The sequence below is a fragment of the Serinus canaria genome, chromosome 3, assembly GCF_022539315.1.
Source record: "Serinus canaria isolate serCan28SL12 chromosome 3, serCan2020, whole genome shotgun sequence".
Taxonomy (NCBI): domain Eukaryota; kingdom Metazoa; phylum Chordata; class Aves; order Passeriformes; family Fringillidae; genus Serinus; species Serinus canaria.
This window is the reverse complement of record NC_066316.1, coordinates 41,439,243-41,576,720: the sequence shown is the minus strand read 5'-3', so window position 1 is coordinate 41,576,720 and position 137,478 is coordinate 41,439,243. Positions and strand designations below refer to the sequence as shown.

The 137,478-nt window shown below is 43.2% G+C and overlaps 5 protein-coding genes across 18 annotated transcripts; 3 read left to right on the top strand and 2 right to left on the bottom strand.

Moving 5' to 3' along the window:
- The first annotated feature begins 27,242 nt into the window (after positions 1 to 27,242).
- On the top strand, positions 27,243 to 61,663 carry TRIM67 (tripartite motif containing 67). Of its 11 annotated transcripts, XM_050971926.1 has the most exons (12): positions 27,243 to 27,376; positions 27,482 to 28,157; positions 33,339 to 33,434; positions 37,213 to 37,335; positions 38,579 to 38,689; positions 40,863 to 41,016; positions 48,498 to 48,655; positions 51,491 to 51,629; positions 52,185 to 52,202; positions 52,597 to 52,900; positions 59,772 to 59,934; positions 60,979 to 61,663. In XM_050971926.1, the coding sequence occupies exons 1-12, from the start codon at positions 27,243 to 27,245 to the stop codon at positions 61,042 to 61,044; spliced, it is 2,142 nt and encodes a 713-aa protein (XP_050827883.1). In that variant the 3' UTR covers positions 61,045 to 61,663. The 11 variants fall into 11 exon arrangements, with proteins under 11 accessions (XP_050827883.1, XP_050827881.1, XP_050827882.1 ...); XM_050971924.1 differs by lacking the exon at positions 52,185 to 52,202 and having other exon boundaries at positions 37,216 to 37,335; XM_050971925.1 differs by lacking the exon at positions 52,185 to 52,202 and having other exon boundaries at positions 48,510 to 48,655.
- Positions 61,664 to 69,642: 7,979 nt separating this feature from the next.
- On the bottom strand, positions 69,643 to 76,717 carry C3H1orf131 (chromosome 3 C1orf131 homolog). Its single transcript, XM_050971880.1, has 7 exons — positions 76,590 to 76,717; positions 76,159 to 76,540; positions 73,975 to 74,031; positions 72,839 to 72,934; positions 72,072 to 72,158; positions 71,022 to 71,074; positions 69,643 to 70,395 (listed from the first exon to the last, which is right to left on the bottom strand). Exons 1-7 carry the CDS (start codon positions 76,715 to 76,717, stop codon positions 70,266 to 70,268), a joined length of 933 nt encoding a protein of 310 aa, XP_050827837.1. The 3' UTR covers positions 69,643 to 70,265.
- GNPAT (glyceronephosphate O-acyltransferase) lies at positions 76,701 to 100,918 on the top strand. Of its 4 annotated transcripts, none has more exons than XM_050971921.1 (19): positions 76,701 to 76,952; positions 80,334 to 80,522; positions 82,920 to 83,096; positions 83,941 to 84,070; positions 85,677 to 85,804; positions 86,256 to 86,331; positions 86,908 to 87,059; positions 87,150 to 87,280; positions 87,948 to 88,171; positions 90,378 to 90,623; positions 91,039 to 91,118; positions 92,835 to 92,975; positions 93,848 to 93,947; positions 94,039 to 94,132; positions 95,047 to 95,108; positions 97,349 to 97,525; positions 98,554 to 98,669; positions 99,870 to 99,989; positions 100,496 to 100,918. In XM_050971921.1, the coding sequence occupies exons 1-19, from the start codon at positions 76,716 to 76,718 to the stop codon at positions 100,658 to 100,660; spliced, it is 2,745 nt and encodes a 914-aa protein (XP_050827878.1). In that variant the 5' UTR covers positions 76,701 to 76,715; the 3' UTR covers positions 100,661 to 100,918. The 4 variants fall into 4 exon arrangements, with proteins under 4 accessions (XP_050827878.1, XP_050827877.1, XP_030092407.1 ...); XM_050971920.1 differs by having other exon boundaries at positions 80,331 to 80,522; XM_030236547.2 differs by lacking the exons at positions 97,349 to 97,525; positions 98,554 to 98,669; positions 99,870 to 99,989; positions 100,496 to 100,918 and adding an exon at positions 95,406 to 96,093 and having other exon boundaries at positions 80,331 to 80,522.
- A 1,863-nt stretch (positions 100,919 to 102,781) lies between these two features.
- Positions 102,782 to 112,588, bottom strand: TBP (TATA-box binding protein). Its single transcript, XM_030235716.2, has 8 exons — positions 112,523 to 112,588; positions 110,672 to 110,908; positions 109,681 to 110,015; positions 108,527 to 108,614; positions 106,394 to 106,485; positions 105,072 to 105,239; positions 104,683 to 104,777; positions 102,782 to 103,480 (listed from the first exon to the last, which is right to left on the bottom strand). Exons 2-8 carry the CDS (start codon positions 110,723 to 110,725, stop codon positions 103,401 to 103,403), a joined length of 912 nt encoding a protein of 303 aa, XP_030091576.1. The 5' UTR covers positions 110,726 to 110,908; positions 112,523 to 112,588; the 3' UTR covers positions 102,782 to 103,400.
- Positions 112,589 to 114,479: 1,891 nt separating this feature from the next.
- On the top strand, positions 114,480 to 121,054 carry PSMB1 (proteasome 20S subunit beta 1). Its single transcript, XM_009092824.4, has 6 exons — positions 114,480 to 114,649; positions 115,855 to 115,962; positions 117,123 to 117,204; positions 117,647 to 117,776; positions 119,315 to 119,421; positions 120,776 to 121,054. The coding sequence occupies exons 1-6, from the start codon at positions 114,546 to 114,548 to the stop codon at positions 120,959 to 120,961; spliced, it is 717 nt and encodes a 238-aa protein (XP_009091072.2). The 5' UTR covers positions 114,480 to 114,545; the 3' UTR covers positions 120,962 to 121,054.
- The last annotated feature ends 16,424 nt before the right edge of the window (positions 121,055 to 137,478 follow it).

The window sequence follows — 137,478 nt, the reverse complement described above, 5'->3', positions numbered from 1 at the left end:
AGAATGAGAATAATGTTGATAATTTACTGATGCTTTGATTTTTGCTGACTCTTGTTTATCCTAAGGGCTCTTTTTTGTTTCTGTGTGCCTGTCTCGTGCTCTGCCGGGGAAAAGGTACACAAAAGAAACTGGGAGGGAGCATAGCCGTGACCGGTGACCCAAACTGGCCAAAGGGATATTCACCTTTTTTATTTGTACTTTGTTCTCAATTATTAAACTGTTTTTTATCTCAGCCTACGTGTTTTACTTTTGATTCTTCTTCCCATTCCACTGGGGGAGAGGGCGGGGAGGGGTGGGGGAGTGGGGTGGCTGAGCGAGCAGCTGTGGTGCTTTATTTCCAGCTGGGCTTAATCCACGACCCTTTCACATGCTCACAGCCAAGTTTTGTACTTAAAGTGTTTTATCTCCAAGCATTGCAGCTACACAAACCTGGCTCTATCTGCTTCGTGAGTCAAACTTCTCAGTCTGAGAGTCAGCTCGCTGTCTGTCTTCCAGCGTTATTCACGAAGAGGATTATTGCTCTGCTTTACAGAAATACCCAGGTGCTTTCCTGAGAAGGCTGTGGAGAGGGAGCCATGCTCCAGGACCGGGGATGTGGCACGAGAATCCCCAAAACTGCCAGTGCAGCCACAGCAACACAACCTCAATGTGCCAACTCTGATTTTGTGCCTTTTATGCTTTCTCCCTTTCTCCTTGACACAGTTGCATCTCCAGAGTCTCTTAAAAAAAAAAAAAAAATAGGGCAGTTTTGGATTATTCAAGATCCAAACCAAAGCAAGGTATTAAATTGGAGTTCTGGGAATGTGTTGCTATTGCAAAGCCAGATTCTCTAGAGGTGCATTCCTATTCCCATGACCCTGCTTTGTTTGTGGGGTTTTCTCTTCCAGAAATACCCAGATATGGTGATTTTGAGTTAAGCCTCTACATACTTTCAGTTTTGTTCCCAGACTCGCATGGTTTTTTCATGGTTTAAATGTCATCGGACTCTGTGACAATTGTTTTCAAACTGCTTAAAGTTGAGGAAGCTTTTGCCAATCGTTGTTCATGTTTACATGCCACTTTAGGGGTTGATTTTTCAGACAACCTGATGTGCTTTTTAATGCTTTTTGTCCTGGAATGAAGAAGATTTTTTCCCCCCTCTTAGGCATGATGCTACTTCTGCCCAAGTGGATTGTGAAAAATAAAGTTGTGCTCATAGCTTTTATGAAAATAAAGGCATTTTAAACCATCCTTATTGTAGACTAAAAGTGTCAACCAAGGGTGCCTGAGTGCAAAAACTTTGTTTTGGTTTGCTAAAGAAGTGCACACTGTACTATTTTTCTGCTTATTAGCAAATGCATTTATTTGTTCTCCGTTCATCACCCCCTTTTTTCTCCCAGATGACAGCTATTTCAAAAAGCTTGTATTATTTTATCTAGACCACCTTATCTTAATTTTTTTTCAGTTTACCTGATTTCATTAAATTCTGCATGCATTTTCTTCACACTTGTGTCCTTTAGGCACCTTGTTGCCATGTTTAGCATTGCAGAGATCTTTATGCTGTCTTACTGCTCAGCTTTGTAATCTGAAAAAGGAAAAAAACCCACTTTTTGGGTTTTCAGTGACCCTTCTCTCAACTGGCGACGTTATCTAGCCTTCATTCATACTAAATTCATAATTATCCTTTAAAATCTCAATCTACTGCTTTATTTATTCTGACCTAGTTATAACAGGGTGATAATGGAAGCTGGAGTCTTTTGCAGTTATGTCTTTTGGTTATGAAGCAAGCTTTTGTTAGCTGTATAGACCTCTTGGTCTTTGTTGGTTCCTAGAATTGAACTACAGAAACATGTTACTTGTCAAAACTGATCTTTGCTAAGGGCGTTACCTCAAAAAACCCCACATTAAAAATACACGCTGTGATGTCATAAAGAATTAGGAAGTTCCAGAAGAGTGGTGTCCCATAACATCTCCTTATGCATCACAGTGTGGGTTTACATGTTCATGTGTGATGGTTTTCCTTTCCTAATTCATTAGGAGGCTGCACAATGCCTGTGTATCATTCGTGCATCATTCACAAACAACCCTCTCTCCAAATATGGTGATCCATATGCATTATAGTGTACCTTGAACTGATACATTAAGACTGTTCCCTACAGCCTCTTCTCTGATGTTTTCCCCTCTAATAACTGAGTTATCCACAAATGTTAATGGAATCCCTCGCTATGACAGCCCTGTGTTGGAAGGTAGTATAGTTATCCCTGTTGGAATGAGGACACAGGGAGCTGAAGGTAGGTCATGGTAAAGAATATTGACTAATTTTAAATGCCTGGTTCGTGATTCCTAGGAATGACTTTCCACCCAACAGAACTGACAAAAGAACATGTGCCTCTGCTTCAAGCTACCCTGCATAGGGCAGCACCTTTGCTTAAAGCTACCTTCATTAGAATTTTAAAGTAATACTCCAGAGTTTGCAACAAGGTGGCACATGGCACATTTGTCAGCTGTGCATCAGGGATATCCTAAAACTTGCTAAGAAAGATCCACCAGAGCTCCTCTGCCAGTATCTTTTTGTGTTGGGAAGATGTTTCTCATTGGGTTAACCTCCAGACAAAATTACTTGTCAAGGGCCAGTCAGGATCCAGATATCACAATCTGGGCATAAGCAAGACAAATTAATAATTAGTTACACATGCTTTGCTCTTCCATTTGCCCCTGTAGTTAAAGTGCCTGAACACACTCTGTTTCTCATGAGGCCTATGGCTTTTATCACTGGTATGGAGGAACAGAGATCAGACTGTTCTCTGGTGCTTTGGTAATGATGTGAATCGCAGCCACTTGGCCAAAGAGAATTCAGAATTTGCTGGTTATAATTGGAACCTGATATATGATGCCATATAGTGGTATATCCAAACAGAAACTAGATTTTCAGCTAAAGATCATTCAATTCTTAGGTGTCATTTTTCATCAGCTTTAAATAAAAATGGTTGGGTCCTAATTATGACACTTCTTTCCCAGGTATATTTTTATATCTGTGCCTAAAAGGTGAAACCCCAAGTATATTCTAACACATATCACAGGGGTTTCCAGCCAGGTCCCTAGCAAAGTGGTATCCCATATCTAGAGCAGAGATCCTCCTATTTAAGCTACCTATATCCTCCTGTTTAAGCTACCTGAGTAAATAGGAGCAATAGAGGGCTTTTACCTTTTTTATAGGTTTGCTACCTCACAGATACCCAAGAAAAACATTTACCCTTTACAGGATTCAGAACAACGTGCCAAAACCACAAATATGGAGGTTTGGAGATCCGTGTTCCAGTTTAAAGTTCGTGATGAAATGTATCCTTGTGACTATAAACCCTGGTACACACCACTTGCTCTCTCTTGCTGCTGTTGCCCTTGTTTTTGGTTTCTCACCAGATCCTGTCCTTGTCCTGGCATAGACCCTATTCCAAATCAATGTTCCCTAGCTATGGTCTCCAGTGCCATCATTCCTATCAGTGCCTTGTCTTGCTTCAGCTGCCACACATGGATGCTCCATCTGTGTGTCTCTGGAGAGGGATCCTAAACCAAGAAATGCCTGGCCCTTTCTACCCTCACTAGCTGTGCACCAGATCCTCACCTGCCAAGCTCCTCTGGGTCTATTGGCAATTTGTGGGGTCCACCAACATCTCATTGAAGTTGTTCTCCATGCCCAGGGGGCAGCTCTTATCTTACAGCTTGGGCCAGCCTTGGGGCCCTCCAGGGTCTCAGTCCTTATTTGAAGATAACCAGTCTTTGTTTATCCTCTGCTTAGCCATTCATGTTAGCTAACAGAGTTCATTTAGAGTGCACCTATGCTAATTTTTGAGCAGGATGCACTCATGCTAAGCTGTAGGCAACTTACAGTTAAACTTATGCCTGCACAAATAATTTTTAACATTCTATAAGAAAACTTAATTTACTCTTCAGCACTCCTTCTGCTGTCTTCCTCAGCTTCTCTGACACATCCGATGCTACCCTTTAGCCTGCTGCAGTGAAGTCAGACTGCTAATTCTTCTTTTTTCATGGATGAACAAAAAAAAATAAAATTTTGACAGCAGGAGAGAGAATGTGTCTAGGGCATGGGGGGTAAGTGTGACAGAAAGGTGGTTAGGACTGGGCCAAGCAAGGGCAATAGATTCAGCAGGAATCAGAGGTTACAGGCAGTGATCTGTAGAGATATCATAGTGTGTGTTAGAAACTGTTTCATCACTGATGGCAACTCCCAGCTGGCTTGTGAGCTTTGTTTTTTTCTGTTGTTGGGTTGTTGTTTTGCTTTGTTTTGCTTTGTTTTGGTTTTTCAGGGACAGCAACTCAAAGCAGAGCTCTCTTTCCTCTCTCCTTTTCTCAATGAGGATTTTTGAACTAATTTATGCCCATCAGTTAAAGCAGTGAGAAGCAGTATGGAAATCTGAAGAGTATGTGCATTGGCCAATAGTTACATTTCTGCAGTGATGAGTAGTCTAATTCCTCTCTCTCACTTTATTTTTTTACAGTGCAGTCAGTTCCAAGTGCTGTGTTTTGTGTTGTGAATGGGAAAAAAAGACTCAAAATACGTACTTTCATATCAAAAATTCAGGATTATAGGAAGGATTATGCTAAGGAAAAATAAGGACTGGATCTGAAAGTAAAGTTGATGGGACCTCTGGCTGAGGTATCCAACTGTTGTTTTCTGATGATGCCAAAATATGGTTTGTTCACATCTCTGTTCAACTTTAGATCAAACTATAAATCTTCTCCACAGTACATCACTCCGTGCACTCCAACAATGGTTTTAAAATCTCCTTATTCTGTCCTCTCACTTTATTAAATTAGCTGTAGTGGTATCGGTCGTTTTTCCCCTACCTCTCCAGCCTCATAGATTCTTCCCCATTTTGTGAACTCTAGAAAAAAAGAATTGTAATTTAGACCACACCAAAATAATAATTCTATAATGTATCCTTTTTGACAGGATTTCTGCTGTAGTTAAGAAAGCAAGCCATTTTATTATTTCTTATCAGTTGGCAAAGTAAAACCCCAAAATGAAAGAAGAAACAATGGTAGGCTGAAGGAATTTATAATTGCAGTACTATAAAGGACTTCAAAGAGCTTAAGTGCTTTGGGATATTTTTCTCCTCTTTCCCATATGTTCAGTATAGTTCTGATAAGCATTTGTCTCTTCCAAAAGATGGTTTGAGGGGGCATTTATTGCCAGTCTCTCTTGTGGTTAGTTCAGTTTGTTAGCCTCACAACAACTCACTTCTTACTCTCAACAGCCCAACTTGACTTACAGTAACAGCTTTCCAGAATCTGATTACTGAAAGCAGATCGCCGGGGGATCAGAGCTACAGGCTTTAAGGGTATTTGTCTTATCATCCCAGTGACACTGAGCAGACCCTTTCCTTTAGTGAGATCTGCATTGGGGTCAGATCTGGAAGATGATGTCTAAGCTAGGCTGAGGTCATCTGAGGTAAAAATGATGGGAGCTCTAAATCTGCAGGCAAAACAGCCCAGCGGGAAACAAGCTGCTGAGCAGGAATGGCTGCGGGTGCACAGAAGTGGGAAGGACTGGTGTTCGCAAAGCGCAGTATTTTGCAGATTCTCTAGCAATTTGTACCTGCCTCAAAGCCTTTTTGAGTGAGGAATGGTCACTGGTAATTTTAAAAAAAGAATTCTTTATTTGTCTGTGAAATGATCATTTGGAACAAACATGGAAGTTTGTATGTACTATTATGTCAGGGGATCTTAGCAAAGAGATCATATTTCTTGCTTCTTCTGTGTTCTCCCTTAGGAAATGTGTATATGAGATTTTTTTTTCCAGGCTGAATATGGAAATCTGTTAGATAACATGTTTTCTCTAGATAGAAGTAGATTACACTGCTCAGGAGATAAACATTCCTCTCCAGCTGTAAATGGCTGTAATGCTGGCTGGGGAGGCATAATTCTATATTCAGATGTACCTGTGTTCTTGCAGCATGGCCTTTCCTCTGCTGCAATGCAAGTCGGCAGATTTGTGCCTGCACTGAGTTGCTGAATAATTAAGTTCAAAACTGAGGCTGTAGAAAGCCCCATTCCATATCCTTCAGTTCATCTGTGCCAAGTGCCATTGTCCCACGCTGCCCTCCACCTGCCTGGAGCTCTGCCTGTGCTGCAAGGAGGCTGCACTCCTCTGCAGGCACTCACAAGGGACAGGGATGAGCACATTTCAGCGGGACCTCTTCCTTGCAGCAGCTGAGGTGGCACAGGATGGATGAGGCTTCAGAGATGTCTGAGAGCACAGCAGCAGCCAAATTGAGGGCAGGCCAGAGCTTGAGGGGAGCACCCTTCTATGGACCTGGATCTCCTTGTCTTGTGCTGAAATTGAGCCACCTCTGAGGTGGGACAGGGGAAATCATTTAATGGTGTGAAACATTATTTCTAAACAGTTTAGAGGAGAAGGATACTCTCTGTAATTGAAAGTTCATTTAGCTAGAGAGAATGTAATTACCTGGCACAGTTAGTGGAGCAAAGCTATTATGAGTCTTTGATGAAAGTTGTCATCAATTGTTTAATGGCCAACAAGTGACTAGAAATTTTGTTTCATATTTCATACAAGAACAGCACATTCAGCAGCCCCAGTGACCCCTAAATTAAGTGCAGGGCCACTCAGCAATTACTGCCTCAGAGGCAGATGTTCTCCTGGCTGAACTATGATCATTGCTTCTTGCAGCATTTTAGTATGTAGCACCCAAACAGCAACAAGTTCGGGCCTTATTTCATATGGGCAACCTACTTCTGTAACGGTACCGACAAAGGCATATCTTTGAAATACTGTCAGTATTTAAAAATTAAATACATTCTACCCAGCAAACATAATGCTTGAAAATAACTTCTTGGTCTAAGTACATGTTACCCAATTTTTACCTGGTGTGAACTTGGCAGAGAAATTGTATCAAAGCAGTTTGCATTTCAAAGAGTGTGAAACAATCCACCCCTCTTCCCCCCACTCTTCTCTGTTAGAAAAGCCCCTCTCAAGCAGTGCAAACTGTGTGGTTGTTTCTCTGTCTCCTGCCCAAGAACTGTATGTGCCTGCCAGGAGGGAAGATGATCCTTATCAGCATGTGCTGAGCTCATGTGCCTCTCAACACAATCATGCTTTTCAGTTTAGTGCGGACAGACATGATTGTCCCAGAATGACATGTGGACTGAGAGAAACCATCCCAGCTCACCAAGGGATCCAAAGGTTCAGTTCATCCTCCCTCCTTGAGGTCCCTCCAGCTTTTCAGTGTTGTTCTTCATTGGTAGGGACGTTGAGGAATAGCTGTAATGCCAACAGCTGTGGGAATGGTGCTGGAGTGCAGCAATCCCTGCATGCACCTTAGGCACCTGCTGCAACGTTGGAGACAGCTCACATGTGACAGGATCAAACCATATAATAATCCAGTCAATTCTATGTCATTTTACAACTTGGTGCCATCTGGAGTATGTCACAGAGAGAGCCTCACCCAAAAAGCAATCTGCAGTAAATGTTGAGGTTGCAAAAGGAAACGAAAACTCAAAGTAAAACAAAAGGCTAAAACCCCTGCAGGGGGAAATGCGACAGCAAATATCCGCAAAGAGGGGAAGCTGCTAAGTCCAAACATCAGTGCTGGAAATGAGATCAGTTCAAGCTGATCCCTAATCAGTCACTGACAGGAACAAACAGGTATACAAATGAGTTGGAGGGAAAAACAAGGATTTATGAAGTATTTTTGGCAGGTCTGGAAAAACAAGAGTCATTCCACTTGGGAAATGTAATCCAAAGTCTTCTTCGCTTTTCTCTGTTGAGTTGTCCAAGGAAGATGGAAGCCTACAGAGACTGCCTGAATAAGGAACCATCAAAAATAGGATTGCTATCAAGTCCAACACTTGCTGTGAAAATAAAAGTCAGTTTTAAGGCACATCAATAATTTTATTTCCACTTGCATCTCTAAAGAATGCTAAGCAGTTAGAAGTGGTGGAGACCTTTTGAAGATCTTACAGGTTTACAGGTTGGACAGGAAAAAGCAACTTCTTCCTTCTTAGTCTCCTTTCTCTCTTAGCTTCTTTTTCAAAATTGTAACAGGATGAACAAAATGTAATTTTTACAAGGCCCCAAACTATGAGAAATAAGATGTGGAGTGCTAGGTATGCATGCTGTGAGTTCAACTTACTGTTTTTAAATCACTTTCAGAGTGCAATTGCTCTTTAATTATGAGTTTTCAGAACTTTTTGGAAAAACAGTGACCTGGAATAACTTTTAGATATCTCACAATTATTGTCAAATTTCAACTGTAGGGAAAAAATCAAGAACCATCTCTTTTATTTTTCAATGCTTATGAAAACTTTTAGAATAGAATGAACATAATTTTGTCAGTGCTTTGAAAATAGGTTACTTGTATCCTGTGGCACTCACTCTTTTGATGAAGACATTTATATTTACCAGCTTTATTCTTGTCAAGTCATGGTTTTCTCTGATATTGCTTTGAGGTAGAGAGAGAAAGAGGTAAAGTGATAATTTGATATCACTTTGGTGAACTATCATAGATCAGAAGATAAACAGTAACTCATAAATCCCATGATTTTTTAATAATTTCAGAACAGAAATATGTTGCTGTCTGTGCTCTAGACTTGATTCTGAAAATTAATTACTTTCAATTCTCATTTATTTCATGAAGTATCAACAAAGCCACAGCTAGCTAAAACTGCAATTTAGGATACTTTCCAATTTTCATAGGAAGATGCTTCCTAATATGTTCTGGAGACTTCTGTCATTCCTTGAATAAGCCCCATGAGGCTTGATCCAAATCTCATGGAATTCAGTGTCAGTCTGTCCACTTCAGCTTCAGCTTCAGCTGTAGAGAGGGTTGGGTCAGAGCCTGTGTCTGAAACAACAGGAGGCCTGTGGTGTCTGAATGTTGGATGTTTCAGAGAAGAACTGACAACCAACCTTGCTGTCAAGATTTTCCTCAGGGGACCTCGGTCTTCAGAGCAATACTGCTTCACCAAATAAACCTGGGAGGCGCATAATAGTCACAAAAAAGGATGAAGAAAAATTTTGTTATTACTAATACTGGCCTGTGTAGAGGACACAATCAGTTTTGTAAGAGAAAATGTTGGGAACTTGAAGAAGGCTTTCATTAAGCAATACTAATAGCAAAGTTCCATCCCATTTCACAGACAGACACTAAATGTGTGGGGTGTTTTTAGTGTGAGGGCAAGAATGATTTACAAATGCTACTTTTGATACTGGCAGTGATATGAAACAATCTGAAGAGCTGCAGGTGACCATGTCCTGGATTAGTGTTGTGCAATAACATCAGTGTTTCGCTGCCAAATGCCCAAGTTGTGCAGGTAAGGTGTTTTTACTCTCGTCCTCGCTGGTTTTCACACCATGGCTCCATCTTGCTGACACATTTGAGTGTGGTTCAGCCTTTCTCAGTTTTCATCTTCTTAAGAGTTTGTTTTGGTTTGGTTTTGGCTTTCTGGCTTGTTTTATGGGAGTTTCCTGCTAGGTTTTTTTTGTTTCTTCTAATAGCCATACAGCAATACCTTTACCATCACAGACTGAAAGGCCTGGTTTTATGTAATCACTCTTTTTCCTCAAAACATCTCCTAGAAGTGTTAAGTGCACTGCCACACTCATTGAACCCCAGCACAGCAGTTAGGTTGCATAATGCACTTCTCTAAATCAGCTTGAGCAGATGAGAAGGAAAATAGCTTGAGCTAGCACAGCACAAACTCCCCTTGGGCCCTTTTCAGATGGAGGTGGAAGTGCAGCCTGGCAATGCCCTACTGTCTTTATTTTGTCCTCTTGAATGACAGAGGCAGCCTAGCCTGAACAAAGAATTATTCCCCCTGGCTCATCCTCTCCTTCCAGTTTACACTGGGAGCACTGTACAACTACACTCTTTTAAATATTGCATGTATGGTAATTTTTCTCAGCCATCACACATTGCTTCATTTCTACTGGTATTTAGGCAAAAAAAAAGAGAAGATCAATAAAAAATTAAATAAGTGAGATATAAACAAGAACAACATAGGTTAAAAGGTGATTAAAAATAGTGGCATTAATGAGTGAGATTTTTATGCTTATCAGGTCAGAAGCTCACAGCTGTATGAAGAAATTGAACTTTGTCAGTTTATTAAAACTCCATGATCATCAGTGGTTAATTTATCCGAAACAGAAGGAGCAGAGCAAGGCTAAATGCATCACTCAATTCAACCTCACTGTAATCACTGAAGTCATGAATTTGGGTTTAGCTGGCATCATCTGTTCTCTGGTGTAGAAGCAAATGGTTATATAAAAACAATGCAAAAATCAAGTTAGAACTGACTGTTTTAATGAACCATTAGAGAAAACAGGCTCCGTGTTAAGACATGTTAAGCAAAAGCTTCACCTGGAAAATTTGTTAATGTGAAATTAATTGCACACATAAATGTCAGTGGTGGTGTCACAGGTTTTTAAGTGCCAGATCAGCTACTCAGTGAAGGAGGGACACATCCATGATCTGACCAGAGGTGCTGCTTATTCATGGTGCCTCATGAACAAGCAGCAGGAAGAGCTCAAATCTTTAGTTTAATAACCTTGCCCCAGAGCAAGCCACAGCTGTACCTCAGAACCTGCCCAAAGAGCCATGAGAAGATCTGATTTTCTCCTGCCCTTGCTCTGATAATGCAACAGAAGTGCCTGTCCTCTTTTTCTTGTACTTCATCCAAGGATTCAGTTCACTTCCAGCCTTCTTTCCTCATATAATTTATTGATGTCAGTCGTTGGGAAATTGCTAACTACTTTAAGCTTTTACAATTTTCAAAAAGACTACAGCCCTGAGTGCAAGAATATTCCCTTATGTATGTCCTCTGCAACTTAAATTGTGCTAGACCTAGTTTAGGATGACAGCAAAATGGGCCAAAGAACTAATAAAGCTACAGAGAGTTTAGGTTGTCAAATTCTTTGTAGTCCAGGGACAAACACTATTAGAGATCCTGGAGCAGCAAGGTGCTGAGACAGATTTAAGCCTTTCTAAGCCAACCTGGTTGTGATTTTCCATGTATGCAACATTTGGGTTAACTTTGAATTCACTGGCTCTAATTCCTCCCAATCCCTTCTTTTTCCTTGAAGTTTCCTAAGTTTTATACCACTCTGCTCTGTATCACATCTGCATCTTAACCCAGAATTCTCTATTTCCTTCACATTTCTCAAACTCTTTTAAATGAGTCATTCTGCCACATTTTGCTGTGCTTCCTTGTCTTGCAAAGGTCAAATGTATTTTTTCCTACCTTTCTGAAGCTTCAGTGTAATGTGAAGCACCAGGGGAGCCCTTCCAGCTTTTATTTTCTCTACAGGAGTCTGTGCTTAGTTTACAGTCTTTGGAGAAGACCACGTGAGCAGCAGAGTTCACAACTGACGTGAGAGGCTCAATTATGCTCCCACTTTTAGCACAGGTAGAGCCAATCCATTTTTCATCACTGTGGCACGGGGTTTCTGTGGGTCTTGTGATTTTTGCAGGGTTCCTTATGGGAAATTCAACGGGGAGAGTCATGGGAGATGTTGGAGGACGATAAACACAGGGGCAGCTTTGAGGGGGTTGTTTTCATTGTGGAAAAGAGAGATAATGACATTGAAAAGGAAGCAGTGAAATAAGAAAGAAGAAGAGAAGAAAAGCCTCTTTTGAGGTTAGCTTCTCAGCAGGGAAGGGGGAGCTCAGTTTAAAGGTCCTCGGGGCTTTTGCTGGAGCAAAAATAATGAGGAGGAATAGACAAAATTGAAGTGTGTATTTGGAGGACTCTGTCCCAGTGGTATGGTGAGGTGTGTAACCAGTGAGACAATAAGGAAAGAAATAAAAGAAAGATGTGACAAAAGAAAACTGGTGTTTCCTGGAAACGGTGCTGAGAAAAGTAACAGCCTTAAAACAGTTAGTAAAATTGTCAGCATGGTGAAAAGGAGAAGCCAAACAAAGTGGGAAAAGAGAAAAACAAGAACTTTTATGCTGAAATGCATGTAGGGGAGAGGGGGCTCTGCATCCTCTGTTTTTTCTCAACTTCTATTAATGTATGTAGTGGAGAGCTCTTCTTTTTCTATTCACATGTTTCTTTGCACCTTTCCACATAACTTTTCTATGTTTATGGATATATATCACAGAATCACAGAATATGGTGAGTTGGAAGGAACCCCAAGGATGACCGAGTCCAACACAGCCCTGCACAGGACACTCCAAGAGTCACACCCTGTGCCTGAGAGCATTGTCCAAACACTTCTTGAACTCTGCCAGGCTGGGGCTGTGACCACTTCCCTGGGGAGCCTGTTCCAGTGCCCAGCCACACTCTGGGTGAAGAAACTTTTTCTAATATCCAACCTTAACCTCCCCTGACACAGCTTCAGGCCATTCCCTGGGGTCCTCTCACTGTCACTACAGAGAAGAGATCAGTGCCTGCCCTCCTCTTCCCCTCATAAGGAAGCTGTAGCTGCAATGAGGTCTCCCCTCAGCCTCCTCTTCTCCAGGCTGAACAGACCAAGTGTCCTCAGCTGCTCCTCATATGGCTTCCCCTCAAGGCTCTTCAACATCTTTGTAGCCCTCTTTTGGACTCTCTCTTAACAGCTTAATATCTTTCTTGTGTTGTGGTATGACTTACAGATGGGGTTGTCCCATTTTACATCGCTCTGAGAGTTTCCAGAGGAGTTACAGCCTCAGCAGAACACAGCTGCATCTCATGCATCTCACGGTTTGCAGCGTGAGCTGATGATGGGCAGTAGCTGATGGACATTGCCACCACTCTGATTCTCAGCTGTTGGAGAGGTTTCTTGTTATCTTCAGCATATATCTCAGCATTTGATTTTTGACTGCTGCAGAGCCAAATCTTTCATTGAGAGCTTTTGGGGATTTACAGACCATGGCCTAGGTCTAATGTGTCACAGCTATGCAAAGTTTCCAGTGAAAACCTCCCCTGTGCCATGTCCTAGATAGGCAAGGACTTTCAGTGGCGTTCAGGGAAAGGTTACAATTTCATTTCTTTCCCCAGCTGTTTCTCTGCAGGAATATGGAAGGATTGGATAGATGGGTACAGTGTTTATTTGGGGAAATACTGTCTCTTTTGCCTCTGGGCTGAGGGGGAATACATTTGGCCATGTGTTATTGTTAAACTATTGACGTGCTCTCTGGAGAGAGTCTTGTTCACAGGGTGCTGTGTCTGTCTGTAAGAGGAATAAGCAGGTACACACTACAAAGCCAGAAGCTGTAGCACTCTTCATTGACAAGGAAAGTGCAAGTGACATTTACTCAGGACTTCACAGCAGTATTTTGCTCACAAAATATTGCACAGAGTGAGAAAAAACATCCCCTGAAGAAACAGATGAAGGTGCATTCCTCAGGGATGACTGTGCGATGAGACTTCAGGAGCAGTGGTCAGCACTGACAGCCAGCGTCCCAAGAGCAATTACAGTTCTTTTGCCCAAGGCACAGCCATCACTAACAGCTAGCTCTACCTCTCTAAAATTGTGGGGGGAGGGAGGGAGACAGTCAAAGGCAAACTTTGACATTTGGAAATTAGTCAGCCCCCTGTCTCACTCCTGCCTGCCTGCCTGTTTGGCAGCAGAGCTGGCTGGGGAAAATGTTTCTCTAATCACAGACGGCTTGGAAGCAAACTGGCAGATCCACAACTGGAGCGTGTTTCAGCATTACCTTCAATCAAAATTTTTCACTAATGAATTCAGTTTAGTAGCACAAAAATAAAGGCTTGGATTAATATTTTGTCCTTCTTGGCCTTGTCTTGCTTTTTCCCCTGGATGAACCTCACACACACCCCACTGAAGGGAAGGTAGTTTCAACAAGTTGCTTACTAAAGAGCCACACCCCTCCCAGGACTAGTACCCCCTGTTCAGTCCCATCCCACAGCTCTCCAGGGCATCCAACTATCCATTCAAGATAAATAAATTCCAATCCAAGAATCTGTTCAGTGTTCTTCTGTAGCCAAAACATGAATTTGAGCCTTGCTCTTCTTCAAGTTGTTGCCTACCTCGATGTCAAAGGCTGCCTTTGCAGGAATTCTCACCCCAGTTAATCACCTTTCCCTTCTTCCTTCCTGTCTCACTGTTGTCTCTCTGCCATGCCACGTGTGGCTCAGGCTCTATCAGCAGTCCAGCCTCCTTCCCTGCAGAGATTGCAAGGCCTCAGGATGGAGAAAGCTGCTGCTGAGAGAGGAGGAAAAGCTGAGAAGCAGTGAACCCCTTGCAAATGTGAGCTGGAGAGGGCCCTTCTCAGCTTTCTACTCGTGGTCAGATGTACTTCTTGTCAATCTCACAACTCTTGAGAGAAAGTGGCAGAAGAGCTCTTTTTGCATCAGCTTGGCAAACAGATAGGTAGGGAAGAGGGGTGCATAGCTACAGATTGAGAAACAAGGATCTGAAGCCACTGGAATAAAGTTGAACAAAGCCAGAGAGCAATTGTAAAAGACACAGACTTCAGACAGCTTTGCTCTATGGTAACCTGAATGATGTTGAAAACAGTTTTTTGCTATTGTTGCAATGGAATTGTTGGGTTTTGACAAACATGTCTTTCAACTTCTTGTTTCCTCTTCCTCAAACAGAACTTTTTTTCAATAATTCAGATAAATTCTCTTTGCATTTCTGTACTGGAATAATTAAACTCTGAGATTATTCCCCTAAAGTGTGGGACCATGTGGCATAAATCATGTGTGCCAGCAAGACTTTCCTGTGCTGTAGCAGCAGCAGTAGTGGCTCAGCAGTGGTCTGTGAACAGCAGAGAGACGACATCGGTCGGGAGACACAACACCTTTTATACACCAAATGACAGAGCTGAAGAAAGGCTTTTGTATGAAAAATTGCCTGTTTTCTCCAGTAGTGTGTGCTGGTCTAATAAAAGACAGGATTTCTTCCTCCTAGCCTTGTGTGCTTACAATACCTGTGCTTTGATGAGGGCCTGCAGTTCACTTCAAACACTTCCCCAGGACATTTGCTTGTTTTAATCACCACTGGCTGTTTCTTTTGCTATCAAAGGAACTACTTTTGCTAGCTTTTGATATGGGGAATGCATCTCCCTGTAATCAAAGTGATGTTTAGCTTGTCCCTGGGCATCTAGAGAGAAACCTTGAACAGTAGTTAGTGGCTAAATGTAAAATACATATTTGTTAACAGCTGTGCAGGCTGAGGGTGGGGTGTATGTGTGTACAGTTTGTTGTGCTGTATTTGTACAGCTGGAAGGTGAAAGCAGCTGCTTTTTTAATGTTACAGATTCAATGCATGCTGTCTTTAATTTTTACACAGAGATGTAAAATAATAAAAAAATAATGCAGAAAAAAATTTGAACTTCTTCTTTTATAATACCATTCAACTAATGGAGTGTCTTGGAACATCACAAACCCACAGTTCATGGCTTACAGTGATCTTGTGATTCTCATTGTAGTTATTATTAGTGATCTGACAAATGGCTAAGTAAAAATATTTGGAATTTTCAATATTAAAGATGAAGTGGCAGGCAGAAGATGGGTGCTTTCCTCATCTCACTGGGGTCACCTCAGAAGCCTCTTCTAGAATCCCTGCAGACCTAATTCCCATACACCCTCTCTGGGTTGTGCTGGAAATACAGAAAAGCAAGCTGTAATTACTCAGAAATGATCAACAGGTATGTCTTATGTATGTACACCCACACAAAAAATTTACATGTAGGAAAAAAAATTCTTCTCCTAGTTTGAGACCACTATTGTGTCGAATAATGATTTCTCTGATGATGTCACTGGGGATAGTACAGGGTGGTCACTGGATAGTAACCCAGCTTTAAGCTTAGAGTGTCCAGTCTTTTGTCTGAGCAGGGGATGTTTGTCACAGGCACTTGCACCTCAGGTTAGAATATTGGTATGATGGCTTCCACTGAGGAAATGGTTGAACAGACTGCCCTGCACAACAACACACAAAGTGATCCATCTGGTATTAGGGAGTTACTGAGATGATGGGGAAGACCAGGGGATGTTCCTCAGCATGCCAGAGACAATAGAGAGGACCAGTGCCCACAACAGGGCCAGTGCTGGACCATCTCCACGTGCAGGGGAAGGCTGCTCGTGGCCATGTGCCTGGGACAGGCACCATGGAGACCCTGCAGTCTCACTGATCCCCTGGGCAAGACAGTGGCAGGGGAGATGGAGGGCCCTCCAGACAAGGGTGTGTGGCTTATTTCAGTGTATTTATAGTGTAGCCTTCCTTTGTTCTGCTCTGTGTCCTTGGGGATGAGGGTCAATTACAACTGAGTGTCAGAGCAAACTTCACTACCCATAGCAGGAGTTGAGAGGGCTGTCAGCAAGGCCAGACAAAACCTGACACCCAGAAGCAGGCAGGGCAGCGACTGGGGTTGGGGATCTGTGGTGCAACCTGGCCTTTTGCCAAAGGAGGGATGCTCTCACCCCTTCTTGTCACTCTTGCACTGAGAATGACACAGGAGCAGGCAGGAGGCAGTATTGTAGAGAGAGCAAAAGAAGGTTTTATTCAAGAGAACCACGTGGTTTTTACAGAGTGATACGATGCATTCTATTTGATTGGCTAGTTAAAAAAACACCTTCCTCATTCTCTGTCCTTGACAAGAACAGAGAGATGAAGTAGGAAAACACCACCTGCAGATTGTTTATACTTAAGTTATCACATCCTTACAACTCCCTAAAAATTCTCCCAAGGCGCTGTGAGAAGTGCTTGCCGTTTCCCTCTCTCTGTCCCATGGCATCCACACTTCTCCTCCAGTGCTGACACCTGCAGTGCCTCTCCAGCCCCTCGCTGCCGGTGCTGCTGTCACTTCAGGCGGCAAAGCCCCCGCGGGCAGCATTTCCCACCTGAAGCCAGCCTGACCCACCTGAAGGGTCAGGTGTAACCTTGCCAGCTGCCTGGAGCAGCTTGGGCATTGCAGGGCAGTGGGCAGCAGGTCCCTGCAGCCAAAGGCACCTGTCCCATGGAGGGACGAGCCACGGCCTCCAAGTGGAATCAATCCCACCCTCCATTTCTTGCTTGGAGGGTGGGATTGATTCCACCCTCTGTGCACAGATCATGAATGAAGACTCCCTTCTACCAAATCAGAAACAAAAAATAAACCAAACGCCGCAGCATTTGAGCTGGAGATATTCCAAATATCAGGAACAAATAGAAATCACGGCGCTCTCCTTGTACAAAGCATTTGTGGTGCTGTTAAATGAGCCGCTGCAAAGGCTGTAATGTTCCACTGATTCTTTGTTACTCAGCAACTACTGTGGTGGCTGAGCAGTGAATAGGCTAAGCTGAGTTTTCCTAGCAGAAAAATAATGAAAGAAAATTGAAACCTCAAGTTTTAGAAAGAGACTGATGAGACTGGTGGCACAGCAGGAGGGAAGTGAGGAGCAAATGGAAGTTTGGCAGTCTGGAAAGGTTAGGTTTCAAGCAGAGCTCCTGGAAAGAGGTCAGGGGCTCACCATCCTATTAGGAGATCAAGGGAAGGCAATTTGTGAAGCCAAGTGGAATAATTTAAAGGGGACTAGTGAGAGGGAGAGATGGGGCCAGCACAACATAGCAGTAGGGCAGAGATCTGCCTGGTTTGGGACAAAGGAGTTTGGTAGGACTATTTTAATCCTAATTTTCCCATTAACTGAGGAATTACGGAAGATGCCAACACATATTTTGAACGTATTTAATTTCAGCTTGAAGTTAAAACTGGTTGAATCTTAGGGGCACTATCTCAAGTTAAAAGGAAAAACAAATTTCATGCTGATGTTTGGCCAAGTCCTGTGGCTCTGCCAGTGCAGGCAGGACAGCTGATCTCCACTGCTGCCATCAGGTAAGGCAACAGTCATGCACAGCCCAGAGTGCTGCTCCCTGTGAGTGCTGATCCTGCTTGGAGCTGCCTCCCTAGAAATCCATGTGCGCTCATCCATGGGAATAAAGCCTCGCTCTAACTGAAGGAATTATTTTAGTTCCTCCACCTGCTTTAGCCTATTTTTCATCTTCCTCAAATTGTCCTTAGCCTTTTTTTCCCATCTGTTTTTTTTTTCTGCACTTCTGTTTTGCACTTCCCCCTGTTCCCTTTATTGGCTGCTGTCAAAGATAAGGTGGACCAGATTCATTGTTAGGCTGATGTGATATGGCCCTTTTTAATGCTCTTCCTTGGATTACAGCTTGCTAAAATTAAATCATTTAGTAAAAGGACGAATTAAATCATCAGCTGTGGTTCTTTTTTCCGTGGGTAACATAAAAGGATGTCTGTTGCATTTCATTTGAATTAAGGATATAATCATATGCACATTGCTGAAACTATTATGTTTCATAAAATGGTCTTATTATTTTCTGCATATTTTTCTTTGTGTGTGGAGTCTTTTTCTTTATATTAAATTGCATATCCATGGAGGATTTGGGGGCACTCAGCCAGTCAATCCAATTTGGAGTTGGATGGTGGTGGTAGTGGACTAAGTCCCTTATCTGTTCCCTTCAGCTGTTTTACTCTTCTGCTATTGATGGAAACATAAAATTAAAAGTGGAATCAACTCATAGGAAGCAAGAGCCCAGCAAGAGACTTAGGAGGGAAAAGTTGAGGAGGGAGATTCTGACTAATCTCTCTACAGCTGGGGTAATGTGCTGACAGATTTGATTTTAAATACACATGCAGTAGATTGGGTATTTCACAAATATTGCCATTTCATTTATCTTAGTGGGTATCAAAGCAAGTACAAGAAGAAAATTGAAATCAGATTGGTAATGGTTTGGAGGTTTTTTTGAGGAACGCAATTTATGGAATTCTGGTTTCCAATGTGAAGCTTGAGCTTCATTCCTCAAGCTTCCAATATGAAGCTTGAGGAATGAACAGGAGGCCTGAAAGTGGATTAGCCATTTCTACAGGATGATAGCAGAAGCATAAACAGGAACTAGCTGGTGCTTATTCTTGATTCTGTGCATGTTTCACATTATGTACAGGCTACAATGAAAAAGAAGCTCAAGCACTCAAAATCAGTGGTTGCAATGGTAAAAAGTTTGATTTAAATAAGAATTAAAATATGATGGATCAGGTTGTCTGGTGTGTCTGTGGGATTCGTAGTTCTCTTTGTACCTTTTGATTCCAGACCAGAGAGGGCCTTGCATTTCTTCTACATTAGTATTTCTCAGTAGTCTAATAGCTTCCTACACCCCTCCATGACCCAGATTGCTGGAGCTGCACAGGAGTTGAGTGATGCTGCTTTCTTTATCTTTATACAAACCTCTCTGCTGTGCTTCCATTTTGGGCTGGCATTTGGCAATGCACACTGACAAATAAAATCTCTTATGTAAGGGGTTCTCCCCAAGGAGGATCCTCTGCCTCTTGTATCACAGCGACGTGACAAAGAAAACCTCATGGTCAGCATCATACCCAATCAGCAGACTGGTCCTTCTGCAGTGAGGGCAGGAAAAGGGCAATCCTTTGTGCCCTAGGGACAGATAGGCACATCTTCCTTCTCTTGAATAAGGGTTTCTTGCCATAGCCAGTGCAGAGGAATGATGGGATAAACCCCACCTTGTCGGGGTCTCTCTCTCTAGCTGGTCAGAGTGACCCCAAGAAAAGTTCAAAAGTCTCTTTTCCCAGCCTGGTTCTTGAAGAAGGAGTCAGGGCTCTTCATTTTTTCTGTCTCAAGGTTGTTTATTGCATCTTATCTATAAAATTCTTCCTCCCTGTCCAGCTGAGATCCATTTGGCAGGACAGTCAGAGGCACGCTGCCTGCCCCCAGGGTGGTGTTATCTTTATATACTACAAACTACATGTACAATATTTACAGTTATTTTCCAATACCTATCATCTATATTAGACAGTGGGTTTCTACTCTGGACCAATTTGAAAGTGCCAACATCACCAGTGAAGATGGAGGTAGAGAAGAAGAAGAAGAAAGGCTAGACACACCCAAATCCCTCCATCTTGTCCCCAGAAACCCCTATACCAAAAATCCTAAAACCTACATTTACACTCTGTAATTATTTTATTCTTACACTATTTACACTATCGTGGCTTTTATCTCTTCATGTAAAGGTGGTAAGTTGTTCCATGGTTCGTAATCAAACCCACTGGTGTTCTGGGCTGTGTGCCAGGGTCTCTGAGCCCCCTGGCAAGGGTCCCAGGAAATCTGGACTCCCAGAGGGATGTCCTGAGTTCTGACACCACCTCTTTGTAGGATTCATTTCTTCAGATCACTTCCCTCTTGTCCATGGCGCTGACCCCCACCTAGGGCTGGATTTGGTGTGAAGTGGGGAACAAGCAGAGCTTTGGAAGGAGGAGAATGGCAGAAAGGCAGGAGGGGAAGGTGAAGGATCAAGGGAGTTTCTCTGCATCAAGGAGTAGTGAAGAGTAGCAAGGGAAAGCAACATAAAGAAGAGGGAAGCAGAATCTTTTTGCTTATGTAAGAATGTTCAAAGAGGCTGTCATAGATGAAAGGAAAATGTAGCAAAGGGAAAGAGAGGACAAAAGCAGAATGAAGGTGTTTTTCAAGTCAGGAAATGTAATACTAAATGAAGCAAAAGAACACATTGCTGGTGTGAGTGTGATTGATTTGGCTGACGTCTGTTTGCTCCCTCCTATTGGGCAGCTCAATGGGCTACTGAAGAGAAGGACGCATAAATCTCAGGCAGGTGAGGTGTGTTGATGAAAAAACCTTGACATCTTGCTGACTTGCCTCCCCACTTGACTGATGCTGATGTCTCACACCCCAGACATGGCTTTTTGGATCTTATACAAATTCTCAGTGGTGCTGCAAGGGGCCACCCCACTCCTGTCCTTGTGTAGGCACAAGGAAACCTCTGAATCAAGATGCTGATGCTGAAAGCTAATTGTCCTGGTCTGGATTAATGCTTGTGGCTGTCTGAAAGCTGCAGTAAGTGCAGGAGAGGTGACAAGAGCAGGCAGCTGGGGGTGGTGTCAGAAAGAACCTTCCTGTACAGCGGTGACACAGATTTATGCGGGATTACAGTGCTCATCTCATCAGCAATTGGCAGGACCTGAGTCTCTGTGCACATTAGAGGCCTCCCCTGTCTTGATTCTCTGGTGCATAGCAATGTGGGAGTTCTTGTTTACTTAACAGAAACAAAGCTGAAAAGAGAAGGGGAAGCTCAAGGAAGCCTCTGTTTCTGCAACCTGTCAATCTGGCCCCACTCTCAGTTATAATCTCCTACATTTTTCTTGGCTCCTACCCCTCATTTCTCAATGCAGCTTGCAAGGCTCCTCATTTTTGCTGCTCCTGCATGGCATTGCAGTACGTAGAGAAGGCTTTGGTCAAACCCTCTAGAGCTCCATGTACCTTTTGTCCCAGTACCTGCAGTGAAGGCAGGTCTGACAGGTCTCTTGGTCTTTCAAATACACATTCAGAGCTCACTTGAGCTGCTTGCAGAATAGAAGAGCAAAGCCCGTCTCTCAGGGTATTTATAGATCCTTCATTGCTCAGGGAGATTTCCTTGCTAGTTGTCTCTTGCTAAACAAGTGTAGCACTTTTTGTCTTTTCTTACATTTAGTAAAGGAGAGAAGCTACTTGGGCCTCCCTTCTTGATAAGAGACCTTTCTCAGTGAGTTGCACTTGGATTTGTTCCCTAGCCCAGTTCACAGAACACTGCCCACCCTTTCAGGGACCAAAACTTCACTACCCCCTCTGTGTAAGTATTTTCTTTACATGAGAAGAGATTGCCACATGGTGGCAATTTACCTCCACTTTACAGTTGTACATACAAGTGTCTAACCCAGTCTGGATTCTTTTCCAAACAAGTTTTTCTTCAGCCCTTCCTTTGCTCTTAGGAAACACTGATGCTTCAATGTTGAGATTACTGACCCCTTGTTTGGTTTATGGGGGTGTTTGTCCCTCCACAATGCTTAGGATACCATTACTTTTTCCTTCCTCCTTCCTCCTTCCATCCTTCCTACCAAACGAGGATATTGGGATGGGTTTGGATTTTATGTAACCCTTGACTTTCTTAAAGTGCTGTTGTACACTTTTCTTTACAGGCATGAATGGAATGACCATAGGGACAGCTGAGGGAGCAGGGAACCATGTCAGGACAGGTGCAGAGGATTGAGGCAGACTGCAAGCCCCTGCTCAGAACAGCTTCAAATGACCCTCTCTCCTCAAGCTGGCCCAGGGAACAGATGAGGGGCCCCCACCCAGTCTCTGCTGTAATACCATTGAAACCAAATCAACTCTACCAGAAGTTTGCAGTTACTTTCTAAAAAGGCAGCAAATGTGACACAAGCACTCTAACAATCATAGTGTGAGGATGTTAACCCTTTGGTGCTCTGAAATGTGTCCAAAGCAGGGCCCCATTCCCTGCTGTCCCTCACATGCAGCAGCTCAGGGTCCAGTGCTCTCATCCTCTTGCCTCTCAAAAGAGCAAGCACCCCTGAGGATGCTGCTTGCAAGCTGAACTGTAGCACTGAAGGAAAAGTATCTCACTCCACTGCACAAAAGCAGCAAGAAAGAGAGGATTCCTGGCACGGCAGGAAAGCCAAGATGTCCCTGGAGTAATTCCAAAGTCTTGCAGGCTGATGTATTTTTACAGCATCACAGAAACATGAGATCTTATTTTTCAAGAGTCCTGATTATAGGTTAGTGCCTTTTGTGCTTTCTTTGTGCTTTCTCTTAGATATGAATTTTTTAAGAAGTATTGAAACTGACCTGTTACTGAGATTTGTCTCTGCCAGCCTACCAGTTTTTGTTGGCATATATGTTTAAAGCACTATTTTTCTCTGTATTGAATTTCATCCTTAGATGGCTGAAATAGATTTAGAAGTGTGAGTATTTGTTGAGCAATGTTTAGGATCCAGCACCATTTTTTGCCATTTAACCATCATAACAAACATATAGTCAGCAGACATTCTGAATAAAATTCCATTGTATGGAATTGTCCTCAACTGTGAATTACATTTTTCATGGCAGATTTTACTCCTCTGACAGAGAAAATTCAATATGTAGCTGCATTTCAATTACAGATACAGTCTTCTGCTAGCCAACAGATAAGCTTTTTATCAGCAGCCATGCTTCTGTGGCACTCTTCTGGGCTGCTGCCAAGCTTTGCTGTCCTTCTTTTCATGAGCAGACCAATGTGCAAATATTTGAAAAGCCTAAATAATATAATAACTACTTGAATGCATGCTTGAGAAAAACCCAAAAAACCCCATCCAAAACAACACCAAACAAAATCAATTTCAAAACTCTTACACCTAGGTAATGTGCTTAATGCAAATCTACAAAACCAAGGAGCACAGCTGCCATTTCCAAAGCTCCCTGATCCACAGACCATATAGATCAGCTTTTCCTCTGTGGAAGTCTACATTCCTATACCTCTTTGCCACATCACCCCTCAAACAGGACATGCAGTGTCAGCTCCAGCCGGAGCTGGTAATGTTGGGAAGATGAGTCTGGGTAAAGAACACGATGAAGAAAAAGCAGACAGGAGAGATTACACCGTGCTGTTTTTTATTCTGCATGGCAGCAATGCTGAGGTGTGTGGGGTGTACAGCCACTGGTTAGAATCCAGCCTAAAATTCAGAGATGGGAGGCAGGTGCAGCTGTGTTGTCCCCTGTGGCTGCTGAGGGCATCCTCTGCTGATCACTGAGCAGCCTGCACTTTTAACGAGGCAGTGGAACTCTTCAGCTCACACTGCCACACAAGCTGCTGGCTTTAGCCCAAGCACGTTTTATCTTCTCTGCTCTTGTGAACTATTTCTCTGTTCTCCTTCTTGCAATAGAATAAGAACCTGTGGAGATAAGATCCTTTTTCTTCCCTGCTGCCCTTCAGATGAGAGGATATGTGCTTGGAGTGATGCCCATTAGCGGAAGCGATGTTGGAATACTGGAATCAAAAAATTCCCCATGGAGAAACAGCAGTGGTAAAAGAAGAAAACTGAATAAAGTGTAGTGACCTTGGTGGACAGCTATTGAAGGAAAAAAAATAAGAAAAGAAAGAAGGAAAACTATCAGGAAATGGGTTAATGTGTGAGGGCAAAATAAAATATTAAAAAATACAAGAAAAGGAAGGGGAAGTCAACAAAATGTCACAACAAGCATAATGAGAAGGCATAAGCAATAAAGCAAGAGAGGAGAGATTAATCAAATCTCTCCGTACTGCAGGGTTGTACCACAACTTGCCTTATGGCTTTTTAAAATGTAAATCTATAAATAAACCTCGTTGGCTTTCTTTTCCCCATTGGGGGGATATAAAAGATGCTAATAAGTTCTTACAAAGGGTAAATAGTTTAAGGGGATGATACTAGTGATACTGAAGTATGAAAATGAAGATCAAAGCTAGGACTGCCAGTATAGGGTCTTTAGGTTATCCATACACTGCTACAGCTTTAACAGATTAAAGACTCATTTGAACATAAAAAGATGAAAAATCATAGAGATCATAGCCATTATAATAATGCCTTGATTACAAAACATAGTAAAGGCCCAATTCTTTCAGGCTCAGACCAAATAGTTCTTTATTAATAGCTCCATTAAAGTTAGTGGAATCATCCTGGTAAGATGTGTTCCTCATCAAAAGTAAGAATTTCCAAGCTCAGTGGCATTTTTCAATTCTTAGACCAGTTTCCATTCTGACCCCTGGAGTAGTAAGGGCTGCAGTGATGTTTTGGCTGCTCACTCCCATCAGCAGAAGTGCAGCTATACAGAGAAATACTTTTCATAAGGTGAAGGACCTGTCCTGTGCAACCTAAACTCCTCAGAGCACTGAATATTGCTTAAGTAGGTGCTACTTCCAGCAGCAGTCTTTGGTGCCATGAGGGTGAAGGTTTCTGTGTTGAAACTCTACAACTCCTTGGCAACAAGGGCTGTTCTGGGACCAGTAGGACAGGTAAACAAGTGTAGCTCTCCCTGCTCTCAAAGCCATAGCTCTCTTGGGCATTAACATTTCAGACTCACTCAGAAGATTAAAAAAGACCCTGAATGATGTAAAAGTCACACCACAGAACAGAGAAGAACAGATCACCTTTTTAAGCTCCATTTCAAATGTCACCTACTATAGTGATATGCTCTCAGGTGAAGTCAGGTTTGGGGAGAGAAGAAAAGTTGTGTTTGAAAGAGAATGTGCTTCTGAGATGGTTTATTCTTGCCATTTCCCGTGTCAAGTGCCAATGATTCTAGGATTTTACATAAACTCTAGAGTGGGATTGGAAATGGATATGTAAAATTCAGTGTATTAAAACTCTGGAAATTGCAAAACCCAATTAAAAAACAGCTATAAAAGGCAGTTGGTCAGGTTTGGTGTTCATACCTTTACATTTCCACCATTTACCTGTCTGTTCATTTTTTCTCTGATGTCTCAGACCTGATGCTACTATTATGCATGTTATGGTCATTGCCACCTTCCACACGGGACAGGTAAAGAAAGAAGGCAAAAGTCCATGAAAAAGCTACCATGCCTTCATAATTACCTTTAGGATTATGGCTTGAACATAGACTTGAAATATGTGACTTGGATTCCCCTATAGGTCTGGAAGAAATCTTTGGAGTACATCCACTCCTCCTGTTGACAGATGGTAGAGCTGAGAACAGCCACTATGAAGATAACAGTATTTCACCCACGGGTTTTCCTTACTATGCAGTAGCATAAGGTAGCTGTGAAATCAGTCGTGTTTCAGAACACTTCTTGCAGTACTGAGGTTTCTGGCTGGAGGTAGCCCAAACACACACTCAGTCTAGAAACTCTCAATCTCAGCACAGAGGTCACATAAAAGAAGAAGATACCTAACCAGATAACAGGCAGGTTTGTGTGGGTCACGGCTGTTTCTGCTGTGTGCCAGAGGCCAAACTTGCTGCTTTTCACCCTGAAAAGGGGAACTACAAAGCTTTAAACCCCCTGAGGATTTTTCCCCCTCAGCTTGTCATAAGAGTGGCTGGGCGAGATACAAAAAGGAATTCCAGAGAGGAAAGACTGAAAAAAATTTGAAGCTTTAATATATTCCTACTCTCTGACCCCATTCCTCCTTTTCTGTGCATCAACCATTTTAACAATCTGGCAAAAGCAAACCCTGAAACTAGAAAACCCTTTCTTAACCAGTGTCACAAAACCCCTTGCCATTTACTGAGAAACGTTATGATGTTTTAATACCTTATCTCTTCTTCTCTTTTTTATTTTAAATTCTTTTCATTCAATACCACTCAGTTCTTCGTTTTTTAAATAGCTGTTTTGAAAAGACCAGTTTGCATTTTAAAACAATTAAAAAATTAGGATCTGCTTATAGAATTGAGCTTAATAAGTGACTGTTAAACAAGATTGACGAATAACAATAATAAAAATCAGTGAAATCGCTCTTACATATAATCTCTTCACTATGAAACAAACCACTGCTACATCCACGCTAAGCATATGTAAACAAAACAGAGGGGGGATTTCCCGCTGCTGGTTTCTTTCTCCTAAGGATGGTTATTTTCAGTTCATAAACTCTCAGCTGTCATTCCTGATTTATCTTCGCAGCAGATTCCTGTTGGGGTCACAGGGCTGGGAGCTGGGGAAAAGTGGCACGTCCCCCGCTCGCTGCGCTCTGCCGCCCCTGCCAGCCACAGCGTTCGTAGCTGGGGTATGTGCTTCCCTTTTAACCCCTTTCTCATCCCTCCCTCTGTCAGTGCCTGACATTTTGTCCATCTTGGTTGTGCTGCGGCATGGTGAAAGCCGTGTTAAGGAGAGGCACGAGCTTAGTTTGTTGGTGAGCATCCTCCTCTAATTCGGGGACGGGAGAGAGGGCTACTAGAGATAACGAAACCCCGCCTGCGTTCAATCTGCTACCCAAACAATGGCTTTATTTAAACATATGAAGGCATCGCTGTGTAGAGATCCTTTAAAAAATGTTTTAGCCTTTCCCAGCCGTAGAGAGAGCGACCACTTTATTTGCTGGAAAGGGCTCTTCCCGCCCCTTCCTACTCCTGCCCTGCCTCCGCCCCCCGCCTCCCTTCCCCATATATTATTACTCTATGCCACCAACGTTAAAACAGTCCCACCGCGCTCCGTACCCGCGCCGCGGCCGGCGGGCAGCCTTTCCCTGGCCCCGGGCAGCCTTTCTGGGGCCCCGGGCAGCCCGCGGCGGCGGGGCGGCTCCCCCGGCGCCGGCCCGGCCGTGCGGAGCTGTCTCTGCGCGGCGGGTGCTGAACCGCGCGGGGCGGCAGCGGCGGCCGGAGCCCTCCCGGCCTCGCCCCGGCGCCCGGAGCGGAGGGAGGCGGCGGAGGGGGCGCCGCGGGGGATGGGGGGAGCCGGCGGCGACCCCGCGCCGCCCGCCTGAGGAGCCCGCGCACAAAGCCGCGCCGCGGCCATGGAAGAGGAGCTGAAGTGCCCGGTGTGCGGCTCGCTCTTCCGGGAGCCCATCATCCTGCCCTGCTCGCACAATGTCTGCCTGCCCTGCGCCCGCACCATCGCCGTGCAGACCCCGGAGAGCGAGCAGCACCTGCCGCCCCTGCTCCACTCTCGGGGCCCCGCGCCGCCCGCCGCCGCCGCGCCGGGAGCGGGGCCGGGAGCGGCCGCGGGCTCCGCCGCCTGCCTGGACTCGGAGAGCGCGGCGGGCGGCGGCGGCGGGGACCACGCGGACAAGCTGAGCCTGCACAGCGAGACCGACAGCGGCTACGGCTCCTACACCCCCAGCCTCAAGTCCCCCAACGGCGTTCGGGTGCTGCCGCTGGTGCCCGCGCCCCCGGGGGCGGCGGCGGCTCCGAGGGGCGCCGGCCCCGCCAGCTCCTCCCTCACCTGCCCGCAGTGCCACCGGAGCGCGTCCCTGGACCAGCGCGGGCTCCGCGGCTTCCAGCGCAACCGGCTGCTGGAGGCCATCGTGCAGCGCTACCAGCAGGGCCGCGCCGCCGCCGCCGCCGCCGCCAAGTGCCAGCTGTGCGACCGCAGCCCGCCCGAGCCGGCCGCCGTGCTGTGCGAGCAGTGCGAGGTGCTGTACTGCGCCGCATGCCAGCTCCGCTGCCACCCGGCCCGCGGGCCCTTCGCCAAGCACCGCCTGGTCCCGCCGCCCGCACACCCGGGCGCCCCCGGCGGCGGCGGGGACGGCGGCGGCGGGAAGGGGGCGGGCGGCGGCCGCAAGCTGCCGACGTGCGCCGAGCACGACCTGGAGAACTACAGCATGTACTGCGTGAGCTGCCGCAGCCCCGTCTGCTACCAGTGCTTGGAGGAGGGCAAGCACAACAAGCACGACGTGAAGGCTCTGGGAGCCATGTGGAAGCAGCACAAGGTGGGTCCCGACGGCCGGCTGGGAGCTGGGGTGATGCCCAGAGCTGGGGTGATGCCTCAGCACCGTGGTTTGTTCATCCCAATGCCCCAAAAACGGGTTGCAGTTTGTGGGACGTGAGGTCCTTCATGTCCATCATCCCTTCAGACTTTTCTCCCTGCAGAATGGTGCTCTTAGGTTTTTGGCCCTTCCTGACTTCCTGCTGACCCTGCAGCCTCTGCTCAGGGTTAGAAAACCCAGACTCCCTCTCATGTTGGTCTCATCTTGACCACTGAAGTTCCACCAGGTCTCAGGCAAATACCTGGATTTAGCAAGTCCATCTCACCAACTTGTTTGCCTTCCACAGGGTCCTTGGCCAGGGTCCTCGGCCAGGATCCTCAGCCTTCCCATGCTCTCGCAGTGGCAGCAGCTCCCTGTGAGGAGACAGGGTGGTTGTTCCTTCTTTTCACCACCTCCCTTTCATCCAGGACTCTGTGCAAGCTGCCACACGTCTGTCAATGAGGGAGATGGCCCACAGCCACCCAAGTGTTTTAGACAAGAAAGCATGGTACAGATGATCATGGACTGGGTGTTCTCCTGGGCCTTAAAGAGGTCTCCTCCCACTCAGTTCCCAAAGAAGCCAGGAGTAATGGCTGGAGGGATTTTCATGATACAAAGATAAATAAGGAATTGTAGATGGGGACTAGGGATAAGTAAAGCTTTTTCTGATTCCCATATTGTCCCTGTCTGATTCTTGCTTCCCTGCAAGTGATGCTCCCTGCCCCTCCCTGGATTCCTTTGTGGAGAGGTCAGTGCCATTTGCTTGTCTACACATGGGTTTAGTGAAGTCTGGTGGGTCACTTGGTCATGCTTTCCTTGCTAAAAATAAGGCTTTGCAACCATGTGAATAAAGAGCAAGACATGGCCTTAGAAGTTGAAAAAATGTATGAAGTTAGTTCTTTCTTGCTGAGAATTTCCAGGTGGACCCTGGAAAAATGATTAGTTCATACATATGATCTTAGAGAGGGGACTTCAATACCTGAGAGCTGAGGACAATCCTTTGGAGCTTCCTGCTGTACTGGGGTTAAAGGACTTCTCCCACAGCTGTGCAAGGAGCACTTGACCAGCTCTGCTGGCTGCAGGATTCCCTTCTTTTTACTCTCTGCTTGCAGTTAGCAGTAAGGAAAGCACAGAGAGATCCTTTCAGACACTGCAGGAAAGGTCAAAATCAAGACTGGTGTCATCACCCCTCGGCCATGGAGTGGTTGAGCACAAGATAGGCTGAGGTATTTGGCAAGACAAAAAACTACTTTCTATTTTAAGATCCAAAGAAGATGCCCCTTGGGGTGATCTACATTGTTGATCCATCCAAGGAGAAAGACAAACTTCTGGAGGTGTTTCAGTTTGAATGTTCTGCCAGCAGCTCAGCCATCATTACTCCCTAACATGATAAGTGCTTGTGCAGAGAAGCTCTCTTGAAGATGAAACATTTGCAGCTGCTGTTCATGTCCCAGTGTCAGAATCCACTTCTGAGCAGAATTGTTTTGATGAACAGTGTGTGAGTTCACAGTTCAAATGTGGCTGATGTTTTGAAGGGCGTGAGAGACCAGCTTGTGATGTACTATGGTCTGCCTTGAGTTAACTGCTTGATACCCTTTGGAACATGACAGTCCAGTGTAACTAAAGTTCAGAATCAATCATTTTGTCTCTTTTCTACTGTCAAATATTGAAAAAAACCTTTTGGCTGGTATTTTTTCTGCATTTTTTTCTGTGACTGAGGTATCACAGAACATTATTTTTCTCTTGATTTGCATATTCAATCAATGTCAAAATTCTAGTGAAAAGATACCCTCAAAATTAAGTAATTTGGGGACTCTGAAATTATGCTCTTGTGAATATTATATTTTTCAGAAAAATGTGCTTGGCACAAAATAAATATAATGGAACTGTATAGCCAGGCAGCCTAAATCATCATCTCACATTCATTCAGATAAATTGTTTTGGAATTAGATACTTCTGCTTAGAAATAGTTCTCTGATACAGCAATTTCTACAAGTTTATTACCTGCAGTTACTCTGGCCAAACCATAAATTACTTACATTGACTGGCATGCCAGAGGTAATTTAAGGCTTATGTGCTCTCTCCAGATGCTCTGGGCATAGCTGGTAGAGGCAGCTGAAAGGTTTGCTCTTAGACCAAGGAGCCTTCCTTCTGTTAGCCCTTTGTTTGGCTCCTCCTTTGTCTGGGCCTTATTACAGTGACCTAGTGGCAAATTACAGAGTGTAAAAGCTTGTGCAGGCAGTGCTGCAGGCCATGCAGGGAAATGTGCCCTTACTCTCAGCCGTGCTGCTGATTCCTAAGCTGTACTGGGCTGGTTGGCCCCTGTTAGAGGTGCAGGTTCCCTACTGCACTGCTGTGTGTTACTTCTACAAAGTAAAATTGGTGTAAAATGACAACTAGGCTCCAATGGCATAAATCTGTGAAAATCCCCTGGTTTAGCTGGACTTCATTATATTCACTTGCCTAAAAAGTGCCTCTGGACCAGCAGTTCAAGGTTATTAAGAAAAACTCTTAGTCTTCTGTTGAAGTTTAATCCCTTCATGTCTTAGCAAGTACAGTGATACTGTAATCACATTTAGGTAGGACTTCAGACCTATGAATGTGAGGAATGATGGGGACACACTTCAGCTCTGCCCATTCTAAAGGGTTAACTATACATAGGTACCAAAATGCTGAACATCCAAACCTGTGAAGGGCGGGCAGGCAGGCAAGTGTAGGCATCCTCATGCCTGCTTTTATTTCCTGACCTAAAGACTTGTGTTCCCAAAAACATGTGGGCTCTATGAGAATTCAACACCAGGACAAGCTTATCTAATCAATAGTCAATCTGCTGCTAAAGAGAGATGGAGGGAAGGCAAGCTGAATGAGCATGAACTGTTTGGTTGAAAAAGGGCATGGCCATTATCTGGTTCATTTTCTGAAATCAGAGGTCTTCCCTGACCATCTGGGTTCAATTACTTACCCATGTGGAAATAGAAACTTGGTATCCATCTCCAGCCCTCAGATTATTGGTTGCAATACAGGTATTAAATTGAGGATAACGCCAGGTGGAATACTGTTTGTCAGGAGTTTTTAATTGTCCCAGTCATTGGAGCTTGTTACATCTCAGTTTAGTTTACAAGAAATATTTCTGTGATATGAAAGATTGCTCTGGGTGTACAGGGCATTTTTTATGGCTTGGTTGGTTTACTGGGGGCTTAGTCATGTAGCTCCACTTGATTTTAATGAGAAGTGCATGACTAAATTCCTCTGATTTGCAAGGTATCTTTTACAAATGCTTGGAAAAACAAGGCTATTATCTCTAAGTGGGTTTCACAAATGGAAATCTGGCCTTCTACTCGGCTTCATGCTGCAGTGGAGTTAATGCAGCCACAGGTTTTAATGGACAGATCAATTTGCTTATGAGCCCTTTAGACAGTGACATGGCTGAGTTTCTGTTTTAGCTCTCTGTGATGGGAGTGTGCCAGGGGTGACTGTGCTGATTGCCATTGGTATATATGCTGCTTACACTTCATCTGCGGTGGTTTCCTACAGCTGCTGTGATGCCCACATGCTGCCTTTGTCTCTTCTGATCTGGAGAAAAGAACTTTGAGATGGTTTGAGAGCTGGGGCAGATGTTGGGAAAGTGGAAGTTTTACTTTTGTTGGGACCAACCATTGGTTTTGATTTGAAAGAAAGGAGCCCTTTCCTCCCTGGGACAATTTGGTCAGGACAGTCAATGACAGAGAACATAATGCTTCTGCCACCTATTTCTTTCTTGCTTACTCCCCAGCTGCTTTGTCATGTACTGCTTTAACCTTGTTCTGTGTCATCTTGACAAATCAAAGGCTCAGATGTGCCCTGTGAGTGGAACAGAAAGTGTGATCAAAAACTTAAAACTTTGGCAAACGTGATCAGCCTATGTAGAGCTGACATCAAGTCCTGATTGTCTCATCTTGCAGAAAACAGAGATTTTTTTCATGGACCTGGAGTTTGCTTCTGTGGCCTCCCACAGTGTTAATATCAAACATCATAATTTCAGGTTTTTGTGCATTTACAAGGGTTTGTGTAAGAAAGTAGCAGAGATTCAACTATTGTGAAATAGACCCAGTAATGTGTTTTCCATTTACATTTGTTATGAATGAATTTTGTAATGCATATTCTCATTTATATTTTAGCACTGATGTGTTTCAAAGGGGCCACTTTCCAGCCTCTTGTTCCCCAGCCTTACATACATCCAGGGTTGCTCCATCCCAGGTGCAGAACCTCACAATGGCATCAGCCAGTTCTTTGAGTACACTTAGTGAATCCTCTTGGGACTCTTGGACTTACAGGGATCCATCTGGAGGAGAAAATCCTGCACAAATTTGGGTTTGACTGGGAGTTAATCACTCTCACAGTCATGGTCCTCCAGCTCAGGGCACTGGGACCCCAAAATGCTTCACTGGGTCTGCCAGGGGCAAAACCACTCTTTCCTTCCTGCCCTGGAAGTTCATTGACAAGCCTCTGGCTCAGCTTAGAGATCTCAGGCATTGGCTGAGGAAAGGGAAGGTCAGGCCTAGAGTGTGGACTTAAAAAAGACATCTTCTATGTGCCTTACCAGTCAAAATTAGAGGAAGGGCTTTTTCCAACTTTTGCAGAAACATTCACCCATTTGTTGAGTTGGAGCATGGGAAACTGGAGCCCCACAGGGACGTTACTATGAAGTCTGAGAAGGCAGAATTGTCTTCAAAGTCCTAGTGTATCTCAGGCTTGGTAGGATCTACCACATTTATAAAGATTTCAGACTTGGATGAAAAAGAAGTGTCATTTTGGAAAGCACTGGGGATTTTTCAGCATGACAGATGCTACTGTGTAATGTAAGACTACTACCTCCTGATACACGTGGGTAGCTGTTTTATAAAAAGGTGTTTGACTTACCAAGTTGCTGCAATAAAGTGCAACGTGCAGACACAATACTTGACTGCCCCCACATGCATGTTTCACCCTCATTAAATCTGATTAAATCTTAGCTGTTCTTTTCTAGCAGAAACACTTTGTGGAATTAGGAATACATGTAAGCCTTTTTGCACATTATTAATAATCAAATCCAGGGATTACTAAGAAAAACATTTGCATTTTATCACTAACTTTTTCTTTTTTCTCCTCCTTTTTTCTCCCTTGCAGGCCCAGCTGTCTCAGGCTTTAAATGGTGTTTCAGATAAAGCAAAGGAAGCTAAAGAATTTTTGGTTCAGCTGAAAAATTTATTGCAGCAGATCCAGGTAACTGTAGAATATAATCTGTTTTGATAATACAACAATCAATAGAACTGAGTGAATAATTTATTTGATGACTTTGTTTCCTATGCTATTCTCATCTTTCCTGGAATCATCTGACGTTTCTTGAATGGATTTGCTAGGTAAAATTGTTCATCAAATAATGCCTGCAAGCCCCTCTTAGCTTCTAGATTGTTTGCTGTTTGTTGCAAAAAGCTGATACTCAATACTGGACATCTGAGCTGTGTTGATTAGTGTTTGATTGAATCCATTAGTCATGCTTCTAGGCTCCTCCCTGACTGCAATTGCTTGAATTCATCATTTAGGATAAATTCTCATTTTAACACATTCAAAATTTACTGCTAGCTTTTCATCTTACATCTCCTAAAAATGCATTAATTTCTGCAAAAAATCCAATCAGCCTGCCTATTAGAGTACTTGTAAGAATGTCCTACACACTTTCAAAAATACAGAAATATTCTACAAAAAAAAAAAAAAAAAAAAAAAGGAACTGCTGCTAAATCAATGTGTCGTTTATTAGAGCGTAAGTTATTTTCATGCCTGTAATTGTCCAGATTTAATAGTCAGAAAAAGAGCTCATAGTGAGTGCAGTAATTGAGGGCACAAACCCAAAATGAAAAGATCCTTAATTTCAATCAAATTTAGACTCATCAGTGCTGGAGGTCAGATGATCCTCAAGGTCCTTCTCGCCCTGCGGAGTGTACCTGGAAAAGTGCCACTCCAGTTTGGGCTGTGCAGTGTCCAGGAGGGGACACTTGTGTCCTGCGCTTGTGGAAGCGAAAAGCCAGCAGAAATTCAAAAAGTTTATTATTTATGCATTAAAACATTCCCCTTAAAACCCCAGAGGATGAATTGGCACCACAAGAGATGCCCAAACTCTTGGGTTGCATCAGGGCAGCCTAACAAGGCACCCTCACAGTCTCCCACAGCCACGTGGGGAAGGGAGCACACCAGAATAAGAAACAGGTAAAATTAAAGGACATTTAACTGAAAGAAACCGGTGCAAAGCCACTGACTGGCACTTGTACTGTGCTGTATTTTGGCTATAGGGTGAGGTTTCTCTCAGCTGACTTACCCATTTAACAGTTATGTAGCTCACATAGTTATGTAGTCTATTCATTCAGACTTCTTTCACTGTCCAAGGAGACAGGACGGGCACCTCTAGAGAGCATTTCTTCCTGTAGGTATGAACAGCTATTTTAGAATGGGATAGCCCATCCAAAACAGTAGTCTGTCACCAATCTTTCTTGAGTCATCTAGCTCCATTACAAATGTATTTTTCCCTCCTGAAACCTAGAAGTGGCCTATTATGACTATTTATGACTATGCTGTAAAATCCTTTAATGTGTTTCAATAAAATCACTGCCAAATTGCTCTGCATAAGGGAGCTGCTACAGTTGGATCAAAAGACCAAGCCATTTATTTGATGCTGCTTGTTGCTTAAAATGCTAGATGAGAGCTCAGAAGAGGAAATTATGTCCAGTAGTACCCTCTAACATTTAGCCAAGTCTGGGCACAAATCTGAATCTGACCCTCACATGTTGAGGCAATCTTCATCCTGAGCCTGAGTGAAACATCAAATTTCAGCAAACCAAAACAGCAGGACTAATCAGCTGCATATTGTATTTCTAAGTAAAACAAGACTGGGGCATGGCTCCAAGACGATCACCCACACACTTTAACCCTTAAGGAGCTCCCTGGAATGTTTTTCTCCCATGACAAATGGCACTGCTCTCATGCAATGTTCGAGCTGCCTCTGATGAGAGCACATACCAGGGAATGTTCCTGGTGGTCAGGTTTGGTACAGCCTCACTCTTCGAGGGGAAAGGGTTTAGAAGTGTCATGAGCCAGTCTGTGCCTTTTGACATTTGGACAGAAACCAGTTCTTGTACTGTTACTTTGTGGGGGAACAGATGTAGCCTTTGTGCATAGGTTTGTAGCCAGACACACAATTCTCAGAGCAGGTTATTTACAGTAGAAATCTTATGACAGCTGCCACACTCCCATATGGATATTTACCCCTCAGCAAAAATGTATTTTAGTAATACTTTTACACAAAGGACCAAGCAATATGTAGATTTTATTATCCTGTCTCAATGTGCTGCAGACCAGGCAGCCACCCACATTCTTTATCTCTTTTCTGAGTTTGCCAGAGCTACCAGGAATTGTGCTTTCATCTTACCTGGGGCAGTTTGCAAATTCATAACCTATTTTTCCTTGCCCTGCTTTGCAGATCTGTTGTTTTCCCCTCTTTTTTCCTGCCTTTCTCTTCTCTGAGGTCACTTTATATCTCTTGGTCTTTTCAGATACTGCCTGTTCCTCATTGCTCCTGTTGCTTCCTTGCTTCTCCTTGTTTCTGCCATGATCTGATTTTCCCATTTTCCCATCTGCTGTAACAATTTCATACTTTCTCACTCGAAGGAGGCATATCGCCAAACACGCTGTTTGATGTGTGAGCAGAAAATGAGGAGAGAAACGATGCACTGCAGCCTGCGACTGATCCGGGCTCTGTGCTCAAACCAGCCCTTCAGGAGTAGCGGGATGGAAACGGGCTTAAGGGGGAGCTGGGTGTGACACCAGCCCAGGAGGGCGAGGTGCAGACAGGAAGAGTCTAAAACGAGCCTGTGAGCTGGCACTGAGCCGTCTGGTGTCTCCCCAGCCCCGGATAAACCCCCGCCCACCTCTCCCCGGCAGGTCTAGGACTGCACCGGGGGCTTCTCAGGGAGTGCTGACCCTGCATCCATCAGCTGGAGAATGGGATGCACGGGTCACAGTGAGGGAAGCGAATACAGTGCTGAAAATTTTGAATTCAAAAGAAGATGAAGCAAATGAGTAGAAAATAAGAGAAAAGCTAGAGAGATAAGAGATAATAATGAGTTAGGGGAGTACAATGTCTTAGCAAAGAGACGCTCCTCCTTCAGTACATGCTTAAAGTCTTCTAACATTTAATGATGTTTTTTTCTTTTTTAATTGGGGTATTTGGAAGGAAAGCTGATAGCACACCTAAACATATCCTTGGAAGAGGAGCTTGAAAGTTTTCTCCTTCTAGTCTCATGAGCAGAGGAGGTGAGGGAAGAGTCTTCCTTTGAATGGGTACTACAGAAGCAGTTCCAAGAATTTATGTAATGCTAAATTGTTCCCAGAGCCTACTAAAGGCTCAGTGTTGTATACCTCATGCTGGTTTCTGCCTAGCAAAGAATTTTACCATAATGTGAATAGAAAGTTGCCTGTTTTTTTAAAAGCTAATCAAGTACATAGGTCCACTGCCAAGTGCTAGCTATTTAATAAAAAGTACTCGAAGCAACACACAAACCTTAGGGCTTTGTACCTCATTAATTTGCTTGTAATAAGCCAGTAGACCAGATTCTGGTCCATAATTCTGTTCTAATTGCTGTGGTACAGAGCCAGTGATTTCAAAGTTGCTACAGTGGGATAATTAAAACAGATTGGAGCAGAATCCTCTTATGTATGTATGCACTGTGTATGTTACATTTAGCATTTACATTATGTTGTACTACATCTGTCGTCAGGAAAGCGCCAGTAAATCATGGGTTTGAATGAGACCATTTGTGGCACTGCATGTTATTGTCTCATTTTACAGCATGCAGCTATTACAGGTACAGCTGTAATGAAATCAGAAAGGCAACAAAGATGCTGAGCATCTTGAAAGGAAATGTTTTCTGAACAGAAAAGCAGGTATGAGCAATAGCTTAAGCTGCAAACTGTGCTCTCTCTGGTGGGTCTGACTCTGTCCTTGTTGTAGGAGAACGGGTTGGATTACGAAGCCTGTCTTGTGGCTCAGTGCGACGCCTTGGTTGACGCGTTAACGCGGCAAAAGGCAAAACTGCTCACAAAGGTCACCAAGGAACGGGAGCACAAGCTGAAGGTGAGCACTCCTCTCACCAGGTCAGCACAGCTGCTGAGAGATACCTGGCGTGGTTTATCAAGTTCCCCTGGACAATGAAATCTCCTAGTAACCAAATTATAAAGTTCCTTGAGCAGGTTCCAGTTCAGCGGTTTAATGGAACTGTGCCTACGCATGTTAAATGATGGATATACTTCAGCAGTTTGTTGAATTGGGCAATCAATCTTTATTTATCTTATGGTTTGGGGCTATCTTTTGAGAGGTGCTTAGCAGTGAAACCTGTGTGTGGTTTGGATTTTGGCACCTTCTGCCCAAGTAAAGAGTTGTGATTTTGATATCTCTTAGAATCTTTAAATTCAGGTAAGCCACCTCCAGAAATACATGAGCTACTGAAATATATTAAAGAAATGCAGTAAAAGGAGATGGCAAGAAGAAATCTAAACCGGTTGTTTGAAGTGGCAGTCAAGAAATATTTAAATGGACACATTTCTAAAAATGCTGATCTTTATGTGATTTTGAGGTACTATGGTGCCATTCACATCAAAAGTATCTAAGACAGAAGGAAAAAGTGAAATGGATTATCTAACATATCAGTTAACAAAATCCACCTGAGATCAGCATTCAGCTTGCTTAACAAGAACCAGCACTTAGGACATACTGCTGACAGCACAGCAAGCCTTGCAGTTTATAGCTGTCACAAGTTGTCCTACAGAACACAGTGCTACTAGACCTAGTCCACAACCACGTGGCAGCAGGATCAAGGCCAAAATCTGGAAAAATGGAATGCAGCTATTTTATTTCTTAGTTCCAGCAATGTGTTCTTAAGCAGAGCAGGTTCAATGATAAATTGTGAAGAGAATGTTTAGGGTTTTATCTGCGAGAAACAACTCCAGCAGTTTGCCTCTAAAGTGAGGGACTTTTTAAAAGCTCAGATGTTAGTGAAAGTGTGACTGGAAATGTGAACACTGCAAATGCAGAGACATGTTCTGTGCCCTCTCTGCCCCAAGCAAGCCTAACCTTTGAGAAATTAATCTGCTCTGAAAATTGAGATTCCCTGTGCACAACATTTTGCCAAGCTAATTATCGCTGTTTACAATACAGAGCAAGTGAGTGAAGCTGATGGAGATACAGCAGTGGCCATATGGCAGCTAAATTAGGCACAGATTTAACACACTCTCCCAGTCCTTGTCTCTTCTGAAATAATTTTATACAATTCACTGCAAGCTGAGGCAGTCATAGAACTGTACTGATGTTTGTTTTCCAGGTTGTTTGGGACCAGATAAATCACTGTACACTGAAGCTACGCCAGTCAACAGGGCTAATGGAATACTGCCTGGAAGTTATCAAAGAAAATGATCCCTCTGGGTTTTTACAGGTATTTTTCTTTCTATTGTTCTGGGAAAAAAAACCCCATACATTAAAGCTAAGTCTAAAAATGTGTGCCTTTGTTAATGAGCCCTTCCACCTCCAAGGCAGGTTCACCTTAACTCCTGTAAGTACTGTTTGAAAACTCAGAGGGCCTGGTGACTGCATGAGTGTCCCAGCAAAGAGATGGCTTTAACAGCTGCACCCTGACTGAGGTGGGGAGTTAGTGGTCACACCACTCCCCTAACTCCTCATGTCTCTCCTCTTGCCAGCCCTTCCTTCTGGGCTGAGAAAAAGATGCTGTGCAGTTAATGATAGTTTTTTGCAGAGTATTGTTTTATTCTCATCTGAGAAACCCAGCACAGGGCCTCACAGAGCTCTCTGATTAATTTGGAGAGGTCAGTCACTCAATGAAGTAGTACTTCTTCCCCTTGTGCTTCTCCCCTCTGCTTTCCTGTGTAAAAGAGTCCTTTCAGCACCTCCCCTGTAAGGAAATCTAGTCTGAAGGGGCTGCATGTAGCTTTGCTTTGCTGAGATTGTTGCATCAACACCTGTGGTAGCTCCAGGTACCTTTTCTTTGCAAAATATGGCCTAGCCAATAATTGCTTTAATTTGCAGGATGTTGTTTCTTAGGTGCAAACAATGAAAATGTCTATTGATGAGACAAAACATAACAGTGGTTTTTCCCCATAAATTATTTTGCTTAATTTATTCTCATATGTTTATTAATAACTTTATTTTGCCCCAGTGATTTTGTTGCCTTATTTACTTCCTAAAAAGAAAGGTACATCAAACAAAATGACCTGCACACATGAATGCATGAGTGTCAGGGGTTTGTCAGAGCATCCCTAAAAAACAGGATGAGAATTAGCCAACCTAAACCTATTAGCACTCCAGACTGATTGTTACTGTCATGTCTGGTCTCAAGCAAGAGAGGGGAATGTGTGATGTAGATTAATCTCAAGGTTACACAGATTTTAACAGGCTGTTGGCTGGATACTACAGGACAAACAAAACCTTTGGGTCTTACCTACATGCTATCTAGATATATGCTTTACTTTTTTTTCAGCTTACTTTGCCTGTGACTTCTGGGGCTTCAGTTTTTGCAGCCCCCTTTATAAAAAAAAACCAAAAAAAACCCACAAACCATTTTTGTTTATACTTTTTCCTGGTTGATCTAATGATGCTTTCAAGACAGCCAGCAAACACTCAGGCACTGCAATGCTCTGAGCAGCTACTCCAGCAGCCAGAATACTGAGATGTGGCCAAGGGATCCAGCATCCCAGGAAGTGACTCTGAGGTTGCAGGAGGCTGTGGGATGCTACTCCACCTACTGCACAGACTGATAAGGGGCTGTTGATGCAAGGGCTCAGACAGGAGTGTTCTCAGTAAAAGTAATGAGGAAAAGTATCCAAATTCCTGCAACAAAGGAAAACTCTCTCTGTTATACCCAGAAAAAAATTCTACTCCCTGTGACTTACAGGAAGTTCACTGTCAGGGACTCCAGATATCCAAATGGCAGCTTCACTGAACTCAAGGACAGTTGAGCTCATTGATTTCCACAGAGCCAGGATTTAACTTCCTGGAGTGTCTGTTGTGATCATTTTAGTTTGACTTTTGGTCTGATTGTCTGTGGGCTGAGCCAGAGCAAAGCTTTAAAAATTAAGTTCAGTTTTGATGTAATGGTAGGAAATCCATCATATATGTGAAAATGTATCTGACAATTTATCACCCTCACTGTGAGTAATATGCACCTTCCTTACCATTTGCTTTTTTAATCCTTTAGCTTTCATCCACTGAATCATCTCTGCTGAATGGAGAGACTCAAACATTTAAGCCTCTCTTTGTGCAACTTCTTTTTAAACAGGAGAGCAAAAGTAGACCATGCAGATCAGAGAACAGAGTACAGGATTATACATGGCATTCAAAGGCATGACACACAACATAATCTTAACAGGCTTTATACATGCAGTTTTTACTTTCCTAGCCTAATGTGAGATTTATTTTGAAAAGACAAGATGAAAGCATGCAACATAAATGGACCTCACCCCAACACGACCAGATCCCATCTCATCTGTTTTGCTGTCTTAATCCTGTTTCCTTTGTGCTGTATCTGACAGGCATTCTGTCATTTTTAATGTGTGCATCTGCCATTTCATTATAAACCTGATACTCTCTTTCAGATTTCAGATGCTTTAATCAAGCGTGTTCAGGTATCTCAGGAACAGTGGGTCAAAGGAGCCTTGGAGCCAAAAGTATCTGCTGAGTTTGACTTGACTCTGGATAGTGAACCTTTACTGCAGTCAATTCACCAGCTGGATTTCATTCAGATGAAATGTAGGGGTGAGCTCTTATGGTTTTCCTTTTCCTGTTTTTCATGCATGTGTTGGAACAGTGCTGGAAGGTGTGGGGACACCAAAGGAGGAATGACTTGAATTTGCTGGATAGTTTTAAAAGGTGTTCAGGCAAATTCAGGTTACTGGGTGTTTCCTGGAAAGGTGTGCTGCCCTCACATGTATAATCTTTAAGTGCATCTGGTATTTCTATCTGAGCTTGTTCAGCTCAGATAAAAATAACAGATGCACTTAAAGATTGTAAAGATAACTTCTTCAGAGTAGGGCTTTGAAGATTTATAAGACATGAGCTGCATGAAACTTCATGCCATTTTGCAGCATTCCTAAGTTTGACATGGTTAATTCAAGATACCAGTTACCCCTATCTTGTCAGAAACAGCTGATGTAGAAAATAAATTTTAAACACACACACACATACACAGAGAGTTGAATAGGGAAAACCTCCCCCCAGGCTTTGACCTTTGACTTGTATCTGGACTGTGCTCCAAAAATTGCCCATCTTAATAAAAAAAATCACAAGGAAGAGATTCACAAGGGGAAAGTACCTCCATGGCTGCACCACACAAGGGGAAAGTAGCTCCATGGCTGTACCATTCCATGGTTCCAGGTATCTGGATAACTCTGATGAACAAGCTAGATGGAACTGAGGTTAAAAAATGTATCTAAAAGAAGAAGCTGACAAACAGGACATGACATTAAAAAAAAAAAATTAACCTAATGAGCTTGTAATGGGCTTAGTTTGTATGAAGCAGGCTGAGAACTGCATCAGAATTAGACAGATCCATAGAACAGTTGGGTTTGAAAGCCATTGTGGTCCCTGGGAATGATGTCATTAGCTTCTCTCAGTGGTGATTCAAGCCTTAATTATACATGTGGGTGACAGGATAGAGGCTGCCAGAAGTCAGTGAATGAGTTAAGGACATCATGTAGTGATGTTAGATGTACTTTTTTGTTGTTTTGAGCAAGCATAAAGAACTTTGTTCCGCTTATGTGTTCTCTCTGGGCCCAATTCTGCATCTAAGACACCCAAGATGAAGTAATTAGGGTGAATAATTTGGCAGATATGTGAGAAACAACCTACAAACAGTTAAAGGCCAGAGTCTGCTCACCAAGAATGCTTTGCATCTTGGCATAAACAGGCTGTGTTAAAGTTATTCAATAAGCATCTATGAACTGCTCCTTTGAAATGTTGTCAGACAGGCAAGTGGAGTCAAGAGAGCAGGAATATCACTGATAGAACTCCTCTGAATGCTGTCTGCACTTATCTTTTTAAAATTAGTTTATATTTAATGTTAGCCGTATTTATTGTGAAATATATTTAATACTAATCTCCCACCACTTTTTTTTACAAACATAGGAAAGATTTAGTTAAACTATTCACCTAGATTGCTGATTAACCACAGGTTACCTGAGGTGAGAGCAGCTTTGGTATTTGGCTTGTGGACATTCACCTGGCTTCAAGCTTGAAGACTTACAAAACTTTGAGCCAGATTCAGTTGTGTTTTTTGAATTAAAGTGTTATCTGCTGCACTCTCATTTATCATAAGATGGCAGAGAAGCTCTGCTACTGAGTTAGACACAGTCTGGGGGGCAGAGAAGAAGACAGGACTTTTGCAGCCCAAAACTGTGCAGAGCTTCCAAACACCCTTGGGCTTTGCTCCCCAGAGGGAGGGTTAGCCTTGAGGAGGGGCTTTTTCTTGAGCTGTCATGGTCTTGACCAGGAATTATCTGTTGTGTGTCCCATCAGGTTGGTCATCACAACCAGTGTGACCATGCACACAGCATGCAAAGAATAGTGGAAAGGGTGTTACCCTGGCCAGCATTCCTTAAGGTGCATAAGGGATGGCATTACTCCACACCTCTGTGTGCTCAAGCAGAACAAGCCACTGACCAGTGCCAAGCTAGCATTCATAGGAATTGGGGATTGTTTAGTACATAGATGTGTATTTATCTTTCTTCATTTACAATGGCAAGTCTATTTCCATTTGAACTTCTCAGTCTGACACTTTTTGGCCTTTTTTTCCTGAAATTTTGCTTTTATGACATCAGCCAATTCTGCATTATTTTAGAATCACAAAATGATCTGGATTGGAAGGGAACCTTAAGAATCATCTAGTCCCAACCCCCTGTCATGGCAAGGATCACTTTTCACTAGATCAGGTTGCTCAGAGACCCATCCTGCCTGGCCCTGAGCACTTCCAGGAAAGGGGCATCCACAGCTTCCCTGAGCACCCTCTTCCAGTGCCTCACAACCCTCGCAGTAAAGACTTTCCTCCTAATATCTAATCTAAACCCTCCCTCTTTCAGTTTGAAGCCATCCTCCCTTGTCCCATTACTACATGCTCTTGTAAAAACTCCCTCTCCAGCTCTCCAGTCGGCCCCCTTTAGCTACTGGAAAGTCTCCCTGGAGTGTTCCTCAGGCTGAGCAGCCCCAGCTCTCTCAGCCTGTCTGCATTGGAGATGTGCTCCAGCCCTCTGATCATCTTCCAGACCTACTCCAACAGTTCCATGTCCTTCCTATGTTGGGGGCCCTGGAGATGGACATGGTACATGGAGCCATTGACCAGAACTCTTTCAGTGCAGCCATCCAGCCAATTCCTTATCAGCTGAGAGCTCCATCCATTGAAATTCTTGTCTCTCCATCTTAGAGACAGGGATGTTTTATGGGTAATGCTTTGCACAAGTCCAGGTAGGTGACACCAGATCATCTTCCCTCATCTACCACGGCTGTTATGCTGTCATAGAAGGCCACCAAATTTTCTAGGCATGATTTGGCCTTCTTCAGATGCACTGTTTGCATTTTCTCATGCAGAATGGTCTTGCATCTAGAAATACAGCTATCATAGAGTAACCAACTCAGCATTTCAGGAGCAAGCACCCAAACATCCCTTTGCTGATTGGGAACATCCCTTTGCTGACTGTAAGGAGAAGCTGCAGTTGCATGGCGATATTTTACTATTTATCACCACAAGCACTGGAACAGATTCCCCAGAAGGTTGTGGCATCTTCTCCCTCACTGGAGATACTCAAGAACTGTAGGGACACAGTCCTGTGCCAGGTGCTCTAGGATGTCCCTGCTTGAGCAAGGAGTTTGTACCAGATAGGCCAGTGTGCTTCCTTCCAAGCTGACCTGTTCTGTGAATCTGTGACTTCTATATTTCTGAGCATCCACTTTCACAAAGAAAAAGTGGATCCTTCCTCTTTCATCTGCTCCTCTTTCTTCAATCTTACCTATGCCAGCACATCAACAACTCATCAGTCTATGCCAAATGTTGGTGTTGAGGTGAGTGTTATTAAGTCATTTTACTGGTTGACCTGACAAAAGCAGATGCTTTAAAGATGTCAATGATCTGTAAAGGAAGTTTTGGAGAGGTCTAGGAGAACAGGGGAAGCATGGCTTTTCCAGCTGTAAGTGGTTTTTTTCCAAAAGCTTTGCAATGTAATATCTGCATTATTGTTATCAGTGCCTAGTACGTGACTGAATTTCTATTTTTTTTTTCAAACTCTGACCTCATTCAACCTCATTGAGCTTGCATGGGTCATTTAGAGTGAAAGCATGCTTGTAAGTAAACATTGATTCACTGTGTTAGACAAAGAATGAAAATGAGAACAAATCACATTGCATTTGCTTTGATGACATGTTCATTTACATTGCTGATGCATTCTCTATAAGCACAGATCTAAAGCTCCTCTAAGAAATAAAGATCATAGGGTACTTTTTCTCTTCTACAGAAAGAGGAAGCAATCTGAGAACAAGAGATGTGTAGGAGTAAGAAGTAATGCTTAGGCAGTCATGTTGATCAAAGGGTCTCACTGAGTCCCACACTCCCTGGGCCAGCTGACCTCAGAGACACTCACACAGCTCTAGGAGTTGCTGGCATTTTGAGCTTTCCCAGATAATTTTCTCTGTCCATGTTTTCTTCTCTCTGTTGCTTTTACAGAGTGCCTTGTCACAAAATTCCTGTCCTCTGATGCCTGGCTTAATGTGTACTTCACATATTCTCAGCTAGAGCTATTGGCACAGGCAGATGCTCGTTCTGGGTCTGTTTTGTTCACACAGCTGTAACTGGCATGCAGTCTTCATTGGTTGAAAAACAAGACTAGATACAAAATAGGAAAATATGTAGCTACTCTACTTTTCTGTACCCCCTCTGAACATTCATTCATATACCCTTTCTCCTTATCCTGACTCCTTCCCTCTTCTGCAAATCATGAGGATTCCCCAGACATGTCTGCCACAAATCTCCTCTGCTTCTCCAGGTATGAACTGTGCTGCCTTGATAATTAAAGGACAACTGTTTCATCTCAAGTTTTACCTCTGGTTCTTTCTGCTCTGTCATGGACTCAGCTCCTTGTGGTCTCTCCTTCTCTCCTAAAACTGTTTGTAAGGGACTTGCTACAGCAGTGAGTCAAGCTATTCCAGAGCTGTACTGCAGTTTTGGAGGAGGTCAAAATTTTCCTGTTTCTGGGGGTTCCCATTCTTTCTGTGCATTTAGTCCTTTAAAAACTAGTCTGGGAAGGTGGATGGCATCATTGCACCACTTGCTTGTCAAGAGGACAAAAGACAACATCTTAGAGCATCCCTACTGTAGCATCCCTACCCTGTGAGGGGACTACCCTGATCAGCCATGAGATGCATTGAGCAGTGTGTTTTGAGAACTGCTCTGTTGACAAGAGACATCAGTCAGTGTCACATTTCTTATCAAAGAGTGACCTGCATGAAGCACTTTTAAAATAGCAGGACATCATTCAGACTCATTAATAAGTCCCACTGTGCCAATGCAGTATCATTTCTCCCTTTATATTTTTAATATTTTCCTTCCAAAAAATCTCTTGAGAACTTTAAATTGGTCAAGAAGTGGGACAGAAATGCAATTTAACATCTAAGTCTTTATTTTTCCTGGCACTTAGCCTATATTTTTTCTTTCCTTAGTCCTATTCCATTGCTTGTTGCTGTGAAGTATACACCAATATCCCGATTATTCAACTCACTTTGCACTGTCCTGTGATTTTTACAGGTATTCATCTTTTCTCCTCCCACGGGGATTTGAGATCAAGGCAAATCTCTGCCCATCCACATCCAGTGGAGGAAGCAGGAATTCAGGCACAGAGAGCATCAGGCAGCAAAGCTGCACAGCTGCTTGGCAGGACCCTCTTTCCTCTCCTTCAGGAGAGTTGGGCAGCTCAGGCCACAAGCTGGATCAAAGAGAGCAGGAGGCTCATGTGGATTACCCACAAAGCCTTGAATATCCAGCAACACATTAAAGAAGCCAAGGCAATTCCCCATAATATGTGAGACTCTCACACATTGGGCCAAAATTCACCCTTCCCCTGGGAAGTGGAAACAACAGCACTCTACTGGATGTAGAGGATGTGGACAGCATTCCTGTTTACATAGTGAAAGGGGAATTGTAAAACACATACCCTCCCCCAGAAATTCTGCTCCTTTTTTCAGCATTGTGCATTGCATGAACAGTTCCTGAAAGCCTCCTATCAGTGTTCCTGGGAGTAATGAGGGTTTTTTCAGAGGTTGAAAAGGTTAGTGCTTTATTCAGAGGTGAAGGGACGTTGTCTGTTTTGCATCTTAGAAACTTCAGGAATTAGGTTTTCATCCTCCTGCTTGCTTCTCCAAGCAGGAGGAGTCTCAGAAATGGGGAGGACCAGAAAATGCCTCCTGAGAGGGCAAACCAGCTAGCAAAAGTGGCAGGAGTGTGGATGGCTGATAGAACCCTGCCTTCTCCCAGGCTCATCAGTCACCAGGAATACACAGGTTAACAAACACAGACAAAACTCTAAACTTAAAATAGTTCACTTAAGAAATCCCATTACCTCTGAATTCCTCATTTTCAGGTTTTTGACTCTTGTCACATTTCTGTGACTTTTCCAGACACAGTGTCTCCTAGAGAAAACTGAACTTTCCATGTGAGGAAACAAGCAGGTTTTTATTTATGACACCCTCTGAATCATCCTTAAATATCAAGGAATAGGAACAAGGCTTCCTTTTCACAGAAAAACCTTCAAGAGCTAATTTATAAAGCTCTTTTGTTTCATTCTTCTGGGCTACCAACCATCTGCGTTCACTGTGGTGATGGATAATGCCAGCGGAAAGCCGTGGTAGCTTCTGTGCTGTTTATCACAAGTGTGATGTTGACTTTGGAGTCACTTCCAAAGTGGGGGTGAAGCCTTAGCCCTGTCACACAGTAGCATCCATTTTCCCACAGTCTGCTTGGTACACAGAACATGAACAGTCCTCTTTTATCCAGAAACATAAAATAGGACGAAAGGAACAGCTCAAGGGCTTAGCTCTCACGCAGACAGAAGGAGGAAAATAAACTAGAGGGTCAAAGCAGAGAAGATAAAAGAAGAGCAAACCAATATTATTAAGCCAATGAATTCTCAGAGCACTCAGTTTCTTCTAAGACATGATTGAGCTCAGCAGAAATGATATTGAGATATTGAATGCTAAAAATTAGCCTTGGGCAGAAGACCAGGCAGGCTTTGTGCATCACTTGCATCCTAACTTAACCTGTGCATAAGATGGATGCCAGTTCTATCCAGAAGACTAAATTTTCGTTTTATAATTACCAGCAAAGAGTGAACAGTGAGAGTTTAGTTTTGTTTAGGAGAGGCTGGATAGAGGTCTCTTTCCCACAGAGACACAGCTGAATATTTTACTCTGTTTCTTTTTATGTTTAAGATGCTGGTCTGGTAAACAGTCTCTTGGTGTTTCTTCTGAGCAAGTCACTGAAAAGGCATGTTGGTAGAAAAATTTGCATTTGTAATTTCCATGAGGAGTCTCCTGTGATGCAGAAGTTCATTTTGCTACCTGAACCATGGGATTTAGATAAAATTTGCAAACAGAACAATTTGCTTCAACAGTTTATTTTAAGTATGGTTGCCATAAAGGTAGCACATCCAAGGTGTTTTTGATGAAAAACTAGGGGGAGAGGGAGGGGTGGTAAATTAGATTTTTAAAACTCTCACAAGTGCAGTGAAGAATTGTTTTCCTGCTGTAGGTGGAGTTCAGGCTGCTCTGCTTGCTAACAACCCAGTTCTTTGTTAATGCACTGTGTTCCCTGGCAGCATTGCCTCTGCCCTGCCACTCTGTGGCCTGAGACACCCCCTGCCCTTCCTTTTTGGGGACAGTGGGTGCTCTGGTATGAAAAAGAATTCTTCCAGACAGTGACTCCTGGGAAGGAAGCAGATTCCCTAGACTCTAGTTCTTATGAGACATGACAATCAAGTCCAGATATGTTTCTGTCCACATATTTCAGTGAAATGATTTGTCTAACTGGGTAACAACATTTTGTTATGTAATTTTACTGCCTTTTGTTTCAAGAAGAGAATGGACTCTCTTCCTAGCAAACGTGGGCTCCCCTGCAAGGGGAGGGAGGTGAGCAGTTGCCATAGTGCTCTCAGCACAGACTGATGGGGTAGGGCAGAGTTACACTAACCTGTCCCCAGTTCCTGTTTCAGTGCCACCCGTCCCATTGCTGCAGCTGGAGAAGTGTTGCACCAGGAACAACAGTGTGACATTGGCCTGGAGGATGCCACCTTTGAGCCACAACCCAGTGGAGGGTTATATCTTGGAACTTGATGATGGAGATGGTGGCCAATTCCGAGTGAGAATTTCATTCAGCATTTATTTGTGTTTCTTTGTATGTGAGTTTCCTCCAGATACGGATTTGTTTCTGTCTGAGGGTGGGAGAGGGGTAGGGAAGATTGGGTTGTCCAAACATCCCTAATTCCATTGTGCTGGTGGAGAAAGCAGTGCAGATGCTGCTTAATAGAAGGACCACTGGCCTAGGTAGGAAGTTTGTTTGAGGTTATTCTCAGGTCTCTTGGAAAGAGGGCCTTGAGGTATGCCCAGTGCATTCCAGAGTAGAAAATCCCATATGAGCCTGCTGAGTATGAGAAGCTGGAAGTGGTTCATTGCACAAACCAGAAATTTCTTTGAAGCCCCTACTCTCATCTGTCCATTGCAGCCTGTTTCAGCAGCTGACATTCTTGGTCCAGAAATGCAGCTCAGTCTTTCCTGATTTTCTGAACAAAAATATGATCCTGCATGAAAATACAGGGTTTCTAAACATTTCTCCTGGGAGTAGATGAGACCAGGCTGGTGGGAGCTTTTTCCACTGTCACGCTGTGATGGAATTGATAAATATGGAAAGGCTTCCCAAATGCTGTCCTTCCAGATCCTCTGGCTGATGCCACAAGGTGATTCTCCTGGTTGCAGGTGCAGGTGCTTATGGGCTCCCATACTTTTTCAACACATCTTGATAAGCAAACTAGAGAAGCAATTCAGTCAGCTTTCTTCCAGCCACATCCTCCTAGAAGCTGTGTCCCTTCCACCTCAGGCAGACTTCATGTTCCTGTTGCTCAGGACTAGGCTTGCCCAGTGCTTTCCCTAGGGGCTGGTGCCTCAAAAGCATCTGGACATCATTGTGGAGCACAGCTGCTCTCTTCACAAAAGGGAATTTTGCCAAAAACTTGTGATGGCATTTCTTTGGGAGCTGCAAACTGGCTTCTCCCAGGAAGCCTAAAGATTTCTCAAGCTGAAAATGTCCTGGCATGGATCCCCCTAAGGAACTGCCAAACCACTACACCCATAGCCAGCAAAGGTGCCTCATTTGGACACTCCTTATTAGAAGAGGCAGCAATATTGGCAGGGATTTTTGAAGAGGGCATTGTGGTTTTTGGAAGGTCTCCTTGGTTCCTTTGTCCAAGTAACATTTCACAGGGATTTGAAGAGCCTGGCTTCCACTACTGAAAGTGTTAAAAGATACTTTTGTGAATAACTGCTGAGAGCTGCCAATATAGTCAGTGTTAGTAGGTAAAAGGGTTATCAGTGTGTGATGAATGAAGAGTTAGAAGAAGGTGTTTGAATTCCAGTATCTTTTATCCAGTTTATCCAGGATAAAACTTTTAAAGTGGTATTCATGTCTTGTGAATTACAAGATTTCAGGCTGGTGCATATCCACGCTCATTTGTGTGGGTGAGTTTTGGTACTGCCAAAGGTTTTAGGGTTGCTAGCAGAGCCATGTTAAGGTTTTGGATTGAAAAAGTTTCAAAACTATCTCAATCCTTAAAAATGTAAGGTGAAAACTTCTAAGGGGAAAGGTCTGCTTGCTGTGGTAGAAGCATCCTCGGTTTTACCTGTTAAAATATAAAAGGCAGGCTTCTCAGCAATGCCATCTCAATAAGGGTTTGCTGACCTTTTAAATGGAGAATTCTACATCTTACAGCAAAGATGTTGACTGCAATTTGTCAGTATTTGATGGGTGGGTTTAAAGAACATCTTTGTAGAAGCAGAGAGCATCAACCTGCATAAACTGAAGCAGTGAACAGCGGTAAACATGAAGTGGATTAGAAAATATCAGAGATGTTCAACAAATACACAATTTTTTCACAGTCAGCATCTCTTATGACATGGAGGTAAATTATTCTATTAAAACTCTTCTTTGTCTCCGTGAATGATCACCAGCTAACTCAGGACCCAAGAGATTTTGTTGCTTGTAGCACCCACCTTAGTAGCAAAGAGGACAAACACACGTCCTGCTGTAAACTTAATCAATTATTTTCTTACTTATCACATCCTTTTGGGTTTATATGAAAGAGCCTTAACCATCAGAACTATTCCTAGGCATTACTAAAGTCTTAACTGAACTGGGATCTGAGTGGTTTGCTTAGTGACAGGTTTAAGCACTTTGGTGCCTTTGCTTCCATAAACCTATAGATTTCACAGAATCAGAGAAATAAGAGGTGGAAAGGAATTCTTTCAACCTGCTGCCAAGACAGGATTTTCTAGGCTTCTTTCAGTTCATCATAGCTTGCATAATCTGATCCTCTTCACTGGTCTGCCTGGATGTTCCTCCCTCTGAAATATTTCACATTACAGAACTACTTGCTGTGTATGATAAATATTTGAAGATCTTTTTGATGTCTCTGTTGTCTAGATACTGTTGCATCATGTGATGCGTGTAATCCTAATTTTTAGGAGTTAATTTTCTTCTGGATCTGTGTTTTCAGGTTTCAAAATCATATTTTAACCTAGGCATGAGAGAACTTTTCCAACAGAACAAAACTGCTCTTGTTTTTTTTTTTTATTCTTATATGACCCCTTTTTTGTCTTACATAAAATAGCGGCCACGGTGTGTCAGATACTGGGACTACTCTCCAACATAGTGGTTTGGAGTAGATATTTAGGATAAGAGGAGCATGAAAATCTTTCTGTGCTGCCCTTTATTGCTTTACCCTTCCAGCTTCATCCTCACCTTAGTTTGTCCAGTGCTGACCATCCTTGATGTCTCCCATGCTGTGGCTGTTTGCATTATAACAGCATAACTCATTCATCCTGGGAAGCAAAGAGAAGCTCTTCACTTTTGGCTTATATTTAGGAGTCTTAAGTACCTTAAACTATGTCCCTCATTCTCTCTCTTTTTTTTTGGAATGTTTAGGAAGTGTATGTTGGCAAGGAGACCCTCTGCACCATCGATGGCCTTCATTTCAACAGCACTTACAATGCCAGAGTCAAAGCTTTCAACTCCTCGGGCGTGGGTCCTTACAGCAAGACGGTCATTTTACAGACGTCGGATGGTGAGCTGGGCCTTTGCCACTTCCCAAATGAAAAGCTGCAGGTCTCAGTGGCAGGACACTTGCATCCCTTTACACCCATTAATGTATTTGACACCTATTGGCATTTTCCATTATCAGTAACGCTTCAGGCTTCAAGCTGTGTGATTTTAGTTGGCTGTAAAAGTCTAGGATCTAACTAAGAGACTTTCTTTATCATACAGAAACAGTTATGCAACTCACGGGATATTTTTTGTTCCACTCTGTCTCCCTTTCTACATATGTCTTTGGGATTTGCCTTTTTCTTCACTACTGCTTCAATTTCCCTGTAAGGTTTGATAATACAGAGATGGGAACTCATGCTTGTTCCTCTGTAATTATACTTGACATCCATAAGGACAATACAGGAAGTTGATCTTCATTAATGATATTGTAATGAATTGAGAAGTGCATGCTATTATCACTTCCACTTTTATGCTGTGTTGCCAAAATAGGCCAGTATAAAATATTTATACTTTAAGAGCTTTTGGGGCCTTTTCCCCCCTTTTTTTAAAAAAACCCTTCACTTTGATAAACTAGTGAAGTCAATCCTAACCAGCACGGACACAGCTAATCTCCGTTTCTATTAAAGGCGATTCTGAACCAATTCACTGACATGAGCAGTTTCCATGTCATGGAGCAGCCTTTGTCTCCTCAGTGACTCTCTTGTTACTGTGTGTGGACAGAATGTCACTACCCTTAGCAGCTAGATTTCAGGGGAACAAGCACAAATGATGCAAAGCACTTCTGAGCTGAAGAACAGCAGGGTACCAGCTCAGATTAATTGTGTGTAGCTGCCTACAGTAACAAGGAAAGATGGTCTTTATTACTTCAGAGTACAGTGAGGTCTTTACAAAGGCAGAATTTTATCCTTCTTACTTGAGTTAAGCAGACAACACTTGGACACAGCCCCTCCTGCTCTAATCCTGCCTTTCCTTTTCCCCTTCCACAGTGGCGTGGTTCACCTTTGACCCCTCCTCAGCTCACAGAGACATCGTGCTGTCGAATGACAACCAGACTGCCACCTGCAACAGCTACGATGACCGGGTGGTTCTGGGCACCGCCGCCTTCTCCAAGGGTGTGCATTACTGGGAGCTGCACGTGGACCGCTACGACAACCACCCGGACCCAGCCTTCGGCATTGCCAGGATTAACGTGGTCAAGGACATGATGCTGGGCAAGGACGACAAGGCGTGGGCCATGTACGTGGACAACAACCGCAGCTGGTTCATGCACTGCAACTCCCACACCAACCGGTGAGTGCTGCCTCGGGGCTTCTCTCCTCACAGGCATTTCTTCTGCCCTGCATCCCAGGCAGCTGTCTCAGCAAGCCGTCTAGTCCAGCTCCCGGCTAAATGTACTCGTTTTATTCCTTCTTAAAAATCACTAGTGACAGTGATTGCACCTTAACAGTCTGTGTTGTGTTTGTTATCCTCACAGTTATTGGGTTTTCCCTGAGATTTTGCCTAAATGCCCCCTGCTGGGACTTAAACCCATTATTGCATGTCCCACCCACATCAGCAGACATGGGCACGGCACAATGGATGCAGGACTTCTCTCATTGCTGGAGGGAGAAAGGTGGCTGGTCCTCTTCATTAGGAGGAATCTTGGCTGCAGATTGTACAATAATTAGGCTGCAGGTGTTTGTCTGCAGTTCTGACAGCTATTAAGGGTTTTGCTGTGGGTCACAGTGAGGCAGATCTGGATACAAGGGACTGTTTGGCAGTGAGGGCTAAGTGACAGCTTTCATTGTACCAAAGAGCTTTGAAAAGAACCTCAACTAGTGCAACCAGCTTAGAGGAGGATTTCAGAATGCCCCCAAGCCACTGTTACCAAGCCTCCCTCTCCCAGCACTCGGAGGCTCTGTGTTGTCAATGCAACTGAGCAGTGGAGAGACATGTTCTAGCTGCAGGTACCTCCAGGGATGGATCACACAGAGAGAACAACTGTCAGTACAGATCCTGTGTTGTGCTGACATGGTTGCATGACTTTCAGTGCTCAGGATAGTTATTTCTGCCTAGTGCTGGCTTCTGTTTTGTTGAAGTGATGCCAGACTGTGCAGAGGACACAAGGTTAACTTTGCTTGAAGGTATCAGAGCAGAACTGCACTGCTCTCTTTCTGTGTCCCATGAGAGGTTCAGCCTTAGCTGAAGGTCAGCTGGGTGCTGAGACCCTTGAGAAGATCTCCTCTGAAAAGGATCCGAAGTCCCTTGCTTATTTTGGAAAATGGTGTATTCATATACCTGTTCTATCACAATGGGAAATTGATGGATGAGTAAAATGACTGATTAAGGATATGTAGCAGGTCTGTGGCTGCTGAAATCAAAAGAGCTGAAGCAGAGCTGAAATCAACTTCTGTTTAGTTTTCTACTGACTGTCCCACCAGACTCTCACTGTCTCACTGTCTCAAGTGTTTTTTCTGTTATACCAAACTATTAAAACAAAGTTTTACAGTGATTTTTGAAACACTGAAATGCAGGTGTCTCCTTAAAGCAATAAGATTGTGTCAACATGCACTGTGTCCTAAGGTTGATTGTAATGTCTCCCACTGAATAGTCATTTATATTCTACAGCATACCTGTGCTTTAAGTAAATACACTGAAAATGGTGGGAATTTTTGTTTGAAACATGGTTTGATTTTGCAGTTCATTACAGACAGGTGGAAGGACCTTGTAGCTGGATCAAAATCTATTTGAAGTCACTTGGATTGTTCTCCATGGGTCCAAAAACCTTAGATCATGTTCTAAGACAATATAGAGTAAAATAAGATCAGTATAATAAATATACCAAAAAGTTCTCTGTCCCTTTAACATCTTGATTCGATTCAGGGCGGAAGTAATGTTAAGCTGTATTAATTTTAATGCTCTGTGGAACAGCTTATGTTTTCTGGAAAAAAGCTGGCAACCATTCTGTGCACCACTGTCCCAGAAACCTATTTTATGGATTTGGTCCTCGGCACGCTCCTCCCGGCAAGCAACACACAAGCTAAGCAAAAGCTTTTTTCTGGGAAACCCAAGCAATGGAAACACTAAGGATTTCCAATCATCCTGCTTAATCAAGAGAACAAAGTGCTTTCTGTTGATGATAGTTTCCCAGTTTTTACCTGATAAAACACAAAAGGCATGTGCAAGGCATGGATAGACCCATGGAATATCTGTTCAAGGGAAGTACACTCGCAAAGGGCATGTAGTCTTATGAAATCACATGCGCTTCAATGAAATTAGGTCTAGGCATTATATTTTTAACTGTGACAGTCAACTAGGTCAGTTTTTTAACTCATTAGCTGTAATACTCTTGTGGAAACAGTTATTGCTGCCTATTTGTTTTTCCCCGCTGGACACGAGTGCATGACAGCACAGCATCACAATCCAAAGCGAATTCATTGTCAACTTTTAGCCTCTGGGATGTTGTTGTGGTGAAAGTTACACCTTAGTAATGGTTTCTTGCTTCCTAAACATCATGAGAATAAATTAGGGTAATTAATAAATGACTAGTTTCAAGGATAACTGGAGACAGAGCTTGAAAGTCTAATTTGTGTGATCTGTCACATTTTCTGTTCTTTTCACTCAGAGCAAGCAAAATTGGATCTAGCATGACTTCTGTAAGGCTGGAAGGGGCATGAACAGGAGACTCTAATGCACACAGAAACAAAGGGATCCTTTTGAGAACAGGCTGAGGAAACTGGTTGAGAAAATACTTTAGGGCAGAGATATAGGTTTTGGAGGCACCTTTAAGTCTTGTTGTTCTCAGAAATCTGAGCCTGGGAAAATCATGGCACAGATCCTTCCAGAAGCTATGCTAAGGCACATGGAGGACAGGGAGGAGATCAAAGACAGCAAGCACGGCTTTACCAAGGGCAAATCCTACCTTACCAACCTTGTGGCCTTCTATGGTGGAGTGACTACAGCAGTGGACAAGGGAAGAGCTATGGGCACCATCCATCTGCACTTCTGTAAGGCCCTTGATATGGTTCCCCCCCCCAAAAAAATCCTGCTCTCCAAATTGGAGACACATAGATATGATGGATGCCTGATGGATAAGGAATTGGTTGAATAGTCACATCCAGAGGGTAGTGGTGATCAGCAAGATGTTCAGATGGAGGCTGGTGACAAGTGGTGTCCCTCAGAGGTCCATACTGGGGCCAACTCTATTGATTGTCTTCATCAATGTCATAGAGAGTGGGATCAAGTGCACCCTCAGCAAGGTCACAGATGACACCAAGCTGAGTGCTGTGGTTGACACACCTGAGGGACGAGATAACACCAGATGGACCTGGACACGTTCAAGAAGTGGGGCCACGGGAGCCTCATGGGCTTCAACAAAGCAAATTGCAGACCCTGCATCTGGATCAGGGCAGGATGGAGGATGAAGGGATTGACAGCACCCCTGCCAAGAAGGACTTGGGGATATTGGTTCCTGAGAGGCTGATCATGGTCTGTCAGCGTGCACTTGCAGCCCAGAAGGACAGCTGTATCCTGGGCAAAAATTGTCAGAGGGGACGGAACATCGCTCCTTTGAAGGAAGGCTGAGAGAGTGGGGATGCTCAGCCTGGAGAAGAGGAAGCTCCAGGGAGGTCTGATTGTGGTCTTTCAGTGCTTAGAGGGGGTTTGTAAGAAAGATGGGGACAGTCTTTTTAGCAGGGCTTGTTGTTCTAGGACAAGGAGAGATAGTTTTGAACTGAATGAAGCTGAATTCACGGTAGCTGTAAGGAAGGCATTTTTTTACAGTGAGGGTGGTGAAACACTTGAACTGGTTGCTCAGAGAGGTTGTGCATGCCCCATCCCTAGAAACATTCCAGGGCAGATTGGATGGGCTTCTGAGCAGCTCAACCTAGTTGAAGATGTCCCTGCTCTTTGCAGGGGGTTGGACTGGATGACCTTAAAAGGTCCCTTCCAATCCAAACAGTTCTGAGAAGTGCTGTATGCCCATTAGCAAGAGGCACTGACATTCAATGCAATAGATCTGTTCCTTGGCAAAGCTCCCAAGAGCAAGACTAGCAGGTGCTACAGGCAATACTCCAGCCACTTCATGTCTGTGGAAAGAAGGAGGTGTAAATCTCCTTGAAATATATTTTATACTGAAAAACCCAACAGAAAGTTGAAATCTAGAGTATTTACATTTTAGTCTTTAAAGTCCCTTGCAATCAGGAGAGTCTCTTCATTGACTTCAGAGATCTCAAAAGCAGTTTTTTTCATCACACAGAAATGCTACAACTGAATACAAAATGCTATAATTAGCAATAGATATCATGAAGTTTTTAAGATGCTGTAAAGCCAACACTTATAGTATTGTAATGGAGAATTGAATTAATTATTCAGTTTATTAAATTGTTCATAAATTGTTAATATTTATTTCAAAATAATAGTGAAACTTCTCTTCTTAATTCCTCAAGTCAGTTCATAAAATCATATTCTGCATATTGTCCAAGCTGTTACTGAAAGCATCTTGGAATAACAGCCTCTACTGCAACAGGCAACTGCATTTTTCATGGTAGCCAAATTCCCTTTTCTGTACTCTGACCTTTCAGGCTTCTGCACAGCACTTCTGCACTCAGAAATCAAAATGTTCAGATGATTTACTTGAAAAAATGAAACAGTGTTGCCTATCTCCAGAATTGGATTGTCCTTTAATAAATACTAAGTATTTATTAAAGGAGAATTGCAACAAAAATGTTGCATTTTCCTTTTACATGAAAGGTTACTGGGGTTGTGTGGTATAAGTGTCATGTCATTAAGTAGCTTAAAAATGCATTACAGTAAAGGAGCAGGTTTTTTACATGGTGCCACAGAAGTGTACCAGGAGGGAGCAACATCACTTTGAGTCTCTTGAGCTATTTGGCTTTTTTACCACAACAAAAGAATTTATTAGAAGAGTTATCCTGTAAAACTGTCTAAATGGTGTACCTAAGAGTGAGGAAATGTACTGCAGAAGTTTTCTCATAAAACAGACTCTCCCAGTCTCCTCCTAGAGAAAGGAACCAGGAAAATAGTCCAAAAAGTTCTGGAGTCCTCTAAGCACTGTTCCCAAGGAAGCTTGGGATGCTGAGTAAGAGCAGCTGTTCAGCCCCAGCAGAAGTCCAGCCTCCCTTGTAGCAGTGTGGTGAAGAGCTGCTGCCTGCTTCTGTCCTCCCCAAACCCTGCCAGAGCCACTTTCTCCCTGTGGGGAGATGATGGAGTAGGACTGGGGCAATCTACCTGCTGAATTCCTGCAGAACTTGGGGCAGGAATAAAGGGAGAAGGTCCCCATCCTTCTGCTGTGCCCCCACACCCCTGTGGCTCATGTAGGGGCCTCAGCTGGGTCCTGCCCTTGCCTGGCTGGAATCTGCAGGCAGAATCTATCTCCTCTTCAGTGGGGCTGTCCCCAGGGGCTGCAGAGGGGTCACTCAATGTCACTGTGCAGCACACAGCTAATTAGTCCATGAGAAACAAATTAGCTTGTCACATAGGAAAGAACATCATAATCTCAAAGAAATGAAGTTGCTGTTTCTGTTTCCCTAAGAGAATCTATGTCATTTAAAAGGATGCAATAAAATCCATTTTAAGCAGGATCTAAAATGTGGTGTCCTACATGCAAAGCTGTTCCTAAACAGAGATAAAAAAAAAGTAATCTACTTGTAAATAGGTCCAAATCATAATATTTGCTTCCCACAATCTCATAGTGGGTTTTATGATTGAGGGCTTTTAATAAAAACAGTCTGTGTAGTGAGATACTCATGGTAGGTAAGCATCTTAAGTTTTGATGAAAAATAATTTATTTTGTGGTTTTGGAGAAGAGCTCAGCGAGAAACCTATTAATACTGTTAGGACCAGAGATCAAATCAAAGGCATCTGAGAACAGTGAATTTTCACATCTGAAACCTCTCAGAGCCAATCCATGCTTCTTAGCTATACTATTACTGTTTGAAGAGCTTTAAATGGAGAAGTCAGAGCAGTATTCTGTAATCCACCTTCAGATGAAGTGCCACGTGCCACTTTTAGTCTAAAGGAAAACACTTTGTGACACCTAGTGGACAAGGGGAAAATTTCTTACCCTGCACTACATTCTTCCTAATCGTATTCCAGTCCCCCCCTCCTTTTAACTTTTTTTTATATTTTGCCTGCCTATTGTGATAATTTTTTTGATAAAATGCCGTTAATCTCATGAGTGTTGTGTGCCAGAGGCAAGTGCATGGGAGATAAGACAGCTGCTTCCTTTCCTACTGCCAATTATTTGAAATCTGATTTACCCTGAACAAATGGTGTCAGGCTGTAAATCCATTGCAGAGCCCCATGATATCAGCAGAATGGCAGTGCCTGTGGCCAATCTGCACATCTAGTGGGTATTTTTGCTCAGTGTCCTTTAAAGTAATTCTGAGTTTGACTAACCCCCGAGTCAAAGTGCATTAATGTCAAATTGCTCGAGCGTGTAATGGCTGGCTGAGTGTGTCCTGGCAAGCTCTGCCACTGCAGGAGCTCTCAGCAGCTGCTCCTGACACAACCAATTATCACTGGTATTAATAACTGTGCCTGTACACTCCAGACAGCTCCCAGTCCTATGGCTGAGCACCTTGTCAATCAGAAACTATGCTTACGCCTAACCAGTCCCAACTTTCCTTCTTCCCCAAAACCACTCTCTGTTGTACCTGTGCTCCTCCCTGGGCTCTGGGAATCTGGGTTCCCTTAGAGCATGCCAGGGTGAGTAGTTGAAACTTAAAGTCTCTCTCTGGAGCTGTTAGCAGGCATATTGATTAGAAATGAACACCTAACAAAACAGCTTCCTTCTATTTCATTCCCTGCCATGCATCACTTCACTGTAACAGGGATACTCAGAGGTGATGTGTCTCCAGGACTCCACTGGCTCAGCTCCCAATTTGTCATTTGTTAGCTCTGGACCCCATTTTCATCTCTTAAATTGCAGTTGCAGGAGAAGTGGGTCTAATTTCTGTTTAGGATCCCTTCATTAAGCTCCCATGGGTGTGCTGTGTATGCTTCAGATAAAGGTGTGGATCAGTCATCCCCAAATGCCTCAGGGGTAATCATTTCCCTGTGCTGCTCCAGGCTCCTTTTGCTTAGTAAGGCTGGCTGGTCCTGGAGAGAGCAGCACAGTGTGCTCTGCCTTCACCGACAATGTGTGCCCTTTGTACCTTAGGACTGAAGGAGGAGTTTCTAAAGGTGCCACTGTTGGTGTGCTCCTGGACCTGAACAAGCACAACCTGACCTTTTACATAAATGGGCAGCAGCAGGGGCCTCCAGCATTTGAAAACATCGAGGGCGTCTTCATGCCGGCACTGAGCCTCAATCGGAACGTCCAGGTAAATCTGCAGTCCTGCCCCACTTACCCTTTCCAGCTAAAGGAGCTGATAGCATCATCTGGGGGTAGTCAGAACAGATAGGGGTTCTTTTCCTTCTAGGCTTACATCTAGGCTACTCACACTCCTTGGACTACATTTGACCTTCTGCCTTGCCTGACCAATGTGAACAGTAATGCTGTAAAACAGTAAAAGTACCTGCATGCACTAACTCCTGCTCCGATTTTCCTGTGATGCTTCACTTGGAAAGCAGTGTCTCTAAAATTCTCCCCAGCCAGTTTGACTAAAAACCATCTTAATTTCTCCTATATCTCATGTTTGGAGATAATTAACATTGGCAAATGACTGAAGTATGAGCAGCACAGTGGTAAGGAGAGCAAAGGCAACATAAGTCAGGGAATTGGCACAACAGAGCATATCAGTCAGCACATCATTGTTGTGCTCTGTGTACAAGAGGTTTTCCTCTTGTCTTTAAATATAACACATTTTTACTTCAAGACCCCTGGTTATGGCTACAAACTGGGTGTGGTATGAGAGAGAACCTGTGGAAATACCCAGGAGCCTGAGGACTGAAGGAGGTCTGCTTAGGTCAGGCAGGACCAGGACAGCCAGGGTGGAACACTCATCATGTCCATGGGCTCCATTGCGGGATCTCTGTCCTGAGCACTTGGGGTCCTTCATGCAGACATCCCATCAACCTTCTACCTACCTACCTACCTACCTACCTACCTACCTACCTACCTACCTACCTACCTACCTACCTATCTACCTACCTACCTACCTACCTACCTACCTGCCTACCTTGTGGATATCTACAACTGGTGGCTAGATTTGGGAAAAGATACAGACACCTGGCTTCTCAGTCCCTAAGTATTCAGGAGGGAAGGGGGAAGGAGACTTGTTCATTTCAAAGACTAGATATCATCTCCATTAATAGTCTTGATTTAAACTTGGACCTGCAGTCCCACAGCCCTTTCCATGTCATTTGCCTGCTCTTTGCTGAGGATGTCTCCGTTTTGAATCTAATGTTATTTCTTCTTTGTGCAGGTGACCCTGCACACAGGACTGGAGGTGCCACAATCTGTAAAACAGCCCAAGTTGCCCAACAACTAATGAAGCCCCGTCTGACACTGTGCTGGATTCTGTAAGCTTTCTCAGTGTGTTTTGGCACTTTTCAGTAAGTCAGTAAAAAAGCATCCTCTTCCCTGACTTGAAACACTGTGCAGCATGCTGCTCACCGAATAATCGGCTGGTTAGAGCCAGGCCACTCCATTTTCAATTTAACAGCCATAGCAAGCACATCCACTGGACTGGCACTCGACTGCAGATGGGTACCTGAACATATCTACTCTGCACTGCATACGTATGTACACTCATGTGCACACACACACACACAAACACATCTGTAAAGCAAAAGGTTAAATGAGTGTATCTTCTCTCTCATGGCTGGATTTGTGCTTAAGTATTAGGGATGCTGGAAAAAATGGGTGAGATTGAAGGATGTTGGATGTTGGAACAGTTTACCAGTAGATGAACTGGATTCCCTTGCCACCTGAAGTCCTTAAATAAAGAAAGCATATGTTTTGACAGCTGAGACGGAGGTTATATGCTCAAGAATTCCTGGTTGTCCATTCCATTCAGGGGCTCAAATGATCATGGATTATTCCTTCTGGCTCTAGACTGCAGTAAGCTATAGGATAATGTCCCTTTAGAATTCAGTGGCAGAACTTACCTGCAATGAGAACAAGATTGGTTCCCAAACACTGCCATGAAATAGGTGGGTTGATTTTAGCTAACACCATGATACATGCAGAATTCAGGAACAGAAAGTCAAAAGAAAAACATCCTTGATGCATTTTAGTGTTTGTTATTTAGGCATGACTGTGGAGACACTTAGCGAAGATGTGACTGTGGTTATCAGCACAACTCTTAAAAAACAGTGCATGGGAGATTCCTTTGAACTGAAATGATACAAGATTTATTTAAATATGGCACATGCAAAGTCTCCCACATTGAGAAATGATGCTTTCCAGCCTTGATCCTAATAAAACCTGTGCAGCTGTAGTTCCAATGTAGCTTTGAGATCTGAAGCCTTAATTTTCTTTTAGATTACTGTGAGCTAATTAATGTCTTGATCCTAATGAAACACTTGAGAGAGATTATTAGCAGTAACGCAAAACCCATCCCTAAGAATTTTTCTGTATTGGGACATAAATCTTTTGCAAGAATTGACCTGTGCCTGGCATGTCCCACAGAAACAAGCAGCTATTTCAGGTGCTGCCTGTGACAGCTGGAGTCTGACTGACAGTGATCTTTTCTCACTGCCATGGCACTGTGAGTTTTCTGTCACCTGCATGCAGGTGTCAGAAAACCAAGCACTGGTTTGCCTGTGTGCTTTGTTTCCTCTGAACCCAGTTAACATGTTTAGAGGAAACACGTGTGTGTGTGTGTGTGTGTGTGTATAGTGGCAATGCATGAGGACGAGATGCAGCAGGCTTGGTGAGCCCATGACATCTTGGACTCTTGTCACTCTAACCCTATAGAGGTGTGGTGCTATCAAACAAGAAGAGCATAAACTTTCAAATCCTATCAATGTACTATTTCCTTTTTTAAAATCCTGCTGCTTATACAAATTTTCCTCTTCAAGCATACGTATACGCACACACATATTCTTATCAGGCATGTAATTATTAAACATGAAAACAAATATTCTGACCAAAATCCAGCTTACTGCCTTGCATTAAAGCACAGCACAGGACAAACAGCCCAGGCCTGCCTTCAGGCAGCCTGCCAGCCCCCAGATATCCTGCTGCAGGCCCACTTCAGCTCTCTCTCTGGAGCACATCACTCAGGTAGTGCTGAGTGATGGCAAGGCTTCCCTGTGGCAAACAGCCAGAATCCTCCCGTGGGTCATCTTGCCTCACAGCCATTGTGGGAAGGGAAAGGCAGCCCAGAACAGAGCTGGGCTATTGCACAGACACAAAGCAGTCTGCCATCCTGCTGCCTGTAGCCAACCAAGCATCCTGTAGCCCACCTCTCCTGCAGGACAGCAACGCACCTTCAGCAACATCAAGACTGAAACAGGAAATAAAACCAACGATGGAAAAATAATAACATATGCTTTTAAATGAGGAAGCAACAGCACTTCCTTTAAAGTCTGGAACGGATTGTATTAGTAAACTTGTAGACAATGGAATAACTGTGCTATGCTTATCTTGGTTTTGTAAAGAATAACAGAGACCAACTGTGTTATAATCCTTGGTTTCATTCAATACCATATGAACTCATGCAAGATTTTCTAATTAGCAGGTCTGTTTTCACCTACCTCAGCTAGAACGCTACCAGACCCCACATTTTCTCTTGAGTGTGCTCTTCTGCAAACCTAACAGTTGTATTCATAGCATTGGCTTTGAGTATTGCCAGTCAAAGTAGTGTATGGGAATATTGTACATAAATTGCACATAGTTTTTTATATGGGGAAACATCCTGTGATAATTTTAATATGGAAGGCACTCCACTTTCACTTGTGTTAGACAGGGCATTGTTTGTTTTGGGACAGAACCTTTGTCTTTACTCCCAACTTCTGCGAAGGAAACTGAAGTGAATTTACATCTTTCCAATTTTCAACCATTGCCAGATGTTTAAAATTAATTCTGAATGACTTTTAGAAGTGTTTGCAGTACTCAGTTTTCGTTTTCATAATTGCTTTGGTGTTGGTTCCTGGTGTTTTATATCCTGAAGAGAACACATTGAGTGACATGTTGATTTCTAATGAATATATGGACAGTAGGTAGAAACAGTGAGTAGAGAAGCTCAGTTTTTACCCTCTACACATTCCAACAATCACAAAAGTAGGGTAGCTACCATTATATTCTCCTTTTAACCTAGTAGAAATGCAAATAAGTTAAAAGGATCACAGTTAGAAGTAGGCTACCTGCATTAGTAAGACTACTTTACCCTAGGTAAAAAACTAAACAAAGCGTTTGCATGTGTTGGTTGTGTACACAATCAAGGACTTACATTTGGCATGGCCTGTAGCAATAAACCCATTATCCTCATAGAGTGCACTCTTGTGACTTCAGCTGGGTACATTTTCATAGTTTGATTAACAGAAATAATGCTTAAGTAGTTACAATTACTCTAGGAAACTAACAACTCCACACATTAGTATTTATGCAGAGCTTGCAGGGGCCGTCAGAACACAAGCAGGGAGAGGTGGGGCGCTCCCACTGCTCTGCTCAGGATGGAGGTAGTTTCCTTCTCTGCAGGCAACTTCCCCAAGGTCCATCTCATTGCAAACCCAGCAGTTTGCATGTTCTTCATCTATATGCCAGTTCTTTTTATCTCTTATGCCAGTTTTTGTTTCCTCCAAATCCTTTCTTTAGGAGGGAGTCAGCCTTTAGTCCCTGCAGAAACAGCATTGCTGACTGTTCAGGGAGAGCCCAGAGCGCAGAAGAGTGGAATAGACACCCAAGGGGACCATTTTGTGTGCTCTTCTTCCTTTTGTTCCCTCAGAGTATTTCTGCAGCTCTCTGGGGCTCCAAGCTCACCCAAAGCTGCCTGTCATGGGACTCTTCAGCTTCTAGAAGCCAGGTTGCTTCTTATAAGCAGGAGAGCAAAACCTCTTGCACTGGGATAAATCCCATTCACTGTGGTAGAGAGCCCACATGAAGTAGCTGTAAATTGACTTAACATTTTTAAAAAACCCACCAAAACACAAACAGGCCCTCCCCTTATTAACAAAACAAAGCTTGACTTCTGCACACACCAGTATGGAACCTCTGAACAGCTGCAAAATAAATTCTGCAGTCGAACTTTCTGTCCTGCAGAGCAACAAAGGACTCTCAGTTTTCACCTACCCCTGGGAGCCCCAACCTTAGCCTTTTGTAAACCTTCTTCCTGGCTCTTTCCTCTGCAAATTTCCATTAAGTTCAGGAGCACTGTCAGACTTCCCAAGGCACACAATGCTATACAAATTCCACTTCCTCCTTTTCCCTCATCAATTTGAAAAGAGCTCACAAGATCTCGTAGTAAGACTTAATGTCAATATAAGCACACATGTAGCTGACAATCCCTTGCTCCTTCTGCTGTGGAAAGGTATGTGCTGTAAAATTATTCTCAGTGAGGACAGTAATATACTGTGATGTAAAATTTGGAAAGCAATTTGACTTCTAAAAACATAGAAAAGATGGGCAAACAGCACTGTCACCTCCTATACTTGCCTATGCACTTAAGATACATAGAGGAAAATATATTGGACTGCACAAAATAAATAAAATAAGCACGAGCTTACATTTATCAGAGTTTAAGAGGAAAAAGTATTAAATGTAATTTATTATATGCATTGTGTTCCATCATGTTGTAAATAATGCCATGATAGTGTATTGCTGTAGTTTGTTCTTGGCTGGTGATAGAGTTCTGTGGTAGTGCTGTGTAAGTTGTTTTTTATTTTCTTTTTTTTCCCCCCTCAAAGCATAGTTAGTAAAGATCGCAGAGACCACCCCACACTCTGGTTTCCCAGTTGTTCTAGAGCAAGAAGAAATGTGAGATGCAGCTTTTTTTGTTGTTGTTGTTTTCTCACACGACAATATTTCTTAAGGTAAGAGAGATGAGAATAAGGCCAAGCTGCTACCACCACTGTATGAAAAACACTGTGTTTGAACTGCCAGCAATAGGTAGTGCATTTATGGACCACAGTTTAGATCATCTGTCCCTGTGAAAAGGGACAAAAAATTCCACAACCTGGGAATAGCAGCTTTCTGGTGCCATCTGGTACATCCTTTGATCACAAACAGAAAGATGAGGAAGGAGAGTTGTTAGACCTTATCTCAGGCTTTACTAGCTTTGCAGCATTCTGCTTTAAATAGCAAAACCAAGAATTCAGTTTTGAACCAGGCAAGGTAATATGAAAACACCAAGCATCTTGGCTAGATCAATTTTGGAAGGGAGATTACAGTTACAGATCAACCACATTGCAAATGTAAAGGGCACTTGTCACTGAAAATTACCAGGCAAAGATGGAGACTCCTTTTATTTTATTTATTTTTTTTTTTTTTTTTTAGGAACTAAAAAAGTGAGCTGCTTCTAGTTTTTACTGACAACATTTCTGGTGGTTCCTCTGCCCAGCTCTACTGAATGCTGCGCACACAGAGCCAGGTGGAGCAGCAGCCTGAAGCACAAATCCATCATTAATAAGACACACTTGGTCTTCTCAGGTGCAGAAAGAAGCCCATATGCAAACCCAAGAGACTAGATGTGTGGGGCTCCTGCATCATTGCACAATACAGGAGACAGATGTGTGTTTTACTGACAGAGACACTCAGCAGCATTTATCCCTTCTGTTAAATGACCTTTTTGTTACATTTGTTATTGCAAACAGTTCCAAGCAGAATTAGTTAAAAAAAAAAAAATTATGCTAATTGGAGAATTTCTAACATTTTCTTGTGAAGCAGTAGATAGAAATATTCCTGGATCCTGATTGCATTCATTTATCCTCCACTTCCCTTAAATGTTGTCAATAAAAACACTAACCTTCCTAGGTAGCATGGTGAGAAGACATTATGTGATGAGTATTAAAAATAAATGCATGAGGTAAACCTGCTGTTATTTCTGATTGTTATATGAAGCATGAGTAACACTAATTTAAATGTTGGCAACTAAAAAACTGCAAAGGAATAAGAAAATGGTGTTCAATTCCGGTTAAATGGAAGACAAGAAGTTGTTTCTAAGTTTTCTTAACTACAATATTTCTTTTCTTTACTATCATTTCCCATAGCTTATGAATTTGGAGCTGGTGAAATATACATCTCTGCTATATGTATCTGTCACCAGATCAAGAGGAAAATACAAACTTTTTATAATTTTGTACCTGTAGCAAACGTTTGTATATTTTGAATTAGAAACAAACTGCTTTTTGTCTTTTGGTCCAACTAAAACTTTGTGTATTATTACTATTATTACCCTTTTGGAAAACCTGACATATAAGTTTATGCTGTTTTACAGTTTATAAATAAATTCTTATAACATTGCCAACAAATCCAGCATCAGTACCCTACTTATTATTACAAATTATGATTATATAGATGAGGCATTCATACAGTTTGCATGCTTACCTCCTACTGTTGATACTGCTTTATTACTTACAGTCAAGAATAATCCAGTAAATGGAGAAATCCAAGAGTGTCCTTCCTTAGAGCAACCATCTGTGCCTCAGCTTCAGACATATCCTGATTCAGTGCATGGAACACCTCTCTTTGTCAGCACTAAGACCTAGCTAGTTAGCCAGAGCTAGCACCCTGCCAGCTCTGACTTATGTTGGTTACAGAACTCCTTGGAAAGCTGTGACCCACCTTAAACACTTTGGGTAATCACCCAGTCTCCAGAAGGTTCTAACACTGGAATAAGCAGAGGCTGGAAAGAACCGTAGCATTGGTAGGTTCTCACTGGAAAGCCCTTTTGCAAAAGACTGGGCAGAAGGCTTGTCAGGGCAGGGACGACACAGACTTTGTGAGATGGTTTGAAATGACCGATGGTCCTGGAGCTGCACACCTCTGTCAAGCAGATGGCCTGTGAGGGACTCCAAAGCATTTCAGAGGCAGCATGCCCAGCACACCCAGCCCCTGCAAAAAGGCACTCACACAACCTTCACAGACATCTGTCCGTAAGGCAGAATGAAGCATTCTGACACAGCGACAGTAGTGCCAGGGTAAGAAACAGGAACCCAGCCAAAACAATTAGGAGAAAATACAGACAACGGTGTGGAGACACATCAATCACAGCCTTTCTTTTCTTCTCCCGCAAAAAACACAACTTGTCATCAATTCTTATGGCAATGGGTTTGATGGGCAAAAAAAGATAACCACATATGGCTTAACACATAGGGAAACAGGGAATAAAGATAACTGCAATAGGAAAAGGCATGAGAAAGAGAGAAGATAAGGAGAAATCCTCAAGTTCCTCCTTGACACCTCATTCCTCTATGCAACTGCAGACAGAGGGCAAAATAAGATATGCCCTGCTCTCCTGTCCCCATCATCAATGTTATTCAGTCAATACTGGCTTTCATGTATCAGTGTGTGCTCCAAAATCACTGTTGGTACACTTGCATACTCTGTTCATCACCAACACACATCAGCCCAGAGAAACACTAGGTGCAACAGGTTCTCAACGCTCTCCTTTGCCAATGTTGGTGATGCATCCAGTAACAAAACAGGACTGAAAGTACCATGCTTATCTGAGCACACCATTCCTAAAGAAGTGTAGCATGCCCAGCTCAAAACACCTTGGAGACATGATATGAAAAAGCAAACCTATCTCCATGTAACTAACAGAAGCCTTTCATAATGCATACACACATTAAGTGTGTAAATACAAAACTTTCGTTTCCTTCCCCCAAAAAGTTTCCCATTCCACTGTCAACTTGGCATTTCAGTTTTCAACTTTTTACTTTAAGAACTGATTTTTTTCAACTTTTTTCAGATCTTACAAGCACGACTGCAAAAGTCGCACTCCATTCTGACTAAGTTTCACTCCCAAATAGCTTTTGGAAGCTGTGGAGGTGGAAAATGGACATTTTAACTTACCAAAGCTGATGGAAAACGTGAAGTCCCACATTATATGCCACGTGAGATGAACAAAACTTTATCAAGAAGTGAGCAGGAAAAACTAAGCTCAAGGATTAACCATGAATTGTAAAATACAGGTTATCTTACAACATCCAAAGCAACATCTGTTGCCTCAACAAGTCTTGATGCTCTGTACTAAATTCTTAGTGGTTACACCTTCACATGCCATCGTGATTTGACATTTCTCTAATGTCAAATAAGTCATTAAGTCTGTAACCAGACAGGAATCTTAATTCTAGTTTGAATCTGCAACCAATACTGAGTAAGAAATCAAATTATGCAATTATGAAATGTGATAACAGCATTTAGCAACCAAACTCTGCACACCCCTTCTGTTCCTACACAGCTCCAGAAACACTTCCTCCTGCTTGTTCTCTGGCACTTGATCCCTCCAAGCCCTCTCCCTCCTCTTGGTCCTCTTTGTACTAGCAGAGCCCTTCTCCAGGACATGCAAGTAAGGTGGGGGAAGCAGCAGGCCAGAAAGCATCCCTGTCTGTGGTGTGGCTCTCCCTGTCCCAAAACACTTTCCCATCCTGGGAGGGGGGAAGCCTCCAATGGTGCTGCAAGATCAGCAAGACACAGGGTCAGGGATCACCTGTCAGGCTCCCAGCCCACAGGGGTACCAGTACACCTCGAACAAGTTTCTGCTGTAAGGGCTGTTTTCCTTACCATGTACACATCCTTCACTGCCAGAGCTGTTCCAACAAGCTCCACATCTCCTTACAACACAGAACAAATTCTGTCATTTAAGTAAGTTATCCTTATCTTTGTCTCCCCCTAAAATAGCGAACTTTCCTTTTGAAAGTGTTACTAACAATTGCCATTTCTAAGGGACAGACCTTAAAAGCAACAAAGTAAAGTATTTAGCTACAGAAGACAATCAATGTTGCTCCAGAAACACCAGACTGCTGAAATCCAAATAGCATCAAAAGGCAGTTTTGATAAAGATTTTATAGAAAAGCCTTAAGCATGGAATCAAAACAAACGTGACTTAACTGGAACAACCAGTAGCTTTTGAGTGTCCATGCTCATTTGGCTCAGTCTTACATGGTTTTGTTTTTAAAAACCAAGCAACCAAGCCACCAAAGCCCTAATCCAAAGTGCTTATTTGGAGATCTCTGCAGAGATACACAAGATGAGTGTGTAATGCTTGCCTGGGACAAAACTTCAGAAAAGTATTATCTTCATTGCAAAGCAGGAAATTTTGAAACATTAAGAGGTTTTTCTGGACAGAAGAATCATTGTGCAGTTCCACTATCAACTAATAATCCATAAGGATACAGAAACATATTTATGTCCAATAAATGTTTGGAGAACACCTACTTCCAGTTCAGAGTGAGTAAGATATTGCTTTTTCAAAATTCCTTCAGTATAAAAGAAATATTTATATTAATCCATTAATTTATGGATTAAATGATTATTTTACTTACAGCCAATAAGCTGATTCTACAAAAAGAAATGTTTTCTTCAGCACATATTGACTAATAAAAATAGCCTTATAACCTTCTTAATAAGAACTCTAATCTTTATTTATAAAATGGTAAATTCTAATCTTCATCCCAAGGCAGAATGGTACATAAAAATCCTGTAATAACAAATAAGATTAAAAAATTAGGGTATGGTGGATAGGCAAAAGGCCCCAGAAGTCTGTTTTGGTAGCAATGTGAATTCTCTTAGGCATATTGTCCATTTCACTCTGTATCATGAAGTTCATTTGCTAACTTTAGATGATTTAATTTTCTTTATGTCACGGCTTTGCAGAATCAAGGTCCCATTTCTGAATTTTCCAACTTGTCCTGCAGGCCAAATGCTAGGCACTGATTTCTTCCTCTTGGCCTTCCTGAAAGAGGGAGAGGGAAAAAAATTTAAAAGAAACAGCAGAAATACAGGTAAATGCTTAATATGGTGAAAAAGTCACCTATTTATGCAGAGTTTGGTATTTTGGAGTATCACACCATAGCATGTAAAGACTTCAGAACATTTTTCCTTCACAGACATGCAAAATTTACAGCACATTACAGCACAATTTACATTTAAAAATGTTTAGAAACATGAAGATATTTGGATAGAGAAGGAAGAGTACAGAGGGAATCTGCTGCACTAGGATTAGGAAATGTCAGCTCACTTTCAAGCCTCTGTATACTGTAGCTTATGCTTTGCAGAAATTATCTCTTAGGGCAAGTGCTCTGAGCAAGTGGTGTCTCATGAGTCTGCACACAGGGATTTTCATCCCTCTGACCTCCTGCTGCAGTCTTAAGACGTGTTGGGGCAGAACTGACATACTCTCAAGTAAAGCTGTGGAACTGAAGCCTCTGGAACAGCTAGACACAGAACAGTGCCACCATTTTTTGAGGAACTCAGCACCTGGAGAATTTTGTTGCACTGTGATGTGCACGATTTCTGGAGTAAGACTGTGCAATTACATAGGGGAGATACACTGGGGAGACCATGTTAAAAACACCTCACCTCTCCTTCTGCTCTTTCTGCTTCCTCTTCTTAATAGAATCACCTTTATGTTCCTGTTTTTAAAGACAGATACTTTAATGAAAAAGGAACAGAGCATGTTGGTTAAACAACCACCTGCATAAAGAACATTCAGGAAATCGCCTTTACTTCACAGAGCAGCAGGCACTTAAAGCAAGCTGGGAGACTTTCTGACAGAACAAGTGATGCAACACATTATGGAGCCACTGCCAGGAGTGCCCGGGGCCCTTCCTAATACCTTATGGAAAGCACAGCCCACTCATGACCAACGTGCTGTCCTTGCCACGTGCAAAGGAGAGGCTTCCTTCTAGGGCATGTGACAGATCCCAGGGTCAGAAGATGGACTTCCTACCAGGCAGGTGAGTCCTATCACCCAGCTGAGGGCAGCTGTCAAATAGCAGGGTTCAGCTGTGACTGGTCATGCACTTTGAGCCACATGACAGAGCAGGAGAAGTAGGTCCCTGGGAAAGAGGGTGGCAGGAAACCAGCTGATAGAGCAATTACCAGCCCCACCAGCCTGCTCCCACCTACATGGGAAGGCTCCATAGGGAGGCAGAGAGCAGGCATAGAGCCAGATGGGCTGTGCTAGAGGATGGATGCAACAGAAGTCTCACCCTTGCTTTAAATAATGAGTAGGATCCTAGATGGAATTGTGCTGATAAAAAAGCAGTTGAAGATCTGGCTCTCTATGGTTAGACAACATGCAACAAACTTTAATTGGAGACCATTCTGTTTCCTCTTAAGAGGAAAGGATAAAAAAAAACCCACTGCTGATTTTGTGTCATCAGTCTATCAGCCTGGAAGGGTGAGGCAGTGAAACCAACCACAACACAAGCCTAACTCAGTGTCTTCATACTGCACACAACCAGCTTTTACCAATGAGATTAATCCTGTAGGAGCCAGGAGCCCAATCCACAGGGAGCAGCAGCTGTCAGGCTCAGCCACTCCTGCACCTGAGGCATTATCTGAGGCTCTTTTAAAAAGGGCTGGCTCCTACATGCTGTCTTTTTCTACAGAAAATTTCGTACAAACCTTTTCCTTATCAGCATCTTTCACTGCTTTTTTCTCTTTCAGTTTCTCTTGGAAAGTCTTGTAGTTCATATGCGTCTTTTTGGGGGGCTGCAACAAAGATTGGGAGGGATACTGCTGATTAAATTTTCAAATAGCTTCACAAATTATTCACACACTTGCAAAGACAGCATTTTTCACGTGGTTGTGGCAAAACATTAGAAATGCTTATTTTCTTTTGGGTGAGAGAATTGGACTTAAAGAGACATCAGGTAACCACAAATTGTTTCCTTCTTGGTGAGGAGAGCAGAGAGAGACAATACTGTTCTGATCAGTCCTACAAGGTTTACATACACACTCGGAGCAAAAAAACCCAACCCACTTGCTAAAAAACACCCAAAGCATTATTTTTTTCTTTTATGCTAGTTATGATGAACTAAAAACTTTTCTCCATCTATATCTGTCTGTGAGCATGAAGATTTAAAAAGTGAGCCCCACTCTCCAACTATTAATTTTTGAATGGCCTGATTAAAAATTAGTAAATGTTGTTTTTCAACCTGATCAGTCATATTTCATCTGTAATACTTTCCTGATAACACAACCATACTAATTTTCTAATCATCTACAGAAAATAGCCAAGACAGAACAGATGACGTAAAAGTAAGGATGAAGTGGGAGAAGGGTCAGGGCAGGGGTTTTAAAAGAGGAATACCAAAGCCCCTCATGTTCTTTACTGCTTTTCTGCATTGCAACAGTTGGGTGACCTCCAGTACAAACCAAGGGACAATTACCTTGGCTCCCAGCATGATAGCACGCTCCTGTTCCCAAACACGTTGCTCCTGCTTCTTGTAGCCAGTGATTCCAAACTTGTGCACTTCCAGGCGAGCCTAGAACATTACAGAAAATTGCAGGCATTTCATAATGTCCAACCTGTTGTAAAACAATGCCTGGCAAAGTTCAATGAAGTCATACTCGTGAGGAAATCCTGGCTAATACTGGAAATTGGCATGCTATAAAATAAAACTGAGTTCAGAGCTATACTACAGAGCAGTTGACCACTGTCCAACTAATCTCTGGATGGTGAGGACTGTCAGGGGGACAACTTTCAATTATCCTCATTTCACATAAAATAACACATGGAATGGATTTCTTCTATGTAAAAAATGAGCACTAAATCACTGAGAAACATGGACGGGCAGATGGTGGTTTGACTACACACATAGGTAGAGTTAACACTACACAAGCATACCTTGGCAAAACCACTAATGAATCCATAATCTTAAATCAGTGATTAAATCCCCACCCTTCTCAGCAGTACAGAGCTCCATGCAGAATCTCCAGAGAGAGATTCCACTGGATCATAACACATCTCTGAGCCGTGATTAGGCACACAAAACAACTTGCACAGATCTGTAAACAAATTAGTAGCTAAGGTGGCCAATGCTAATTATGTTCATGTAAGAACAGATGAGAATAAAAAGACAAATGGAAAAAGCCATTTGTTGTTTCAAAACCAGATTCAAATACACATTTTTTTTCTTTCCCACATGAGATCTCAGAGATTTAACACCATAGGGCAGAAAGAACTATGTTAAACATTATGGAAATTCAAGCACCTTTACACATCCCCCTCAAATTCTCATTGGAAGATCAGAAAGAAAGGCCATGAAAATACACACCTCTCTCCACATGGAGCAGCTGACTGCTGCCAGCCTGCTCCTCCTTTGGTGTGGCATGTAGCCAGAAGGACCTATTAGGAAATCCTCTCCTACAAGAGAAATTTCCTATTAGGAAATCCTCGCCCACGATCCTCACCTAGCCATTTCTGGAAAGGTCTCCCATCGGTCCCACTGCAGCTTTCTGAAGTATACCTGTGCACATAACTATACACTGAACTAGTGACATTAGTCTGATCCTACTGACTTACCTTCTCAAAGTTAAATTCTTGTCTGACTGCATTTTTCTCTTCATTCACTATCTGGGTCTATAAACAAAACAAAACATTTCAAATTATTATGACAAGTAACACCAGCTTAAATGCTGACTGGGATAGCCTTCTGAAAATCAGTGAAATGTAAAGTCAGTTGTATGGAATAATACACAAGTTTCTAGCAGCATTTTTTCTAGCTTTATTACCAGGATCTGTTAAAGGACACAGTTTCAATGGCATTTTTCCAGGTAAGTAAGAGCAAAACTGCCACATGTGAGCTATGTATCACTCATATGTCCATTTCCAAACCCAAACTGAACAGCTAATATAGGATAGCTCATGAATTTTAACTCACTGTCATTTTATTTGAGACAGGGCACTGACTGATAATAGTGCATGTACTCACAGCTGGGGCAATATATAGAACAAGCTTAATTCCTAACTGCATGGACATATATTAGTGTCCATATCCAGCTTCACTAATGCCAGAGAAACACCTCCAAAGGATGCACTGTCAGCAATGGCTGAAGCCACTCAGCGCAGGCTGAAGAAAGAACTTGCTCAAAATGAGCTCAGAGGAAAGTATATCTTCTCTACTCCACGATTTACACAGACACCTTTCATCAGCAGTTCTCAGTCTGGAGGGGCACTCTCCAGGGGGAACACACTATATCCTAGAAAAAAAAAGAAAAATCCCAAGGGAGAGAGTTCCATTCTTGCTTGTTACAGGAGTGTCCCACATGGGACACTGTGGAGCAGTTACAAATCTCCCAGGATTGTCTTAGACAGTCTGCTTTCTGATTTCAGTAAGGAAGTGCTTCTGAGCCACCTCTCTGAGTGGAAGCTCTGCCCACTCCCAAGCATGCTGATGCAGGCAGGCAAACTGCCATCTGTTCAAGAGATTACCCTGCTCACCTTCCCTGTTTGCTCCCAAAGGTACAATCCGCTCAGAGGAAACAGGAGTACTACATAAACATTACAGCTGAACTGAAATACATTTCATGCATTTCCTTTTCACTCTCCAGGACCTCAGGGCACAGTAAGTCACAGGCTCAGGCCCAAGGGTTACATCAGGGCTTCCCTCTGCATCCACCACAGCCAAACTCCTCTCAGCTCTGCAAAGGCTTCTATATAGAATTGCGATTTCAGCCACAAATACACCCGGTTATCTTCAGAGCATTTTGCTAACAAGCATAACACTAGTATTTTCAGGTAAAAAAAAAATCAAGCTATGAAAAACTTAGGAAAATTTTAAAAGAAAAATATGCTGGAAAAAGCATAAAAGTTTATGGATTCAAACAACTGCTTGAGTCTATTGAGGTCCCCAATTCCAAGCAATCAAACCCCCAATATCAGTAAGCCTCTCTGAATTCAAGACAGCCATATGTTGGCCCACCAGAGCTTATTTTAGAATGGGCTTCTGATGTTATGGCCATAAAGACAACTCAAGGAAAACAACCAGAGAAGCTATAAAATCTGGAGACCCAAACCTCTGCTCAGCTTCCCACCAAACCTATCCAGACCTCCCTGGGAACTCACCTACAGTTTTTGGAAGTTCAAAGAAGTTCAGCGGTAACAAACCAAACCAGAGGACAGAGATCTAATGTTGTCATGCCTTCCCCCACTGACTACCCAACACTCATCCTCCAAGAACAAATGCTGCTTGTCAATGGCCCAGTGCTGCTGTGATGCCAAAGAAGAGAAGCAAGTTTTGGCACCTCGCATCCACAGCTACTGACAGGAGCAGAGCAGCACACAGAACTCCTGGGCACTGAAGTAACCAAGAGGCTTAGCCTCCCACCTCTTTTACTTCTTGCCGCAACATCAGGCCTGTCAGCAAATCAATTTAGTTTGCTGAAATGCGCCTATTTCAAACACAAGATTCTTATCCAGAGATCTGAAATTGAAAAAATTGGTCGTCAAGTCCTGCCCCCTCCCCCGCTTCATCCTGCTCCCGTTTCCAGCAGCCCCACTGGGAATCAGCAGGACCAGATGCCATCGAGCTGAGCACGCGGATGGCCAAAAGCATTCAGATTTCCAGGCAGCTGTATGACAAGAGGGACAAACCCAGGCACGGCAGGGGGCTGGCGCCGGCCCAGGGAGTGCACCCCGTCCCACGGCGCCCACCCTGCGGGCAGGGGCGGCTCGGGGGCAGCGGGGACCGCGCCCGCCCGGCTCTACCTGTGCTCCGCCGGCGGGCGCTGCCGAGGGGTCGCGCCGCTCCTTCCTCTTCCTCCCGCGGAACACCACGACCTCCACGGCGGGCGGGGCGGCGGGGGCCGGCGGGGCACTGCCGGCGGCGCTCAGCTCGGCCCGCAACTCCCCGAAGAAGCCGCGGGCCCCGCGCCGCCCGCCCGCCGCCGGCTGCGACTCCCGTCTCTCCTCCTCCTTCTCCTCTTCTTCCTCCGCTGCCGGCGGCACTGCTCTCGCTTCGCCGTCCCCTGCAGCGCGCCGGGCGCCGCCGGGCTCCTCACCTGTGCCGAGCACATGCCATGGGTCAGCTCCGCGCCGCCGCCGCTCCGCTCCAGAGCGCCCACGCCCTGCCCCCTCCCCTCCCCGGCCCCTAGGGAGGACCGTGTTGCCGGCGCAGCGCCCGGCCCGGCCCCGCTCACCCACCCAGGTCGTAGAGGGCGCCGAGCACCGCCTCCAGCCGGCGGTGCGGCTCCCGCGGTCCCATGGCTGCCGCGGCGGACGGGCGGGCCGGCGTGTGACCCCCGGCGGCTCCCGTCGCACCCGACATGGCGCCGCCCATGGCGCGGTGCCCCCGCCTTCCGCCGCCGAACCGCACCAGGCAGCCGGGCCGGGGCGGCGCGGGGCCATGGGCGCCGCGGGAGGCGGCGGCGGGCAGCCGGGCAGCGCGACGGGGTAGGGCGGGCGAGCGGGGCGCGGGGCGGCGCAGCGGAGCTCGCAGGACCATGGCGACAGAGGCGGCGGCTGCCCCCGGGCGGGCGCGGCGAGGGGCGCCCATGTACTCGGTAGGCGACAGCGGCGGTGGGAGCGGTGCCGCGGGGAAGGGGCTGCTCACCTCACCCGCGCTGCGGCAGTGCCGCTCTCTCTGAAGGGGAATGACGGCGCTTGGCGCAGTCTGCCCCTCCATCCCTTACCTCCGGTTCTTGTCCCTGGGGAAGGGGAATCGCGCTCCGGAGGGAGGGACGAGGCCTCTCCCGGGCCCCGGCGGGACCGGACGTTTCCCCTCGCCAGTTCACCTTCCCGCGCGCCCTTCGCTGCCTCGGCTGCTCCTTCACTGCCTGTCGTGACAGTCGCGACAGCCAGAGCTCCCGATCCCGAGCGCCGCGGCTCCCCTCAGAGCTGCTGCGGCAGGCCCGCTGGGCAAGGGGCGGTGGGAAGTGTCTCCTCCGTAGGGAAGCAGTGTCCCGGAGCGGCTCTCTGCGATGGCAGGTGTCCGGGCACCGGGCGCTCCGCAGGGCTTCAGCCTGTCCTGCCAGCCATGGTGAACTAAGCGCTGTGAGGTTGTCGTGGGCATGGAGTGGCCGAAGCGGGTTTTCCCGTGTTACATAGTGAAAATTACTTTATTGACCTTGTTCGTTCCCTGCAGCTCCTTCGCCAGCCGCAGACGAGGAGGTTTAGGTGTGGGGTGCTAAACCCTACTTCTCAGCAGCCTTTGGAGGAGGGGACTGGGGAGAGAGGGAAACAGCTCCTTGTTTCCACAGAGAGTCCCAAACTTCTTTTCTGTATCTTGTCTGTGTGCTGGTATCCCAAGGGCATCGTGGGCACCATCGTTACATTGCATATCCTAGTTATATGGAAGCAGAGGAGTTCCAGGCTCCTGCTGTTTTGCTTCCCTACTTCTCCGCTGTCACAGTAACAGTACGTGGCACTGAATCTTCTGATGTCCAGGTTTCCAACAGTGTGTTTTCCAGGTGTGTTCTCTACCAGCTGGCAGTTGAAGCTGGAACAGCAGCTTGGCTGTAATGTGTAAAAGCACAGTTGTAAATCTTTAGTGTTTGGTAAAGTGTGTGGTTTGGCTCCCTAAGTGCTCCTTCAGAACAGGGTGTGAAAATAACTATTGCCATGGAGGGAATTCAGTTGTACATCAAGTCTGAAGACCTCAGATGAAGAGCAGAGGCAGAGAAGTGATTTTTCAATGGGCCATGGCCCTTGCAAAATGCTGCTCACAGGAGTTGTGCTGGGGAACAGCTGTAGCAGTGCAGTGACTGCTGATGTGGCTGGCCATGCCCGTGCTGAGTGCTGCCTTTCTTTGTCTGGATTTCACGTAATTGCAGATTGCAGGATTTTAACTTTCTGTAACTGACATAAACATTGCTTAGATGTTCTGAGCTATGACTTGTCGCATACTGATCTGAGTAGGTGATACTTAGAGTCATTTTCTGCTACTATTTTGAGCTTTTTTTGCCATTATACAACATAAGGGATTCATTTTTGTTTTATTTTAATCAAGGGGATTGATATAAGGTGTCAACAGCAACAGATGGCTGATAGAAACTATTTGCAGTCATCTTAACAAATCTTAGCTTACTCAGCTCTTGCAAAATACTAACCAGTTGAAAGCTGTGAAAGAAGAGGGGTTGAAAGCTGTAATGCTAAATCATACAGGACAAAAACCCCTAAAAGTTTTAATACTTGTATGGGATTCTTTTGAAAGTCCCTGTTGAGTTTGTTCTGCAGTTACTGTGAGGTAATTTTCTAAACTGCAGCTGTGGAAAGAAAAGTTATACAATCTACTAATGCAGTTACATTATAGTAGGAACTGTGTCCTCCAATAAACCAAAATTGACTTTTGATACAGATGAGGCTTTGAAGGATTTTTTTTTTCATTCTTAAGTGGAGATATTCGTGATTTGAGTTGTTTTGTTTTGTTCCACCAAATGTTACCTTGTGGTGATGAATGGACAGGAGCTAAAGGTTTGCTCTCTACAAGTGTCAGCTGCTCTGTCAGTGTTGCTGATGTGGCTCTGGTTGGCTGGCTGGCAGTGAAACCCGACTCCCTCTCCCAAAGTTGAAATCCCAGCTGCCACTGTAGGGCATTTTGCTTGTCTGTTGCTGGTGTTCCCCTGTGTGTTTGCTGGCCAGGTTTTCCACTCAGCACCAGAAAAGGTCACTGAAGGAGCTCATGAAGCATGTTTTATCCTTCATTATCAGTTTTGTTCTGCATGGGTCAGATATAGAAAGGGGAGGTGGAATGAATGAAAAGATTTCCAGTGCTACCCTTCAAGTGGAACTGTGGAAGAAGACATAAGCATTTTTATTTTTAAAAATCCTCTAATAAATATGCTTGATTGTAACTAATACTTTTTTATTATTTTATATTATTTTTTATTTTTTTATTTAAGAGAGGCTTACTCCAGTTGTCTTACTTACCTGGTGGCTGTTGCTGCTAGTTTGAAGCTTGGAGAAATGCAGTTTCACTCTTGGGAAGACTGAGGGGTCATTCATACAAAGTGTAATGATATAGGAGATGATAGGAGAAGTCTCTCTCCAGCACAAGGGTCTACTGGCTCAAAGGGAAGAGTTTTGTGTGAATTTCTTGCAGCAGAATGGATCCACAGTTAGTTCTTGATGCCCTGGGTTTCTTCCTGCTTAGTAGTGGTGGTACTGATTACTCAGAGGCTGTGCTCCCTTTTTACCTATGTGTGCACTCTATTGCATTCCTGTGGCTGACTGTGAGGTGATTTGGAGGTTTTTAAATTTGCTCTTTCCTGATAATGTTTAATGTACCTTACTTTCACCAAGCTGTGTGAAAGCTACAAGTCACCAAGGCCCCAGATGCAACTTTTAAGTAGGAGGGATTATTTTCTGTGTGTTTATGATTGGGTTTTTATAATGTGAATCATGGTATTGTCCTAATGAAGCTGTGAGAGTTGGAATCAAAAGTCTTTTAGTTAATACCTATTAATTATGGAGAGGCTGGAGGCAAGGCACTTCAGCTTTAAAAGCCCATGTCTTCTCTCAGTTTCTTCCTGTTGAGTGGTATTAAGTAAGATGGCATAGGGTGATTTGAAGATCTTTGCAGTTGAAGGGATTAGAGTAAGGGTTTTTTTGGGGGGGAGGAAAAATTAAGTAACATGGCATACAGTGATTTGGGGATCTTTGCAATTGAAAGGAATTAGAGTGAAGGGGTTTTTTTGGGGGGTGGGAAGGGTGTGTGTGTCTTTGTTTGTTTATTTTGCTTTTTAGTTTCTTTCAGGATCACTCTTGCAAGCAGGTGGTGTTGGTTCCTGCAGTCTCAGAGTGTAGCATGCAGACATTATTGAAAGCTAAGAAGAAACCCCGAATGTTGCAGAAGTAGCGCTTATCATTATTTTGGTGCTGTCACCAAGAAGGTCGCCAAATAGTTTGAGACAGTGTCTCATTCTTCATTTGTATGTTCCTAGCAGAAAGAACTCACATCAAAGAAGAGAGATGAGTTTGAGGATATTTTGGAGGAAAGACGGTTGTCCAGTGACTTGAGATACGCCATGAAATGTTACACCCCGGTGATCTACAAGGGACTTTCACCTTGCAAGCCGAACGCTATCAAAAGTGCTGTTCTTCAGTCAGAGCAAGTTCAGTATGTTATCAAGCAGGTGAGTCTGGACAATGAGCTCTAAGATGAGGTGGATTGAACACAGCCAAGCTTTGTGTGGCATCAGGGAAAAAGAGATTGTTGCTGACCTTGTTAAAATGGTAATTGTAGTTTGGAAGATGGTCCAGTAAATAAATAACTCTTTTGGCAGGAAAAAGAAAATACTGGAGTTGCCACTAAACCTGTGAGGTTCATGAAACAGTGTTTTAATTTTGCATATACAACACTTCATCATTAATTTATCCAGTGTGCTTGACTTTTTTTTTCTTTTTCTCCTGATACTCCACTGTTCTCACCACAGAACAACATTGTGAAAGACATTAGCACTCTCCTTCCTAGCAGACGTTTTTGTACTTTGGGGGCGTCTTGTAGGAATTTTATAGGTTAATGATGCATTAATGAATAAGTCCTAAATGCTGCTTTCACTAAAATGAGAGTTCTGTATCACAGATAATTCTTTGAATTAGAAATACTGTTTAAGATGCAGCCATGTTCTTTGTTCTAACATGAAAGGCAGCCACTACCTTATAACAAATAAAGTATTTTATGGTTAGGCTGGCTGATACTTTGCACTGTGTTTAAATACCTGAAATATGTGTGTGTGTTAATCAGCAGCATAAACTAATTTCAGTAGCCATAAAAAATAATTGCAAGCATGTAGAAATACCTAAGGTGTTTTGGTTAGTCCTGAGTGACAGGCTGCTGTAATTTTTTTTCTATTTGTTTCTTTTAATGGCTAGTATTACCTGTGATATATCAAAATGTGTTATAATGTGACAAAGTAAAGTATGTCACTCTGCACCACAAAGTAGTTCTGTTTCTATTATGGATTGCTAAGTAGTATGAAAGCCAAAAAAACCTTTCAACTCCAGACACGAAAAAATTTACTTAAAGAAAATACTTTACAGAGGATTTGATAGAAAGATATTTGTGTGATGTTTTCTTCTGAAGTGCTTTTTTGATAGAAAATTATTTTGATGGATATTTCCTGGATGCATCGAGTGGCTGAAAGGCGTTAGCAGTCCGTTGCAGCCTGGTTCCCAGTTTTGCACTAGAGGTTACTGGAAGTTTCTAACTGAGAGTGTCCTGGGCAATGTGCCCAGCCCTCTGTGATCAGGGTCCCTCCTGCCTGGGCAAGGTTTGTACAGCTTTACACAGGCGTACTTGAATTTGTTCTTGTGCCAAATTGTTGTGGTTACTAAAGTTCAGTGTGGGAAGTTAAGGTCATTTGTTTGTTTTAGCTTTCTCTATGTGACTGGTCTGGGGTTTTGGTTTGTGATTTTGAAGTTCTTAGTTCCATAGTGGATTTGCCCTTAAATCACACAAGTGAATGTATGGTAAGCCTTTTGCTGGTGAGGGAGAACAGAATCTCTTCCTGCTGAATAACAAGAGGAATTTTTTGGCTTTCTAAGCAAGACTGATTTTCTCAGGCTTAAGTGGAAGCAGTTTTTGGCTTCTTTAAGTGGCTAAAATAATCCTTTTAAACTACATGTGGAAATATGTAGGATAATGGGTAACACATTTAAGAAAACACATTTGACCTAGTAGATGTGACAGTAAGGTATATGGAGGTAGATTGAAGGAGATGGATTTTCTCATATGTCACAAAATGGAAATAATAGGTAAGCAGCACTGGCTTCCAAACGGAGATGTGCTTTTTGGGAGGCTTTTTCTTCTGATATTCCTTTCATTTCCTCCTCTGGGTTGAGTAAAAGTCATGGTCCTTATTCCATAACAGTAAAAGGCTTAACTTTTCAATGAAATATTTCTAGATTCAATTACCAAATTGGAGGGATGGCCATTATTTAAGTCTGTTTCAAGGAACTTCAAAAGGGAATGTGCATGGCAACAGAAGAAAGATCATTGATATGCACAGTGGTAGACACACTGCTTTGTGTGCAGTTCAGCTCTCCATTACCAAAGGAATGCATCATAAAGAAATGGAAGTGTGATATGGCTGAGGTTCTTTGTAAACTCTAACCCAAATGCACTTAAAATATTTACATTTTGACTGTCTCTACAAACACAGACTTCATTTTACTGTTTAAAGAAAAATGCACAGAGTCTTCTTCAGACTGATAGTGTAGGAAATATTCTTTGAACTTAAATATCTTCTGAATATGCTGCAAGTTAAAACATTCATATGGGGGGAGGATTGTTGTATGTCCTCCCCCCACCATTGACATCCAAGGTTATTTTGTTTTTTAAGCAGCTTTAACTTGGCTTTGTTGGCTGGCACCAAACAGATTCTGTATGACTAGATCCGCACCTATCCCATAAAACAAAATCTTGTGGACTATTGCAGTAGTTCTCCCATAGTAGCTGTGGCACATTAGAACGGTGTGCATGGGCAAGGAGAAGGGAACAATTTGTCATTGCTGTTTTTGTTTCTCCTTAGTTAGCAAAAGAAATGGGAGAATCACCTGATATTATTCAAGAAGAAGCCACAGAAATCCTGGATGAGATGGGCCACCGTATGCAACTAGGAGCTGTCAGATTTTTTGCCTTCACTCTGAGCAAAATATTTAAACAGCTTTTCCAGAGAGTTTGTGTGAATGAAGAAGGAATGCAGAGAGTGAGTACTGGTGGGAGGAAAAAGTTAAAATATTTTCAGACCAGTCACTTGGACAAGAGCTCTAATCACAAATAACAAATGTGAAAAATACCCTCTAAAAAAAAAAAAAAAGAAAAGACTGCACTCACTTTTGTTTTTTGGTGCTTTTCTTAGTAAATGTGGGAGGAAAGGCAGGTGAAATGTAAGCATTTTAGAGGCAAACAGCTGTCAGGATTTTTTTGTTTTTTTTCCAAATGCTTCCTCTAATAAGGAATACCATGTGCCTGTGAGCATGTTATATCAGCCACTGAGAGAGTGTTTTCTATCTGATATTATAAAATAATAATGCATTTAGCTGAATTGAGGGTCACAATAAAATATTACATGGCTGTTCAGCAAAACCCTCATACAACTAAGTGTGGTGAAACACTGTGCACCTCTGAGGCACAAGATGCTTTAGGTTTTCCTCAGTTTCTGGGAACCTTTGTCCCCCTATTTCATTTCAGCATATTGGTTCTGGAGGGTGCAGTGCATTCCCTGGAAGTCAGCAATGTCAGTCCTGACAGCCCCTATTTGGTTTCCCATCCCCATCAAAAGGGATTGGAATTAGACTATCCCATGATGGGGTGCCCCTAGTTTTTGAGTCCTGTGATGCTTGTGAGCTTCAGGTTGCTACTCTGGAAACAGCTGCTCCCAATTTCCAATGGGTTCTGTGCTGAAAGATCTGTATTGATTGTGTGGACAGAGAAACAACTCTCAAGCCAATGGGGTTTTGTTTGCCTTAAGCCCTGTGCAGGTCTAGTATTTGCAAATTTCAACAGTCAGTAAATATTGGGACAATATTGTTTGCACTGTTCTTTTCCAGTTGCAACACGCTATTCAGGAGCATCCCGTGGTGCTGCTACCCAGCCACCGAAGCTACGTAGACTTTTTGATGCTGTCTTATTTGCTATACACGTATGATTTGGCCTTGCCTGTCATTGCAGCAGGAATAGGCAAGTATGTTTTTAACAATGTTTTCAGGGTTCAGAGAATTGGTAGCATTCTCTGGTAGCTGCAGCTCTAAGTAATTGTGTGTTTAACTTCTGTTCCAAATATATCTTGTTAAATCCTCCTTGAGTAAGTTGCTTATAGTGTCTGAAGGCTTCTCATTGGTGCTGAGTCCTGCCAAAGGTGAATTGTTTTCTTAGCAAGTTCACCCAGAAGTACCCCATCTGTAGACCTGAGGCTGGGGCAAAGATAAGGGTTGTGAAGAATACTTCTATTTGCTTTCGTAGCCTGGTAAAAGGGAAGAACTTGCCAGGTGCTACTGTGGATGCAGAACTTTTTGTGATACTTCATGCAGTTTAAAGTGCAGTCACAGCAGCCAGATACAAAGTACCAGACACTTCATGCCTATAGCAAATAAATCCTTTAGTGACTTGGATTAGAGTATTTTTGAGTTTTGGACCTCAAAATAGAATGTTAAGATACTATTAGTTTAGCTTACAAGATTTTCTTTCATGATTAACATTTTTTGAATGCTTTGGGTGCTTTAGGGTCAAAGTTCTGCTAAAGAATTAGGGGCTTTTAGCTTGATGCTGCCTGCACATGTGTATTATTTTAAATTCTTCTGGAGAAAACACAGTTCTCTGTGGTTGTAGTTGTATTTCATAATTGCGTATCATGTTAGAGGTTGACAAGATGTGGTTTACAAAGTCACTCTCAAATCAGCACTTGTGCTGAGAGGAGAGACTCTCGTGATATAGGTGGTAAGTGCCTTTGCTTTATTAGTTATCTCTTGGCTTCAAGCATACAGAGAGATCTGTAGGGATTAGCTAAGGGAAGGTAAACAGTTGCCAGTACATCCTCATACAGTACATTAGCAGGAATGTAGCTGGTGTTGGGATGATGTTTCTGGCACCTGTGACATTGTCAGTGTAGCAACTAGAAATGTGAATTTATTTGACTGAGTGAATATCTGTTCTCCAGTGTTTCATAGATTGAGGTGGCAAGAAGGTTGGAATGGCGTTGCCATACAAATGTTGCCAGCTTATGTGTGGACTCGTTTTAAATGCTTCCATAAGAACTTTGTTAACGTTAAGTGTTTCTTCCTGCTTTTGACAAGTTAAGCATTTACTATCATTGCTTAAAACTGAAAAATTATAAAATAATTTTAGCTGTTTTGGTGTACATCCCCCAAAATGATGAGTCAGGATCATAGAAGGTCTAATGTAGTTTAATTGGCTGCCTAATTTCTGTGTCTTCTGGAATATGTTCAGTAGGAGCTGCTTTTTTCTAAAGATGTAAGAGTAAGACAATGCACTTGAGAAACTTAGTCTTTATTATGGCTGAACTCTGGCCATCTAAATTATGAAAATAAATTGCTCTCTAAGTGAATGCAGCTTAAAAAAATGGAAAGCATATTATAATATGCCATTCTTGTCTGTATAAGTCATTTGAGCTAGACAATTTGAAAGCAAATAAATGTGTTGGCAACAAAGGAATCCTTGAAAGAGATCTTCTGTATTCTGGTAATCAGTGTGATAGAAATTTTGTGGTTGATTCTGCTGGCTGATATTAATCAGTAAATTTTTTGTTGTGGTTTTGATTGTTTTTCAGATTTCCTAGGAATGAAAATAGTCGGTGAGCTGCTACGAAGGGCAGGTGCCTTTTTTATGCGACGTTCCTTCGGTGGGAACAGACTCTACTGGGCAGTGTTTGCTGAATATGTAAAAACGATGTTAAGGGTAAATAACTTGCTGAGATCTCAGAATGCGTACTTAAGAAATACTCTGTTGGAACAATTCTTGTGAGATATGCAGGATGTCTTGGCTGTGTGACTGAAAGTCTTCATGGTCATCTGAGTAGGTGCTTTTTACCTCAGATTTCCTGTAGGTGAAGACCATGTGTGCCCTCTATTATTATTACACACTTCAGTAAGGGATCCACAAATTACTGCTTATCAGTTGCTTTGGATTGTGTGCCCATATCTTGTGACAGACACAATATTTTCATTAATTAAACTATACGGAAAATACATTAGATTAATGTAGGCTTACAGATGACTGAAGTTAGAGATGTTTGTCTTTCATTAAAAAAACAACTTACTTATATTTGAAGTACTTAAAACTATTTGTGGGCAATAAAGAAGAAATGGTTTTTCTGACTGGATTTTGTTTGTTTGTTTTACTTTTGAAGAGTGGCTATGCCCCGATTGAATTTTTCCTTGAGGGGACTAGAAGCCGCACTGCCAAGACTCTGACTCCAAAATTTGGTATGTTTTTTTAAGATATGGAACTCCTAATATTATTAGTGTTTTCATTAGTGCCTATGTGCTTTGTAAGTTCTTTGGATAGAAAGAGATGTTAAAGTAGCGGGAAATTGGGAAAGTCTGCTGGAGTTTGGAAAACACCATGGCTGGGTTCCAAGGCCATATACAAAGAACAGCAATACATTTCACTTGCACTCTACTGCTTTTGCTCCCTTTGCCCCATTGTGTACTAAATTCAATAACTCTTCACCATTTTTTTCCTAGACAATAGGCATCCCCTGGCCAGCAGGGAAATATTGTAGTTCTAACTGTAAAAGCAATGGGGAATCTTTGGAAGGAAGATGCTGTGCAAGCACAGAGCAGTGCTGCTGAAAGAGCACAAACAGCTGTCCAAGAGTGTTGCTTCCATTTACTCTGTGTTTTAAGGCTTGGCTTCTGCTTCCTTGAAGAGAGAACAGGCACAGTGCATACCTATTAGCAGTTTCTAAAATACAGAGATATCCTTTTCAAAGTTAAATTGCAGTTGCTTTTCCCTCTTTGAAAGAGACAGGTGATTAATGTTTTTTTCCCAATTGGCAGGTCTTCTCAGCATTGTGATGGAACCCTTTTTCAAACGTGAAGTCTTTGACACCTATCTTGTTCCCATCAGCATCAGCTATGAGAGGATATTAGAAGAATCTCTCTATGCATATGAACTCCTAGGAGTCCCAAAGCCCAAAGAATCTACATCTGTATGTAAATTCCTTAAGAACAGAACAGAAGTGGACTTGTACACACCCTGTAGCACCAGGATTTAAGTTTTCCTCTTCTTGTTTTCATAGGGGTTGTTAAAAGCCAGGAGAATTCTCAGTGACAATTTTGGTACCATACATATCTACGTTGGCCAGCCAGTATCCCTCAGAACCTTGGCATCTGGCAGGATCAATCGGTGCCCATACAATTTGGTTCCCAGGTACCACATCTTTCCATGGTGTATGCACAGGAAAAACACTGGTTTAATCTACACCTATGTGAACTAAGATGTTCTCTTGTACTTTGTTTTCATCTTCTCTCACCTCCCTCCATCTGTCTATTCAAACTGCTGAACCTGTTTGATCTGAGCAGAGGCTTATTGTGCTTGTGACTGGGTGTTTCTGAAATGAATTGTTACTTGTGGCTTTCCCTGTGTTGAGAAGATGCCACTTTAAAATTTAATGGTGATGCATGAACCAGGCAAAACTTTGATTTCTGATAATGTGGTGCACTTAAAATTTTCACCTTTCTCTCACTTCTTGCATTATTCCTGCAAGCTGTTAAGTGACCCAATGTCAGGGAGAGCTGTAGCTGTGACTGGATTGTGTTGCCTTTGCAGTTTTTTCTGTAAAACATAATGCTTTTGAATTTTGTTTGAAGACAGCAAATACACAGCATCCGTACAGAGGTCTGTGCTCAAGGTACTGTCATGCAGCTACTGATGCTTTTGCTCTATACTTCTGTTTTACATAGCACATAGAATCACCCTACAGATGCTAGATGCTGTAAAATGACAGATCTGGGAACAATATGAAAGAAATAAAGAGGGTTGTTATTTATATTAGACTTTTTGAGCTCTTTACCTTAAATTGCATTGTTTTTTTCAGGCATCTCCCCCAAAAGCCATCTGAGGATATCCAAGAATTTGTCAGTGATGTAGCTTATAAAATGGAGCTCCTGCAAATAGAAAACATGGTTTTGAGCCCATGGGTGCTAGTTGCTGCTGTCCTGCTGCAGAATTTGCCAGCTATGGAATTTGAGCTTCTAATAGAAAAGACTCTGTGGCTTAAAGGCTTAACACAGACTTTTGGAGGATTCATTGAATGGCCTGGTATGCAGAGAAAGTGTTATTTCTGTTTCTCTTGTTGCTTATGAAGATAAATTATATTTCTATGGAAGGAACGTACAGTAACAGCTTTACAGAATTCTTAGAGTTATAAATGGATTTTTGGATATGCTGAAAATCATGCTGAAACCTGACAGGTTTTGACTTAACATGTTGAAGATAATACTTTGAAAAACAATTAGGTGGAAATGGAGCAGACATTTTACTGTTGTATCATGAAGGGAGGGAAATTATCATGTGAAAGGGAATTTTAAGGCACTTTAATATTAGAGTACTATGGTTTGTGTAGTGTCTGTCTTTCTGACCTATGTGTAAGTCACTGGCAGTTGTCTGATCTACACCACCTAACTCTATGTAGTGCTACATTTCCTGCTTGGTACTGAGAACAGTATAAGTTGTTACTGGTGCAAAGAACTAGCAGAAACAAATGGTAGGAGGAAATCAAAACTCTCAGTTGTCTGTGTATTTTTAAATTTCATTTTATCTCCAGAAACAATGATGACTTTTGAAGAGAAGGCTTCTTTGGTGGTTTTATTAATATATACACACCCCCTTTAATATCTATATACGTTTAGTGTGTATGTGTGTATATATATATATATATATATACATGCAAATATGTATAGTGTATATATTGGCTGCTGAAAGACTGATTATGCTTTCAAACTTGGTTTGAATTTTCTCTCTCTGAGCCAGAGTGACACAGGCAGTTTTAGAGCCTCAGGATGTAAGTGGTAAAGCTAGCAAGGAACTGTATTGTGTAATGCATGTGGCTAAGGTGCATTTCTGCTGTAGGTAGACTTAAGCCAAGGATCTTTGCTTTTGTAGTCCTGAGTATAATCAAGGATCCTCACACTACTACAATAAATAAATAGGAGCATTCTGCTGGTATAAAAGAGCTCTGTCACCTCTGGACAAAAAAACACTTCTTTCAGGGATTGGCACTACAGGGAATGCAGGCAAGGTCTGCGTCTGCCAGACTGGTAAAAGTAAGAATTTCATGGCAACACTTGAACAACATTTCAAATCTTACTACACAGTAGAAAAAAACCCCCATACTACATCCAGATTTGCTTATTTATTTTGTTTATTTTCTTAGCAACAGTTAGTAAGCATTTGCTTTAGTAGAGTTGTCATGTAGTCAGGGAATAGCAAATAGGCACAGTAATGATGTGGAGGAGTGACAAGACCTGAGTGGATTTTGTTGGAGGGTGCTGTCTGTGCTCAAGGCATCATTTACATACTGTGTTTGTTGTTTTGGTTTGGATTGTCAATTTAAAAGAAGAAATACATTTTAAAGGCCAATTTGCTGATGCCAGCAACTGCATCTATGCTCTCCATTCTTTGGTCTCCAAACAGCTGGTTATTTCTGCACTTGTCATGCTGGTTGGTCATTACAGGCAGAACATTTGCACAATTTTATATTCAAAACAGGAAGTGTAAAAATTACTTCCATAGACTTCTGCTTCCTATTGCATTGAGAAACTTGGGAGCTTTAGCAAAACTCGAACGAAGTAGGTTGAAGGAGTAAATAAGATGCAAGGAGACTCTACATGAAATCTGTGTTAAAGGAAGGGGATATTATCTGTTTTTTCTGTCAGAGGCTATATTGATTTGAAATGCCTGTGGTGCTGTGAACATATAACGTGTATTTTAACGTTCAATATGATGTTTTATTGCTTTCTTGTCAAATTGTTTCCAGTTTGATGCAGGGAATGTTTCTCATGTTATGTAGCAATATTTATGCTAAAAATTTTTATAAATTTAATTTGGGATGAGGCCTTGCTTATGTATGAGAGTTGATGAAAAAGTTTATAAAAAGATTTGTACTTCTGATTCAAAACTTGTAGTGTCAGAAATGCTTAAGCAGAAGCATAGTCTCTGTTTCCATCAAACAGATATATCCTTTTTCTATTTGGAGGCTCAGAATATTTGTTCCAGAGACAAAGGAACAGTTACAATTTGCAGTTGTTAGTAAGTGGAAGAATTCGAAGCGTTTTAATTATAGAAATGTCTGAAATTTGTTCTCTCCATGTCATACATGCCTAGTTTGCCAGTTCCTGGTATGGATTCTATTGGAACAGCTCTCTGAATGTTTGGTGTAGTGTCAGAAACACTGGTGCATTTTGAGCTGTTTCAATAGAGTTATACTCCCTTTTGCAACTTCCTGAGTGTTGTATTTTCCTCCTAGATAACCTGTGTGCCAAAAAAGCAGTCCTGTCTGGCCTCACCCTGCATTCCAACATCGCTAGCCTTGTCGATGGCCACGTGGTCCTGAATGACAAGGGAATGGAAGATGGAGCCGTAGGGGAAATGGTCTTCAGGCACGCGCTGGCTGTGCTCATGTGTGCCACGTACAGGAACCAGCTGCTGAACGTCTTCGTGCGCCCGGCCCTGGTGGCAATCGCCTTGCAGATGGCACCCAGCTTCAGAAAAGGTACACTGGGGCTCTGAGAAGCTGCTGGCTTTGCTCCTTGTGCCATCAGCTGGGAGAGGAGCACCAGCATCCTGTGACTGCTAGTGGGAGCTATCCGAGACTGTTATGCTTGGGATAAGGTGGATGTGTTGGGAGGGCATGGGGATATTTTGCTTGCCTTTTTTTTGTTTGTTTACCCTTTGATCCTTTGATAGGATTTGATTGTGGCATTTAATGCGTGTTCTGAGAAGCTGCAAGCCCCCACTCTTTCCTTTTCTTAACAGTTGAATCAAGTGCTTTGAGTACTTGCTGTTCTCTTGGGGTTTCTGCCTTTGTATGTATGCTTCAAATGCCAAGTCCGTATTTTATTTGAAGTAGGTACTCTCTTAAATAAGGAGTAAATGGCTCTTCACTTGCATTTACAATATTTTTTCAGAGGAAGTCTATAGCTGCTTCAACTTCTTGAGAGATGTTTTTTCTGATGAGTTCATCTTCTTTCCTGGCATTTCATTGAAGGTAAAAACATCCCTTATACAAAAATACTGATAGTAATGCAACCAAATAAAATAGCATCTGATTCCAGAGCTCTGCTAAACAAGTGCTCTGTGAAAAACACCTAGAGGGATATCACCTTGATCTGTAAGTGGGAGGGAGAACTAAAATGGGGGTCCTTGGTTTGATTGTGAAATATTGTCTGAATCCACAAGGTTGCCGATGCAATTTTTTTCTCTATTCCCAAAAAAACCCTAAAAATCATGAAATTGCCCAGTTCTGAACTATTAAAATTAACTGTAGCACAAGATCGGCTTTTTTGCATAAAGCTTCCAGTCCTCCAGCACAGATCTGAAAATCTGTATTAAAACAGTCTTTTCAATAAAGTGTAAATGCTGTCAGGGGTGCAGCCTGTGAAAGTTTTTGAAGTTAGAGCTTTCCTAATGCCATAATAGTTTTTCTCTTAGAGTCTTTGGAAGCTTTACTTGCATCCTTTTTTGACTGAAAAGAGTTTCCCCTCATTTTACCTCCTGCCCCATGCAGGCATCAGTCAGACAAAGCCAGTATTGTTCCTGCACACTGCCTTATTCCAGGGCTCAGTGCCTGTGTGCACCCCTAGCACAGCTGGATACTGGCAAGCTGGGAAAACTGCAGAGCCCTTGGCTCTCTGCAGGACTTGCTCTGTCAGTTTGTACACAAACCTGCTGGGTCAGAGCTGGCTCTTGTCCAGCCTGCTTAAAATGCAGGTGAAAAGAAGTTTTTCAGTTAGAAAGCTGGTTCAGCCTCATACCCAATATAAATTGGTATGTGTAGTTTTTAATTGGATTTTAAACTGGTGACATGTTATTTTTATCAATGCTGAGGACAAATATATGATGGTGATAGTTATGATCTTTCCTGCATTAAAAAAGAGATAATTTTCACAAGAATGTTCAAGACTTGCAAATGTATTAAAATCCCATCAATTTTTATATAAATGAGAATTGGGCCTTTTTTAAAGGCTGACTGGCACTGTTAAGTTTTGTTGACAATTTTTGCCTCTTTCAGCTTTCCTGAAATAGCAGAAAGTGGCAGGGAGCAGGAAGGTGGCTGGCTATGACTGACTTTGCTGGAGTCAGATGAAAGAGTTGGCTGTGATGCTAAGGGATCTTTCAGCCACCCACTCACTGCTTTATTCACTGATATGTTTGTCATGTCCTTGTCCCATCCCTCTGCGTAATCTGTCCCCCTTTTGCCCTTATTGGCAGTAAAATGGTTTTGACCTTGACATTTCCATACTTTGTAACTTTTGACCATTTGTTTTCTCTTTGGTAGAGGGCAGGTCAGTGATCTGTATTATCATTTATTGCAAACACTGGGCATGAGATAAAGGCAAACCCTTAGTTTAAAAAGTGATAAATAAAAAACACCCACAGGAAAAAACCCTAAACTGGACAACCTGACTTTGTTTTGACAAAATCCTGAGGAAGCTCAGTCTGGCTGTTGCAATAGCAGCTACAGCCACTTTCTTTGGGCCAAGGTCTGTTGTGCATTGAGGGACTGCTGTGTTTAAGAATATTTTCCTACTGCCTTTTTATATGGGTATTTTTGGGAGACAGGAAAATTTTGGTTCAAGTCTCTTGACAGCTGAGTTCAGAAATGAAAGTGGTGCCCTGTTGTGGTTTCTGTTGATGATTTTGTGGGAAGTGGAAGCTGCACTTCTGTAAATGTTAGAATTTTAGTTATGCATTTCTTGCCCAGGATTTTGAGGAAGGATGTTTTCTACTCACAAAATGTGATGCCATTCAAACGAGTCAACAGGAGATTTACCCTACTGACAAAGGAAGTGGTACAGTGTCTTTCTTGTCAGCTATGTTCAGACCTTTTGTGGAAGGTTACCAGGTATGTTGTCCTTCAGAAAATGATCTCTTTTCTTCCTGTGGTTTGTAGGGAAAGTAAGAGAGCTGTGATACTTCTGTGTAAATAGGCTGAGAAATGCAAAAGTTAAGAAACAGCAGTAATAAACCTTAAACACCACCCTTCCCCAAGGATCCCAGTTTTAGCTTTTGGCTCAGACTTGTCCAATTTACCAAAGTAGTAACTACTGTGTAATGTGATGGCTCATTGGGGGTTTATAAGATTCATAGGGAGTGTGCTGTTAACAGGTTCATTGTTCTTTTTTATGAGGAGCTCTTGCTTAATTCATTTTATGTGGGTTGTCCTGCCAGGTTTGGAAATGAGTTTGCATCTCCTATCCGATAGCTTTTATGGGAGTCATTAATTCCACCCATTTCTCTTTAAATTCTGATAAAATTAAACATTTGCATTCCTGTAGTAAGTAATACATACAAACCCAGAAGGCTAAAATCTCAGGTAAGTCAGTACAAGATTGGTGAGACTGTAGGTGTTTAACATAGTGGAATGTAGTTTGTGATCTGATGTGTGAGGTGTACTGATGTGCCCATTTTTTCTCATCTTCAGAACAGGTATTGCTTTAAAAAAGTTAAAGTGTTTTTGGTTGTAAGAACAAGAAAGTAAAATTAATGTCTAAGGTAGCTATTATAGAAATATGGAGTCTTATTTTAATGTTGGGATTCTCTTACCTGTAAAACAATAATAAAACTTTCAGATGCCCTATGCAATGGTGCCTTTTGAGTTCCTTTCCTATGCTTTTCAGAGTGGAATAGTATTACTTACAAGGACATGTCTGTTTATAACTCATTGCAAGCTGACAATCTAAAAGAAAGGAATGCTCATTTTCTTGAAAATGTTAGTTAATTTTCAGATACCTCTCAAAGGAAATGAAAGAAGCATTTACCGAGAAGCAGTTTATACCCGGAGTCCGCAACTTTGTTTTTCAACTTCTTGAGAAGGGTGTGTAAAGCTGTTTCTCAATATGATTTTACAAGAGTAGCCTGTTAATTGAAAATTATAAAAATTTTAATTGTTTCTACCGTCTCCATAGGGAGTACACAATGTTATGAAGCACTGTCTTCTGACATGCAGAAAAATGCCTTATCAGCTCTTGTGCAACTGGGTGCAGTGAAGAAGAAGAAAATGTAAGTAAAGTTAGATATCTGTGTATAGAAATCTTAGTGGCAATTCTTATTGTCTGAGCTCCTAGTAGAACAGCAGAACCCCAACTGCCTGAGCACCAGAGGTTGACTGGAGTCATAGAGAAGACCCAATAGTTCCTTTCTGTACATGATGTGGAAGTGGAATGGCATGCCCTCATAGTGGAAAGACTCCTGTGGGACCTAACAACAAAATTCATTAACTCACTATTAGACTGCTTCTGATTCCCTTTACCTTTTGGTTTTCAACTTTTCTCCCAAGACTCTGATAAGAAAAGAACAGCACTGCTTATTTGTAATACTGTGTGCTACAGTAAGCCTTGTGAGGCAATGTAAGCAATAATCAGGAATACTGGTAGTTTTGGGGGACTTCAGTATTGAACTCATCTCAAAGCAATTTAACTGAAAGCTTAATCATTTGACTCTTTTTACACAGTTCATGGTTTATAGGCCTAAGATTAAAATGCACCTGTTGCTGTATTATGTGTGTTATTCTGTTATCAAATGAATTTGTGTTGTGGTGCTCCTTACTGTGTTTAAAATATGGTCATGGAAGTGCCCAATAGAACAAGTCCCTGCATTGTCTTCAGTGTTTCACAGAACATAGTTGGCAGCTGATGACCTGAGCTATTTCCTTATGCCTCTGTTCATGAAATAAGTTAAGGTAAATGTCTATAGCTAAATTCCCCTTTCAAGTAAAAGGAATAAATTGAGTGCAACAGAATTTGGGGACTGTGAACGAGAGAAAAGGTAAAGAAACCATGACTGTCCTTAAATTTGATATGTATGCTGGTATGATGAAAAATATTATGTAATTATGAAAATATTTAATTCTGATTATTTGTGTAGAAATTACTGGAATAAGAAATATTTGTTGAGTAAACTTTTTGTAATTGTAGGCCCAGTGGATTCACTTACAATGTAAATCAAGAGGCTGTTAGTAAAATCCTGGACATGTTTGGTAAGTGCTGTCTAATCAATTTGAAGAGAGCTTCTCAAGTTATAAATTACTTTGGCCAATGCACATATGTTAGATGTAGGGATTTTAGCTAGTAATTCTGTAGACTTAACTGCATAAAAAATCTTAGTAATATTTTTTTACAACGCTTCTTCTGGTATCATTAGCTGCAGCTTTGAATCTCCCTTCTTTATTTCACATACTGTGCAATCAGTGGCTGAGGCAGTAAAGTAAGTAGTTTATTGGCATGGTGTTTACAGCATGTTGGTCAGAAATATTTAGTGTGGGTTTTTTTGTTAGATGCTCGGATACCTGTACAGAAACCTGTGGCTGCACGACTCTGAATGCTGTGAGGGGATGTAAGCTCCTGCTGAGAACATGGACCACTGCCCCACTGGAGCAGGGATAGGAACAGACAAGGTTCCCCTCCTGTCCAGCCAGCCTGCAAACGTGGGAGGCATAGAGGTGTTTCTTCAGCTGGACAGCTCTCCATTACCACTTAGGAATTGCTGCTGAGGGGCTTAGAGGTGTATGTACATCCTCACCGTGTTTTGTTTTTTAAAACAAATTAAACATTGTCTCTTTTTTTAAAAAATATTGAAAGAGATGTGCACAGCAATGGCTACCTACATACATTTTTCTAGACTTGTAACTAGTGTGATTGGTTTCAAGTATTTAATGAATGTGAAAATGTAACAGGGAATTAAAAACTTGCTATTAAAATTAGTAATTAAAAAAAAACCATTGCTGGCTGGCTAAATGTAAGGCAAGGCCCTCATGAATGAAGAGCACAAATCAAACCTTGGGCAATAACCAGAACTGATAAATGTGTTGGGTTTTGTGTTTTGGAATTTTGTGTTTGGGTTGGTTTTGGTTTTGTTGGTTTTTTTTTTGTTTTGTTTTGTTTTTTTTTTTAAGGCAGCTTGGCATTATTTTAATTACTTAATGAATGTTATATTTAAACATTGAATTAAAGCACCGTCGATTACGTGTCTGTCGTCTCTTCCCCCCGTCTCACCGCTGACTGCGCTGTCCGTTGAGGCGGCAGAGTTCTGCCCTCGTGTTCCACGGTTTTTATTTTTCCCACTCCGCTCCCTGCTGCCGTGTTACAAAGGCGGAGCCGGGACCGGGCGGGGCTGAGCCCGGAACGGAGCCGGGTGGGGCGGGGCTGAGCGGGGCCGCTGCCGGCGGGGCCGGGCCAGGCTGGGCGGGGCCGGCGGAGCGCCCGCCCCTCTCGGTGCCCGGCGGCCGACGGGAAGCGGCATGGCTCCCGGCGTGGAGCTGGGTTTCGCGGCGGCGGCGGAGGGCCCCGGCGGTGCCTGGCGGCTGCACAGCACCTACTTCCCCAGCAAAGTCGGGGGCCGGCCGGCGTGGCTGGGCGAGGCCGGGCTGCCGGGCCCCGCCGCTCTGCGCTGCGGCCGCTGCCAGCAGCCCTGCGCCTTCCTGCTCCAGCTGTACGCGCCGCTGTCGGGCCGCCCCGACGCCTTCCACCGCACCCTCTTCGTGTTCGCCTGCCGCGGTCCCGCCTGCTACCGACCGGCGGGCCCGAGCGGGCCCTTCCGCGGTGAGGCGCGAGGACACGGGGAAGGACGGGGCGAGGGCCGCCGGCCGCCGCCCCGCTGACCGGCTTGTCTCGCCCGCAGTGTTCCGGAACCAGCTGCCGCGGCGGAACGACACGTACCCCGAGGAGCCGCCCCCCGAGGAGCCGCCCCCGGGCCCGGCCCCCGCGCCCCCGCGGCGGCTGGGCAGCGGCGCCGCGCTCTGCCGCGTCTGCGGCTGCCTCGGGCCGCGCTGCTGCGGGCGCTGCCGCCGCGCCGCCTACTGCGGGCCCGAGCACCAGGCGCTGGACTGGCGGCGAGGGCACCGCCGCTCCTGCGGGCAGCACGCCGCCGGAGGTGGGTCCGCGGCCATCGGGGTCCTCTGCAACCGGAGAACTGACAGGCTGTGGTTAATAATGCACCGAGCTGCCGAGCCTCAGCTCTTGAGTTCTTAAGTGCTGCTGCTAACACTGTTTGGTCTGCCTTCCACGCCACTTGGATTTACAGAGGTTCAAAGCAACAGGACGCCTGTTGCAGTTTTCCACTGTCCTTAACATTCTTACATTCACGTCAGGTTTAGCAGTGATGTAAATCTTTGTTGCTCATCCAATGTTTCTGCTGTGTAGTTTGCTGTGTAGCTTTTGGGAAGAAGGACGTGAAATACGAGATGATGTTGTGAAGTGGTGTCTGTCTTCTGTTTTCTAGATGACTCGGCAGATGCAATTCCAGAGCATAACGAATTCCTTTTTCCGGAATATGAAATTTTGATAGAACCTGAGGAACCAGAATTTCCGGCTGACAGCACTGATGATGAACAAGGAGCTGAAGATACATCAAAGGGAGCAAAAGAACAAGAGGAACTTGGAGCTGCAGGCACTGCAGGTCAGAAATAAAATGCTGCCTGTCATTCTTCCCAGTTATGCCTGTTATCACATCATTAAAATATCAAATACTGTGATTTTAAAGTGTTCCTTGTAAACTTCTGGTGAAAAAAGGCTAAATGTGCAGTCATTTGCAATGCTAGTTTGTTTTAGACATCCCATAATATAAGATGCTTTTATGGGAGAGACTTACTGAGCTCTGACCCCCAGAAGCTGTTGGAGCAGCTGTTGCTGCAGATAGCTCAGAGTTACACTGTGTCCCTGTGTGCTTCCAATAGGCCAGGAACATCTCAAGTGAGAAGGACAGAACTGAGCATCTGCTGCTGGATGCTGCTGAAATCAGATTGCTTGATTGAACTAAGTCAAGCCCAGCCAATCTGTCACTTTATGGAAAATAAAATTTTCTTCTCTGTGCTAGCAGAAAACTGCTTTTAGGATATTTTGACTGACTTTGAATGAAGCAGTTAAATGCAGGCTCCTTCCTCCCTGCTCCCCCTAAATTCACAATGGGTTTGCTGCAACCACACTGGCTTTGAACACACCCAGGGTGCAGAGTTTGTGGTGGTGCCAGGGAAGGATGCTGGGTTCTTGGTGGTCCCTTACTGTGGTCCAAAGCTGTCTCAAGTGTTTAGTGCCTCCAGTTCATGTGGCTGTTGGAGTGTAACAGATACACTCTCCAGTGCTAAAAACGGAAGTCTGGCACATATGCAGCATGTGGGCCTTTTTCACATGTGGTGTCCTGAAAGTTCTGTAGTCTCAGTGATACCTGTTGGGGGTCATAAACTTTGCTAGATTAACCCCTTCCCTTTCCAGTATTCCAATACTGACATTTGTGTTTAAAATGCAACTAAAACTAGTAAATGGACCTGTGTGTGACCAAATCTTAACATGCCATGAAAAGAAAAAATCTTACATTTATGCCAGGAATGGCTTATGAAGCAAAAATAAATTTACATGTGCTAATACTGTTCTTAATTTTTAGTGTCTTCTATCAGCCTGTAAATTCTACCATTCTTTTTTCTTGCTTAGATGAAGCATTTCAGTCATTAGATGAAGAGACATTGGAAGCAATGGCAAAACATGAGACTGAAGAAGAAAAGATCTTCCAAATGTTTAAAAAACAAGTAGCTGCTGAGCCAGAGCAGGTCAGAAGATGGGGTAGCCTTTGAAAGTAGTGGTTCTGACACAGCATCCTGCTGCACCTGCAACATTTTGTACCTAGTTAGAAATGGGGATGTCTCCTCATCCTACACACACCTAACCCACACACTCTCATCTTCCTTATGTGCTGAATTTAATTCATGCTGAAGTAAAAGTTTAGCACCTGCTCAGCCACGTTAACGCTGGTCAGGATGAGGTGGCACGAGGGTGCGAAATCCCCCACAGTGTGGAAGGAGCCACCATCCTGTTTGGTTTGAATCAAAGGACATGGGGAACCAGTGCACTGTTCCCCAGCCTGCAGCCCTTTTGGCCTTCCTTCTCAGCAGAACAAAAACTGCAGAAAAGAGCTCTGTCACTGTCACCAGCTGCACTGGGGGGTGGCTTGGCTGTTTTTAAGGTTGAAGGATGGCTTTAGAATTTCTCCTATTTAAAACAGAAATCTTCCCCCCATGCTATTTTTTATTACTGCAAATGGCTGAAAAGCTACATTGTCAAACAAAACCATGGTCCCTGGTTTAATTCAGAAAAGACACAGTCCTAAGTCCATCAAAGTGGTGAAGAAGAAATTCTCTCCATGTTTTACCTGGTAGCTGAGGGGTTATGGTACACACTCGGAAAGTAGACTTTGAGTCTGTTCCCTTCTCTGCCTTAGGTATGTGCCCCACTCTTTTTGACCATCTCTGTACTGACTGATCTGTCCAAGTGTCATTTTGCTTATAATGTGTGATTTGCTAGTAACTGAAAAACAAAGGAGATGTCTGAAAATACCTTCTTGAACATTAGGCTAGTCTGCTTGTATTTAGATGCAGAACTGCAGACAGAAAGATCTGGATTGCATTCCTAACTGTGTGCAGGTCTGTGTGCTAATTCTCCAGCTGCACTTTCTCTTTGTAGCATACACAACCTTGCATTTCCAGGTCCCTTGGTTAGGGAGTTACAAATCACTGCAGATGATCCCTGGATCACTGAAAAAATATGGTGTGAATACTTGCATGATTCACATAGTTAAGAAAACTCATATAATCAACCTGTCTTATTTAGAATGCTGCATTTGCAAATGATATTTTGCCATTATTAAAGAACTGACCTTTTTCTGATCAATCCACAACTTCGTGTGACTAAACACTATTTTATACCAAGATGAAAGGATAGTCATGAGAACTTAAATTTCTGCTGTATTTCAGATTATTAGATACTGCAGAGGAGGAGAAGAAGGTCCACTCTGGGTGTCAGGTGAAAATAGGCCTGAAGAAAAAGATATCCCAAATTGTGTATGTGGTGCCAAAAGGATATTTGAATTCCAGGTAAGCTCATTTAAAAATAATATAGGTAATGTATTTCTGACTCAAGATCTAATTGTAAAGGTGTTGGCTTGTAATTTGAGCAAGAAGGTTGAAGTTGCAACAAACTATACTAAATGATTGATTGTACAGAGCCTTTATTTACTCTTTTAAGTGCTTTTTCAATTCATTATGTGCATTATAAGTAAGTTTGGCTGGGAGTATTCAAGAACTTTGAATGCTAGAGGTGTATGTATGGTGAACACAATGTCATGGAAAGGCAAAACATAGTTACTAATGGAATTTCAAATGGTGGGAGGCTCACAAATCAGGCAAATCTTATAAGGCCAAATAAAACTTACCTAGAATTCCAAATTTGGTTTATTTGAGCTGCCATATACATAGTCGCTTCATATGGGATTTTGGTGTAAGAGAATATAAATTCTTATGCCAAGGACTGTTCTTCAGGAGAAGTGGGGAGAGGGAAGAAGTCTGTGGCCTGCCTCTAAACCTTTTGGTTTTCCTTGAAGATTATGCCACAGCTCCTGAATCACCTTCAGGTTGACAGCCTTGGAGAGAGCATTGACTGGGGAACGCTGGTGGTGTACACTTGTGCGGACAGCTGCGGCGGGGGAAGTGAATACCTGGAAGAGTTCATCTGGAAACAAGACTATTCCATGGGCTGCACTTTATGAAGTTGAGTCATCCAAATAGAAAACTTGACTTGTTTCACTGCATCTCTGCACTATGCAAAGAGGTAGTTGAACCAAAGTCACTGATAACAGTGCATCCTGTAACAGTGATAAAACTGCCATAACTAGACCTTGACAGCCTCTCTTGTGCTCCAGAGGAGCTTTTACTTCAATCTGGTAATGAAGCCAGATGCATTTGTTCAGAAAGCTTAATTTCAAATGTCATTTCTGGAACTTTATTTAATAAAGATGAAAAACTTTTGGATTGGTGAAATTATCTTTTGTTGGTAATGGAACTTCAAAAACTTAAAAGATTGTAGTCAGTCAGGATTTTCGTTGGGCTACTCAAAACTTAACATTCATTCAAAGGAAAACAGACTACTGTAAACCCACTTGAGGGCTTATGTTGAAGAGCTGTACAGGAGTCAGCTAAGACAAGGCTGCATAACCTTTTGCTGTGGAATTTAAATCCACTTTCCTTTTTCAGCAGGTACACTAAAGCTAGCTTGGGAGTTTGTCACAAGTTCTGACTGAGTGGTTGAGATAAAATGCACAAAAATTGAGTGTTTTATCTGACTTTAAAACTATTAGCCCCATGCAGAAGTAGTTTAACTCAGTTACCTGGTGTGGAAGCAGTTTAAACGAAGTCAGCCCTACCAGAACACATTTGTCTTGTTACACACTGCCTGTAGCAGCAGATTTTCAGGCTGAATTGTACCTTAAGTTTGCCATAATTGGTGAAGTTTAAAAAGTAAGTGTTCTCTGCAGGGATTCTTCCACTGTATGACTGCCATATAGCTGAGGCAAGAGAATAGCGAAACCATAATGCTGAGCTTTGCTGTGGAAGTTGCTTAACTATTCCTATGGCTATGGCTGTATTTGCAGAAAAGGCTTTCTTGTGTGTTTCCCTATAGAACTGACTTCAGTTATATATTCCCTTACCCTGCTCCAACCATTCATGGCTGCTTACCTGTGACTCTGTGGCTCATTGTGGTGTTTTTGAAATCATTTAGGTGTTGAAAGTACTCAAATAAGCAGGCAGAGAATGTTGTACCTGGAACTGGTTTTATCACAGGACTTAATTTCTAGCAGGGTAGTTTGAAGCCCTGGTCCGTGTTGTGAAAGAGCAAACTGTCTCAAGTCACTGTAGTACAGCTCAAATGATGTTGAAGACTGTCCTACAGTTTCTTAGGGCTTCATGCTTTCTGAAGAGTTGAAGAGTTTTGCATATAAGTTGGTAATAGTTCAGGTCCTGCAGAAGCATGGACAGCCATACAGTTATAGCCAAGAGCTCCAGGAACATTCATGAGCTCACAGCACACAGTGGCACAGCACTGAAGGCAACACAGTGCTTGAGTATATCCTGCACAGTTGCATTAATAAACAGCATCTTCCTGATAAGAGCCATAAACCAGTCATTAAAACACCTGAAGAGTCACTGGTGTAGAGAGAAGACTGAAGATTAAGGTCACTCAGGATGTGCAAATGGAGCAGCATCAAAGCCAGCCAAAACCTTATTTTGTCTGGAACAAAACACCAACTTAGAAATGAGACCACTGTTTACATTTGGGTTAGTTTCAGATAAAAGCTGTTTGAAATAATGTGTAAGTCATAGAGAGGTTATTATTCCTGGAAATTTACTGAAGGGAAAAAAAAAAGTTTATTTTTAGCTCTGAGCCTATTAGGCTTCAAGCATCTTTCAGACGGAAGATTATGTACATGCTGACTCCAGCTGGAAGGGCTTTGACATTTTACAGGAACACTAATATAGTGAGGCTGTCACAGCTGGTAAAATACAAAGGTAGTAATTTAAAGAAATTCTAGAAGCTAAGCAGGGATCTATTGTTTCAGTCAAGTGCAGCTATTTAAGACTTGCCTATATCCCATCTGTTGAACATAAGGCAACACATATTCAAACACAAGCTTCTTTAACCAGTCATCTCTTTTGCTTTAACATACTGGAAATATTCAAGGTAGACATTGCCAAGGATGTGACTGCTGGTAAGCAAGCCAGAGCACTGCTAAGATTCTCTCAAAACAACATGTCACTTACAGCAGTGCATCTGCTTTTAAAAAATCTATTAAATAAAAAAAGTATTCAATGTATTTCATTCTACCAGCTGGGTAATTTCAAAATTTATTAAGACAGTTCCCATAGTTGTATAAACAGGGTTTATTGTACATGTGGAGTTGAAGAAGAGAAGAAAGGTATATATTATATATATATGTACAGTGAGCCATTTTAATTAATAAATTTATTCTATCTCGCTTAATACTGGAAAGAGGGAATGTGTCTGGCACCAAAGAAATTTAAAATTGAAAAAATTTAAAAGCTAAAGTTCTGAAAATTATAAAAACCATGGTCTTATGGAAGGAACTTAAAACATATATACATGGCAATTAAAGTGGTTTATACACTGAGTAACACAGTTGCATTTGTCTTTAAACCAACTTACAGATTTTCTATTAATAGAACTGGCATTAAAACTATTTAAAAGCTAGAATATAAATAAAAGTTGGAGGGGCTGCTCCAGGAACAGCCCAGTAAAGCAACTCACAGTAACTCAGTAGACATATTCAAGAAAACAGTTCCCCTTGAGCATCAGGGAAGTAGGCACTAACTGGGAAATAGTCCAAGTCCTGGTGTTGCAGTTGCACTGGAAGTCCGTTTCTTGTTACTGCTGTGCCATACACAATACCTTTTAAAATATACCCCTGATTTCTCTGAAACATGTAGAAACTGTTACGTTGTCTTTCTGAATCCCTTTAAAATAGGATAGATGTTTTCAAATGCTTCATAGATTTCTGCTCGTACTTTAGCACCTGGAAAAAGAGAAGGGATTCAATTAGTTTGTACCTTTCACCAAATACTTAGTGCACTTGAATGCAACTCTATATAAACCTACATGTATCCATAAATCTCCATTTTTACAATCCTTTTTAACACATTTCATAGAGAGCTTACATTACCAGCCTTCTCTGTTTAATCTGACAACTGCTAAAACTTTCACTAGCATCTCTGCGACAATGCTGTGTTGCAAATGGAATTTTCATATACACGATTTCCACAGGAGACCCAACCACAAAGCACAGTCCTGTAGGATATTTGTGCAGAAAGGCCTAACTGGTGGAGCTTTTTTTGACAGTGTGACTATCAGGGGGAGGAAGGTCTGGCAATGGAGACCACTGCAGAGAACTGCATTTCCCCACATTGCAAGGACATGATCCATCTTTTGTCTGTGGGTCTTGTGGATTTCTTCTTCCTAGTTAGACAAAGCATGAGAAAAAATGGAGTGAGTAGGTTGAGCACCCAAGGTTGAGGATGTCCTAGAGCTCAAGTATCTCCCCTTCTTTGGCTGCTGTATCATAGAGCATGGCAGCAGCCTGCAACCAAGCTGCCAAAGAAAAGCTAGCTCAGTCACATGCTCAGCACAGAAACAGTCTTTCAGATTTTGCCAGAAAGATCACCTGCATTCTTACAGCTTTTTGGCGCCGGCATACCTGACTAGGGTTCATGATGATTGTTCCTTTGATCTAGCCAAATGTGCTGCTGCTTTGTGCATTCCCTTCTGTTAGGGAACATAGTGCAAGTAGCTGTGTGTGCAGTGGCAGTGCTGAGCTGCAGGTTGAGCTCTGGGTGAAGGACACCCAGGCAAGAGGCCTGAACTGCCGAATCTTTGCATAACAAAGCCTGGTGCTGAGCCCTCAAGAAAACCTGGTCTGACTGTGTGAGTGGGGTGTGTAGGGAGTCAAGCAGGATACCTGCTGGCTTCGGTGGAGCTGCCCACTGCAAACAGGCTTTGGTCCTGCTGCAGCTGGTGCGGCTCTGACTGCCGGGGTGGCTGCTGGATGGTTGCACAGGGAAGTTTCCTTAACATCACCATCCATGGAATACTCTATTAACTCTCCTTTCCCAGTACTGTCATCCCTAAAGGAAAAGTACCTGGCAGCTTACGTATCCCTCTCTGTTCTCTGTCATGCAGTCTAAATCTCACCTCTTGGAGTAAGATACTGTCTTCACTTACCAGTTAAAACCACTTTTCCAGAAACAAAAATAAGCAGAACAATTCGTGGCTTAATCATTCTGTAGATTAGGCCAGGAAACAATTCCGGCTCGTAGCTGTAAGAGAAGAGAGTGTGTTTAAATGTGCTTGCAGACCCATGTTCCACCCTATCGTCTGGGCCCAGTCTAGGACTGGGCAGAGCAGATGTAGACTACCCTGAAACTTGGGGAGGGTAGCAGGGAACATAATTTTGACACGTTCACGTTGGGCAGTCTCAGTTACACTGGAGGCAGTGCAGAGATGGGAACAAAGATGCAGGTTTCTGTGTGGTGCAAGGGAATAATCTAAACAGATGTCACCTTCTAAGATAGTATGCAACAAGAATCAAACATAAGCAAGCCTTTTTTTACCTGCTGAACTGCTGGTGTGTGAGTACCAATCCTTCCAGTCTGATGGGAAATTTCACATCACAGCTGCCCACCATATTCTGAATTTTAAAATCCAAAAATTTTGCAGGAAAACCTAGCTTCTGAACCACTCTTGCATATTTCCTTGCAGCCAGTCTGGATTGCTCCTCACTGAAGTGAGAAAAGGATATCCGTATTACCGCCTCAGTTACGTATTACGTCAAGGAAACAGCATTAAACCACAAATACCTAACTGGGGAAAAAAGTCTGTGAGAGGAAAAAAGGGAGAGGGGAGTTCACATGCAAAATTTTTACATCCAAAATTAAGAACCAGCACTGATTGGTTTTCCTGCTAATTTTGGTAATAGGCTCCTGGACACCGTTAGTGTTGCATTCACTGTTCATGAGACACAAAACAGTAAATTATAAATCCATACCTTTTACATTTTTAAAATACTGACCAGAGTCCCTCTAATGGGACTGTTACTTAAGATTAAGTACTTAAGATTAGATTGTTACTTAAGATTTCACTGTGAAACAACCTTGAACTACTACTGCTAGAAAATAAGTATTTCTATAAAAATCTGTCAGCTGGCAAAATCTTCTGCTTGATTCAGCCCAGACATTCAAACATGGGCTTAATGCAACTGCACAGCCTTACCCACTGTTGCAGAATTCAGTTTGCTTCAGCTGAGAATCTTTTGCTGATGCAGAGTAGGACAACTTGAATTTCAAGTGTCACCAGGCAGAGAAAATGTTTTCCTGTACAGATTTATTCATTCATCTCTGCTCATTTATTCCTTCTGGATTCCTAGCAGACTTCTTCGGAGCAGAATTTCTCTGCCCACCAGAGTTAAGCTTATGTTTAGTTTTCAATTCTTGTCCTTCAACGGGCATGTTAAGAACAGATCAGACTACAGGAACCAAAGATTTGGAGCTCTTGTCCTGTGATGAATGAAGCTATTCAAATATAAAATCTTTCTCTCACCATCCTTACAATTTAAGCAGTTCCAATGCATAGTTGCTGAATTTTTTTAATTATTAGAAAAAGCAGATAACTGTAAGGCCAAAAAAATAAGAATATAATAACCTCTGCAAAGCAGTTTATCAGACTGAATGAAAGCGCTTCAGAAATAGAACTACCATTTCCCCACAAGTCTTTTCAATCATAAACAGGCAATTTCTGTAGAAATGTGTATAATCTGAGGTAACTGTGAAGCAAGATTAGTTGTACCTGTACAACATTGATGTGTCTATATAAACAAGCATCGTGGTACATGAGAAAAGACAGCCTGAGTTAGTTTGCCCATAAGGCCTGAACATACCTTTTTGCTCCTGTGCACACCATTTTTCCAGAGCTGAATATCAGTGCAGTAGTACGTGGTTCTCTTATTCTCATAATAACAGCAGCAAAACGCTGAAGTGTGAGCATTGAGACTGTTAGTGATACACTGCTGTCATCATTACATCAAAATCAAATCTGCATCATCTAAGTTACACTGCAGTGCAAGGAAAACTAAGGTCAAACATACTTACAGATCACTCAAAGTTTACTTGAAATGCTTAAACCATAAATACCTTCAAGCACACACACTGAGAGGTAGAGCCAGGCTGGAAGGATATTTACCACTGCACTCCTGTTTATCTCTTATTACTATATATGCATATATATATGTAACATAAATAATGCTAACATGTGCATCAGAGCAATAGAAACAATTTTAAAATTTCCTCCATATGTGTTGGAATTTCATCTCTTATAAGTAGGAAGGAAGACTATCCAAAAAAATGGATAGTGTTACAATACCAGCAAACAGAACAGCTGGAGATCAAAGTCCTGTGTAAACAGAAGTCACCTCAGCTGACACTGTAGGACACAGCAGCCTGATTAGCTCTAGCTTTTTATTCTCAGTAAGCATTTCCAAATATTCTTAAACTCCTTGAAGCAAGAGATACTGGAAACTGAGATGGGTGCACGCACACACACACACACACACACACACACACACACACACACACACACACACACAGAGAAAAACTCCTGTTTGTTATATTTAACTAGGAACAGCTCACCCTGAAGTCCCATGAATTGTTCTGCTGACATAACCAAGGCGGTAGCGTGGGTTATCCAACAGCACATTTGTCAAAATATGACTTAAATAATATGGCCAAGGAACATCTTTCTTTGATAGATGAATCTACTGACTAAATGTCAGGAGTGTGTTACATAACCCTTCTATCCCTCTGCCATGGAAAACAGTGTTTTGTATTGATTATTCTTGCCTGCAAATTTTACACAGCCACCTACCCCCTACATTAGGAGTTACCAAGGCATGCTCAAATTTTTGCTGCGCTAATATCTTACTCACAATTATGTAACAGCATCACTGGTATAAACTTACAGTAAGAGTCATTTATCAAATATGCCTGCATATGTGCTTTAACCTTTAAGAGCAGAGTTCAGGTCAACTGCAGCAAAATACTAAATGCTAAAACAAGAAAAACACACACACCCCAGGAAAACTGAAGCCTTCCCAAGACAAGCCAATTCAACTATGCAACATCTAAATTTTTATTAGTGTCCAGCTACTGTTGTTGCAAAGATAACATTTTCAAGAGGAGCCACCCAAAAGAAACATAAAGCAACATTATTTTTTTGATTTAATGCTCCAGATCCTTTGCTGTTGTTCAGATTTCCCAAGCAAAAAGACACCACTTATTTAGAACCCTACTACTATTAAGCAGCAGGCAACTTTGAAGTCAGTATGCAAAAAAATCAATTTAATTGATTTTGTTTTGCTCTATTTTAATGTTCCACCAAATTAGCCATCAAAAGCAATGAGGTGGCAGAAGTACTGGAGGAGAACATGAGAGAATGGAGGGAAGTGAGACTATGAAAAATCAGTGAATGCCCTGTGACCGTAAGAATTCCAGAGGAGCAGCTAGGTGGAGGAAACCACAGCTCTGGCAGAAGTCCAGGATTTTAATTCTTCTTTCCTTTCTTCTTGTTGGGAGATGGGGAACAAGATTTCATCATCAGACATTTCACAGTAAAAAGCAAAAAGAGTTCACTGAACACTACAAAAAAATATGCCCATATGAACAGCAGCAGAGGCCACCTCAACCACAAAAAGCTTGGGGAGGGTAGCAGGGAACATAATTTTGATAGGTTCACATTGGGCAGCCTCAGTTACACACTGTTGAGTAGTACTACACTGTTGGTCAGTTTTTTTCTAAATCTAACAACATACAACCTGGCGCACATCACAGCTACCTCAGCATAAAAATGCTTCTTTCTAATTTGAATGTCCTAAGTTTATTAAGATTTCCCTTTTAACTACATTATAAAACTGCATATATAGCAGGTAGGTTTTTCAGTCTATGGTAGCAGCCTGAAGCCACAACCTGTGCCTTTAATTTATCTGTTATAGGATGAACTCTTAATAAATTTCTCTTACCTTGGGATTATATTCAGCATTTCGGGCACGAAGTGCAATAGTTTTTAGGTCAAGTTTGCAACCAAGATTCACTGTGGACACAATATTCCTAAAGACAGATCAGAGAAATATATTATAAAAGCAATAAAGAATTCATTTGTCTCCCTCATTTTCAACCAAGCCTAATAATTTTTTTATTATTATTATTATTATTATTATTTTGTTTCTCCAAGTGAGTTTGAATGGCATCTTTCCTACTAACAAGAGCACTGAGCAGTGTTTTGGCACAGGAACCTCCTTTTGTAGGGCAGAAGCTCCTAAGGCATAATTGCTGATTCCTCCTTATCAGTCAGCTATTATGAAAAGTGTCCCATGAGAAGAACCTCTATTTTAGTTTGGGAGGAAAAATTACTGATGCTGAGAGCCCTCACCACAATCAGGGAAGCTGCTGGAAACAGGAGAAAATGAGATAGTACCATCTGAAATTTTCCTTGCTATGCCCTTCAAGGAGGAGGGTGCAAAACTAAGTGGGAATGACCCAGGTAAATGCCTTGCCAGGAGATGGGATAGCAGGTCTCCAGAAAGTTTAAAAAAGTTACTAGATAAAAAATTTTGTTTTCTGAGAAAACTCTGAAATAGAAAGGTCCTCAGTGAGGGAGAAAAGTAAGAAGAATATGAGAAACTACTCTTTCAATTCATGGTATCAACCATTTCTCGTTGTCCCTCCATAAATTTCTGAAGTAGTCTCTCTAAAACTGAAGTTCACTGAAAATACTTCCATACCTGAACTCAGAACTAGTTCTAGGGTTTTTTACCTTCTCACAAACTCAGTGTTAGGCAAGCATTGGAAAAGGAAAGATCTTGAACTCCTAAACTGCAAGGAGTTAAAAATTATGATGGTGTTAAATGAAGACATATAACCCTCCACTGGTATGCTCCAAAGATGTACCATTGACAAATCACTAAGAAACTGTTTATATTACTAAGTGGTTTAGTAATGAAGCTAAGCTATAAATAAAAGTAAAAAATACTCATATTGCTACAGGAGACACATAAATTCTCAGGACCTCCCTTCCCACCAAAATGCAGTACCTAATTCCTGATGTGACTTTGGTCCTAAGTCTTTAAAGGGCTATCTGAGAAAGGACATGATGCACTGACACATGGGCACTCACTGTAGTTGTGGCACTATGCCAGAGCTCTCTGACGCCGGTGTCGCAGGAGTTATTGGAGTCATTGGAGTCATTGGAGAGGAGTACAGAGGTGTGGTTCCTGGTAAAGGGGCTGTGGTAAGAGTCTGTGAATGGAAGAGCTGGGGGGTTTGACCAGATGTTCCCTGTGTTGCTTGCTGTGACGTGGATTGCTGTGCTGCCTGCTGCTGCTGCTGCTGCTGCCGCTGCTGCTCCTCCAATATGGACAGACTGTTGGTGCTCTGGACAGGCTGCGGTGTCAGTCCTGTGCCATATGGCATCATCGGGCTGAAAATTGGAATTCCTGGAGTCATTGCACCCTACAGAAGGAAACATGACATGAAAACTACAGATCGTGATGATTCCATTTCATTTTTAATAAACAAAGTTTTCGGGAGGAGTCAAAAAAAAAAAAATCAGTGTTAGGTGAGTAGCTCCTATCAAATCTGAAAATCAAATCATTAAAATCAGAAAATCCTTGGAAATGCAGATGTTCTATAGAATAAAGTACTACCCAAAGGAATCTAGGGAACATGACATGCTTCTCACACTACCTTGCAAACATGTCTCAGCTCTGACCCACAATTTAACTTGAAATTGTTTGAACACCAACTGTGCTCACTGTACCCACTGCATTCATAGCGCAGCAACAATCCATTATGTACATAGCTTAAGGAGCAACCACCAAAATTAAATTAATCTTTCCAACTTGTCAGTCATGTTTCAGCTTAAGAGGAACCCCATTAAGAAATGCCACATATATTCCATGTATAAGAAACCACATGTTTCTTATACTCCTGAATATAGACATTAATGGTTTCAAAATTCTGCTTTATACTAGTATTATTCAATACCTAGCAGAATTTTTCAGATCTGCAAAAAAAAAAAAAAAAAGTGAAGCTAGATGGAAGAAAGAGAAAGCACTTTCATAAAGGAAATTCAGATCATAGTTACATTTTAAATCATTTGTTTTTACCTGAGGGGAGGCTAAGCCTTGAGCGTAGGGTGGCAAACTGTTGTTCTGATCCATGATTCCAGTTATTTCTTTGGTGAGGCCAGAAGTATTTCCTTCAATTAATTTAAATAAACTACAAATCCTAGAGGTTTTTCAACCGTTTAAAACATTCCAGCAAAGTAGCTTTTAAAGCCAAGCTGAAAGTGTTAGGAAAACATCAGCTTCAGAGAAATATGAGTCTACAACACTAACCAAAGCCTGGAAAGACAAAAAGGAATATCCTGAGAATAATATCCAAACACAAACCCAAAAGCAAACCTATCAGCTGCTGACTCAGATAAGAGACTCCCACGTACAAATACATATAAGAACATTCACGCATACGCACACACACACGCACAATCCACAAAAATAACCTTTTTCAGGCACACTCCACAGAAACTTTGCAGTATGATTCTGCTGAAGTCCCTGGCAAGTCACCTGACTCACATGGGCAGGCCTCTGTCTAACCAAACCCTCCTGCACAAACGGCTCAAGCTGTTGATGCTCATTCTACTCCAAGCTTCCTTTAGCTGCAAAAGTACTGATTTTTTAAGAATTTAATTCCCTTGACTACTAATTGACATTGCTTGCCTGGCCATTTTAAGGCTTGGGCTTTCAAAAATTACTTTTTTTCTTCTATGAGAAAAGCACTGCAGCTCAAATCACAGCTAGGAAGACCTCTTCCATCCAATTCCATAAAACAAAGCACTAACAGATTTCAAACTGCATGTAATGACAGATTTCAAACTGCATGTAATGCATGTCATGAGGAAAAAAGAAATCTGTGAAAACCAATTTCAAGTACACAAGTGAAACATGCAATGATTTTCTTTCATTTTTCTGTTGCTGTGTTATGGAAATAAACAACAGAAGTGGAGAATTTAAATGTTATTATACAAATTATATAAAATATTATCCCATTAATTTGTAAGTTTCTTAATTATTGCTAAGAAATACTCAAGGTCATTATTAGGCCAGAGGTACGCTACTTCAAAATCTGAAGACAGCCTATTCAGTCTCTCTTTTTTTAAGATATGAGAGCTTAGAACTACGATAATATTTACATTGCAGCTAGAAAGGCCTGCTTTTTTCCACCCATGACCTTAAGACATTATCATCTTTACCTTCACCAAAGGTATCAAGCAGAGCACCCAGGTTTTACAACGTGGGTATATTAAAGGCCTAAGCATTATCCTGGAAGAAACAAAGTCAACTCCTCGACAGCCTAGCTATTTAGTAAGAAGGCTGGATACCAGGCATGCCAAAACCCGCACCCAGGGCACGGACTACGCAGAGATCCCTCCTCTAGCCACTTAAAGCGGCTTGCTCGGATCTCCACTACAAACGTCGGGCGACGTTTCGGTCCAGGGAACAGAGTCCAGAAGCCGGAGACAGCCCGAGGAGGCCCCGACCCAACCCCGAGGCCCCTTTCGGGCTCGCCCCCGGCCACAGGGCAGCGCTCGGCGAGCGGCCACAGCCTGCCCGCGTCCCCCAGCCCTCCTCGCTCGCCATCCACAGCGGCCCCGGCCCCGCGCAGCCCCCGCCCGCCCTCGCAGGGTCCCGCCGCTGCCCGCGCCCATCCCGCGCCCGGCGCCAAGGCCGCCCCTCGCCCCCGAGCCGCGGCGGGGGACAGAAAGGCGGCCGCCGCCTCCGCGCCGCGGGAGTCCTTCCCCGCTTCCCCCCGCGGCTCAGGCCGCCCCGGAGGTGCGGAGCGAGCCCGGCCCGTCCCGGCGCTCCAGGCCCGGCCTGCCCCGCACCATCACGCCCCACCGGCCCGTCCGCGGGCAGGAGGCGAGCGGCGGCCGCGGGAGAGCGGCGGGCACTCAGTACCTGGCGCTCGCTCCGCTCCCGCCGCGCTCCGCGCCCGCCGGAGCCCGGCCGCGCCCCGCCCCCGCGCCACCGGCGCGCCCGGCGCGTCACTTCCCGCCGCCAGCGGGAGCGAGAGCCTTCAAGGCGAGGAACCTTCCGAAATTAAACCAGGGCAAATGCAGAGTCCTGGTCCTGCACCTTAAGAGGCGTAACCACTTGCACCAGCACAGGCTGGGGCCAGTCCGCTGGGAAGCAGCTCTGTGGAGAAGGGCTCCTGGTGTAATCAGGCTGTTCATGAACCAGCAGTAGCCTTGTGGCCAAGAAGGCCAGTGCTATCCTGGGATGCACTAGGAAGAGCATTGCCACCAGGTCGATCCTGGCCCTCTATTCAGCCCCGGTGGGGCACATCTGGAGTGCTGTATCCAGTTCTGGGCTCCTCAGGACAGGAGAGACATGGAGCTCCTGGAACAGAAAACTGCAGAGATGATTAAGGGATTGGAGCATCCACGTAGGAGGAAAGGCTGAGAGACCTGTGCCTGTTCAGCCTCGAGAAGGGATGACTGAGAGGGGACCTCATAAATCTAAATAAATATCTAAAGGGTGGGTGTGAAGAGGATTCATCCAGGCTCATCTTGGTTGTGCCAAGCAATAGGACAAGAGGCAATGGGCAGATACTAATGCACAGGAAGTTCCGTCTGGATATGAGGAAGAACTTCTTTCACTGTGCAGGTGACTGAGCACTGGAACAGATTGTCCTGAGAGGTTGTGGAGTCTCCCTCACTGGAGATGTTCAAGAACCACCTGGGCACAACCCTGTGTCAGGTGCTCTGGGATGACCCTGCTTGAGCAGAAAGGTTGCCCCAGATGACCCCCTGTGGTCCCTTCCAGATCCTGTGAATCTGTCGGGGGTCCTGGCAATGCATTAGGCCCTCGCAGAAGCTGTGGTTCTTCACACTGGAACTGTAGAGAGTTATGCACTGCTGTGCTGCAACCTGCAGATCTCGCTGCTGTGTCTGCACAGTGCCCATGGAGACTGCAGCCACCACGGCTGTGCCTCCCGAGCAGGGCAGCACGCTTCTCTGCAGGAGCACCATGTGTCCATGTTTCCCTTGCATCTCACTGTCCCCGCCCTGTATTCCCCTAGTGTCTCTTCAAGCTTCTATCCCAGGCCTTCCCACTCGTGCCATAGTGCCTAGCACCACACCCCATGGAACTCCTCGAGGACCTGGTGAGACCCCATCTGAAAAACTCTGTCCAACTCATGAAAGATCTGGAGCTGTTGGAGCAAGTCCAGAGGAGAGCCACCAAGATGTTTAGAGAGATGAAGCACAAGGAAAGGCTGAGATAATTTTGATTATTCAGCCTGGATAAGAGAAGGCTTCAGGGTGACCTACTAGAAAGGTAGAGAGGGACTTTTCACAAAAGCATGTAGTGACAGGACGAGGGGCAATGGCCTCAAACTGAAAGAGAGATGGTTTCGATTAGATACTCAGAGGAAGTTCTTTGCTGTGAGGGTCGTGCGATATTGGCACAGGTTGCCCTGTAAGTGTTCAGTGCAGGACGGAGCTCTGAGCGGCTTGCTCCAGTGAAAGGTGTCCCTGCCCGTGACAGGACTAGATGATCTTTAAGGTCCCTTCCCACTCCAAGCACCAGATGATTCTATGATTCCCGACTCTTGCTCTTCACGGCGGCTCCAAAGACGCTCTCCCCTACAGAGCAGGAGCCACGCTGCTGCCCAAACACGAGCGGTGTGCGATGCCCTCACCACTGACCAGCCTGCGCGTTCCCACCAGCGGGCACGCAGGCGAAGGGCAGCGCCGGCACCGGCTCTTGCCCAGGCGCTGCCCTGGGCCCCAGGCACACCCCTTGCCGCAGGCGGGCTCCGCTCCACGGCGGCCGTGCCGCCCTCCGGCCAGGCCCCGGCGCTCGCCGCCCGGCAGAGCAGCCGAGAGGAGGCGGCGCTGCCCTGCCCTCCCAGAGCGGCTCCGCTTCCGCCTCCGGTGCCGCCATTTCGCCGTGAGACAGCAGCGATCGGGCGGCCGCGATGCTGTCCACCGCGGGATGCGGGCCCTCCCGGCCCGAGACGGGCCACGGGCTGGGGGCGCCCGTGCAGCAGTACCGCTTCTCGCCGTACACCTTCAACGGAGGGTGAGGGGCCCGGGCGGGACGGGGCACCCTCGGCCCGGGGCATGGGGCCCAGGGGACAGCGGCGCCGGGGTTGGGGCGGCCTCGCCTTACTCCTGCTTCTGCTCGGTGCTCAGTGCGGGTTTATCTCCCCTCGCGGTCTCCTCCTTGTAGGGAGAGAGCGGCAGCACGAGGAGGAGCGGGGCTCGAGCTTGCCTTGAGGCCTTGCAGCCTTTCAGGGTGCTTTTGCCTGTCCGTGTGGCTTTTGGAACACTCGGGCTCCCTAAACTTCGACTGGTCTTAAAGTACGCATCTTTTGTTCTCCGCAGGGTTGTTTCTTTCTAGTGGCTTAGGAAACACAGGTAATGGTCCCATTACAGAATCACAGAGTTGTTAGGGCTGGGTGGGTTAGGAGATCACCCAGTCCAACCCCCCTGCTAAGGCGGGGTCACCTCGAGCAGGTGACGCCAGAACGCGTCCAGGTGGGTTTTCAATGTCTTCAGAGAAGGAGACTCCTATACTTCCCTGGGCAGCCTGTTCCAGTGCTCTGCCACCCTCAACGTTAAGAAGTTCTTCCTCATGTTGAGGTGGGACTTCTTGTTTTGTAGTTTATGGCCTTTGCTTTTTACCATGTTGCTAGTAAATATGTTATTGGGTTGGATGCTACCTTGCTGTAACTCTTATAGGCAGGTGATGTTTTACACACTTGCATTGGTGGCATGATCTGGCCAGGTAGGTTTTTTTTCCTTACGATGACTACTGCTTTTTAAAGGGCATCTTTGTTGCTTAATGGTAGTACACCTGTGGTGATCGCAATACTAGTTGTTAGGAGGTAATAACACCAGATTTTAAAAATTAGACTTATTTTAATGTAGTGATACTGTTGCTCAGTACTTTGCTTGTTTTAGAAGGATGAGTTATTATCAGGCATATAAAATACCTCATCCATTGGGTCTGGTTCTTGCCTGGTGTAGAGTCTCTGTGTTGCCAAGTTTCCACACAGTTTAAATCAGAGTAGAGGGCCACATGCATGTATTTTCTTCAGTGTGTCTAGTGCCTTCTTCCCTTGGTGTTGAGTAGGGATGTGCATAGTGGGAAACATAGCAACAAATGTAAGATGCTTGACAAAACATGAGTCTGGGTGTAGAATTACTATCTAGTTTGTTTCTGTGTTGTCTAAGAAGATGCTTGTGCTGAAGGCCGTGATTTATCAGTACTCTTTTTTTAAGGACTGTGCTGGCGATTGCTGGAGAAGACTTTTGTATTGTTGCCTCTGACACGCGTCTGAGTGAGGGCTACTCCATTCACTCCAGGGACAGTCCAAAATGCTACAAGCTGTAAGTCCAGATCTGCGAGGATTGAAAAAGATGGAAAAATCTTCTGTACTGCTGACTATATCACCTGCCTCCTACTTTAAGCAGAATTCTTAGAAGAAAAAGCCCAGTAACAAAGTAGATTTTGGAGTCGTGGTGACCTTTGCTGTAATGTAAGATGTGATGTGATGGGATGTTGTAAATATATTCAGATTTCTTGTTTCGTGCTCTTGAAGTTAAGTGAGAACAGAACATTTTTAGCATGGTTTAAACCTTAACATAGAGTTTTTTGGCTGGATAATCAGAAGAATTTTTAACTTAACTGTAGCTAAACTGAATCCTATGATAACTCATTCTGCTTTGTCAGGAGATCTGGTGATGGTACACAAGTGTGCCCACTGTTGCCAGTTGTGCTGTATCTCTATGGTTAATTTCCTGGCAATTTAGAGAGGTGTTTGTTTTAGGGGAGGTGAACCTATCAGTAGTTCTATAATTGAACTTTCTATGCTCATTTTAGTCTTAGTTTGACTCACCTGGGTAACATCTCCTTAGTTTACAGCTACACGTTACCTGTGTTCATTTTACTGCAGCAGGTGCTTGCCTTGTAGGCTGTCATCAACTACATAAACTTTTTTTTTTGTCAGGGTTATTGTTTCTTATTCAAATTAATGATATGAAATCAAAATTGCTTGGTTTCTCCTGGTTAACTTGTTACTACTATATGTTTGACTCTGATACTGTCCAGATGGAGATTAGTCTGGTACAGGATACATACTGCTCATGGTGGCTTTGTGTAATTCTAGTGACAGGCTGAGAGAAGACTTTAAGATGTTTTCTGAATGACTGCTTTGTGTTGGTCAGTGTGTGTTAATGTTTTTAGACTCTTTTCTGTGTCCTAGAGTTATAATTTGAGGTGTGTGTTCCCGTGGTTAGTGTTCATAAAACATTTCAAAACTGAGCAGAGAGCCAAGCTTCTGTAGTGCATCTGCAGCCAGATAACTTGTGTTTGTGCTGACAGAAGCCATCAAAACCATAAATGTCATGTAGTCATTGTACAAGCTTAATGCAGCCCTCTGGAAAAAAAACTGAAAATACATTTGGTGTTTTCATAGTAACTTACTGTATAAGAAATTGCTGTAGTTCATGCTAAGTCTAAAATTGCAATAAAATGTTATGTTTTTCAGAACAGAACAAACTGTCATTGGATGCACTGGTTTCCATGGGGACTGCCTTACCCTTACTAAAATTATTGAAGCCAGATTAAAGGTAACTACGAATCTTACTGCATTTAGGAACTTAGATTCTTAATATTATACTTGAGACCAATAATATGGCATGTTAACTATAACTTCTGCTGGTTTTTTCCAAGTGTTTGCATCATAACTGTTTTGCTAGTGAAAGATCTATCAGGGAAAATTGGTACTGTGTTCTTACTAAGTGTGACACCACAAATTTATAGAATGGAAGAGCTTGAAAGGATATTGCAAATGAGGCAACACCTATTAATTACAAAAATTTGAAGATATGTTAATCTTTGGCTTGTAAAGAGGCTTTTCCCTTTTAGACCAGGGTGTTTTCACTAATTTTGCTGGTTAATAATTTTGCTTAGCGTCAGATTCTTCTGTAGTGAGGTTACAGAAAATGTAATTCTGGCTGAATGTCAGCTTTAGTGTTTACTTTCTTCTTGGATGTGCTCTACCACTGGCAGATGTACAAGCATTCCAACAACAAGACCATGACTACAGGGGCTATTGCAGCAATGCTGTCTACAATCCTGTACTCTCGACGTTTCTTTCCCTACTACGTTTACAATATAATTGGTGGACTTGATGAAGAAGGTAAGACTTCAAACAGAAAAGAAAAATTGAAAATAGAGGCTGCATTTCAGTGGGTTCCTTTACATCTCAGGTGTACTGATTGAATAACAAAGTTTATGTTGCTATTCCTAACACCTGCCTTTGGGCATCATGGTACTTACACAGATTGAATACATGTTGTGTATCTGGCTCATTTCCTAGTTTTTGTTATTCACTTGATTTTCCATTTCTGAAGGTCTGAAAGCTATGGTGTAATTACTTGATTACAAATTAAATCTCTAAAGTGAAATAATACTTTAGATAGGATAATTTCACAACTGTTTTGCTAGATTTTTAAATTACATCTTTAAAGTAGATGTCACCAGTAAAATTGTATATGTTTTACTCAGACCTGTGAGTATGGTAAAGACTATTTAATATGAAGACTTACTCCAGAGACAGGTTTCTACAAAGTTATTTCAAAATGTTAACTAACCTCTAATGAAAGTCATGACTTATACCCAGAAGCTGTAGTTTAATGTGCAGCCCTTCCAGAACTTACTGGGTTCCTATCCAGTGATTTGGTTGAGTTGCTGAAATACTGTGTTGTCTGGCTTTGAGATGGAGCTCAGAGGTGGTCTTGTTTGGATAATTTTAGCCATTCCCTGCAGTTTGTTTTTACCAGTAAGTTATACTGCTTTCCCAGCTTGCTTAGGCATGTCTGTGATTTGTGGGATCTGGCAGGGGATTAGTCTGCCCTGCATAATGGCAAATCTCAGATTATAAGGGTGCTGTAGCAGCTGATAAGAATCAGTGTGCAGGTTTGCTTGCATGGACTAAATTAGGGTCCAGCAAGATTGATTGTTGATTTGGCTGGCTTTCTCAGGGCTGTTCAGCTCCTGTGCTCTGCTGCCAAGGGCACTGGCCAGTTAATTGAATTGGGTGCAGCCTGTCTGAACAGAAAGGCTGGTGTTGGTCAGCTGCTGCATTCTGGCTGGCATGTCTTCCTCAAACCCTGATGCTTCAGAGCTGCAGAGTGTCTGTACCTCTGATGTTGGTGCAAGCCTGTAAGCTTTGCACCACCTGGTCTGGCTTCAGAGGGAAGTGTGCAAGAGATCAGAGCATCATCCCTGGTTCTGGGAGTTTGATGCAGAGGCATCCAGGCATGCTTTCTGGAGGTAATTCAAGAAATGTATCATTCAGGAACAATGTCTGAGCTTCTTGTTTGTGTTAGCCTTGGAGCCCCTGGGGCTCTTTGTGCAGCACTACACTCTAGCTCATTTTTCTGCTGTGATTACTCTGCATCAACACTTTTTCTGTGGTAAGTAGTGTAGGAAACATCTGGAAGCATGGTTGTGGCTTAAATAAAGAAAATAACCTTGGATATTTTACCAGGCTGCAGCCATAGTGAGTCTTCTGTAAAAAACATCATCTGAACATACTCAGTGTTGTTTGGTAAAGGTTTACTGGGCTCTGCAGTGTCCCAGATACTGCTTATCCAGAGAGCTGGTTTTGTTGAAGATGCTTGTCAGTATTGGGCAGCTTTCTGAATTACATACTAATTCTTTTTTTTTTTTTAGGGAAGGGAGCAGTTTATAGCTTTGATCCAGTGGGATCCTATGAGAGAGATACTTTCAAAGCAGGTGGATCAGCAAGTGCAATGTTGCAGCCTTTGCTGGATAACCAGGTAAAATAGCTTGTTGGCTTTTGTTTTGGTTTGTTTTTTTCTTTATCTCAGTAAAGATTTGTGACATTCAAATTAATGTAGCTTTACTTCTGGAGAATATTACTTTTGGGAGAAGTTTTAAATCTATTACCCAGGTAGGATCTGGTAATCCATACATTTATAAATCATGTGGCTTTACTTTCTCAGGAGAAATCAAAGTTTTGCTTTGGGATCTGTTCAGATTTTTAATACATTATTTGTGTTTGCAGTGCCTGTTTAAAAGACAGAAATATTTTAATTGGGGAGTTATATTTATTCTAGAAGTTGTTTGGAATGGTTTTTTTCTGGGTTTTGGGAGTTTTTTCTTGACTGATAACATTAATATGCCTGTTACTTAGTATGAAATAATACCAAATTAAGAAGATAGAATTAATACATATATTTTATCATTTAACAAATCCTTGTTTAAGTCTTCAGTTTTGTACAACTCAGGTAACATTTTTTAGTAAGAGTGTTCTTACATAAAACTGCTGGAAACTTATTCAGCTAAATCTGTCTGAAATAGGTGAAGAATATTTTCATATTTAGTTGAAGCTGTTAATAGTTGAATGGGAGAAATACCAGAGCATGCTTTACTCATTGTAATTTTTTTACATTGGTGTTAGTATTTAGTCACTTGAACCTGATGCTAACACAGCTTTTGTGCTTAGAAAAGTAGTAAGCATTCTTGACTCTTACCAGATGAGAAAGGAATAGAATATTTCCTTTTTTTTTTTTAACTTTATTAACTGAAGGAAATATATTCTGCATAAACCAAGTTGTCATAAATAATTTTTTATTGCTTAATGGTTTCAGGCAAAACATGGTACTCTTCTCCTTTACCTCTTCTGATGCTTAAGTTGATGCTTATATTTATGAGCTAACTTAACGCTGTTTGGTAGGACCAGATATGCTCCAATATAGACTTAGTTTTGAAGTCTAAGTATCTCAGGGAATATTTACTTGTAAGAAATGTTCCTAACTAAGGGTGACCAGAAAAAGACTGATGTGCGGTTCTAGTACTGCCAAACTTGTGAGAAATTTATGAAGGTTTACATCCAATTACATCCATTCATTGTGATCTTGTACATGCTGAATGAGCAGGAGGAGCTATGCTGGCTGTATGTTGGATCCTGCTTCTAGGTAATTTTTCTCAGAGTGTCTGTATTGGCAAAGCTCTCAACTGTAAACTCTTTGGAGGAATACTTTTTCAGCTTTGGGGTTTTTAAAATAGATGGGCCATTTCTTCTTTTTAATTCATCTAAATCTGTTTATTCTAATGCAGAGACTGAAACAGTTTTCATAGATGGATAAAATACATTTTCATCTTTCTTAGATTGGCTTCAAGAACATGCAAAATGTGGAGCATGTACCACTGACCCTGGAAAAGGCTTTGCAGCTGGTTAAGGATGTCTTCATTTCTGCTGCTGAGAGAGACGTGTACACTGGGGATGCACTAAAGATTTGCATTGTCACAAAAGATGGAATTAAAGAGCAAACTGTCCAGTTACGAAAAGACTAATTCAGTTCATGTGTAAGCAAGTTATCTGTAATGTACAATTTACCTGTGTGATGAGGACATTTGTCCAATTAAATTTTTTTTCAAGAAGTTCAACTACTGTGGTGCTGAGTATTTTCTGTCTCTGTTAGAAGTTGTGTTTTTTAGAAACCAGAGCAGTTCATGGTGAGGAAGCAGCTTAAAGTTACAAGTCAGTTTCCTTCATCTCATCTGAATCTATCAATCAGGCTAATTCTAATGGAAGTTTAATCCCCTTCTCACAATCCCTCATGCTGAACTATGGGGGGGTATTAAAACTTAGGCTCACAGACTATTCTGATAATCCTTTCAGTTCAGTCTTGATTTAGTGAGTAAAGCAATTGCTCTGCCCATGCTGCCTTCTCTGCACTTCATAGCTTGCTTTTCCTGTCTTCTCCTTTATTTCTCTGATGTGCCGTCCTGACATTTGACTTTGTTTATTTATTTGCAAAGACTATTGGTCATCTGAAACTAGTATCACTGTGTTAGAGGGGAGAATGTTGAAGGGAATCTTTCAGAGTTTAGTTCTGGACTCTGCATCTGGGCTCATCTCTGTGTGTTTCTGTTTGGTTAATGCCCAGAATTTGAAGCATTGTCCCCTTGTGGCTACTGATGGAAAATAACTTAGAATGGAGATTCCTGAGTTTTAATGCCTGGGTCCTTTGTTAGGCCTGTTGCTTGGGAAATTGCATCAAAATTTGGAAAATTGATGTGCTGTATCGCAGTCTTGGAAATTGGCTTCAGAATTAGGACCAGAATTAGAAAAACAGATCTGCATCATCAAGAGCAAGATAGTTTTCTCTTGTCCAAGAGTCCTTTCACAGTATGTAGCTCTTTAAAAAAGGACATATAAAATATCTCATTGCTTCAGGTGGCACACTAGTTCCTTAAAAAGTTGTTCTTAAAAAATTGTTCCTAAAAAACAATTTTGCTGACATGCTTGACCCTACAGTTACATTGTCTCTTGTTTGGATGTGACTGGCTGATCTCAGTGCAGCATTTTGGGTGCAGTGCTACAATCCAAGCTCTGGCTGGTCTTGACCAGAGATGGCAATCTCAGGCTTCGTAGACAGTTTAGATAGTGGTTAGCATTTTGAACATCAGTAGTGAAACAGACAGTACTGTTGAACAGACTGGCTGCGTTCAGGAAATCCACCAACTCTTCCCCAGGTGTTTGTGAAGGCACTTGGCCACTGGGTGCCAGTGTTGGGCCGGGCAAGGAGGGAGCAGCTCCTTCCCGGGTGCTTGGGCTGTAAGAAAGGCACACAGCATCTCAGTCTGAGTGACGCTGCGGCTGAAGTCACTTGGGCACGCAAGTTAGAACTTCCAGGCGCATGCAGGTGTCTTAAGGGGATGTTTAACATTATCAAGTCATCTTAGCTGGACAAGGTTGATTGTATGAATGACTGTAGCTGTATGCTGTCTGTACTGTGCAAATGGCACACAATGCAATAATTCTAAGAACAGAAAGCCTGTGCCTATTTAAAATACAAATCAGCAATACCAAATTAAATACCTGCTCTATTACATCTGTAAAATTAAGTTAAAGCACCTTAAACTCTCCTCTCTTTGATACCTGATTTATGTTGAATTGTTCAAGCATTTCAAAATAGTCTGTTGGAATTTTTTTGACAAGTTGTAAGTAGTGTTTCAGTTGCAAAGAAAAGCAGGAGATGGTAATAAATTCACATGCCTGCCTTTTGGACAGGTCTGTTTGCAATTTATAAGGTCTAAACAGTGAAGAGCAACAAACAAGGGGAACTATCTAATTTCTACATGAACTAATACAATGTTCTTGCAGGATGCCAGACATATAGGAGAGCTGCAGTGATTTAACTCAAAAGTTTTGATAAATTTGGCTGCTCTTATATTTAAGGGTAGATTTTACATCCAAATTAGATGCATGTTGACAGATTTTAGGAATTACTGGCTTTAGTTTGATGTGGCTAGGCTTGCCTCTGCAACTTCTTTCAGGAGAAACACAAGGTAATTAAAATTTTCAGGTGTCATTTGCAGTCTCAGAAGAGGTATAAGAGCAGGTACCTGTTTCAACTCTGTGCCAACCTGTTGGAGCACTTGCACCGATGTGAGATGGCCATTTTGTCTCCTTTTCAGATTTCCCTGGAGAGTACATCTAGCTGGATAACCAGCAGGAGAAGGAAGCTTTTTTCACAGACCCATTGGACTGAAAATACCAAGTTTCTTTCACCAAGGAATATAGCACTGTGACCACTTCCTTTGTGGATGGGTTTGGAACCAGTGAGATGGGCAGGCTTGTTTCCCACATTTTTAACTTTCCAGTTATGCCCTGCCCTGATGCCACCACTGCTTGTGCTCTGAGTGAGGAGTTGCAGAAGTGACAGATGTGTGAGGAAAAAAGTATTCACAGGCTGCTCAGCTAGAAGTTACTTGCTTTATTAAAACATCCCAAATGTCAGATGTATATTATGGATAAAAGGCTTTTTTTTTTAATCCTCCAGGTTCCCTAGCTTGGTTTATGAAGATTGTCACCACCTCAGGATGAAAAGTGGGAGGGCCCCAACTGTCTGCAGCTCTCCTTAGTTCCATGCCTGTACTTCCCATGTGTAAATCAGCTCAGTATTCATCTAGCACTGTGTCTGCCGTGTAAATTCACAGTTTATGAAGCATTTTGAGCCTTGCTTGGTTACAAAACTGTCTAGTCAGGCTACAGAGGTGCAGCTAGGCAAAACAATTGTAACAATGCTGCTTAGAGGTGCTAGAAGCAAGGGGCTGGGTTTGGCAGATCTGCTTGGACAGGGATTAAACATCTTTAATACAATTTCATGTAAGAGAAAGGAGAGAGAGCAAAAATGTTCATCTTGAAAACTTTTATTAATTTTAAATGTATGTACCTTTCAAGAGAGGGTTCGCTGCAGGATTGGAATGACCTTAGAGCAAGCACTGTCAGCTCTAAGGGTGTCCAACGAGAGCAGGAGCAGCAGCTCCCCCTGCAGCAGTACTGAGGGCCGCCCTAAGGTGGCAATAGCTGCTTGCTCTCGCAGGTCTCGGCACAATTCCCGCGGGGCCGGGGGAAATAGCCATACACACTTCCCAGTGCCCCGCTGAAATGCGCTTTGGGGTACTGTTTGTTGAGGAGATGGGAGGCTTTATTTTGATCTCAGCCGAATGGCAGTGTACCCTTGGTTATGTAAGGGACTGTACAAGGTCACAATCAGCCTTAAAAGCTAGTTTTGTAAAGCTAAGTCTTCTTCACTAATTTTGGACGTGTTTTCAGCAATATTGTTTATGCATCAAATCCATTTTAAGTACCCAAGAGGGGGCTTGTTACTATGGAAAGTGAAAGTGCTTGACAGACATAAATATTGCATATATGCTTCTAAAAGTTTAGTTCGCTATATCAGTCAAGGATAAGTTTAATTTTCTTGTAATTAAAACCAAGACTTTATTGAAGCTGAATCATAAGACATTGTTATATAAACCAAGTACCAAGCTTTCTCACTTTAGAGTCACATTTTTCCTTTTACACTGAGATGTGCCTGTAACACTACATATGCCTTAGTGTGATGGGAGCCGGGACCAGGCTGCTGACTAGAGAAAACCATTTAAATGGAAGTTGTAAAATACTATATGAAGTACAGTGGTTTGAAGTGGTCCTACTGCATCTCACTCCTTTATATCCTTAGGTTTTTATTAACTTAGGGGACAAAGCTGTAATTTTCCACATTTGATAAACCTTTTTTGATACACTGTAATCATACATCTTAGAAAGCTGCTTTGGCAATTTTTTCCTATATATTTAGCAATTCGGGATTTTACAAACCTAAACTTGGGGAAAGTGGCAGAAGCAAGTGGGGACTGATTAAAGCAGCATTCACATGAATCCAAGCAGATTAAAGTAGTCCTGCTTCCCTCCAGTCTAGTTGAAGGTAGTTTTTAGGAGTATGAAGTAACTGCTGCCTTATTCAGGGTTCCCTATGGAAAGTCAGGAATCGACTTTTGAGTAGAAGGGGCTTGGAAATGACAGCTTTCAAATTCCTCTTTTCTCTTTCTTTCAGCCTTTGCTTTTGTTTATTGTGAATGTCCTTTGCTTTTAGGCCATTTGGGGCAGTCGTAAACCAGACAATAAGGCACATGGGCCTGAAGTTAACTAAGATTTGTCTCCAGATCTCTCTTCTCAAGCCAAATTCCTTCTGAGAAGGGATTTTGTCTGTGTGAGTGCAACAGAGTGAGACCAGTTTTATATTCTTTCAACACTAATATGTAGTTAGTTTAATTGTATGGACCATTTTCTGTGTACTTCCTTTTTCAAGCAATTTCAACAAAGTATTCATAATTACAAAAACATGGTTTATCAGAAAAAACAAACAAAAAATCCTGAGTGTCTTTCCTGTTAGGCTGTTCTTGGCCCCTTTCCTAACAGTTGCTGGCAAAGTTCAACTTCACTGTTCATTTCAGAGGCTCAAGTGGGGGTAGGGATGGACTTCACTGCAGCCTACAATAATTAATATTCTTTGGCACAGGGCACAGATTAAAGGGCTACTGGCAAGAGAGTAGTCACGGTACCAGAAATTTAACCAGTCCTTTGTACTTAAGCTCAAAGAACCATAAAAGGAAAGTTAAAAAATAGGATTCCCTTCTGTGCTGAGGAAAAAGAACAAGGTGTTGAAGCTTGTGGTGTTACATAGATACTTCATGGTTGAGGTAAAGTGCTATTGACTTTCCTAAGACTTGGCTTCTCTGAGGCATAGTTATTTCTGTTGCTTAGCTTACTGCAGCTACACAGGTTTGGTGAACTCCTTGATGGTTCTACAAGGAGTCACCAATGTGCTGATTCACCTAGGTGCCCAGCCAGTTGTGGGTATGTGACACCCACAGTGCCTGGCCCACTGAGGTGGCTTAGCTGAACAGGATTGCAGGCACTCTGGACCAATGCTCTGTTTAACCAAGCTTTGTGGAACTGGCTGTGATGAGCTTGACAGTCAGGCTGGGTGGATGATTGAGCTGCTCATTGCTTTTTCAAGGCTATGCTCCTACCCTGGAGCCCCTGGGTGACTCAGCTGAGCCCCTCCTCTCCATCCTGGGCAGCTGATGGAGGCATAAGCAGCTGGGACTACCTGGCTCCCAGCTAGATGGAGAGATGCTGTAGAATGCCTTGGAAGTTGGTCCCCTACCAGGAGCCCATCTTCAAACATCCCAGTAGGAAACACACTTCTGTTTGTAGCTTGCTTATGCAGTCTCTGCAGAGAACTCATGCACTGACATACCAGAAAGTCAAGAGTCCTGTTGGGGAAACGTCCCCCACGCACAACAACAACCATGAACTGAGGTGGAGGCTTTTTTTCAGGGTTTATATAAGTGACCGTTCTGGAGAAAGCTGCATTCCAGTGTCACTGCCTTGTGCTTGATCTGAACTTTTCTTGACATGTACCCTTGAAGGCAGAACAGTTAACACAATCTCCACTTAGTCCCACAGCAAACAAACATTTTGGTGCGGCTGGTATGTGTTTGCTAGTTGCAGACAAGCCAATCTCATTAGAGCTGCATTTACAACTTTTGCCAAGCGTTTTGAAACCGGTTGACATGCACAACAGCTGCCTGAGCTGGAATGGCATGCCATTCCCTGCCTTCATCTTATTAGCACAGGGGATGGCTTGATTAATGACAATTAAATGGGATTTTTAAAAATTAAAGTTAATTTGTCTTTGGAAGAGCCATGCAATGTGTTTTCATTCTCTGATTTAAAATAAGTCACAAAGTCTAGGTTTTTATGACTCTTCTCAGAAGCCAAGAGAAGTGCTTACCCTGAGCTAACCCACAACATTTGAAGTGAAAACATTTTAAAGGGTGATGCAAAGTGTTTTCAGCTGGTACGTAGCTCAATTGCAGACAAAAGCATTTCCAGAGGAATCGGGGGACCTCGCTTCCTCCTCATTTCTCCAGGCTGTGAGTGCAGAGCTGTTGAGCTTACAGCCTTGAATAGAGACTCTTGATTCAGTGCAGGCTGTTACATCCAAACCACTCAATGGATTTTGTTTGGCTCTACAGTCTTTAAAGTCAGTGGCTGTGATGCCCTTCACCTCTGTTAAGATGCTTTTCTGTCAAAGGGACACTCTCCATCAAACACAGTGAAGCACCAACAGACAAGATGCTCTTCTCTGCGGAGCTAGGAAGTTACAGTGGCCAAAGCAGTATCTATATGCTGGCATTCATTGCCTAATTTAACCCATAAAATTCCTGGACAAACATTTAACAGGAGGTTCTGGTGGTTTAGTTTAAGCCCAGTGCTTAATATAAGCCCAGTGTTAGCGGAAAAGCTACACTGATATTCTTTCTCTGCACCAACCTAGAGCTCTGAACTCTAATTCATGCTCTCAGATAAATTGAACTATGCTGCCAGAAGTCATCATTGCAATTTAAATTAAAAGAGGACAATGAATCAGACTTGTGAAGTAAGTGAGGTCCTTTCAACTAGTTGGCTCAGATTAAAAATAAAATAAAAAATAGACTTGTCATAAGAGAATGCACTTGCAGTGTTTTAACTAATATTTTGACCGTCACAGGTAGAGGGTTGTTTTCACGAATGTTTCCATTCAAAGCCAAAATGCATTTTGGAACTTCTCCAAGAATTTAGTTTCTATCAGAGGCTGCACAAATCTGCCCTCTTCTTGCACCTCCTCACACTCTTGCCAACAAAAGAACATCCAACAGGCCAAGCCATCCAACAGCAACTAATGGCCCTTGAGTGTCCCATTTGAGATCCCAGCAGTCTTGGCTCTGAACTGGAGATTAAAAGCCAGCTGTTTGTTGATTTTAAGTGTATTCCTCCAGTTAGTCTCACTACAGAAAAGGTGAAGTCAGAGATGGTCTGATACATTCAAGATTTATCTTAGGAGCTCTGGGATGAACTCATGAGAGACACAGTTTTCCATCCACATCCCAAAACCCAAGTGCAAGTGCTTGGTCAGCCAGTGTGGCTCCAGCTACAGTGTTGGACTACAGGACTGCTGCCTTGTAAACGCCAATTGTAAGTTTTAATGAGACAAACCAATTAGATGGCTTGACAGACCATCACAACAGTGACGCAACCGTGCTCAACCCCCATTACAGGAGCAGCAGAATTTCAAAGAACTGCTATTAAAGAAAAGTCACAGAATAGCTCGCACACAGCCCTGCAAACAACAACATCACCCACAGGCTGTGCAGCAAGGGGAAGGGCGCTGAGAGTAAAGCAGAAACAAGTGAAAGGAATTAATCCAAATACTGATTTTTCCCTTTCTAACACCCAGCATGGGCACAGCTTGGATTCCAGGTACCATCTATGAAATACAACTGCTGTACATGACTTCCACTGTATTATTGGTCCAACAGAGCCTACAGAGAGTTATAGCACGGCCTTTGCAAAAATGCACGGGTGTAAAATCACTTGTGCCAGGCAGTGTGTTACATTGTCCTACAGATACTAGCTGATACACAGGGCTGTATTCACTGATCCACCTACACCCACAAGGCATTTCCAGAGGAAATTTTTATCACTACACACCCTGACTTGCAGGTGTGATCCCTGCAGAGGATTTGGGATATGGATTTTGGAATTTTGTCTCTTCATCCTCCCTTGGGTAGCAGTTCATACATCACCTGCTGTCCCTCCTGGTTTGAACTGGGAGTCTGGCCATCCCCACAGCTTGCTACAGGCAAGGTCTCACTTGTTTTCAGTGTGTTGAGCCCAACACCTTAAATGTCACTAGGACACAATCCAATCAATGGAGTGTTTGGGTGATGCTCCCAAAATAAAATTTCCTTTGCAGAGTGTGCATTGAGCAGTTTTCAGTGGTTACAATCCTCTTCTGCTGATGCTGAAAGAGACATCAAACAGAAGGTCCCACAGGCATGGCAAGGTCCTGCTTGTCAAACCAGAGAGCATTTTACAAATCTCTTCTTTCCAAATGAGCCACTTTGCCTTATTTTTAAATAGGTGCCCAGGAGGATCCAAGACTAACTGACTAATGAAAGTTGCTAGCTCCAGAATTCACTGTGGCTTGTCAAAGTTATTTTCCCTAAATTAAAGACCCATAAACACACCCCTCTTGGACTGCATGACACCCAGATCATAAGAGCAAATCTCAAGACCTGAGCTGATGCTGGAGGACACTTTGTTCCTGCTGCTCATGAGAGTGAAGGGGACCCCTGTGATGTTGTATGCACTGAGAGGATTGTGGGGCAGGAGCACATGTGACTGTGTGGAACATCTGTTCTGCCCCATATATGCCATCCAAGTCTCTCTTCCCAACCTACTGCTAGTCATTATTCAAAGAAATATCACACAGAGCCACCTCCTTTGCCATCAGCTCTGAGCCCTGTCCCAGGAAGCTGTTGGTGGGAAGCATCCACCAAGGACTGAGGCACCATGCTGTGGTTTCTGTCTCAGATCAGGTAACCATAACATAGCTGGAGCTGCCACACAGGTCACCACAGGCTGAAAACTCTCTGCCTGCTTTTCATGTTAGTATAAATCACTTGACACCATGTGAAGTACCTCTGCCAGCTCTTGACAGCCTCTCAGTAAGTTCCAACAGACCAAAACATGTCAGAGTAGGAATTTTGCCTTAACAAGCCCAAACTGAGCTATCCCAACCCCTGTGAGCAAAGAGCAATATAGAGACACTTAACATGCCTATATTTGTTTCTGTGGGGTACAATATTCTGTCAAGCAGCAGGTCATTAACACATAACCAGGTAGTTTTCAATAAATTGGTACCCAGCTACCATGGCAGTAAATGACAACCTAGTGCCTGGTAGCCTCAGTGAAGCCAAAGGATGTGCCATTCCTGGCTGGCACAGAGTGACAGCTCTAGAGATTCTGACATGCACAGCAACAAATGGTGCGCTCCAGAGAGAGGGAAGACAAGGCAGAGCAACTTGGCACAGAGAAGAAAAGCTGCTCTGCAGACAGCAAGCTCACTGTAGGTGGAAAATGTTGGGAGTGTGCGAGACACACACCCTGGAGCTGCTCTCATGGCCTTTGTCCCAGCCGCAGAGAGAGAGGGGCTTGTGAGTGCCCTCTACGCACGTGCATCACAGACACCAGCGAGGAGCTGCTGCCACAGGGATGTGCGGGGCAGCACGCACAATGACTGCTTTCCAGGGACGTGGGCTTAACGAGGGGAGACAGCTGAGTGCTGCACAACAACTGCCTCCCTTTCCACTCCATCCAGAGCACTAGAGCCGGTGGCAGGTCAGACCTCTGCAGACTTATGTCAAGGGTTAAACAAAAGCCAAGCTGCTGTCAGCAGCAAAGTGAGCCTGCAACTGTATGCCAAAACGTGGATGCAGATCTGCAGCGTGCTGCTCTTGCACAGCACCCTGACACACTTCTCAGGAGGCAGAAAATCAAGCCAAAACCAAACCAAAACAAAAAAAGCAAGATAGAAGAAAAGTATTACATGTGGCTTACAAGGCCATTAACTGCAAGATGCATGCAGTGACTTCATGGTTAGTCCAGTCAGTGAAACACTCGGAGCAGTGGACAGCAATGCCATTTAGGAGGAGCAGAGCAAAACTGCAGTTTTCAAGATTTTCCCTAGCCACAATGTGGATCCTTACGTTCCCCAGTAAAATGACTGAAATATGAACTTGAGATGACACACAGGCACAGTGCAGAGCTCTGAGCCCTTCGTGCCCTCGGCCTCTTCCTTTCCTCCCCTCAGGCACCTGTGCAGTGGCGTCACACGCTGTCAGAACGCAGCATCGGTGCTTCACGCCTGATCTCCCCTCTGCCCCCCAAAACCCTCCTGAATTTGTCACAATGGCTCAAGAGGGAGTGAGGCTCGCTCTCCTCCGCTGGCCCCCTGACAATAGAGGATTGCCCTATTTGTGTGAGAAGGAGAGGGGCTGCCGCCCCAGCCCTCGCATCTGTAAGGGCTGGAGACAAGCCGCACAGATAGGCAGAAATCAATAAGCTGGCGGATCAGAGGGCCCAGCGGAGGAGCCGCTCCTTGCACACGCACAGGGGCCGAACATCTGTCAGGCAAACAAAAAGCAACCCAAGCGGAACAAAAGAGAGGATTATTTTAACTCAAGTTCTTCTTCGGTCTCAGCAGGCAACGTTCAAGCCGTCCTCGTATTCAGACACTGAGGCCTTATGGAGTACGGGCTGTCCGGGAAATGCCAAACGCTGTTACCAGAAGACAAAAGAGGGGGAAAGGGAAGAAAAAAAATAGATATGGAAAATTCAGAATGTCTTGTTGAGTGCGATCGAGCAGGGGGAAGGTGGAGGGGCACCAATAAGGGGGCAGAGGGCAGGGAGGGGAGGAGGACAGAGTGATGATGCGATGGAGAAATTGATGACAAATCTCCACAGCAGTACTTGAAAACAAAGCTGTTCGTATCAAATCTGCCAGAGAAGCATAAAATATTGTCACACAGCTATGGATTGACAAGCACTTAGGCTGCACCCCCAGCTCCCTCCCTTGTGTGAAAGGGCAGCCTTGCTGCAGCCCTTCTGCTTGTGCAGATGAACCCTGGGGAACTGGCAGAGCTGGCCCCACACCTCAGTGCCCTCCTCACCTGGAAGAAGCCCAGCTTTGACCACAAGCCCTTGGCACGTCTAAGGGAGCAAGGGATTTAGGATAAGCTCAGAAGCAAGCTGCCATGCCTCTCCCTTGTGCCTGGTGTTAGCCAGTATTCACAGTTATTTGCACATTGGTTTCTCCAGCACAGCTGTCTTCTATTCGGCACGTCGTGTATGTGCTAGAAATAGGTGCGGAGCAGTGAATTCAAGATAAAACAGATCTAGTAAAATCAGATTTGGGTTTTAAATGCCAGAAAACTTTATTGTTTCTGAAACAGAGGAGATAATGATATAGCTGAGAATGCCCTGTATTGCATTCACATGCTACTGCTCAGCGCCCTTATGCTGCGGTTGGCTTGGTGCATTTTTGAGCTGAAGTATTAGTAGGGAAAAAAAAACCTTTTAGGTTTTGGGTTTCCTTCAGCAGTTTCACAGTATGTTAGCTGCCTTCACTGCTGAAAGCAGAAGCTGTTCTGGATAAAGGTAGACTTGCTTAGTTGAAGATTCTGAAGCTGCAGTTCTGTGGTCTGGGATGCACCCACCGTCGAATACCAGCCCACAGCATCCCACAAAACAGGTATACATCTCAGTCTTAAAAGTGACTTGCCATAGAAGACATGGGTTCTTAATGTCATTTTAGGAAGCATCACAAAGGTATTTGGACTCAGCGTCATTTTATTACATTCTGTTTGGGGTGGGGGAGGGATGTGAACTGAAAGAGATTTTGACTTAGAGAAAACTGGCTCTTTCATCAGAAAAAATATAAACAAAGTAATTATTTGAAAAAAAACCAAACAAACAAACAAAAAACCCCACCAAAATAAAATATATTCTTAGCTGCTGCCTCATCTTAGAAGGTTCTAATTTCCTTAGCCTTATTTACAGTGCCAGACACAACTGGGCTGGCTGTCTTAACAGACATGACCCTTAAAAAAGAGTAATCCCTGTTTTTTTGTTTTGCTTGTGAGACTAAAGGAGAAGGAAGGGCTGCCTTCCTTGTCCCTGAGGAGGGTCTGAGCACAAAGTCCCATCTGACCCCAGGTAACTTCCTGGATCTCTTGAACTCAGCCTCTACACATCAAGGAGGAGCAAGTGAGACTTTTAGCGACTTAAGCCACTTGTGCATTTTGCAGACAAGTACCACCTACCTGAGAGGAACCAGAGGCAACAGAACAGGGGCTCTGTCAGCAGCTGGAGACCGGCACAGCAGCCTGGTGCTGGCAGCATGCTCCTTCATCACCAGCAAACAAGGACATCTGCCACAAATGCAGCACCTCTCAGAAGCCTTGCTCATGTGTACTGTGAGCATTTCATAACCCACAGGAAAGACAGTAATCTCTGCTGGCCACTGCAGATGCTGCAGACCTGGGTACCTTCACCCCATCTACCCTGGAGACTCCCCAGCACTCCTGGAGAAGACAAACTGAGGTTCAATCAGCAACAGACCCACCCTGCATGCTGCACTGCAGGTGTGTGCAGGGAGAGCACATCCAGCCCCCAGACCATGCACATGCAGCTGGACTACCTGCCCAAGCACTGTAAGAGTTCACAAGGCCAGAAAGATCAAACTCTCCTCCTAAAACACAATAATTCAGACACCAGCCTTTGGCATCTCCTTATCCAAGCTTCACTGGTCCTGAGCCTTCATCTCTTCTACAGGGAGTCTCATGCAGCTTACTCCTGTGAAAAACCCCAAACCCAGAAGCAGAGTCCATTTCCCACTGCTGTTTCTGGCCTACCCAGGTTGTTGTTGACTTTCCTTCATCAGCATTTACTCAACTCAGCTACAGCCTTTCCTGGATGCCTCACTTCTCCTGGGCTGCAGTTTTTGTAAGAAACTGCTTGGTTATGTCTCAGGAATTTCAGAGGTCCCCTGTTTTACTTTTGCAAGCAGTTCTCATACAGTAGCAAATTAATACCTTCTTATCTCACTGTTAGGACATTACTAATGTTTGTCCATAGTCAATGTTTTTCCTTAAAGCCAAAGTTCTTGAGTTTCTTTTGTTCTTTGGGGTTGTTTTTTGCAGGTCTCGAACCACATGCACGTCCTTTGTTAAGCCATGCAAGCAAATGCTTCTATAGAGCTGGAATTTAGATAGAGGCTGTTAAAACAGAGAGTTTGATGTTATGCTGGTAAATAGTAAAAAATTAATACAAAACTGAACATTTAAAGGAGAGAAAACTGTTTTATGTGAGGAACAGTTGTGGTAAGGGAAGAGTGCAATAAAACAGGGCAGATGTTGCCCTTCTGCTTCCATCACAGAAACACACTCCTGATTGTCCTTGCACACTGGCTTCTCCAAGGACCAAAGGAAAAAACAAGAAAGTAGTAAAACTTATAAAAATAATGTGCATATTTTTTGTGAAATTCTGAAAATTTGTCTTTGGTAAATACGCTTGTATGATGTGTTTAATTTAGTCATTGTCCATTGGCAGTGAAAGAGAAGCCATCTCATCAGTAGGATCTTTCTTTGATAGGGATTAGGCCTGAGTTGGTCTTGCTATGAGAGACCCTTGGATCAGGGTCTTTTTTAACACACAGTCTGGCATGGCTGTTTCCCTAGAAATACAGGCTTTGGGGTTGTTTTGATGCCTGTGAGGTTGCTCCACAGGCAAAGGAGGCACCTGGAACACCAAACTAGGGACAGGGAACCTAGACAGAAGAAGGCATTGGTCACTTGTGAGAGGAGACTGACAGACACCTGCTTTGAGAGCAAACATAACCTGTCAGTGTGATGGGTCCCCTCTTCCTTTGGAGCCACAGAGCACCCTGCAGTCTGTCTGTGCTCCTTCTCAAAGCATGAGAGACACAATGCCAATGTGGGATAGAGCACACATGATGTGTGTTAGAATGGCTTTGCAGATGAGCTGATGTGCTCCAATAAAATTCACCTTGGGCACTGCTGCTCCAAGAGCCTAAAAGAGAGAGGGGACTAACCAGCAACTCTCAGACAAGCAGCTGTGACATGTGATCACAATAAATTGATGGTGGCCACAGTTTTGACTGCTAAAATCAAAACAACAGAACAACCAGAGCAAGTTTTTGCCTTGTGGCTGCAATGAATTCCCTGGTGGCTGCACGCAGCCACTATTATTGTCTTCGAGAGTCACTGCCCTAAGAGATGAGTTCTTTAACAAGTGAACAAATAACTCAATTAGAAATTGAAACTACATTCCTGAGAGGGGTTCAGCAGCCTCTTCTCCCATTAGCAACAGTGGGAGTTACCATGCTCTGCACATTGCCCAGTGATAGCTCTTCCTCCTTCAGCAGACAGCTCTGCTGTAACTGATTGCTTCACAATGTCATCCCAGTTTTCCTCTTTTGGGTACCAGTTGCTGATATGTGTGAATGTGCTGATTTTTGGGCAAGTTTCAGCCTAGGAAAAAATTCCTATTACACAAAGCAAAATGGAAATAGCAGGGAATTAGACATCAGATTTATGAGGTGATAAGCAAAATCTTGTTGAAAAGTACTTACTGAGGACTCACTTTGTGGATAAGCTTCTTTTTTCAAGAAGAGAGAAAAATAGGTCATTCTAGGACCTAAAACCATTCAAGAAATCAAACTTAGGCAGTTTGAGGATGATAGATTGGTCAATATGAATTTTGTGAGAAGTATAGATATATTAACTTTCCTCCAAGGTAGGACAAAGAGAGAAAAGTATTTTCATTAAATGTATTCAGTGGGTCTGGAAAGCCTCCTGCAAGGAATAAAATGTCCTTTGAGTCTATGTCATGGTAGTGTGGTACTGAAAAGCAGAAGGGGTGAAGGAATTGTGAACAGCTGGTGAGTGGCAGTCCTATACCAAAAGAATGAAATGTGGAGGAGGGGAGAAAGCCATTAAAAACCCCAAAACAACAACAAAAAAGAACTCAATTCCTAACAACCATAAAATAAAACCCAAACAGGAAAACAGAACTAAAGTGCTGGGAGTGTACTGTCAAGCACCAGCTTCTCATGGATTGTAAGAGCAATGGAAGCCACTGTCCTCTACCATCAAAAATAAACTGGGCTGGGAACATAGCTGCTGTGTGCTCCCAATCACAATTCTCAACTAAGCCCAGCACAACTCTGGCTCTTCAATATGCTGGATGCTCCACAGAGGACGAATGAAGGCATCCCTGGCACCCCTGCCCTAGGCGGGGAGATGATCCGTGAGCACTCACCTTCCTTAAAAAAAAAAAAAATAAAACAAAAACCCCCCACCAGTTAGAATGTAATAACTTCATTAAGGCTCTCAGGTGAGAAATAAATAATTGCTGCACGGCAGGGCGGTGGGGATGTGGGACGGGCACTGGCGGCCAAACGCGTGGCACAGCCTGGGGCCGGCTCCAGGGAGAGGTTCGGGCTGGGCGCTCGCAGGAGGCAGCACGCCCGGCTCGGGGCACGCAGCTGGCACACAGCTGGCACACAGCTGGCACGGGCTCTGCTCCGGGGCTCCTGAACTCACAGCTGGCACAGGGCTCTGCCCCGGGGCCCCTGAACTCACAGCTGCACTCCTTCCCGACAAGAGGAAGGCAGAGGCTTATGCCCAGCCTGGGGCGACGTGCGCTGGCTTTCCTGGCAAGCTGTCCCCGTGGCGCAGATTACACAAATGTGTCCCTGCGTGCTTCCACCTGGCACGGCAGAGGTTCGGGCTTTGGCAGGAGCTGCCTGCTCCCTCCGCACGGCCGGGGACCGCTCGTGGCTCGGGCAAGCCCGGCACGTTCCGCGGGAGCAGCGCACAGCCCAGCCCAGCCCAGCCGCACAGGAGCTGGGGAGGTACTGGCGCAGAGATGGCTAAAAGCTGAGCTGGTTATTGAGGAAGGGGAGGCTGAGCACACAGACTCTAACTAAACAACAGCAGCGCTAGGTAACGTCGTGACAGACACAGGCAACAAGGGAAAAGTTTTTCATCACTTCTCAGAGTAAAAATATTAAAGGACTTCACCTGAAACAATGAGACAACAAGGTCAAAACAGAGAATGTGATCTCTCCCTGTACAGTATCAATCATAACACAAAGGAACAAAGCTAGGTAAGGATGGTCTATAAGTGCAATTCAACACAAAAATATGGATACAACATGAACTCAGAAATTCTTAAATCACAGAATGCCAGGTACCAGGAGGATACATAGGAAGAATTGTCCCCCTTTGCTAGCCCTGTTCTTACACAGTTCTCCTGACCACTGTTGGAGGCTGGAAAGGTCTTCATTGAACAAAAGTCTTGTTTGATTTTTCATTTCTCCGTTAAAACTTGACATTCTTAATGATTAAAAAAGAACCTGTCTTTGAAATAAATAAATTCACATCATGTGTATTCAAAGTGCTATGTTAACCTTACTGCCACATGTTTTGACATTCAGTATTTTTAAACTTTTTAAAAGGCTTCTGCTTAGGGATGGGCTCATCTTTTTCAGGGCATGATTGACAGGGGTGTATTTCAAAATACCTCCCATTAAGGGGAAAAAAAAAAGAAAAGAAAAGAAAACCACCTTAATGGTGAAGCAGGGAATGACAGCAGCAGACAAAAGGTCGTTGCTTCTTTGTTCTTGAAATCTGAGGAAAATACACAGAACTCCATTGTATGACTTTTTCATGCACAACATTGTCTCCCTTGACCCCATGCACATCTGCAGCCTGAAGTCCTCTGTTATCTCTGGATAACAGCTGTTGCATCACTGATTATTCATCAGTTCCACTTTAGTCTGCCTAAGGTGCTGTGAAAAGACCACAAGTTGATGAGTTTACTAAGTGAATTCAAGATAAAACCTACACTTGCTAGGAAAAAAATAGGAATAACAATGGATAACTCTTGCTGGATATTTTGTTTGGTCGTCTGAAGCACATAGGTCTATATTTTAACAGATTGGAATTGAAGGATGCCTTTAGAATTTCACAGAATCCCTTAATTTTCTCACCTAATCCCTTTATACTTTTCATTTGGCTTTGGAGAGCAAAATGCAAGGGCA

Excerpts from the sequence above, each read along its gene's own strand:
- TBP (XM_030235716.2), bottom strand. The coding sequence starts at position 110,725 with ATGGATCAGAACAACAGTTTGCCACCCTACGCTCAAGGCTTAGCCTCC. Across the intron at positions 106,486-108,526 it reads ATGCTGAATATAATCCCAAG|CGTTTTGCTGCTGTTATTAT; the intron begins GTAAGAGAAATT and ends CTCACACTTCAG. Across the intron at positions 103,481-104,682 it reads TGGAAAAGTGGTTTTAACTG|GTGCTAAAGTACGAGCAGAA; the intron begins GTAAGTGAAGAC and ends CTCTTTTTCCAG.
- TRIM67 (XM_030236549.2), top strand. The coding sequence starts at position 27,243 with ATGGAAGAGGAGCTGAAGTGCCCGGTGTGCGGCTCGCTCTTCCGGGAG. Across the intron at positions 33,435-37,212 it reads ATTTATTGCAGCAGATCCAG|GAGAACGGGTTGGATTACGA; the intron begins GTAACTGTAGAA and ends TCCTTGTTGTAG. Across the intron at positions 41,023-48,509 it reads CATTCAGATGAAATGTAGGG|TGCCACCCGTCCCATTGCTG; the intron begins GTGAGCTCTTAT and ends TTCCTGTTTCAG.
- C3H1orf131 (XM_050971880.1), bottom strand. The coding sequence starts at position 76,717 with ATGTCGGGTGCGACGGGAGCCGCCGGGGGTCACACGCCGGCCCGCCCG. Across the intron at positions 76,541-76,589 it reads GCCCTCTACGACCTGGGTGG|GGGCCGGGGAGGGGAGGGGG; the intron begins GTGAGCGGGGCC and ends GGTCCTCCCTAG. Across the intron at positions 70,396-71,021 it reads CAGAAAGAGCAGAAGGAGAG|GAAGGCCAAGAGGAAGAAAT; the intron begins GTGAGGTGTTTT and ends TCCCTCTTTCAG.
- PSMB1 (XM_009092824.4), top strand. The coding sequence starts at position 114,546 with ATGCTGTCCACCGCGGGATGCGGGCCCTCCCGGCCCGAGACGGGCCAC. Across the intron at positions 114,650-115,854 it reads CCGTACACCTTCAACGGAGG|GACTGTGCTGGCGATTGCTG; the intron begins GTGAGGGGCCCG and ends TCTTTTTTTAAG. Across the intron at positions 117,205-117,646 it reads TTATTGAAGCCAGATTAAAG|ATGTACAAGCATTCCAACAA; the intron begins GTAACTACGAAT and ends TACCACTGGCAG.
- GNPAT (XM_050971920.1), top strand. The coding sequence starts at position 76,716 with ATGGCGCCGCCCATGGCGCGGTGCCCCCGCCTTCCGCCGCCGAACCGC. Across the intron at positions 85,805-86,255 it reads ATGTAAAAACGATGTTAAGG|AGTGGCTATGCCCCGATTGA; the intron begins GTAAATAACTTG and ends TTACTTTTGAAG. Across the intron at positions 86,332-86,907 it reads GACTCTGACTCCAAAATTTG|GTCTTCTCAGCATTGTGATG; the intron begins GTATGTTTTTTT and ends CCCAATTGGCAG.